Here is a 117,845-nt window from a genome sequence, read left to right as displayed (position 1 = left end):
CCAGGAATAGATGACACAGTGTAAGTAATTAAATAATTCGTATAACTCTACATAAATCGATAAACTTTAAATGCGTTTTTCTCAAAACTATGTTTTTGAACTGGTGATGATTGTAACTTAAAAATCGCTTAGTAGATTTCAATAAAATGTATACTGTTTTTGAAAAACACAAAAAACTTGTGCCTGATTGAAAGATTTTTTTTTAATTTCGATTGTTTTTTTAACAATTAATTGTCGGGTTTTTTCTCGAAGACTTGAAAACTATTTCCTAAGGCTGCCATATTGTTAATTTTGAAAAAAAAAGTTTCGTTCAGGCATACGATTATCTATTAATAAAACTAATTTCTCTTGTCTTATTGATTTTAGATGAATCTCCAAGGACTTGTGATAATCACCGCAAGGGACTTCTGGAGAATCGGGCTCCGCACAAACAGCGAACACTTTTTCAATTATTATTTTTGTTTTCGAAATTTTGCTAAACTCAAGTCGAAACATGATGTATTAATGCTATGTTTTTATTTTTATAAAATAAAGCAATTGACTAGCAAAAAAAAAAATTATTGAAAATTGTCATTTTTTCGCGTCTCTGACTACCCCTAACCGCTTAATAAAAGAGGCATTCAAAAACAAAGACGAGTTTTTGCTCGGAAGAAAAATTGTAAAAAACGAGACATTTGCTAAATCGAAAAAATAGTACGAACTTTACTTTGCACTTATTTGCAGAGTGTTTTATAGCTAAGAGTTTAGTACATATTTCATTTAATATTAATTTCAAACTAAGCTTCAAAGATAAAAATACGAAAGCCAAAAGATTTAAAAACGAATTGACGTATTTTATAGCGCCCAAATAGAAGCATGAGAAATGTTATTGTTTATCAATTCCCCTTTCTCTGAAGGCTTCTTTGAGAAATGTGAAAATAAATGCATTCAAAATGGAAAGGAGAGTCAATCACTTTACTTATAATATCAAACAAAAACGACAGTAAAATATTAATCCTCTTTACTAGTAAGATTTTGCATTAATTATTAAATGAAATGGAATTAGGTACTTAACCTTCAAAGCTGTAAGAGCAAAACGAAAATCGGTATTTTAAAAACGTGCAAGCCTTTTAATATGACAATCGTGAGATGTTCTCCATATAAAAACTGTGTACGAGTATTCTAGTTAGTAATAATTCTAAAGCATAAAGATCAGAACCAAACTGTTGGCTGAAGGCTAATAAAAATAATACTTGGCAATGACAAACTTAAATGGCTCTGAAACAAAAATTTTGAACCAGAAAGGTCTGCAGGTCAGTGATTTCATTAAGAATGGTTAGTAAGAGTTACCAAAAAAATTAAAGTGAAATTTGTTATAGTACGGAATTTGGAATTCGAGTTGTCGATTGACTGTGGCAGCTAAAATAAAATCCGTGCTGTGTCAGAAATTTAGTTTATGTTCAACATTTACAAATCCGGTTATTATTTATCACTAGAACGGAGTTGGCAAATCTTAAAAGCATGCAACAATCTTCGAAAATCGAATAATCAGCCGAAACGGGTATACCAATTAGCCACCTAGAAGCTGTGAACTGACTCAATTAGACCATTTTTTATGGGACGCCGTTACACCAATAATCCAGAGACGATTTAAGAGTTGAAACATGAAATGGATTTAGGTTGGAGCACACAATGATCACCCAGTGGCCGTAACCGTCTGGCTGCCAAACCCGGACATTTACAGAGAAAATGTCAATAATCTCCTTCTCGGAAAGGTCCCCACTGCTTTCGCAATGGGAATGGTAAACCCAGCTTTTCTACGTGAGTGCCGATCGTCCAATGACCGGTAAGCACAGCTACAAGCTTGGAAATTGGATGACGTGTAGTCTCTCTTTTAAATTAAAAAACGGAAGGCAATCGCCGAACGCGAACACAAGGTATGGAGTTCAAGCTTTAGTGATACCAATTCTTTCGCATTCGCAACTTTTCCAAACAGTGTCTCTTTTGCACGCTTTGGAAAAAATGAAAGGTAAAGCTCTCTCTCGAATTCCATGCAAGATCTTAGGTCTTTTCGGTATTGCCATGAGCACCGATGAAGTATTAGAATTTCCTAAAGACATGACCATCGTGAAACGCATAAAAATACAAGAGCAAGAAATTAAGGCGACAATGGCGGGAGTAAGTTCAGAAGGATCTGCTAGTAATTGGTATGAACTGATGTAATTTACTAAAGGAGAAAGGCAAGTGGCGTCGGTGTACAGGGACGAACGATCTTTGGATAAGTCAGTAGCATCGGGAACCGCAGCTGAAGAACAACATTTTTGTCTTCTAAATACTGTTGAAACCCAAAAAGAAAGAAAAATTGTAAATATTTGAAGTATTTTAAATGGAAACAATAATAAAGGGTTACAAAAAAAAAACAAACTTAGATTATTTTCAAGCGAGTTGAATGATTTTGAGGATGATTCAGAGAAAAAATTGTTTTAACAGATTTCTTGAAAATTATATTATTTGAAAATGAGTGAAGTCTTTAGTGTTTTACCTGCGAGGGGCAATGCTGATTTTTCACCAATTTAGCAGACCAAAGATAACAATTTCTACATAATTTTGATGTACTTAAATTATATTGAAAAATTCATAAATAATTCAATTAATTTTAATATCAAATATTCAGATAGTCATAAAGCGACTTTGAGCTCCTAAGCGGAGACACCTTCTTCCGCCCTTGTAGCAATATAATAGATAAATATAAGGTTCTTTAGTCTAAATTAATTGCCAACCGAAACTTTAGGGACTTTTTTTTGTCAATTGAAATTTTAATTCTAAGAAATTGAGTGCAAATAAGCAATAAAGATTGCTAACAACAACAAAATAATACAAGCAAACTATTTGCCTGATTGAAAAAAAAAAAATAATTTTAATCAAAATAACAAAACCATATCATATAATTCAGTTTAACTGATATGTAAGTCCGATAAGAATGCAAGGAAAATAACAAAAATTAAAAAATTAAAAAATAGCGGGCTTTATATGCCCGCCGAATATTTTCAGTGAAATGTCATAGTTCCTTACAGATGTCATCAAATATTATGAGTTGGGTTATCGCATGTACAGACTGATCAGCTGACCAATCAAGAACAAATAAAGTTGAGTAAAAAATTCTTCTATATCGGAGGTGTGCCTGTTTGGTGGCTTATTTTTTTTTTTTTTTTTTTAAGAGGCAATAGTGACAGTTCTTTTTATTATCATCAAACTTTAAGGTCTGATTATACATTCCTCTCACGATTTTTTACAACTTCAGAACAGAAAACTTAATAATATAAAATATATAAATAAAGTGTCTTATAAGATACTGATTAATAAACTAGCTTGCTTTTTTTTGCAAAAGCTTAAGTCGTATTTAAGTAATAGTAACTTTTCCTTGAAATGTCCGGCATTCTTCAGTGCAATATTCTAGGTCCGCTCCTTTTGTATTATTGTTTAATGACAATAGCACCTCTATTGCGAATGTCGGGTGCTCCACTAAAAAAAGTTGCAGTTTTTCTACCAGAATTATGAAATTTATATTTCGGAAAAATATGAAAACTTTCGTCAACTGAACCGATTTGAAAATACTACGAGTATTTTATAAGTAAAATTTTGTTGATGGCGTTCGGATATTTAGTTTAGAGTTCCGGAAGAAGACTTCTAATTGAAGTCGAAATATCGATGAAGAAAACAAAGCAAAACATCAAGGAGCGCAGCTAGAAGGAGGAGCTCGGCCAAACACTCAAAATGCTATACTCATTACGCCAATTATAAATATACATAAATAATAGCAAATATTGTGAAGCCGGCCTTGATGTTACAAAACAAGAATAGTAAAAATGAATAAAATTAGTTTTTAAAAATATTTTTTCTAAAAAAATATGTTAGATGATAGAAAGTTTTAGCTTAAATGAATGCATAAAAATGTTTGAAGACTTTATCAAATGACTCGAAATAAATTTTTAAACATTTTTTGAAATTTTAATTCATAACTTTTTTATTAAATAATTTTTGATGCTATTTTTACTTCTTTTGCAAGTTAGGTTTAAGAAAAACTTAAAGGGACCCGGTGGTCTATAAATTCCAAAAAAATCGAGTTTTTGTTTTTTCACCATTTCGAAAGTATAGTATCTTAAGAATATACTGTGAAATTTAATGCCGGAATTCCCAATATTATAGCTTCTATAGCCCATTAACTAGGAAGAGACCGGTCCGCGAGCTCTTGTACCTAAAACTTTAAACTCATTTACATCGAAACGACTTTTTTCGGCTTAGTGTTGTAAAAAAAAGAAAAATCGTCTGAAATTTTAATATGTTGTTCACAACAACAATGACTATCGCCCGCACTAGAATCATATTATTATTTCATATTTTTTGATTAAAAAACTGGAAAAAACCGATTTTTAGAGTATCACATTCAAAACCGCGCCATTTTGTCAATTTTTTTTTTTAATTTGGTACGGGACATAACTACAGTCATACTGATTAGGTTTTTTTTTGATTTTTGTGTTCCACAAATGGACAACACTATCCAGGTCCAATTTTTCGGGAGAGTCAACTTCAGCGCCATTTTTAAAATTATTAAAATTAAAAAAAAAAAATAATTTTTGTATATAAAAGAAGTTAAATAAAAAGCTTCAAAAATTTGAATACCGTTTTTAATTATTTTAATGTAGACCACCGGTACCCCTTAAATGACTCAGCCTAATCTTGTTCGCTTTAGATCTTCAAGGTATTATTGGAAGCATATTTTCTCACCCTTTTCATTTCTTTGAACCCTTTCACATCTAAGTTTCTTTTCGCGTATATCAAAAAGAAGTCACGGCGAGGACGATATTCCGAATGAGATGAATTCGGCCGTAGAACACCATTTTGCAGATAAATAGGAAGAAATATTTTTTTAGTGGCATAAAACCATGAAATATAAATAAGTTTATTCTTCTTGAGGGGATTACACGAAAAATAAAAAAATTTTAAACAATACTTTTCATTCATTAAAAACTTTGGGTAGCGAATTTGCCAGCCGTTCCTCGCACGTCTATGTCTATCTGGATTTCGTTGTGCTGTTACAAACAATGGTTGATGAACAAAGTGAAAATAATTTTATGTATGCGCGTGTTAGTGTGCTTGGTTACTAAAACAAGGACAAGGTATGTTTTGCAGCATTATCTCATTCTAATGATTTACACGTTTTTTTATTGATCAAATAACTTTCATTTATAATTTTTATTGTGGACAATCCTGCGAAGAATATTATGAACTGCATACAAGTATTTATGGTATAGGAAATCTATTCTCATTAGTCACACACGTGTCTGCACGTTTTTTCATAGCTGTGTACCCGTAAAAAACGTCATAGCATTTGTTGTTCTCATTGAATTGGCGGAAATAAGTACACATCTACTTATATACTAAACAAATATTTATTTGCCATTATAAATTGGGGTTTTTTGTCAGGCAAAAATACCTCTAGTTATGCTTTTTTATCGCAGTTCTATTCTGGGCGTGCACTTGACTAACACCTACACTTGTCAGTGCATAAAAACCTAAGCGATCGCGCAATAAATTAATATGGTTGAGTAATAGTATACATACACATTTATAGAATGAATCATGCATCATTTCATTATCGTGACAGTATATCATAGTTTAGTTGTTCGAGGCAACAATCTGACAATAAAGATAACACTCTTTCCTGCTTTCTCGAAATCAGTACTTTTTCTATGGGTGTTCATAGATATTTCACCCCAACTGGCGTTACAATGAAAATGATACGAATTCCATTAAATATGTATTTTTTAAGTACATATGTATATAAATACAAATATATATTTACATAAAATTGCACTCACAAGTATAGACTAGATTACAATTTTGGATGAATTTACAGCTTTTTGACGAGAAGATTCCCTAGACAAAATCACAAAATTTGTGAGGGAAATAGTATAATGTACATATGTATGTATGTACATATATTTTATATAATTCCCAGCGCAACTATTTTCCGAGTTTTCGGTAACACAGAGACTCTGTGTAGGCAGAACTTCTCGCCTTTCCAAGCTAATACGTATCGAACCCATTTTAAACTTCTTATTTATTTATTTATTAATTAATATTCAATAAAACAATATTTGCGTACCTTTCAGCATTAGCTATAAAGAAGGTATTAAATTTAAATTTAAAGACAATATATTTAAATTTTAAATCTAAAATTTATTTCTAAATCAAATGCATTTAAAATATGAGAGGGAATAAAAGTTAAATAGTAAGTATGAAAAGCGAGGAGCTGGAGGGAAAAAATGTATGGTCATACCAGCCCAAGAATGATAGAAACAAGATTGCGCCTATCAATGATTAAGCAATTATTTTGCGTTTTATTGAACAATTCCCGGTACTTTTTTGACAGAATGTAATAAAGTTGGAATCAAATAAGTATTGCCTATGATTAATCAATGAACTCTGGGGTAAAATATTGAAAATACTAAAGGGACCGAAACATTCCATATACTTTTTCTGCGGCATTAACTATGTGTTTCTTTCATGTGAGGGCTCGATTAATCAATTGCTGAGTTATTTAAAGTTAATTTGAAGAAAGTGTCAAGTTTGAAAAACTTTTTATAAATGGAAATACACTGGGATTTACTTGGCATGAGGACTAGACCGTTGACACGTTGAGCGCGCAGATCTATCCCCGAGGCCGATTCCGGTCCCTGGGGAGCGTCCTTACAATTTTCGTGGGACAGACAATATTAAAAGATAAATACCTGAATGTAGTCAAATATACTTTCAATAAAGCATTCTAAGCCAAAGTGCGGTTGTGGTTTCCACATGCAATAAAATGTAACCACTTTTTTTGTTAAAAATTTGGCTTTCTTAGACTCAAATAATCTTTAAAATATTACCAGGGAATGTTAATGTTAACATTTTCTGCTACAAATTAGTACTCGAAAAAAGTTCATTTAAGTTCATTCTCTGGCGCAACATCTTTTCTATACAGCGGGTTTGAAATAATATTTCAGGTCAGTGCTTAAAAGTGCACCGGTTCACCACTTTTCTGCTCGCTTATCAAAAAATGTGTATATGTTAGCAACAACAGTTTGTTCGAGCGGCTTTGTTTTTAGCCGCTTAGCTCACAATCCGATGCTTCCAAGTCTATGAAAGGATTTGTTTATTATATTTTATATACCTTCAAGTGGGATTTTTTGAAAAGTAGCGAAATTACACAACACGAAAATAGTGCAGTGCTGCCAAATCATATCAAAAATTGGATTCAAGGGGAATTTTTAGATTTATTCACTACTGGCTAGGTGTTTGGTGAAGCGGAAGCAGATACAGTGATATATAGCAACTCTTCTTATTTCAGTGATCGCTATTCTCTCCGAACTCTAATGAATTTTATTGCTTTTGCATATCTTAAGAACGGTTCGGAGGCACTTCACTTGGCGTACCCTGCAAATTGGAGAAGCTTGGCTAAAAACTTTTCAACTATTATAAACAACCACAAATTGCTTTAATTATTATAAAAATTCGGATTAAAAAGTTGAAATTTTTGGTGGTTATTCTTCGAGGTTTTTCGCGAAAGATTATAATTTAAAAATCTAAAAGCAAAGTAAATCAGCTAAGTTTTTCTGTCAAAAATTCGCATATAATCCTTTTTCTAGCTCGATTCCTTGGTCCTATTTAAACAATCGTTATGTGAATAAAGTTGAAATACCGTTACGCAATATGCGCTATGTCAGACTTTCTTTGCCGTATTCGCTTTAAACTGCTGATGCTTTCCATTTCAATTCAACCGGGCTATTCGGGACATGTTCTTCGATTTCGATGTAACTCAAATATGTTGCTCTCTGGTCAAAATAATGAGACACGTATATTTTTGTTCGCCCAAAAATATTTTTTTTTCAAGATTTATCGGCAATTTTGTTCTTCGGCTCAAAATTGATTTTTTTTCATTATATAAGAATTTTTTTTTTAAATGCTAATAACTTAGTCAAAAATGAACCGATTTTAATAATTCTGGGTTCAAAATGATCGTCATTACTTACACGAACGACTTCATATAGAAACAATTGCAAAAAAGTAGTTCAGTTGTTGAAGGATAAACTATATTTTTATAAAAAATAAATGATAAAATAAAGTTTCAACACCTTGCAATATTTTGCGCTGCTATTATGCTGAACACAGGTGTATGTATTTGGAAACGACTCGCGCTTTTAAAATTTTCCTGAGTCCGACTGTTTTGTACTGGGCATGAATGTCACAATGTTGCGAAATTCGTCACACTAATGTATGTAGGTATGAGTTTATATAAGTGTACATATATACATAGATGAATAGTTTTCATACAAATTGCATGCCATATGCTAATCAATATTACGGGATCGCTGTGTCGAGTAAGAAAATTCCCAAAAAATAAATAAAACTACAATACGTTTATGTATATTGAATGTCTCCAAGTTAAAAGTAATTGAATATCCAATGATAATAGAATATTATACTCCTACTAATTATTTCTATAACTACAAAACATGTGTGGTCCGAGGCTTCACCGGGGATAATAGGATGTTATTGTATTTAACTAACTGAACTCAGCCAAGAGGCCCACGTAACCTATAAAGAGGTTAGGGGTAATCAGAATTTAAAAAAAATTGGATTTTTTTTTACATTTTCTTAAAGTATAATATCTTAAAAACATTGTGTGAAAATTTGAAGTGAATCCGACAAATATTTTTCGAGTCATTCAACAATTATCCAAGGGCACTCGATTTTTTAAATTCTTCGATATTTCGGCGGCGGCCGTAGCCGAATGGGTTGCATGACTACCATTCGGAATTCAGAATTCAGAAAAAACGTAGACTCGAACCTCGGTGAAAAACCAAAATGAAGAAAAAGTTTTTTCTAATAGTGGTCGCCCCTCGGCAGGCAATGGCAAACTTCCGAGTGTATTTCTGAAAAAGCTGATCATTTAGCTAAAAAAGAGGCAAACATGCCTCTGATTGGTCCTGAGTCTTTCTGTCGACTTACAAAAGGCCTCTTTAACGAATTGTTTAGAAAGTTGGAGGAGAACAAATTCGTTGAATGCTAATAAAATTCTATCGGCCAGCGACAAGCGAAACCATTCCTAACACCGAGCAGAGGTACTTCTGATAAGCTACTTTCGCTCAGGAGAATAGATTAAAACGTTTAACTGGTTGCTTTTCAGGCTACTGTAGCCTTGTATCACTTAAACAAAATTGTCATATACCGATTCTGTGAAATGGACATTGAAAATTTAGAACACATTCTTTGTAAATGTCCTGCACTAGGCAGAAATAGGCTACACCACCTTGGTGGTATTGCCATGCATGCATTTAAATTGTGGAAAAATAAGTCACAAAATGTACTAAAAATTCTTAAAATATAGCCCTGAGTAGGTTTTGACAAAGGATCTCCGCAGTGTGCAGTAGCCAAATAAAAATAATAATAACAATAGTAATTATATTGATGGACTTTGCTCCTCTATACTGGGCACTTGCAAGGTAGTCCAATGTGCTTAACCTGTACAGAACATGGACTGAAGACGAAAATCGCGCCGAGCGTTCATCCACATTCCATATCGATGATAATGTAGAAATAGTCGAAGGATTCGTACTAGCTGGCCAACGAGTGATCATTAAATATTTTGTTGAGATCAAAGGAAGCATTCAGTAGCTTAAAGTATCCTCATCGAAAGTTTGCACATGAAGAAGGTTTCCGCGCATTGGCAACAAATCAGCCACACCTCATATGTATATACATCCACACATACATACACAAGTAAAAAAAGCTTGGCAGTGATTAAAGTGAAAAATCCCCGCACAACGGACAGATTTGTATTAATAACTGAAGCTCTCTCAAGTGCAAATGACTCATGACTTGGTAAAATCTGTATCAATAAGAGTAAGCGAGTATAAAATTGGACGAATTTAACGATAATTCCAGGTGCGGCGGTTAGAATATCACAAGGAATCGTCAACGATATACATACATATCTAAATCAAAGTTCAAAACTTTGCGATAATTAAAAAAAAAAAATTTTAAATTGATATGACAGTTTCACATTTTGTAATCGGAATTTTTAGAAAAATTCTCGAGTATGCAGTTTTATAGTCCATTTTCGTTTTGGTTTACTTTATTAAACAACAACTTTCAAGTGGCTAAAGAATTGCTTCGATTTTTTTATTATTATTTTTGTTTTATGAATTTGTTGTTTTCTTTAATATAAAACAATGTCAAGCATTTGTTGTGTGGAGAAAATGCACAAGACTGCCAGCAAAAAAAAAAAAAAACATTTTCGAAAACTCATGCGATTTTTGAGCTATTTGAAACGTACACTTTGTTATACCAATAGTCAATGGGCTTTACGGTAGAATGGTAGATCTGCATACAAAGTTGTTCAATAAGTTTTCGATAAGAAAAACACAATTTTATGGTTTGAAATACAATTTATTATTCAATATAGTCTCCCTAAGCAACAACACACTTGTTCCAACGAGATTCCAATTCACGAATTCCATCCCTAAAGTGAAAATCAGGAAGGGCTGTAAAATACACTTCCACAGTTGTTATGGCCTCATCATTTGATGATAAACGATTTCCGCGCACGAACTTTTTAAGGTCTGGAAACCGATGGAAGTCGCTAGAGACAAAATCTGGTGAATACGGCTGATGCTTCAACAATGCGAACTTTAATTCATGGATTTTAGCCATTGTCAAAATGCTAAATATTTTTTCCTTTTGCAAACCGAGTCTTTTCTCACGATTTTATTCTTTCGGCAGGTCTAAAAGGTTACAATACCTGTAATTTTGAGAATTTATTGTTTTACCAGTTTGCAAGTAAACCACAAAAAAATTCCTTTCACTTCCCAAAATATTGATGCTAACATCTTCTTGACCGATTTCTGAACACAAACTCGTTTCGAAGGCGAAGAGCCAGGTTCACACCACTCGTTGAACTCTTCTTTTGATTTAGAATCACGGTGATAGACCCAAGTCCCATCCATTGAGATTAATCGACGTACAAAATCAACTTTATCCTTTCGAAAACGTTCTAAATATTGCTCAGAAAGCCGCGTACGAATGTGTTTTTGTGCCATTGTTAGCGAATGCGACACCCATTGTGCACACAGCTTTCTGAAACTCAATACTTCAGTCAAAATATTGCTTACACTGCCCAATGAGATGCCTGATGCTTCTACTAAATCTCTTTTAGTGACTCGACGATTTTTCAATTAAATATCCTGTATTTTTTCTACGATTTCTGGTGTTGTTTCTGGACGTTGTTTTTGGACGCCCCTGACGTGAATCGTCTTCAAAGCTTGTACGACCACATTACATTCAGCAACCCATCTTTCTACCGTACTAATTGATGGCGAAAAGTCCTTATACACTTTTAACATTCGTTTGTCAATTTTCTTTACTTTTAAATCTTACAGGAATAAGTATTCAATCACTGCACTCTACTTGATTTTTTCCATCGTAGAAAATACTGTGACACGTCGATACTAAATGGCTTTTAAACAAAGAATGAATAGACAGATGGAAATGAAACTTTACATACGTTCATATGAAGAGTGTACCAACATAACAAAAAAAAAATTAGACTAGTGGCAATGTCCTCTCTTATCGAACCGCAAAACTTATTGAACAACCTGGTATTTGAAAGAGCTTATGTCAATATTATCGCTAAAAAGCAACAGACTGGCCAATTTAGAAGTATGAGTGGTTGCAAGCGATTCAAAAAGGCTAAATCTGCTGTAGAGGAGATACAACTTTAGTGACTCATTTATGAAAATATAACCAAAGTCTCTTCGGTTACTAATCATATTCTTTTTCCGTAAATATTCATAAGCATGTAAGTAAATACATGCATAAGTACGTACATCTGTATGCCTATGAGCACTCGCCCTGGTACGCTCGCGTTTGGTCCACAAATTACTGATAAATAGCTAAATAGTGTTTAAGATAGTAATGTTTGCCACTCATACGGGTAAATATGTCGGTAGGAAAATGGTTATCAGTTACCCCGCTAGACCCTTTTCATATTGCGCCTGTGATAAGTCTAGGTATATCCAAGCAGAGAGCACCAGAGCAGTACTAGCCAGTGACACATTTAAAAGGTTTCAATGCAATATTGCGTGTTTAATTCGACAAGAGAACTCGACGCGTTTAAACGTTACAGCAGAAACGAGCGGAAAACGTGAAACGAAATTGTGAAACGAGACAACAGAAAAGTTATTAGTGCGCTTTGAAAAAAATTAAATAAATATAATTGACAGTTTAAGTGTCAGACCGGCTTCAAAATGAATTGTCTGGAATCTATTGTTAAATATTTAATCTATATTGCCAATATAGTATTTTTGGTGAGTAAAGGACTCAGCATTGTGACTATAATAAACAATATTCAACATGTAGTGCAAATGTGGGAAAAAGCTAAAGGAATTTTGTGCTTGAAAAACCACAAATATTTGAGATTTACAAGAATTTGTGAAATGTGAATAAGTTTAGTTCAGGAAAACCTCCGTTTCCACGTGACTGCAGCTTGCATTTGGTAATTTTTAAATTCAGAGACAGATAATGCAAATGACTGGCAATGCTCTTACAGTATTGTGCAAAATGAAGCAAGTTTTTTGAAAAGTGAAGGAAAGTTGAAGAGCGCGGTTTCCGGAAACCTATACATGGCCATTTGTTACTTAAAGTATATAAATTGGAATTGCGATCATAAATAAATTTTACGTTTTATAAGCAAGCGTCTAATAACCGAACTTCACCTCTCCATTTTCCACAGATTATATTGAAGAAGATAGAAAATGCTTTTTTTAAGTTTTTTTTGACGATACAGATTGTGTTACTACTCGTATATTCACTGAATTTTCATTTAATATTCAAAAAAATAATTTAAATTATTTTTTTTTTTATAAAAATATAATTCATTCTATATTATATTCTACGAATATCGTAATAATCCAACTTTCATACTTTATACAAGATATACATATAATAGTTCAATGAAATTTCATAAAATTGTAAAACATTTTTTTTTAATCTTGGAACGTAGTTTTACAGCTCATCAAATTCTAGTAAAATAAAGTGCAAGTTTGAAGTCACACAAAAATTTCGTTCATATTTTGTACTTTTTTCCTTTACAATGATTCACATTTGCTCTGTATAAAGAAGAAATTCGGGATGCATTTGAGCAATATTTTCCTAAATTTTTATTGCAAAATACTGAAAATTGAGTGAGTGACAGCATATCGCCGGAGGTGCCTCGAAAAAAGCCGTTCTGTGGTGTAAATTATAACTCGCAATATAATCATTTGACGCAAAAAAAACCCAAAATAAAGTAGTTTCTCCTGGGAGCATTTTTTTAAATTTTCAATTTTTCGTAGCACTAATTTGTTATTGTAAGATGCACATCTAGCGAAAATGTCCTGGAAGCTGGCGTATTAAGTGAATCTTCAAAACGATTGGTCCAGTAGATTTTGAGTTATAGCGCACACGAACTCCAACAATAACAGGAATTCAGAAAAGCGCTTTCAAGTTGACCAGGAACTCGTCCTTTGAGTGCCCTCCCTTAACATGAACTGTCATTTTGTGGGTAGTTTAAGCACTTACTTTGGCAGCTATTCAAAATGAAATTTTAATAGAAACCGTACGACCTTCAGCTAGCGCATAGGAGTTCATAGATTTTTTTTTTTAAATTTTGCTTTATCTCTGATCAAATTTTACAAACGGTTGTTGGTGAGCAAGAACAAAAAATCCTCAAAATTTTCGAACTTCTCTCTCTTTTGCTTAAAAGGTTTACTTTGAGAAATCTCCAGAATGCATTACAAATTTAAAAACCACAGTAATGCAGTTACCCATTCAGCAGAATTTTATCTTTTCTTATATTGCACATTACTGCATATTATACATACATACACATACGAGTTTACATATGCATGTAAGAGTGTGAATTGGAAAAGTTCGACATGAAAATGATTTTAACTTGATTACAAGTTCACTGTTGGTAGTGTTTTGAATAATTACTCTGTAATTATTTCATTAAAACTTTGCGTTTCGTGTAAACTTTTGAATTGAAATTTAGTTTTCAATGCATTTAGATGATTTTAGTAGGGAGATGGAGATTTACGTAGGCAGACACACGCAGCAGCAGAATTCTGTGTGCATTTTTTGTTTAATAAAAACGTAGTATGAAATTCCATATAAAAAATATTTACTTTTTGGATTTTTTCTAAAGTCTCAGCTCTCCTTTAAATAGCTATTTTTTGTACTTCTCTTGAAAAATTTTACAAAAAGTTGGGTAGTAGGTCATCAAGGCGTTAAAATGTTCAATAAAGTTATTTTACGAAAAAAATTCAAAGGAGTCTTCGACAATATGTAACCTCTGCTGATTAGGATAACAGGTCAAAAATAGATTTAACACATTTTATTGTTCTTCATCTCTTCCCAGTTTTTCTATAGATAATTGCATAGCTTCGAGAGATGGGTATTGGGCCGAGCACCTCCTCCTATTTGGGGTGTGCGTCTTAATGTTGTTCCACAAATGGAGGGACTTGCAGCTTCAAGCCAACTCCGAACGGCAGATATTTTTTATGAAGAGCTTTTTCATGGCAGAAATACACTCGGAGGTTTGCCTTTGCCTGCCGGGGCGACCGCTATTAGAAACAACGTTTTCTTCATTTTGCTCTTTCACTGAGATTCGAACCTACGTGCTCTCTGAATTCCGAATGGTACTCACGCACCAAGTCATTCGGCTACGGCGGCCGCCAGGGGTTAGTAAATTTATTATTCAGTTTAAAATTGAGTATCCATTGAGTTGATTCTGTAAATATTTATATGTGACCTCTGAAACAAACTCGTTAAAAACACTGATTCACATATCCCAGCTTATAAGCCATTATTTGGCTAAAACCAACATTACTCGTAATACCGTTTTACAAGCTCCGCATTAACTCGGCACGCTCGAGTGACTTTTTTCTATGCACACGATCCAAGTTTCTACTTTGCGTGGAAAGTGTTTTGTAGTGATTGATGCAATAAAAGAGATATCGCAGCAGGTGTTGACGACGATTCCAAAATCGGCATATGCAAAGCGTCTTGACGATTGGAAGATGGAATACAAATATATATATTCAATTATTATTATTATTATCAGGCCATAATGTACTGCGACCTCTAATGCAGCCTATTGCGCTTCTCCAAGAGCCTATACTTGAAGGTTTCTGATGAATTTGAGCTTCTTCTCAGGCTGTCAGTCTATATAAGGATGTCGGTCTCTTCAACTCCGAGTGTATTAGTATACGCATAAGTCTTAGTCCCGTCATACTACTGTGTACTGCTGAGCAGAAGTTCCCTAAAAAATTAGTTTCCATTTAGGAGGTTAAGCTCCTCCGCATCAGTTTCAATCACCCAGTGGCCGGTGAACAGCGCTATGAGTTTGGAAATTGAATGGCGATCCTTAGAACTTTGAGTGTTCTGCCTATGTAGTAAGGAGCATAAAGTGTTTTTGATATAGCACACGATAAGACAGAACTCCATCTGTCTTGCGCTTTTTTAAAAAAGAAATTGTCCACTTTCCCTTTAACAACGGCCAAGGAGACTGAGATGGGGTCAACTGAAACCGATTCTATTGACTCCTATTTGATAAGCTCAATGACAATTTCTTTTCCCTCTATGTTCTTATGTCTTGGAACCCAGATAAGAGATATTTGTCCTACTTGTTCAAGACGTTTGATCTCCTTCTTACAGGAGTTGGGCAGAAGAGTGCTGCAACATGGCGACACAAGGCCTTAATCGCCGCTTGACTATCGGAAAAGATATGTAGGTATGTCGCCCTTCCAACAGCGATCCCTACGTATTTTGCATGCCTGCAGCATCGTGAAGAACTCTGCTTGAAAAACACGACTATTTTTCGGCAGTCTAAAGAAAACTGAAATATTGGCTGATTTAGAGAAAACGCCCGCTCCAACTCCAGATTCCAAAAGTGGATTTTTCTCATAGCCATTAAATAGTAATTTTTAAAGCTTTCAGAGCACTGGTAAATATGAAAAAAAAAAAAAGTATTGGCCTGCGAAAAAAATATTTTTTTTGGGCCACCCTAATGAATCGGCTGGATAGATTGCACCTAGACCGCAGTTGCGTAGCTTTTAGTTCTTTCTTTTTATCTTGAAAAAATTAAGCCAGCTTCTAGAGGTCAAAGAGCTTACGATCGGAGTACTAGTTTGAACAATGTGAAGATCATCACAGATTTATTTATTTATTTTATTATAAACAGTGAGGCTGTGTCTGTAAGAGTTGAGCAGAAATACCTAAAATAAAAACTTGCAAATAAGGGCAACTTCTGGGTTGATATTTTAGGTTATTGAATGCAGTGAAACCTGACCCTTCAAATATTTTAGTATTGCATACAGGTATATACATATGATGTGAATGACTTTATTATAATATCTAGGAAAAAATATAAATGATCTCTTTCGTAATTTTCGATTTTTTTGTTTCCAAATACCACGAAACGGAGCTAAATGGTGTCTTAAATGAATTTAGTATCGAAATGCGAATGTCGGATGTGCGCGTATAAAGGTACATTTTTTTGTAAAATAACATAAAATGCATAGAGAAAAATTCTTTTACGCCTTCGAGTAATGTAGTTGATGTTTTATCTAACTATCTGCCTACCTGTGTGTACATATGGACATATCTTTTTATGATTGCGAACACCAAAGTAAATACTACTCAGTAAGATTAGATATGGGTAGTTTTGTTTCGTTGTTGAAAAAAATTTGTCACTGTAGAATAGAAAATACTATCTCTTTTCTAGAGTGCTCGTGCAAACTAGCAAGCAAATAAAAAAATTTGAAACAAGCAAAAATTTTAAATAGATTCAAATATACTACCTATGGCAGTATAATATTATATGGTAATAATAATAGGACACACATGACCTTGACTAGTCGCACAAATGTAAATTGCAACAATGTGAAATGTTGGATATCTCATGCTAGTGGGAAGCCCTGTATGATAGAAAATAGTCCGACTTCGGATTGCTTTTTTACATTATAAAAAATGTAAGAAGGTACTGAATCGAAAGTAGTAAAATGTAAATTTCAGTGGCTTTCAAGTTCGAGTTACCTTTTTAATTCAATTTATATAAAAGACTAAAAAGTCTTACAGCCCGGTTCGGTCCGTGCAAGGTCCGGAGAATACGGCGTATGCTGAAGGACGTCACATTCGAGCTCTTGGAGTGCGGCTTTGACGACTTGTGCAACATGGGGCTTGACGTTGTTGTGAAGGAGTATGGTTTGACTATGTCGATCAGGTCTCGTGAGGTACCCAGGCTCCCAATTTTTCGGTAAATTCCATTGAATGAAGGTGATTGAGAATCGTTTTATGATGGCTGTTCATTTTTTCCGCCAATTCAAGACTGGTTTGGCCACCTTTGTCCTTCAAAAGTGATTTGAGAGGTCAGAAGGTTGCGGGACGTGTCATCGACGTCAAGATCGCCACTTTTGAACTTTGCAAACCAATTCCGTACTGTAGAGTCGCCTACGACACCTTCTCCATACACGTCGCAAATGTCCCGGGCTGCTTCGGCAGCTTTTTGGCCTCCATGAAAAGCAAAGAAGAGTAGGTGTCGAAAATGTTGATTTTTGCCTCAGGGGTATTTCATTTCTCAAAGTCTCAAAGCTAATAAAAATTTAAATAGCTCAAAAATACTTACCCTTTGCCAAACAGCAAAAAAATCGCTGTAAAATAGAAGAAAATATAAAAATGCTATGAACTTATTCCCCAACCCAATATACATAAGTATACTCGTATGAGTATATGCACTTTGAATGCTTATTTTCATAGGTGCTTGTATATAAATATAGGGAGGGTGTACATTTATGTACCCAATTGACAATTAGGCGTAATTGGGGCTTAACTCGGATATTTTGCGCAGAAGTTTAAATTTCAAAGTTTGCTCACACTAATATTGCAAAGTGTTGACTATTTATTTCTTTTTTAATCATTTTTTTTTTATATAAAAATGTACTTCATTTTATTTCATATTTAATTTCTCTAACAGGTATGCGGTATACTCATCATTATCCTGGGCTCGCTCATGATGGGCAATATCGGCGATTTTTCTTCATTCGAAGAAGCTATCAATTTGGATACGTTACCAATCTTAATAATAATACTCGGATGCATAATATTTGTGATATCCTTCTTTGGCTGCTGCGGAGCGATACGTGAGAATTCTTGCTGCATGACAACGGTATGTATTTACATAACCTTCGTATGAATTTAAAGCAAATTTGTTTTTGCATAACACTGAAATTTAATTATTTCTTTTTTATATTTTTTCCATCATTCCAAACAGTACGCCGTCTTTATGTTCATTTTGTTCTGCCTGCAAGTTGCTTTGGTTGTATGGGTATTTGTTCAACGAGCAGAGTTCTTGAAAACTATGGGTGATCTGGTCAATACTGCCTGGAATCAAAATGATTCGGCCAATAATTATCCAATGGATGCGTTACAAGTTAGCGTAAGTAGTGTTTTTTTTTTCTTTTGCCTTTTTGCTTTGTGATAAAATTAAATTCATATTCGATTTTGTATTTTTCGTTTCGCTATTTTCTCAACAGTTCAAGTGCTGTGGCAAAACCAATTACACAGATTACACAAATGCCGGCAAAAGTGTCCCTGTATCGTGCTGCGGCTCCCTGGATGCCACGTCGTGTTCGGAAGATGTTTACAAAACAAGACCTGGTTGTGTTGATGAATTCGTCGATTTTTGGGCCACAAACACGAATATTATTCGATATGCTGGTATTGCGGTAGCGGCCATTGAATTGGCGGTATTCACCATAGCTTTTTGTTTGGCGAGTAGCATGCGAAATTCCCGCAGACACTGAGTTGCGTGAATTTCTGAATTTGTATGCAAAGCATGCGGTATTGTAAATAAAAGTAAATCTACCTTGATTCTGTTTATTTTAGTCAAAAAAATAAACTCGAATTGTAGATTGACTAAACATTTTTTAAGTTAAACACGTAGTTAGTCAAGTCTTTGTTAAGTACTCTTGTTTGTATAATTTTATTTAAAAACCCAAAAACTAAATAAAAAGTAAAAATACATATGTACTTATATGTTTTTGTCTTTCGATTATATACAAATTTGAAAATTCTTGATCCTATACGAGGGCTGCTATTTATATTTATACACTAGTTTTTTTTGTTGCTTTTCAAATTGATATCAATACACCTTTGCATTTATCGGAATAAATTTTCGATGTTCTTTGCCCGGTCGTGTTTCCTGAGCGCTTTTTGAATTGTGTGCGATCCAGCGCAAACGCACCTTTTTTAACGCAAGGCGATTATACAAAACCTTATTGATGCTCATCATACAGATGCCCAAGTATAGCTTAATCTCACGGTATGTGACATGACAATCCTGCTCCATTATTTCCCGCTCATCATCGAAGCGACATTTTTTGGCACAGCAACTGATTTTGGAAGACCTTCTCGGAATTTGACGGTGAGCGAAAAGCGAGCCCGAAAAAATCATTGTACAAGTTTTTGCAGTAGTAAAGGAAACTTGTTTGATTTTTGTTCATCGATGCATTTTGCCTTGCTAATCCACGACGAAAATTGTGAAAAGTAATCGCACGAAAATGTTCACGATGTAATTTATTTTTGGCCCAGATGATTTTTTAAAGCCACTACAAACAACATTAAAAAGGTTCACGCTTCTGAGATCATGTATGGTCAATTGTAATAAACTTTCCAATGAAATGTCAGATGGTGTCTGACAGCGCTAGAAGTGCCCAAGGCCAGAAATATAAATAGCAACCCTCCTGTTAATCCATATAATAGGTAATCGCCACCTGCATATTTATGGTATTATAATGGTGAGTATAAAAGTGAGTATGGTGGTATTTATATGGTGAGAATACCTGTTTGATTGTTTGCTTGTATGTGGCGGGGAACCCCTGGAACTGCTGAACATATTCTAAAAATTCTTTCACCTATATGTAGAAAGTAACAATATTTCTTAGTGCTATAGCTCATAGTTGTATGTATGTTTTTTAATATTTATAACAATGCCGAGTTTCCGTTTGAGAGCAAGCTTATGTGAGAGGCCGAGTCATGGGCTTGGGACCCGCCATGTAAAAATCTCCCCCTACGCAAAGCCTCGGATGAGAGCTGGGTACTCTGATGACGACCCCTGCAAACGGATTAACGATTATGATTTGAGGGCAAACACCAGGAATGTTCGGCCATTGATGTGGAAGGTGTCTCTGCACGGCTGGTTGATGCCCTCATTAATGCCGTTAATAATGTCAGCCTTGAAATCCAACGTAGAATCTCTCTTGCCAACAAATGCTACTTTGGACTTAGTAGGCAATTGCGTAGTAAAGTCCTCTCTCGACGAACAAAACTAACACTCTACAAGGCTCTCATCATGTTTGCTCTATCGTAAGCTGCAGAAGCTTGGACGATGATAATGCCCGATGAGGCGTCCCTTGGAGGGTTTGAGAGAAAGATTCTGCTGAAGATTTTTGGATCTTTGTACGTTGGCGATGGCGATGGCAAGTATCATAGGCGATGAAACAATGAACTGTATGAGCCTTATGACGACATAGACATAGCGCAGCGAATAAAAATCCAGCAGCTCGTTGGCGGTTCTGAAAGTATTCGATGCAGTAAGTACCAGCTGGTGGTAGCAGAAGAAGAGGAAGTCCTTCTATGCTTTGGAAACATAAGGGGGAAAAGGACTTGGCTTCACTTGGTGTATCCAAGAAACAACTGGTGCGCTTTGTTAAACGCGGTCAAAATCGCGTAAGTGATTATCGCGCCAAGAAGAAGACGAAGAACAATGTTGGAAATATAGGTGAAAAAGTCATGATTATCGATAAAGATTATCGACTTGTTGCAATATGATATTTAAGAGATGAGCAAGAACGAAAGATCTATCCTTTTATAACTAAATCATTAATTCAAGAAGTTTTAATCTATTTATTTCTATAAAATAAAATCCATTCATCTTTTTATGGTCTCTGCGTTAAGTCGTGGATGTTATCTGTGTGCTTTCTTCTCTACCAACCGCCTATCTTTCAGTGATTGCAGACACCATAATAAATGTTATTCAGTAAGATAAGATGCGAGCAGTTATAGCGTTGTTGGATAGGTATCATTATGTAAAGGTATCATTGTAAGAAAATGCCGTTATGCATTTTAAATTTTTTCTGGCTGCTGCTTCTTCGGACTAATCTCCGAAACATCTAAAGATATTTTAATGCACTCTGTGCCAGGAGAAGGTGGTGTAAGTGTGACATACTTATATCAATTAAAGGAATGCGGGACTATAACATCAGAATAATATCATTTATTAAATATTTCCTTATATAAAAACATATATAAAATATTCGGACACTTTCTGTAATTTCGGGGGAATTTCAATGCAATTACCAGGAAATTTTACTGAAAAATACTTGAAAGTGAATTGAAAACCAGGTTGAATAATATTACGATTTGTGAAGAAGAACAATATTACTTTTTGTAAGTAAAAATTGTGTGCGCCACAGCCATTTTAAGTTTTGCGGATCGATAAGAAAAACGCAACTTTATGGTTTGAAATACATTTTATTATAGTCGCCCCGAACATCAATACCCTTGTTCCAACGAGATATCAATTTATAAATTCCATCACTGAGGTGAGAGTTCGGAAGGGCTGTAAAATACACTTCCAAACTGTTATGACTTCATCATTTGATGAAAAGCGATTTCCGCGTATGAATTTTTTTAGGTCTGGTACCCGATGGAAGTCGCGAGAGACCAAATCTGATGAATACGGCTGAGGCTTGAACAATCCGAATTTTAATTCATGGGTTTTAGCCACGGTCAAAATGCTCTTGTGACACGGTGCATTGCCCTGATGAAAAATATTTTTTTTCATTTGGAAACTGAGTCTTTTTTACGATTTTTTTCCTTCGGCAGGTCTAAAAGGTTACAATAATATTCAGAATTATTTTTTTTCACCAGTTTGCACGTAATTCACATTCCAAAAAATAAAATATGAAATAAATTTGCATTACACATTTTTCTGTACTATTCCCACACGCGAGGGCCGTACGAAAAATGATACTACGAGTATTTTGCCATAGCTCGTCAAAGCTCACATTTAGAGCGTATTTTTTGAATGTCGAAGAACTTTGCTTTTCAATTGCCTAAGTTGACATTGTTGATGGTATATACGCTAATAACCATGTTCTAGCTGTTCATCAATACACTTGTTCCAACATCTTCTTGACCGATTTCTGAACACGAATTCGTTTCGAAGCCGAATAGCCAGGTTCACACCACTCTTTAGTCTCTTGTTTTGTTTTATGATCATGGTGATATACCCAAGTATCAACCATAGTGATGAATCGACGCACAAAATTCACATTATCCTTTCGAAAACGCTCTAACTACGATTTCAGGTGTTTTTGCTGTTTTTGGTCGCCCTTGACCTGGATCACCATGTTTAATTTGAACAATCCATCTTTCTATCGTACTAGGTAGGTAGGCAGGTAGATAGGTCTGGGATCCGTTTCAAACCATCCTGTGGCTTTTATAAAGGAGCTTAACTTCGTCAATTTAAGATGCGCTTGTCCGCTACATCTGTTAAAAATGCGTTACGAAGCGCGTGAAGTCAATTTCTAGCTAATCCTTCACACTAACAAAGGATGTGTTTAATGGTTTCCTCTTATTCTGTATTGTAGCAGCTTCTGCAATAATCAAAGTGTGGAAGTCCCAACCTTCTTGCATAGTTACCAATGTATTAGACAATGACCAGTTAATACACCTATCAAGGTTTTTGTATTCTCTCCTACTCCTCCACCGAATTTATTATCTCATTTTGAGCCATCTGTATAGATTGTTATTTCATCTTCACGTTCAATTAGGCCGTTATCCCAATCTTCTTTCGAAAGAAACATTGCGATAAAGGATTTGTTCAAGTTAATGTAGTTGGTATAACAAGAGTCTGTTTTATAAGGAATACAGACGAATTTCTCCAATATGATCGAATGATCTTATGGGCCGTTATGAATGAGTTTAATTCCCTTAATCTAAGAGCTGATTTGGCAACCACTTGCTTACGGAATAATTCGCTTGGTAATAAATTCAGAATTATATTTTATGCATCTATAGGTGCAGTTCTAAGGGCTCCACAAATACAAAAACTGGCCATCCTTTGTATAGGATCCATTGTTTTTTTTTGATGTACCCACTTTCTAAAGCCGGCCACCATACCTGTATGCCGTAAGTTAGGATTGATCTTACTATTGCAGTGTAAAGCCAATTAACAGTGTAAGGGGAAAGTCCCCAAATTGATCCTATTAGTCTTTTACAGGAGTAAAGTGCTAGGAAAGCCACTATTCCTTACTCTATCTTAGACATTTGACTTTCAATTGAGTTTCCTGTCTAATATTAAGCCCAAGTAGCGGGCTTCCTCCCTAATCGAGGTTACCGTGTCACTTAGTGATGGAGGAACTACTTCTGGACCATTATCGGTCACTTTATAACTGAGTTTAATAGTCCTTGCTTAATTTCACATAGCATATTGGGAAGTTTTCCTTTTACTGTGGGCAGGGCCGTAGAGAGCATATCCGGGCCCCGGGGGAAAATTGCAAATGCGGGCCCTTTCCAATGATGTTTAATTCATATAAATACGTATAATCTCGAGTCCGGGCTCCTCTGAAAACTCCGGGCCGGGGGGGAAAAGTACCCGATATAATCGATAGCATAATTCGATTTTTCTTTGCACTAATTGATGGCGAAAATCCTTATACACTTTCAACATTCGTTCATAAATTTCCATAAATAAGAACCAAGAACTACAAATCTGGAGAGTACAGTATTTGCCTACGACAACACAGCACTGATTTGCTCGTTTGTTATCGATAGGATAAAATACTTTGATCCCTCCGTAATGTGTCAATTGTTTGGCATATTATATTTTTTATGCTCATACACATTTTAACATGAATACGCAATAGATACGCATTTATCTATTCGAGTAATTTGTAACAAAAAAAAAAAAAAATAGTAATAGATAAGTAGTTATTTGTTTGATATTTTGTCTGCATAAAAAAGCGAAAATATTAATTTATTAAAAGCGCCCTTTTCGTATTGAGTACAGTCATTCGAACGAAGGTTACGCGACTGTTAGGTTAAGTAAGAAATTGATTTTGGAAATATTTAGCGAACTAAAATAATTAAATTAAAAAAACTCCGAGAAAAAAATAAAAACGTATTAGTATTAAGAACGGGGTTGTAATTAGTGGAACGTTTCAGTGAATAAAAAATATTTCAAACCCAACAAAAAACGATTGACTATAAAATGGGCTGCTGTGGATTCTTCATAAAGTGGCTGTTACATTTCTTTAATCTGCTAGCAGTGGTAAGCAGTCAATATTTACATATAAAGTATAAATCATGCGTACAAACAGACTCAACTATGTGAAAACAACTTCTGAGCTCAAAAGGACGCAGGAAGGAAATATAAAACTCCTCAAGTTTAGAATAATGGCCTATTGCTTTTGGAAGTCGAATGCCAAATAACCATGTTATGATAAAAACGCATTTCGGCGATTTTTAGAAAGATGAACAAAAAAATTGTTTATGGTGCCGAAACGCTGTTAACATAACCTTTAAATACAAGGGTGGACTATTTTAACATTTTTTGTGTGGCGAGGGATTCGTCTAATTTATACCATATAATAATCACTTAAATTACACTGGACAAGGCAACAAGCAAAAAAATAACAAATAAACAAATTCTAAAATGCATTTTGGTAGAGAGAGCGAAAAATTTAGGTGTTTCGGCCATGTGAAAGTAAAAATAAGCCATGTGGTAAACTTACCATAGTAGCAAAGTTTTCATCCTTTTGCATCTTCTTATTTTAAATCGACATAGAAAACTATGAGATCCTTACATTTCAGATATATGGTGTGTTCAGCAGTTCTATGTAAAATAGAACGGGGCAAATTTTTGTGAAACATTTTATCCCTCTAACAACTTATTTGCGACTTTTTGTCTGTTTTCCTAGCAAGAGCCAAAAATATTCATATTCGATGGATATATACTTCTGGTCAAATATGAACGAGACGTTATCAATAAAACGGTCCGCGGATGACATATGGCAAAAATAAATTTTTGTTTTTTTGGTAGGACTGTTAGAAGCTTACATGGCAAATTTCAGCGTGATATGTCGCATAGTTTGTTTTCTGTGCTACTGTAAACAAGTCAAGCTCGAGTGTGTTCTTCGAATTTAACGATGGAAATTCAAGTTGAACAAAGAATTTGTTTGAAATTTTGTTATTCCAACAAAATTTCGGCTTCAGACGCCTTAAAAATGTTGCAGACAACCTATGGGGACTCTGCTCTATCGCGTGCACGTGTTTTCCAGTGGTACAAATCGTTAAAAGAGGGCCGTACATCGGTTGAAAACTTGCATCATGAACGTCGTCCAGCAACATCAGTTAACGACGAAAACATCGGAAAAGTAAAGGAAATTGTGCTTGAAAATCGCACAAATCGCAAAATCGGTTAACGCTGAATATTATTTAGACGTTTTAAAGCGTTTGCGCGAGAACATTCGTCTTAAAAGGAAGGAATTGTGGGACAACAAGTCATGGTTCTTGCATCACGATAATGCACCAGCTCACACATTACGTCTTGTTCGCGATTATTTGAACAAAAATAATGTTAATATCGTTCCGCAAGCACCGTATTCGCCTGATATGGGTCCATGTGACTTTTTCCTGTTTCCCAAGCTCAAGTTGCCGCTCCGTGGAAAACATTTTGAGACAATTGAAGTCATAAAAGAGAATTCGAAGAACACACTCGAGCTTGACTTGTTTACAGTAGCACAGAAAACAAACTATGTGACATATCACGCTGAAATTTGCCATGTAAGCTTATAACAGTCCTACCAAAAAACAAAAAAATTATTTTTGCCATATGTCATCCGCGGACCGTTTTATTGATAACGTCTCGTTCATATTTGAGCAGAAGGTATATATATAATAGGCGCTTACACCCTGTTTTGGTGTTTGGTCGAGCTCCTCCTCCTATTTGCGGCATGCTTCTTGATGTTGTTTTACAAATCGAAGGGATAAAATATACCAAAAAATATACGTCGTAAAATTCTACTTTAAATCTACTAATTCACTAAAGCTCAAAATTCAACTTGAACACCAGAACTAAGTCAAAAACAAAAAATGTTTTCAAGAGCTAATTTTGTTAATGGGTGTTGAAAAAAAATTGCCAAATTTTTGCCAAAATTGTTCTAATTTTATTTTTGTTGCATATATATGTATATTCTTTTTGTCCCCTCTTCCAGAATACATTGAAGGAACCATGACATTTGGGAAAAAGTTTCATTTTGTCGTACAGTGTAATAAAATGATGTAAATTTTCAAGCAAATTGTACTGCATAAAAAAAACGTCACGAACTCAAAAACCGGCAGTGTTAAATTTACATGAATACTTCCTTTTGAGAACTTTACTATCTAAGTTTGCCTTCTAGCGAAGTATTTCTGCATATATTTTTTCAGAAGTTTTTTTTAGCATCGCTCCGAAATCTCGGTTATTACACGACTTTGTTTTCCTAAACTCTTCTTAATATCACCGCTCAGTTTCTCAAAGTTGGGATTGAAGTTGGATGAATTTGCGAGCTATTATGATTATGAGGAAACTTAGCATTGCGACTCGAAAGATCTATTGTGTCCCCATCCTGTGTTCAGAGTATTTCTCTAATCTCAGCTTCCGCAATAAATTTTAGTATTTGTTCTATTTTATTTCGTTCTCTGTTACATATATGTTTATCCAGGTGCTTGCTCCGCTTATGGAACAGTGATGGGCACGATGCCAGCACATGTTTCATATTCCTCTCTACAGAACCTGCCAGTCCGATTGGAAGTGTACTTTTAGGTTACTAAGATGATAATTCAATCTATCAATCAATCTGTCAAAATTCCTGTGATGATTACAAATTTATACCTATTCAATTCCACACAGTATTTAAATCGGTTTCGGTTAAAGCTACCTATAATTCATTTGTCCCAGTGTGATCTCTTTATCCTTCTTCTACTTCCTGAATAAAGGAGTAAGAATTATCCTTTCCTAGGCCACAAAATAGCTTTGAGCCCATAAATGGGGGATGCGCTCCTTTCCTATGCGGGCTAAGTCATAATCCAAATCTCTTTGACCTGAAGCCAACCGTTGGCTGCTTGGCTAACGCGTTTCGGGTTATTATCCTGCTGGAGGATTCATTTTACTTGTAAAAACATTTTATATTCAATGCAAGATATCATAATTATATTCAAAATAATCACTAAAGTATATCAGGTCTGCGCCATAATCCAAAAAGCATACCTAAACTAAAAATTGTTGAATCTTCGTGTGCTTGTTGTGAATCCTGGGGGATACTTGGTGTACTTAACCGATAGCAATTATCTGGATTTTACTGTAATGTGTTTTTTGATACTTAAATCATAGCATTTCCCATCAGTTATTTTGCTTTCTTCATACATACACCCAGGCTAAAAAAAATATTTTTTGATCGTCGATAGATCGCAGTCACTCCTTTTTAGAATTCTTATCGAAAAGCTTTTCCATCATAGTTGGAAGCATACAAACATGCAAATTCGCGCCTAAATGTACTTAACATGGCTAGATAAAAAATACGTATATAAATGCAAGTATGTACATATGTATAGGCAAATATGAATGTAATACATAGAATGCAGGTAAATGAAACAAACAACACTTTTGTGAAAATTAACGATAACAAATTGGATGACTACAATCATTTTTTGACTCATTGCTTCCAATTTTTTTTTTGAGGAATATAGAATTGTGTAAGTATATACCTATGTACACACTTATGTATATGGAAAGATTTGAGTACCGCGACGTATGGGCTGCTAAATTACAAGGAATTCAAGTTCGAGTTTCTATTTTAAATTGAAATGAAAGTTGGTTTTCTCGACAAAATCATTTGGGTTTTCTTTGTATGGAGTTTTAATTATCATACTTTGTATGGAGTAATTATTATCTCAGCACAATTGCATGTTAAAGGATCCAAGTATTGTAGACTTCGCCCTAAATTTTTCTGAAAATTGGTCTATTTATAGGCTTAAGTACAGTAAGAAGTGAATCGCGACTGAAATTGAACCAATTATTGTTAGTTGTAAATTTTCTACTTCACAGCTGTCAAAAGCACCTCCATCGAACTGTGACAGCTGCCAAACTAAAACAATGCTAAAAAATTCGAGCTTGAAACACCCTGGATATTCTTATACAAATGAATTTAAACTTGGTAATCGATGCACGAAGTGGAAATCACAGTTAATTTATCCTTAGTCAATACTGTTTTAATTAATATTAAATAAAATACACTGTAACAATTTGATAAAACCTATCAACAACACCGTGTAATCTTCATTAACATCGATATGCGTATATGTACGTATATTAGGGCGAACCAATTTGTGTGGAACTATTTTTTTTTCGATATCGTTCGTAGCCAATTCGGATTCTACATAAAGTTTGGTGTAGCGCTTCTTCCAACTTAGGTACATATGTTGCGCATCTTTATCTTTTTCAAGAAGTGGTGCGACTTGTAGTTTTAAGCCAAATCCAAATGGCAAATGGTTTGTTATGAGGAGCTTTTTCATGGCTGAAATACACTCGTAGGCCACAGAGATATACCAGGGAACTGTAGGGCAGACCAACTTGCAAGAGAAGGTACCTGTTTGCCAGACATTAGTAATTTTATGGAGGTACCTCTCGCAACTTGTAAGCTTCTCATTAAGGACGCATTAATCAGGTCTGCAAATCAAAGATGGATTAGCGTTAACACCTGTGAAATTGCTAGGCAAACATGGCCAAGGCTAAATTTACGTCTGTCCAAGAGTATTATAAAACTGAATAGACTTCAAATCGTGACCTTAGTAGGGGCCCTCATAGGACATTGTCTCATAGGAAATCATGCAAAGAGATTAGGCGTTTACACGCATAAAATGAGGAGGAGTTGGAAACAATTCAACACCTTTTTTGCACATGCCCAGCTCTAGCCAGAAGCAGGAACCGATTTTTAAAATCCTACTTCTTAACGAATATAGATAATCTATACATTCCAGGTATTAAAAACCTTTTTCGCTTTGTCAAAAGCTCAGGATGGTTTAATATGGAGAGGGAAATGTAGCTCAGCCCCCGCGGTTCACAACGGACCCATTTCGTGGTCTAAGTGGCATCGTTGTCTCTATGTGCGATGCGGCTGCCAAACCTAACCTAACCTACACTCGTAGGTTTGTTAATGCCTGCCGAGGGCGACCACTTTTTCTATAATGTTGTTGTTGTTGTAGCAGCAACATTAGAACCGACTGTGGTGTCAACCAATCATTATAATTGGTGTTCCATCAAGGCCCCAGTGGGTTTCGAACCCAGATCCACCATATACAAAAATATAAATACGTTAAATAGAATGATTTTTGCTTATTTAGAAAGAGTAAGTCCTCAAATTAATTATTTAACGTATGTGAATTTCGTCCCCAAACGGCCCTAAAGGAGCGCATTCTGTATACCCAATTCTGTTAATTTGTTTGCCAATCAAGACAGACGATGTACAGAATCCAGAGGTGTGGCCAACATTAGACCGTTAGCCGGCTCTCACCCAGTTTGAAGGAATCAACTGATTTGCGGACCTAAGCGGGGTTATGATAGCGGTTTATTTTCAAACCAATTGAGATTGTGTTGGTGGTATACCATTGATATATGCGGTCATTTTTACGCAGCCTACGCTCATGCTACTTTGTTGTTGTCTAAACACTGATTGGACGAGCGTGCGAGTACGTGCGAAATTAGCAGGCAGAATTCGACTGCCGAATCCTCGACGACGAAGCAGCCGAAGTTACTCGCACAATTTTGCTTCTTACAATAAAGTTCCCATTAAGAAAATGATCTAATGATCTCTTGCATCCTTAAGCCTGAAGATCTTATACAACTCACCATTCCAATATCTACGTTACTACCTATCGCTAACCATCTCTTCTTCCGAAAAACTCTCTCCCTCTCAAAAGCTTCATGTTTCATTGGTCCCGATTTACACACCGAGATATCTGGAAGGGAGACAACGGAAATTCTCTTTTAATGTTTCATTCGCGGCCACACGAGCAAAATTGTTTTCGGCAACATTTGTTGCTTTTGACGTTTTCTTCTTTAAGTTGGAATGAGTGATCCTCCACATGATTTTGGAAATAAAGTTTTCTCATGCGAGCGGATTATATATTGAATTCTTTGTCGAAACCACTTTCTATCTGGAAAATATACTGTCGTGGTAATAAATCAGAAATTTATGGCTAATACCGAACTCGTAAGGGAAATCCTCTTTTTCAACTCTTCTGTTCAATTTCGACTGTTCTGTGAGCATACAAATTCACTGAGCTTTCAAATAACATTTCTTGCCCTATCTGAACATAACAGGGTGGTTGTTGTTATATAAACCACTCCCAACCGACATAGCTTCAAATGGTACGCCTTTGAAGCTTTTACGGGCTTTTCAGTGCGCATACTTTGAGGTGTGTTATTAAGGCGGCCTATTGTGAAATTAGCCATAGTATTACCCCACCCAGTCTTAGCACAGTTATTGCCCTACTACTTCGATCAACACAGAATGATTTGTTTGAGATGAAGCATTGCGTTACTCAATGAATGAAGGTAACAAAAACTGGTTCGTTATACATTTGTGGCCTCAGAAGATGAGTGATTGTATGATATTAAGACGGATTCCCAGCGCCTCCTCAAAGATGGGAATATTCAATTATAGTCAGTGTTATTTCAGTCATGTTGCAAAACATTAATTTTCCTACATTTATTTCAATAAATTATACAAGTATAGGCCTGTGAATTTAAATTTATTGCTATATAGTTACGCTCAACATATCTTTGGTGAAATAAAAACCCATATCCAAGTCACACGAAGGCCATGACTTGCTATTTGATTGGTTTTGAGAAACGACAGAGACTGGGGTAGATGGCGTTTGGTGCACGCTTAATTCCTCTACAGCAACGTCACCCTCGTTATTTAAAAGGCACAGCTCGGACTATCCGCAGCTCATTGGACTCTCTTTTTATATATTAGTTTAATTTTTAATTTTAGCTTAAAATAGCTCTTCGATTGTTGATATTTTTTTTCACGTTTCTAATGAAAATTTTTATTTCAGATCGTTGCTGTTCTGCTCATTATTCTTGGCAGTCTTATATTGGATGCTTTGGGCGGTTTGAAGTCAGTCAGTAATTTTGAAAATGCCAATATTATACCCATAATAGTTATAGTGTTGGGCGGTTCGATATTCATCGTATCATTACTTGCCTGCTGCGGCGCGATTAAGGAGATCAATTGGTGCATGATAATAGTAAGTGAGAAAGTTTTCTCATTTTGAATATTTTCATTTGTGACCACGCTATATATATTTCCCTACCAAAAATGTGTTTTTCTTATTCTTATTTCCTCTTTCTAGTACGCCATTTTAATGTTCGTACTAATGGGATTGCAGATCGCGCTTGTCGTTTGGGTTTTCTTGGAAAAAAATGAGTTCCTCAACACGATGGACTCGATTGTTCTTAACGCATACGATAACAGAAACAATGAGACCGATAACTCAATGAACACACTCCAGATTACAGTAAGCGATCTCTTCTTAAGTTACATTTTGCAACAGTTTTAATATTTTTATTTTTTTATTTTTTCTACTTTCATCAAATAGTTCAACTGTTGCGGCTACAATAACTACACGGATTATAGTAGCTCAGGCATTCCCGCTTCTTGTTGTGGTTTTTCTGAAACGGATGCCCCATGCCCATCCTCCATTTACACCACCAGACAAGGTTGTAAGACGGTATTTTACAATTTCTGGATTGATAATTTGGGATTTGTACGATATGGTGGCATTGTAGTGATTGTAATCGAATTTTTGGCATTAATATCAGCATGCGGAGTGGCAGCGTGCAGACGAAAATCATTCAACACAAATACGGCTTAAGGACCGAATTTGTATTAAATAGCTTAGTCATAATATGTAGTACAAAAGTTAAAGTAAAGTTGACTAATAATGAGGTGGTTAAACAATGGAACAAACAAAAAAAAAAAAATAATAATAATCATTTGTCATAGAAAAATAAATAATCAGAACGAATATAAAATCAGTATTAACATTCATACATATGTATGCGCACATTTTTCCCAGATATATTCCAACATGAAATCGGTATTAACATAGGCAATTTTTTTTCAGATAAAGTAAGCTGAATAAAATAATGCAGTTTCGATTCGTTTTGAAAAGCAAAACTATAGAGTTTTTCTCACTTTTTTCATCTTTTTGAAATGAAACTTCTTAGGCGTCGATGAACGAGCGAGAATGGAGAGTAAAATTACAAGGCCATGCAACATTTAGGGCATTTTCATTCCGCGAGAGAGAAAAAAGATATAACGTAGAGGAAATGAGAGAGAGAGCTATACCTTATAATATATTTGATGATGGGTTTTTGTTGTACAGTACAATAGTTGGAACTGTTCTGCGCCGCCGCGACTATTTCAGACTGTTCAGCACTATGGACCCTATATAGAATGATGGCCGCTACGGCTGCGCCTATTAATGCATTTTGTTCTTTTAGTCGCTAGGCTTAGAATTTTAGTTTTGGAAACATACGTATGTAGAGGCTTAAAGTGAGTGTGTGCGGTTATATGTACATACATATGTATATACGAATATGCATTGTTTTGCTTAGAATAGAAACATCTACGTACATACATTGCCCCAACATATGTATTCATATATGCATATATACATATGCATATGTAAACGCATAAGGTTAAGATGAGATTTTTGCATACATACAAATATTAGATACATGTTTGCATATGTTTGTCTATTTGCTCTTGATTTTTTGATAAATTTTGTCTATTTTTATTCTCTGCAAATGTTGCGAATTTATTTAGATATGTATTCTTTCTCTCTCTCTCTCTCTCATTCTCTCTCGGTTCTCACCCTCATTCTTCGTCTGCCTTGAAATTTTCACTTCTGTTATGTGTACTACGCTACACGCACTTTTTTTTCTTATCGGAGTAAGTTTGAATCGTTCTTTTCATTCTGTCAGCTCAGAGGCAACAATTTTTATCGGTTCCTTAATGCATTTATTTAAATTTGAGCATTGTTTATTAGTCTCGAAATTGAATTGCAGATCAGATCAGATAAATAGATAATGAGCTAATCAGCTAATAAATACAATAACAATAACAATAACAAATAAATAAAACACACAAAAATTTGTCAAAATTATTTCTTGTTTCCATTATTTTATCATGTGTTTTAGTCCAAAACTCACAAGACTCCTCGGGAAACATAAAATGTGCGCATCAAAATGCTCCTTAACCTTTTGGCATAGTTCGGGCTGTATATAATTTATAACTGTCATAATTTATTTTTTTCAGCTCTAGAAGCCATGAGCTACAACCTCAGGTCTATTGGTATACTTCTGGCGTAGGCCCAGAGAAAGAAAGCCAATCGTGTCAAATCGCAAAATTTCGGCGGCCATTTGATATCGTTCTTTCGGGAGATATTGCGTCCTGGGAGCTTCGTTCGCAATAGACATTGTTTCATATACCGTGCGGCGATTTCGTTCTGCTGAAACCTCATTTTGTTAAAACCCATGCCATCTAATTTGGGTCACAATTTCGAAGAAGCATGATCATTTTCGAAGAAGTACGGTCCTACGGTCTATCAAACAATTTAAAGTAAATGCTCGTTGTCAAGGTGACATTTCCCACTAAAAAATTATTTTGCTGTTTGTTCCATTCAGTTTTGAGTCACAGGGTGTTAACAATGGAAGTCCGCAAAGAGAAAATTCGGTACATTTTACAGTTTTTCATTGATAAAGGCGAAAATGCTAGCCAGGCTGCTAAAATTGTGAATGGTGTTTATGGTGCCGATACTGTAACAGCTAATTTATAGCAGCAATTTTGGTTGCGTCGATTCCGTTATTCAGTTATTTTTAATGTTAAAGATGCACCTCACACAGGCAGGCCCGTCACAGAAATAATCGAACTTGACCGAGATGTTAGCATCGCCCAGGAGATAAGGATCCACCATAAACAGTTTAAACCATTTTAAACCAGAAAATAAAATTATTCAAAATTTTAAAATATTTTACTTTTTTTGTTCTCGAAAGAGTTTTCAAATTGACAAACTGATAAAAAAAATTAATTTTAATATATGGAAAGTTTTTCGATCTATTATACTCAGACTCACTTTTGAAATCGAACCATTCATGAAAAACCATGCGACACAAGGTGATATTTGGAGGGCTATTGCCAAATTTTAGCTATAGAAAGAAAAGCGAAAGAAACTACAAATACTCTCACTTTGACAATCAGGTACCAAACAGCTGATCATCTGATTTGATTTCACCGTGATTTATGCGAGTTACCTTCAGGCAGGTGCTGGAATCCGAGTGACGCTGAGTATGAAAATGACATGAAATAAGAAACGCATTATTTGTTAATTTTTCAACTCAAGGTTAAAATTAACTATACAACTGACAGCCGCCATGTTAACTAAACCGAATAAGAAATTGTTGAAAAAGAATTAGTGCGTGAACCACATTTGTGTTTATTTTATTAGAAAATGAGAGACGATCATTCAAGACGTGCCTGAATTGGTGTCGGTGTTCGCTGTTAGTGCCATTATTTCAAGAAAAAAGTATAATAAGTTCATGCCCAACTACCAAGTCTACAAAAGTGCTTTTAATACGTTATGAGACGTTGTTGCTTACGATTTAAAAGAAACATCCATTTCTCTACAACTACAACTGGTGGCCACACTGGAAATTCACAACCCAAACACTGACCGGAAATTATGCTGATTATAACTAGTTCCTAGGCGAGTTTTGTTAAGGGGTTACATGGCTTTCGTTGGTTCAAAAAATCGATTTATTTTTTTTTTTTTTGGCTTATTAATTTCTACAATATCTCAGAAATATTATCCTAAATTTTCAAGTCGATCCGAATAATAAATTCGGAGATACAGCCTTTGGAATGTGTGCGCTCCAAGCCACTTTTATTGTTACTCAAAACTTTAAACGCGTTTTTCTCGGAACCGTGTTTTCAAAGTTGGTTGTCAAATGTTCTCGAAAACTACCCAACCGATCATGATGAAATTTTACACAGTTGTTCGAAATACAATTTACTCGTGCTTGAACGAAGGATTTTGTTCTTTTTCAATTGCAACTATTTAAAAAAAAAAAACAAAATGTCAAGCAAATTTGACCGAAATTTTAATTTTTTTGCAAAAATGTCTGCCAAAACTCCAATTTTTTTTCCTTTTTTCTTTCCTTTGTTCAAGCACGAGTTTAAGGTCTTAACTAAAACACTTATTTTTGTTTTTTCATTTTCGATGATCCTGTCAGGAGTTATACTGACAACGCGGCCGCACCTTTTTGTCGAGGGGTCACCGGAAATGACGTCACAATGGAGGAGTTTTAATTTTTTTTTTGAAAATTTCAGAAATTGTTCTTTAAATATGTATCTATAAGACAGAAAAAAATTTGAATTAAATAGATAATTTTTTACATAGAAAAAAAAAAATATTGAAAATAGGCCTTTTTTTACCCGACGAAACCCATGTAACCCCTTAACGGAACGGGCACATTCTTCTGCTTATGTGCTCTTTGAATGTGAGTAATTCCAACTTCGCCCGATGCCATTCTCAAAGTTTAGCGAAACCCTAAAAAGTCGGGGCACAGCCATTTGAGCTTTGTGGCATCATCGAAAAAAATAAAACAACCACTTATTCGGCTGTACTATTCTGGTGAATTGTCTGATGTTTTGTGTTTTGAGAATTTCTCAACGATCAAAGCTTGATTTGGGTTTGATTGAAAAGCTTTGCCAGTGAAAAAGTTTTAAAGAATTCTTTGACTCGAGAATTGCCCCGAATAGATCAATTAAATATCTGTTTGAATCATTTGATTTCTAGTATGGTGAATGTTGTGCGCGAAGCTTAATGCAAAAATATGCTGTAGATTCTATGTTTCTGACGTTCTCTCTCTTTCATTTTTCAATGAAAAAATTATATTCAAACAAATTCGTAACTAACCTGCTTTTATTTCCTAAAACTATGCCACATTTTTGGATATAACAACCTTCTGACTGGAAATAGGTTTAATTGGCTTATTGAGATAAGATTTGCTGGCCTGGAATAGTCGTGCGGCAGTTACTACAATACTATATAAAAAAATGATTAGAATTCAAATGGCAGTAATGCGTATGAAGTCTGCTGGAAAGCGCACATAGAAAAACCGAAGGAGAAAATTCGTAACAAAAGCAAAAACAAAAAAAACAGCACACACACACCAGAGTAAAGAAGGGTAAAAAAAATTCACTAACTTATTCAAAAAAATGGATTGCGGCGGAGTATTAGTGAAGTATGTGCTTTTCATATTCAACATACTTTTTGTAGTAAGTATTAAAAAGAAAATAGAAAAGTGTAGTGTTAAATACCTTAAATGTTAAAGTGAAAACATACAAAAGGAAATGAAATTAAAAACCTCTGATAAAGAAAAATTTTTCGGCACCTATTATTGCTTAGCGGAACATTAAATAATTGCAGGGGTGTGCTTTCATACTTTTTATGCGAATTATTTTACAATGAATCACGGTGCTCTATTTGTATAAAATTTGGTTGAAGTTTAAAAAGCTTTTGCTCTATCACTTACTATATACTTGTGTCATTTTATCGCAGCCATTATCCTAAAACAGATAAATAACATTTGCAGTTCTATACCTACATACATATAAAGCTGCAAACATGTGTCTTGAGCAAACAAATTAGAAAAACATAAACTCTTATCTGTATAAAAATAAATCTTACTTGTTCTATCGGCGGTAAGGCGATTCACTCTTATCATAAATGGTGACAAATTTACATAAATATTAATTGAATCTATTTTTGTTGGTTTTGAGGGCATTTTCTTTTTTTGTTTTTGCAAAAAACTAAAGTGATACTTCGTACTAAGTATATGTAAATATGATGATTTTTCAACTGCATATACAGGGTGGTTGATGTAGTTTTTATTGCGGTCTTGTTGGTGTGCATGATTCATTCAGCGAGTCAGCTCTGTTGTAAATACATGGAACTTCAATTTCTTGAATTATCAGATTTTGAGAGCGAAATAGAATTTGTCGACATCTCAAGGATGTTGAATGCTAACCCACTTCAAAGAGGTTTTCGTTCGCCATTGATGATAGGATGAAAAGGAATCGACACTGTGACTAAAAGCAACAGTATACAAGGCTGGCACTCGAAGTATAACCAATTGAAAAGACCATAAATTTAGCTTGGAAAATTACTTTTATTCAATTCAAAGTAAAAAATTTGTGAAAATAATACAACATTAAAAATCAATTTAATTTTGCTCGATATGACTACCTTTTGCCTTGACTATGGCCTTGAGATGGTCCAGAAACGAATCGCAAGCTGCTCGAATGTTACTTGCAGGTATTTTGGCTCACTCGCGGACAATGGCTTTTTTCAGCGTCTCGAGACTGGTGAGCCTTTTAGTTCGGACCTTGCTCTCCAAAATGGCTCAAAGAGAATAATTCATCGGATTCGCGTTTGGTGAATTTGAGCGCCATTGTGTGGACGTTATGAAGTTCGGAACGTTGTTTTTAGCCATTCTTGGTTCACTCGAGCTTTCGAGATGGTGCCGAGTCCTGTTCAAACGTCCATGGTCTGCCACCGAAATATTTGTCTGCCCTCGGCTTCAAAGCAACCTCCAGAATACTTTCACGATAATATTCCGCATTTACCTTGACGCCAGGCTCGATGAAAACGATTGGAGAGCGCTCATCTGCGGTTACAGGGACCCAAACCATTGCCTGTGGCGGGTGCTACCTTGTAGCGATGACTTAAAATCAAATAATCCCTCTCGTTTTAAGAGTTTACGAATTGCTCAATTTGAAAAATTTTCTCGTCAGAAAACACAATGTTCGAACATTGACCGCTTTCAGTATGCGGCAAATGCTACGATGAGATATTTTCAGTTCTTTAGCCATTCGATTGCCACTCTCTAGGGGATTTTGCTCAAGTCGCTTCCTCACTTTTTCAACCATTTCACGTGACGTTGCAGTCTTTTGATGACCACCTCCATGACGTTTCGCGTTGCTACCAGTGTCATTGTAACGAGTAATGGTGCGATAAACAAAGACTTTATTTACTTCAAAGTGATCGGGCTGACGAACAATCGCTCGTTTTGATTTTCAAACTAAATACAAAGCAATCTCACTCTTACGTTTGAATTCCATTACTGATTTCTTTTTTCGTGTTTACTCTCCGCAAAATGCTTCTGCGCACTTGTAAACAATACTCTGGACTGTCAATTCGACAACTAACAGACAGTTGATACCCGTGCATCAGCTGCGCGAGCGGTCTGAAGTTGGTTACACTTCGAGTGCTGGACCCTGTAATTTATTTAACTACATCGATCGGCAGCTCGGACTAGATTGTTTCTCAGGCTAAGCTGAAAAGGTGCCACACGTAATATGAGATCACAATGGTAGGAGTTGGGAACTTCTCCTTCATAGAGATAACAATAATGGCCGAAGTGGTGAGAGCTATTTTATTTTAGTCCGATCTTCTTCTGCAACATTTTCATTCCTATTCAGTCCAATTTAATTCACCTTGCACACGGTAATGCAGATTTAGGAGAGACTAATTTTAAAAAATAATAAGGGATTGAACGCCCGATGGGCTGTCCAAAAGCGGTTAAAACCTCGTGTCTAGCACTCTCAGCTATTTTATGGTGTGCAGTATAATCTAAAACTTACGTTTTCAAACAATCTCTACTTAACACTAAGTAAAAGTTCTGATCTATGTGAGATCTCTGTTTACTAACATGTTAATTTTGGCATGACAAATAGGCGCTAAGCAATCCGAAACTTTTTTATTAAATTTATGAAAATACTTTGCTCAAGCAACACAAAAATTAATTTTTTTTTCAGCAAACTGATAAAATTGTTGATAACACTTAAACACTTCCTTTCTAGTACGTTGTGTATTAATTGTGCTGTAGTAGCCCCATGTATCTAATAAAAGTATTCAGTCATTTATAATACCGCGAATTTATCAGTGAAAAATGTTCAAATTATGGATACGTATACGTTTATGACGTCATTATAGTTAAATACTCGTGCTTAAATTTGGCCCAGTTTTTATTAATTAGGAGTTTTTAAAAAAATATACGATTTACGACCTACAGTTTGATGCCGCCTCCAAACACCTCTAGATGGCAGATGGTTTTTATTTTATTTTTTGTTCAGATTTGACATTGACTACCGAGGGGTGACAACCACTAGAAAAAACCTTTTTCTATCATTCTATACCACAGATTCGAACCCGGGCCCTCTTGTAAGATAAACACGCACGAGCCCAGGTTCCGGTGGCCGCAATGCAAAAAAACACATGGGCTGAAAAGTAGTAACACAAAGATGGCACTAGTTTGATTGCATTTACCCCTTTGTCAGTTATTATAACCTTAAAAACACAGCTGAAATTTCATGCTACTCTATTCATTAGTTCGAGAGTTATTGTGCTGAGAGTGACGTTACTTTTGTTATTTTCAAAACAGTGGATCAAAAAGAATTTCCTGTTTTAATTTTACACTGCTTTTGATGGGAAAAAATACCGCTCAAGCGAAGCAATAGTTTGAAAAGTATTATGGGGACTCCACTCCATCAGAAAGAACAATAAAACGTGGTCGTAGAGACGCCAATGATGCACAACGCAAACAGCGCCCAAATGAGGTGGTAACACAACTTCACAAAATCGTTTTGAATGATCGAAAAGTGAAGCTGCGTGGGTTAGCTGACATCGTAAAGATATCAAAAAAAAAAAAAAACGTGTTGGCTTTATATTGCATGAGCATTTGTCTATGAGAAAGCTCTGTTCAAAGTGAATGCCGCGTGTGCTCACTGTTTAGCTTCATTAAGACAGGGCACCGTGCCTCAAGTTAATCAAAACAATGGCAAAACTACATAAATTGAACTTCGAATCGCTCCCACATCCACCGTATTCGCCAGATTTGGCTCACAGCGACAACTGACCGTTTCACAGACCTAAAAATAATGCTCTCAGGTAAGACATTTCGCTCGAATGAAGAGGTTGCCGCTGAAATCAAGGCTTATTTTGAGCAAAAGACAACTCGCTCTACAAAAGTGGTATTGAAATGTTAGAGCGGCGCTAGAATGATTGCGTTGTTCTTGATGGAAATTACATTGATGAATGAAGTTAATTTTGAACAAACAAAAAACGTGTTTTCATTGTTAGACCCGGGACTTTTCAGCCCATATGTTACATATGCACGTGTATATTTAAAATAACTTACTTACTTATGTGGCGTTGCAACCGTGTGTCGGTTTCGCTAGCTGTTTCTGTCCTGTCTTCGTTGGTGCCAGTTGGAAATCTCGAGTGAATACAGGTCCTGCTGTACTTGGTCTTTCCAACGGAGATGTGGTCTTCCTCTACCACGCCTTCTTTTTGGGGTACCGTGTCGTAAATTCGCCTTGCGGGAGCTTCTTCTTTCATACGGGTGATATGGCCAAGCCAGTGTAGCCGTTGTATTTTTACACGCTTAACCATGTCCATGCCCCTATATAACTCATACAACTCGCTGTTCTACCATACGCCGTACTCCTCACTAACGCGCAGAGGGCCAAAGATCTTACGTAGAATTTTTTTCTCGAAGACTCCCAAAACTTTTTCATCCGCTATTGACCTCGTCCATGCTTCTGCGCCATATATTAGGATGGGAATGATGAGCGATTTGCCAGTTTGGTCCTTCGCGAGAGAGCTCTATTTCTCAGTTGCCTACTGAGCTCAAAATAACACCTGTGGCAAGAGTTATTCTCCGTTTGATCTTCAGGTTGGTGTCATTTCTGTTGTTAATACTGGCCCCAAGGTAGACAAAGATATCACTTTTTAAATTTAATTTACAATAACATTATTTTTAATTTTGTTCAATGCTTTGATTATCGCTATAATGAGATCATCCTTCTTCAAATGCAACCTATTGGTGGCAAAGCGAAAGAGTATTCTTTTATAAATTTAAGGATTGTATTCACGTTAATAATTCTGACTTCTTCAATTACATTTTTATTATTAACAGGTATGTGGCATATTGCTAATTGTCTTCGGTTCCATATTAGTATCGCACATCCAGCAAGTGGGTAGCGTGGCGCAAACAATGGAGGCCAACAGCATTCCCATTGCCATACTTGTTTTGGGAAGTGTGATATTTATTATCTCATTCTTAGGCTGTTGTGGAGCAATACGCGAAAATACATGTTGCACAATGACGGTAATTTTGGAATCAAAATGTTTTTACATGCATGATTTTACTTATATATGTATATACTTGTTCGTTTCTATTCACAGTATTCCGTCTTCATGCTCGTACTTTTCCTGGCGCAAATAGCTTTAATAGTGCTGGTCTGGACACAACGTATTAAGCTCCTCAATTATATGAATCAAGTTGTGTCTACGATTTGGAATCAACACAAAACTGATCCGAAAGTAATGGACGCTCTACAATTAACCGTAAGATTTGAGAACGTTACGTATTTATGTCGAGCATTTATTTATGTTTTAATTTTCACGTATGTAGTTTAATTGCTGTGGCTTAAATGGCTCAACCGATTACACTTTCAATTTGGAGTCGATTCCGAATTCGTGCTGTGGTTCGAGTGCTGTATCTTGCGGTGTTTTAGATGCGCTGAAGAAGCCTGGTTGCAGTGCAGCATTCACTAACTTCTGGGATAAAAGCATTGATATAGTGCGTTATGCTGGACTCGGCGTTGCTGCTATTGAGGTAGGGGTTTGTTTACTGATATCTTAACTATGTGAACTATATTTTCTTATTTTATTTCTAGTTGGTTGCTTTCATCTTCGCTTGTTGCTTAGCCAACCAAGTACGCAACACAAGAAGGAGAGCGAACTACTAAAATTACAATGGCCGACAAAACGAAGAGTTACGTCTACAAAGTCGTTAATAAGTAACTTTATATGTTGTTGCTAATTGTATAACTGACACAAACTTAAGTTTAAGACATTACTGATTAAGTAACGTGTTGGTGGAATTAATTTTTTGAAATCTTGTTCCTGTAGAAAATCCTGTTTTAACAAAACACTTAAATAAAACCGATACATTTTCGCGGAAGCGGAAATTATAACATTATATTTATGACCAATAACAAGAGTGCTTACAATTCATGGGTATTGTTTTGGGAACACTGTTGAATGGAACCGACCGGGTGTCTGCACTAGCCATGCGTGTCCCGCACAATAAGTATTTTAGCATACCATACAAGGTGAAGGCCAAAATAAACAAGACTGGCGTTATAAAAATGTTTTTGATGGCGCCATCTTTTTAATAAGTTAGCGCTTTGGAAGTTACATCTCTAGCTGACTTCCAGTGAAAGCTTGGTGACATTCGATTCAGTTGAAGCGAAGTTATTGCGTCTAAAATGTCTGTATGCTTGTGTCATCGGTACAAAAATGAGTTTCGAACAAAGAGCTCTAATATACAATTTTGTTTTAAAATCGGTAAAATGTTTACCGAGACATTTGAATTGGTGAAAAAAGTTTATGGCGATGATTGTCTATCTCGTGTCAGAGTTCATGAGGGGTTTACACGTTTCAGAGATGGTTGTGAAGACATAAATGACAATGAACATACGGCCCGCCCAAAATCAGTAATCACCAAAAACTCCATGGAATTGTTTGTAAATTTATCAAAAATGAACCGGAATCATCGTTTAAATTCATAGAATCGGAGTTTAATATACGCAAAAACATCGATTTATCGAGTTTTTACGAAAGCTCTGTGCACGTTTCATTCCGCACAAGTTAACTGAGCTGCTCAGAATTCAACATTCTAAAGACCTCATTAAAGAGGCGAGAAAATACGAGAACTTCATTTACAGCATAGTAACTGGTGATGAAACATGGTGTTTCCAACATTAACCTCAAACTAAACGTGAAAGTGCCGAATGGGAAGCCCCAGACGAACCATCACCCAAAGATCGCGTTTGGAGAAGTCAAAAATCGAGCCGATGTTCATTTGTTTTTACGATTCCAAGGGAATTGTCCACAAGGAGTCCGTGCCAATGGGCCAAACAGTTAATACAATTTTCTATCTTGGCGTTTTGAAGCGTTTGTTGCATCGCATTCGGCGAATTCGCCCTGAATACCGCGAAGGAGGAACCTGGCGCTTATTGCATGAAAATGCCCCATCTCATCGATCCACACTTACGACTGATTTTTTGACTAGAAATCGCATTTTAATCATCAATCATTCACCGTCACATCAGGCGAACTGATATGGCTCCCTGTGACTTCTACCTATTCGTAAAATTGCATTTGGCCATGAAAGGATAACGTTTTGCGTCCCTAGAGGCCACCCAACGGGTTTGTCTTGACATCCTGAAGGGCATTCCGGTCAATGACCTGAAACACTCTATCGAAAAGCTTTCAGATGTTTCGAGTCCAGAGGGGTCTATGTTGAATAAATAAACTCCTGTAGTTTCTATTTTTAGCTCAGTCTTGTTTATTTTGGATTTCATCTTCTACATGTACTATACTATCGAAGTTTGGCTGCTAAGTGCGTTTGCTGGGGTGGACGTTCAGTCAATATCATTTAAGAAGCTTAAACTTATTGGCCCATAGTCATAGTCGAATGCTGAAACATATTTTAGCTAAAGCCCAAATCTATCTTAAAATCAGTTTCTAAAATGTAGTTTCTATCTAGAATGAGAGAGATCACAGCTAACCATATCAAAAGGAATAATTTACTCCGCAGTATAACGAAATATGAGTAATTTGATTCAGTAGCCGGTGTCAGTTGATTTTTACTTACATTTAGAAACGGAGAAGCAAAAAGCAACACAGACATTTTGTAATCACATTCTCCTCATTTTAAAATTGAAAATCTGTGTTTGTGTTAAAATGTAATTAATTAGTATGAAACATACTTTTAATTGTTTTAACTTCCCAATGAATACGGGCCAGGCATGTACAATATATTTTTGCTCAATGTAATATGTATAGCTTTCGCTATAGTGAAGGCAAATTACAATATTAAAAGAGAAATATGTACACATTCATTAAACTACATATTCAAATACGGCTCGAAGATGTCCGGATGCATACTTTTATGCTAACGTTAATTTATGTTTTTCAAAAATGTGCTAACAGCGTAACAGATGTTGTTGCAATTAATTTACACGAAAACCATATGCACATAAAAGAGATTTTCTGTTGTACCACAGTGGATATTTTTTTAATTTATTGAGAATACTATTAATTAGCAGGATGTTTGTTACTAAAAAAAATATGTGAAGCAGTCTTTCAATTTGCGATTAAAATTCAATTTTAGAGATAATGCCTTAAATTGGCAGCGTACTTGGTAACGATAAATTATTCGCTTGGGTTAATTTACGTTTTTATTTTTTTATTATTTATTATTATTGTTAAATGAAATACATATTGCATATCCATTCGGATACTATTGAAGTAAATTAGTGATATCTATTTTGTATTTTTTTGTTTCTATCGAAGTACTAAATTTAAATTGAACAAATTTAAAATTAAAAAATATACAGTCTTTGCAAACACGCGAACGAAGTTATTCGTGGAAATGATTTTGCATGCTATTAGATCATAAAATTTAAGGGGGAACTCCACTGTGGGGGATCAAGAAATAGTCGATTTTTGGGAATTTTTTTTTGTAAGTAGGAATGATTATTCGAGAATCGGGCAAAAGGCAATTTATTATATATGTATTAGACTATGTTGATGTAAATTTTTATTAAAAAATATTGAAAATTGACAAATTTATGTAAATAAACGTAACGAGTTAAAAAAAAATGACGTCATCTGGTAGCAGCGACACAGCAATGAATAATCATCTGAAATCAAAGAACCAAAAATTTGATCAATCTACACAATAGTGGCTATCGTTGTACGTAGCCGTTTTTTTTTTTTTTGGCTACGTACAACGATAGCCAATGCGATAACAAAAATTTTGAAAAAAAGAAAATTAAAATGCATTAGTCTTTGAGAAATCGTTGCCACCGTATCAAAAAAAGTCCTTTCGAGAAAAACGCGTTTAAAATAAAGCATCGTATCGTAAGCGCTACGGGGCCGCTCCGACAGGCGCTCACTTAAGCGCACATAGAATCGGGAATAAAGCGAATTTCGCTTTAAAATTTTTACCACATTTTCTTGAGTAGTTATACTAACAATTTATGCAAAAAAAAAAAATCGATTTCTGTTTTAATTTTCACAGTGGCATTCCCCCTTACCAGGAAAAAAAAGAAAATTTACTTGTTTTATTTTACTTTTATTTTAAAATTTGTAAGGCGTTACAATATTTTTGAATGTTTTAAAATTGATATGCACTATTTTCGTTATCGCTTTCATTGCTATTCTTTTATTCTTCTAAATTTTCTGCTGCCTTATACAAAATCCGCTATATCAATAACAATACAATACTTGGCTTTTGGCTTTTACGTATTTGTTATTGTTATTAACTTCACTGGGTTCTCCATCTTCACTTTCCGAAGAACTATCGACGGAATTTTTCATAACTATCTCTGATGTCTCTCTTGCGTTCTAGGTATCAAACGTGCGACAAAAAATAAATGCCGCACTATGGCTGCTTTTTTACAATTTAACAATATTTTACATCGCTCGGTATTTGATAATTTTGCGTTTTTATTGTTACTAATTGTTTTTTTTTTCTCACTTTGCAACTCTCTTACGCAATTTTCTGACACGTGTAATTATCCCAACTGTAAAGTACTAAATAAATAATGTAAAATCTACACATCTGAAAAATATGAGTATGCTAAAATATACATCCTGTATTTTAACGCTCCATTTCTACACCGCGCGTTCTAACAACCAAATTCTACACATTCAAAAATTCCGCGTTCTAAAATTCTACATCATTAAACAAAAAATAAAATTTATGCATTTATCCTGTTTTACTGTTCAATAATTTTAAATGCATATTTTACTTGCATAACGATTTTTATGTCGTGTAGTTTTGCATATTTTCGAGGCGCTTAATCACTTTCAATCATTAAATAAATATATTTATAATGTAATTTACCTCATTTCTTTTTGTTAACGAATTCGCTTTTAAAAATTAAAGGGAATTGTTTTAATTTTCAAAAAGTACACTCGGTTAGTTAAAAGTACATTATTGCATGCACAAAAATACAAAACAAGAAAACCAATTAAACAACATTGCTAGACTCTAATTTCAATAAGTTTTCAAACAGCAGTAATGCCCATTTCACCTAATCCATGCTGCCCATTACCCATTTGAAATTTACGACGAATTCATACAAGGTGCTATTACTAGAGTAGCTGATTCGTTTTGTTTTCTTGCGATTTGGTTTTGTGATTGTCAAAATATGCTGTTTCTCTGCCGTTGCTTTATTTGATTTTTTTTTGTTTTGACATTATGATTAAAATTTTTTCATTCAAATTGTACTAAATTGTACACACAAAATACATGTTTATAGTTGCAGTGCCACCACCTTCTATAGATTCGCCTTAGTTTGTGTTTTTCTACCCAACCAGTGCAGCCAGCTCTGTTTGTGCGGCGGAGATGTGTTATGATTTGGCATCACAAGCGCATTTAAATTTCGTGAGTGGTGTGAATCGGTTGTATTATTTTTGCTGTGTTGTGACTCGCTGTTTATTTCGTGCACCGTCGTTTAAACATTTCATACAAGTGAAAGGAAAGGGCAGCAAGAGTTGTTCGTTAAGGTATAATTCGTAAGATAATTGGAAAATTGTGAATCAAAGAAAATTAAATAAATATGTGTTATTTATGTAATAAATACATCGCAAGTGCTGTTAAAGGGCCAATGCTTTGTTGTTTGCTCTACGCCCATTCATAACAAAGTGGTTTCGATGAATTTTGGTGGGAGGCAATTCGAACGCTGCGCATGGATGCTGATTTCTCCCTCCCAATTGTCTTTATTCATAAATTGCGACGCAATTTTCGCGAATCGTAAGGATGCCCTTTCGATGCTAATACATTATATCTATCTACATACATAGGCAGAATAACCGTTTATTGTTCGCTGATGTTTACTAAAATTGGGATTCTGTTTTCGGTTTCATGAATGATTTATTTGTTTTCTATGGGATAAAGCACATGAACGTATGTATTTAGAATGAAGTATACAATTATCCGTGGAGTGCAGTGAAACGTGTCAAAGTGGTTTTTTGTAATGGCTGTCATGTTATTCCAAGTGTGATATATGCAATATCGTAGTTTCCATTTATTTTTAGTTCCTTTTGAATTTCCAAGCAAAGGAAATGCACGAATGGAAATCCTTAAGAAATAAAACAACTTAATAAATAACTCAGACGCGCTTGCTACTTATTGGCAGAGAACAAGTGTCAATGAACACATGAGTAGATGTGGTGCATCTGTGTGCTGTCGTAAGTGAAAGAAGTCAATAATGCCGCACACACAAAAGCCAAAAGAACTTAAACAGCGAATATAAATACGTAAAAAGATGCTGAGTTTTTTTATACATACATAAGTTTTTGCATATTGAGTATAAAATGTGAAGCCAATCGTTCATGACAGAAAGAAATCATTGATCCGACAAAAATTTAAGGTAGCAAAATTAAAAAGTAACAAAGTGATGAAGTTAATGTGAGGGCTTGTGAGTAGATGTATGTAGCTATGAAAAGCATATTGTTTTGTATATTATGCAGCTGGTTTTACCGGTTTTGCGAAAACGGATACAAAGTAAATCGCAGAAAAACTACCTACCTGTGTTTTCTTCCCCATATTGAGAGTGTTTGTCAACATGCGTCTCCATTGTAAATAAATGCATATTGCGTATACTTACGTAAATGTATATTAAATTATGTGGTTATGCAGTAACTTAATACACAGTAAGCTATGCAGTCACAATATTAATAAAGCACTTTCGTTAGCAACGTTATTTGATGCGATGTTAAGTTAACGTGGTTGCACCAGAGAATGTTAATGCAATGAGAAGGTGCAAATGTTACTGTGAGCTTTTTTTAGTACAATTGAGATTTGAAAGATTTGTAATAAGGTCATTTAGCACACCGAGTTTATAGACACCTCACTGACTTTTGCCCACACAAAAATTAGAAACACCACACATTTTTCACCTCAACACACAACACATTTCTCACCTCGACATTAAACCAATTAAATTTTTACTATTTTCGTATTTTTGAAATAATAAGCGAATACGTAAAATTTATTACATATTTTTTTTTTTTCAATTACATTAAAAAAAAAACGATTTAAAAATAAAAATTTATAAAAAAAAGTTTGCGCCGGGAATTGAACTCGAGTCTAACATGTGGCGAGGAAAAATAGGCGGTGCGTTTATTTCTTCGACTGCTTATTTTTTGACCATTTTGTTACTTTTGAAATGATAAGCGGATTCATAAAATGTATTACAAATTTTTTTACGATTACATTAAAAAAAAAAAAATTTAAAAACGAAAAAAAAAATTTGTGCCGAGAATTGATGGTGAGTCACGTGGGGAGGATAAATACGCAGAGCGTTTATTTCTGCGCCTGTGAACAAAAGGTTTTGTGCATGCGCGCGACGCGAATAAATTTTAATAAAGTTCTGAAAGTAATTCATGAAGTTTTTCATTACACACATATGTACATAAATGAACGTATACTTTATATGTAAATAAATGATGGTATATGAAATATACATAAGTACATAATATGTATGTACATGTCAATAGGAGGTATTTGCATTCAGAAAAAAAGAACGGTTTAAGATAAATCAACACTTATTTTATATTGTATGTCAATTTATAGTTTATGTATTCGACAGCATTTACATACATATGTATGTATGTACATTTGTATATGAAAAACAATAATGCGCAAGCGCAAGAACATCATATCACATATGCAAGTATGCCCAAATAACCTTGACTTATGTATGTACACATGTCATACCACATCACATTCTTACAAGAAATCAAATACACATGCGCACTAGTGAACGAGTTTCTTCCTAACAAGTGCAAAAACAATTCTGCTCTATGTATGCATATATACCGACTTTATGTCCTAGCATATATACATACATACATATATACCTACTTGCCTTCTAAACTTCCTACAAAATAATTGTATTCATATGTTACAACATCCATGCACGTTCATACATTCAAGCATACATATATGTACATATGCGCGAGCACAGCGCTCCCTTCTTGCTTCCGTGTACTTTTGTCTTTCACCAGTCGATATTCCTAATATTGTACTTACAAAAACACAATATTTTGATAGACGCAAAAGCAACAGCAAGCACAACGCGATGGCCGCTTTGCCACCACACATTCTAAAATGTTCTAGAACACAACAAAACACATACATACCTCACATGCGCATGTCGCCCAAAGCTAAAGTCTAAGCCTAGCGACTACAAAAACAAAATACATTCGTAGACGCAGTCGCAGCGGCCATGATTCTATCAGCGACGGCGCTGAACAATTTAGAACAAAAACAAAAAGTTCATTCATAAGTTCGAGCTCATATTTCAATTTCATTCATAAAACGACCCGCCATATGCCAATTTTCGCGACCATTCGAAAATAGTCAATATTGGAATATTTCGCGTGGAATTATTTGCCAATATTTGATAAATCTTAAATTTTTGTCATGTCGAGTGGCCGCGGCGCCGTATGTATGTATGCACCCTTATATGTATGTACATATATGTCTTCTAACTGTGCGACAGTCGCGAGTTAATGCGACTTCCAGCGAATCACACATTGCTGTCCGCAAAGCCGCATATATGTACCTTATGATCAGAAAGTACCGGGAATGTTTAAATTAAACAAAACAGAGTTAAATTTAAGGCAAATTTATATTATCTCCTTCAAAATTTGACCCGTCTGAAGCAACACACATGTGCCAACGTTTAACCCAGTCCTCCAAACACCCCCGGCAGGCCGATTTGTATTCTCTTTGATCAGTGCGATGGCGCGTTATCATCATGCAAAATCTGAGAATTGTTTGCTCACATTTCCGGCGGTTTGCAACACACAGCATCTCTCTAAGGTTTCAAAACGGATAAATAGTATTCTCTATTGACTGTCTGGCCCGATGGAAGGTACTCATGGTGAACTATGCCTTGGCAATCGAAGGAAGCAGTCAACATCACCTTCCCGGTTCTTTTTGCTCATAGGGTATACATATCCCATGTGTCAAGTGTGCGCAGAAGCTTGTGTTCTGGGTTTGTTAGAATGGTGGTAGTTTGTACATATATTTATACACATATGTGAGTATGCGCGTTAGGCTTCCTGGATGGATATTAGAATATTTTCTCATCAATATGTGTATGTAAGTAGTTCAGATTTGACTGAAGAGATTAAATATAGGAATGCATATTCATATGATTGCCTTTATGGCTGTTTTACATATAAATTAATTCAAAAGAAGTATGAATAATGTTATATAGAAAATAAATTTCTAAATAACAGGTATTAGAAAAACCTGAATACACTATTTTAAATCAATTCTAATTAAACCAAATATAAAAAATGAAATAAAAATATCGAACAAAAAACTTTGTACAGGACTTGAACCTGAGTCACATATGGGACGATTTACTGCATACGCGACACGACTTTCACGATTGAGCTAAACTACAATTATTAATGAACTTTTCTAAATCCCTCATTTATTCGATTCGCAGTTTTATATGCACATATTCTGCGTTAGTTGAAAGTTTGTATGCGTAATTATATGAATATGCATGTGTGTATGCGCGTTTGGCTTTCTGGACGGATATTAGAATGATATTTTCTCATCAATATAATTTGGATTTGATGAAATAGATTATAGATATATGTACATATTTTCTGTTTTGATTGATTTATATAAAAGTCAGGTCATATCCAGTATGAACTATTTTATACCGAAAAGAAATTTCCATTTATAAAATACAAAAAAAAACAGTATTTTAAAGAAATTTTAATTAAAATAAACTCAAAAATTTTACCAAACTTTCCTGGTTTGAATTGTAAAAAAAAAAATGTGCAAGAAAAAAAATATGACTTCAGGACTTGAACCTGAATTATATACGTGCCAAAAAACAAAACGAATAATTCCGCCGACTTTAGCTTCTGCACCACAAACTAACTGCGGCACGGCCTTCTTAATCGCAAATTTATTCGCTTCGATTTCCTTAGTAGTGTGCCGAAAAATCTTATGAACTTCCTCAGTAGTATGGTAAACGCAGAAAAAATCTGAATTTCTGTCCTAGCGTGGTAAGTAAATATAGAAACCCTCCACTCGCGTCACTCGCGTGGTAAATATCTGCAATTCGCCACTCGTGAGCAAAGTTGAATTTGAAATGACCTTATTATGAATCTACAAATTAGAACTCGAAAAAAGCTCGTTTAACATTTGCTCCTTCTCATTGCATTAACATTCTCTGCTGGTAGTATGGTAAACGCAGAAAAAATCTGAATTTCTGTCCTAGCGTGGTAAGTAAATATAGAAACCCTCCACTCGCGTCACTCGCGTGGTAAATATCTGCAATTCGCCACTCGTGAGCAAAGTTGAATTTGAAATGACCTTATTATGAATCTACAAATTAGAACTCGAAAAAAGCTCGTTTAACATTTGCTCCTTCTCATTGCATTAACATTCTCTGGTTGCACAGTTTCCATTTGGTTTGCAGCATCTTCAGCTGCTACGTACATACATAAATATGTATGGATCGATGCGTCATCTTAAAATCACATCGGATTCGGTATAATGCATATATTTATATGCGATAAATGAGAATCGCAACAATTGATATGATTTCGGAAAATTTCTGAACCGCCATTCCGTTGGCTGAGTCATACTGAAATCATCAATAATGATGATGCTAAACCTTTTTCCTTGTAGTGCTTATATATATATATATATACATATATAGTTTGTACGTACTAGTGTGGGAACAAACTGAACAATCCAATGTGGCAACACCAGTATTCGTAAAGGAGTTCTCACGAATTCCTTTTGTTTTCTTCTTCGCAGTTTTGTAGCAAGAACTTTTTGAATAATCATTTTTCGTAACTGAAATGATTAGCTTTCAGAACCTTGAATCGAGTAACACGCAAAGCAGTTTTATCACTAAATTTATAGTTTGTAAAGTTTGAATCGTTTATTTGAATAAAGCAGTTAATAGTAATATAAATATATATGTGTGGCACATTCATGTCCCCCACATAATTGGTGACCCCTACGAAGAATTTTAGCGCAACAAGATGTCCAAGACTGAGGACACGATTGAACAGGATGGTGCATCCAACGGAGATTCCGAGGCAGATTTCCAAGTCCCCAGAACACATGTAGACCGGTACGAACGCACAGAGCTACCCCCATTCTGGAGCCAGCAGGCACAACTATGGTTCGCTGCAGTAGAGGCGCAATTCCAGCTTCGCAGAATCACATCCGACGCAACCAAATATTATACCGTCATCGCTCGATTGGATCAAGATGCTCTAATCGTCGTGGAAAATTTAATAACCAACCCGCCTACAAACGATAAGTATAGCACGCTGAAAAACGCACTATTGAACCATTTTGCACTCTCACAGAGTCGACGATTCAAAATGCTGTTATCTGGCTTAGAGTTGGGCGACCGACGCCCATCCGAATTACTCGCGGAAATAAATCGTCTGGGAGGCGATAAACTCGACCCGGCATTCGTTCGAGTTATTTGGTTAGAGCGACTTCCGCCACAAGTCCAAATGGCACTAGTGGGAAGGGACCAAGAAGATAACGTCCAACTCTCCCAGCTCGCTAATCAAGTAATGGAGGTGCAACGCAATGCAAATTACCAAAATCTCATGCCAGTCTCACGAAATGTCAGTACGAATGCGCTACAACAACAAGTCGACAAACTAGCTGAACAACTGGAGAAGTTAATCCTTGAGCGCAGTAACAATAACAGCAGTGGAGCCAGCAATCCATTGCCAAACGCTTCCTATTCCACATCACTTGTATGTTTCTACCACCGCAGGTTCGGGGCACGCGCTAACAAATGCACGAAACCCTGCGCATTCGTCGAAGGCAAGGGAAACGCAAGCAGCCGCCACTAGTATCGACGAGCACCGGCGGCGATACAACACCTCGTCGACTTTTCGTTTACGATCGCAACACAGGCATGAAACTCCTCGTCGATACCGGCGCGGATATTTCTGTCACCCCACCTCCGCAAGGAGTCAAACTATCACCAAGAGCGCTTCGACTACAGGCAGCAAACGGCACCAAAATCGACACGTATGGCGATAAGCCCCTCACTCTTAACATAGGACTACGTCAACCGATTCGCTGGGTATTCTGTATGGCCAACGTACCGTACCCCATAATCGGCGCAGACCTCCTACACGAATACGGGCTTATAGTGGATCTGAAACAAGGCTGTTTAATTGACCGCAACTCAGGTAACCGTAGCGTCGGCTCATATGCAACAGCATCAATCACCGACATTACCACACTCACGCAAACTAACAGATTCAGCAACATTCTGAAGGAGTTTCCGGAATTGTTGGGCAATCCGTCAAACCGTACGGCAACCAAACACTCCGTCAAGCACTTCATACCCACCACCGGCCCACCATGCCTCCAACGAGTCCGCCAACTACGTCCGGAACGCCTCAAAATCGCAAAAGAAGAATTCCAACTCATGGTAGATTTGGGTTACGCGAGGCCATCGAACAGTCCTTGGGCCAGCCCCCTCCACATGGCAAAGAAAAAGAACGGAGATTGGAGACCATGTGGAGACTACCGCAGATTAAACGAGCAAACTACCCCGGACCGGTACCCAATTTCTCTGCTCCAGGACTACTCTTCGATCCTGGCAGGGAAAAACATATTTACTAAAATCGATCTCAGACGCGCATTTCATCACATACCGGTAGCAGAAGAGGACATCCCCAAAACTGCCGTAATCACCCCATTCGGTCTATTTGAGTTTACCTCAATGCCGTTCGGGCTTCGTAACGCCGCCCAATCGTTCCAGCGTTTCATCAACGAAGCCCTGTCTGGACTCGAATTCGTTTACGCCTACATCGATGACCTACTGATAGCATCAAACAGCACCCAACAACATGAGCAGCATCTTCGTCTAGTTTTCCAACAACTCAGCAAATACGGACTCTGCATAAACGCCGATAAATGCGTTTTCGGAGCTTCCACCGTTGATTTCCTAGGCTACCGCATAACGCCCAACGGCTCCGCGCCACTTCCGGACCGTGTCCAAGCATTACGAGACTTTCCGAGGCCTAAAACTATTTTAGAATTAAGGAGATTTTTAGGGGCCGTTAACTTCTATAGAAGACACATCAGTAGAGCCGCCTCCATTCAAGCACCACTCAACGACCTTCTTAAAGACTCTAAGAAAAACGATCGGCGACCAGTTCCATGGACAGCAGAGTCCGAAAAGGCTTTCGAAGAGGTGAAAGAGAAGCTCGCTCAAGCTACCCTCTTAGCACATCCGATTTCTGGCGCTAAGCTTCGAGTCACGTGCGACGCATCTAGCACAGCGTTGAGGGGGTAGAGGGGTGTATCCCCATCTTAAAACTGAAAACAGAACCTACCGGAGGTTTATAGTTTTTAAGTTATTTGAGTTTAAAAATTGTAAAATTGACCAAGAATCCTCCTATTTTGGTTACTACAACCAGCCGAAGTGCTGCCAGACATCGTATAAATAAACAATTTTAGAAGATAATAAATGACTAGAAATACAAAATTTTACAAATTATTTCTATATTATATACGTCTACTCATATATATATATATATATATATAGGTATATTTATGGATATATGTATATATTTATATACATATATATATTAATGCTTGATTTTCAGTAAAGTATGTTTGATTGTATGCATTTTGAATATATGATATATATATATGATATATATATATGATATATATATTTTTAATTCCAAATTTTCACTATATTATGAATATATGATATATATATACATATATGTATTTAAAAAAAAAGAAAAAAAAGCGCCGCAGGCGAAAATTTGGAATAAAAAATCGCGCGATTTTTAATTCCAAATTTTCCCTATATTATGAATATATGATATATATATATACATATATATATTTAAAAAAAAAGAAAAAAAAGCGCCGCAGGCGAAAATTTGGAATAAAAAATCGCGCGATTTTTAATTCCAAATTTTCGCCTGCGATATTGTATTTATGAACTCAATATATACATCTTAGAGGTTGTAAACCCCCATTCCTTCATTATTCTAACAGAAAAGAGTGTGTGGAAATTATGTTCCTATGTTGCTTCGTTTTCAATCGCATTCTATTATTTTTTTTATTTTTTGCTTCTGGCAGCACTCCATTCAGCCATGCTTTTCAGTTATTGTAAATTTAGCTGGCATATTTGGAGTTAGCAACTTAAAAATGCAATATAAATGGTTAATTTGTGGTATAAATAAATAAAAAGAGTTAAAAACGTGTGTGTATGTTAATATAGTTTCAATATTTATTAAAATAAATGTGATAAATGCACTTATTCTATCAAAATTTGGTGAAGGTAAAAGACAAACTTTATCAACAAATAACTTAAAAACTATTATTAACAGAATAGTGTTGGTGCTAGTTTTAGCAAAATAAGCACGAAATGAACATCTCCTGTGAATTTCATTGAAAAATTCGTAATATTTCTCTCAAAACAAGTGAGGGGAGAACACATGGAGTCGGAGCCCAATCATTTAGTTTCCTTGCGTGCAATTCAAATATGTTTTACATTTTTTCATGTTGGCTATTATGGGCGCTTCTATCGAGGTAGATTCTCTTAAAAAATTATAACGGGTATAATAGTGTCGTGCGTTCATCTTTGTTGGGTTTTCACAAAAATCGTTTACCTAATTCTTCAAATCGGAGAACATTTCGCAAACGACCCTTAGAGCGAAGTCGACTATATTAATACAGTCGAACTTCCATATAGTGAATTCGCACGGGACCTGAAAATCACTTCACTATATAGAAACTTCATTATAAAGAAACATTGATTTTTTATGTAAATTTATTTAAAATAATCAGTGAGTTTGGTTTGAATTACAGTCTTCCATTTTTCATTTTCAATAAAAGCTTCCAAATCATGTAGAGAGTTGAAAACATTAATCGGCACGTCACTCCTCATTTCCACAAAGGTTCTAATTACGCTAATGGATGAAGTAGCTTGTATCAACGTAGGTAATGCCTCCTCAGTTTCTGCCAATTCTTCAACGGTCAAATCGTGTTCATCGTTATCTGAAATAATATTTACATATTAAATTTTTGTTTGACTATAAAAAGATAAATGCTTACCAGGTTCAGCTGGAACTCCGCGACTTTCAAAAATGCTGTTGAGAATATCTTCTTCGGGTGGTTGTCCGAAGTCTGCACACCATTATTAACATTTACGTAGTCATCAAACGATGCTTCGATATTTGCTACTTTTTTAAATGAAGACTGTAAAGCAGCCAAATCCGATATTGAAAGAAGGTCCTCTTCATCCCAATGCTCAAATGGAATCTGCATAGCATCTTTTGAAAATCCAGCCTTTTTAAAACAGTTGACAATTGTTTCTGGTTTAACATAGACATTCCATACATTGCTAAGATTTCGAACTGTTTGCAGCAAGTCTATGGCCATAACAGAATTTCCCTCATCCACTTGAGTCAATATATTCGTTAAAATTTCTTTTTCTGTAATGTTGTTTCATGTTGTAGTTAATGCCTTGGTCCACTGGTTGCAGTAACGAAGTCATGTTGGGAGGAAAATAAGCGAGATGAATGTTTCTCAACTTGTCTCTTACATCTGTAGGATGGGCAGTGCAGTTATCAACAAAAAACAACACCTTTCTGTTTTGATCACAAAATTTTTTGTCGAGTTTTACAATCCATTTCGTAAAAATCTCACTGGTCATTCATGCTTTTTTGTTAAACTCATAATCGACACCTAAAGATTTTATTCCCTTGAAGCACCTCGGATTTTTGGCCTTTCCGATTACCAGCAATTTTAGCTTTTCTGATACAGTCATATTGCTTCCCACCAGGACAGTTATTCTCTCCTTGCTTTGCTTCCCACCAAAGCATTTTTCATTTTTGAATGCCAGTGTTTTAGTTGGCAAGCATTTGAAAAACAAAGCAGTCTCGTCGGCATTAAAAATGTCGTTAATGTTGTAATTTCGGTAAGACGTTCGTTACCCATTCATCACGGTTTTCTATGTTGGCGTCAGCACTTTCCCCACATAATGTCTTTTGAATAACGCCATGCCGACTTTTGAACTTGTCTAACCAACCTGTACTTGCCTCAAATTCGTGGTGTCCTAGGGCTTCCGCAAAATCTTTGGCCTTTTGCTTCAATATTGGTCCAGATAAAGGGAGATTCTTACCACGTGCAACGAGTAACCATTTCAGCATGCTTCGTCAATATCCTCAAAATGACAAGGTCGAAGTCTTTTGCGTTTGGTATTTACTGCCAAATCCTCCGCATTTTTTAAAATCACTTCCTTATTTTTTAAAATATTTGATAAAGTGCTGGGAAGAACTCCGAATTCATTGGCAATATCTTTTTTTTTTTCTTTCCTTCATTAACTTTGTTAATCATTAATAACTTTTTTTCAAGCGAAATGCTGCTTCGATGCATCATTTTAATTTCAATCACTGAATAAAACTGTAATAGCTCAGATTTTTCTGTTTTAATTTTGGGATTCCCCTCAATACAGTTTGTCCACATCTAACTGTAATTTTTTGCAACAGAAAACTTTTGAAAAAATTCACTATATGGAGACAAAAACTTAGGACGCTTGAGTTTCCAGCTGTAAAATTTGTTCATTATATAGAAAACTTCACTATATAGAAATTCATTATAAGGAGACAAAAATACACCGAAAGTAGAACGAAAAAGCAGTGTCTTCGAAACCAGTTCATTATAAGGAGAGCTTCATTATATGGAAGTTCACTGTAGAGAAGTTCGACTGTATTACGTTTGTACACCAGCAGCATAGTACTTTTGTGGTAAATGGTGCCGCTATTTTGCTACTTTGATTCTAAACGTTGGAACTTAGATCACATGTCAGAATCGACATGTATCCAACCAATGGCTCTACAGTTACGGAGAAAGGAGAAATGCTTACTCCTGGTCGCAAATGTGCATGTTCTATACATATGTACATATGAGCTTATAAATAAAATTTGCATTCAGGCCAATAGCCCCAGTTGCTAGTTGCGTTACACCTGTAATGTAATTATTTAGATTAATACTTCATATGCCTCAAAGTGTATTAAACAAAGGAGAATATGTACAATATATGACAATTAAATTTTCTATATGCCGTTTTGGCATATATATTGCCATTTACTTAACCCTTTTTGTTTTTTTTTATCAAATTATTCTACCATGTAATTGAAAAATAATTAAATCTTAAATTAAAAAACGCATTATTGAAAGAAGAAACTAAAAATGCCAAACACTTGTTGAAAAAATTATAACGCTGAGAGTGAATGCATGGTTTTAATTAAGCACAAATAACTTTTTTATTTTTTGACACATTTATTTTTCGGTTTTTGTAGGTTATAATTGAATTGTTGGAAATTTATTATGCACTGCTACCGCAAGACCACCAACAACGATTACAATACGATACTCGTATTCGTTTTACACAATTTGCCACACAAATTGATTTTTTAAATAATTTTTTGATGTCAGATGAAGCGAATTTCCATTAAATGGTTATGCCAACAAACAAAACTGCTCTGAAAATCCAAGAGCAACACACCAAATCAGTTGCATCCATCTAAATGTACTGTTTGGTGCGGTGTTATGGCCACTAGAGTTATCGGTCCATATTTCTTCAAAAGTGAGAATGAAATGACGGAATCGATTTCAGGAGCTTCTTACAGAACATTGATTGAAAGCAACTGCGAATACTGCTAGGCAAACTATGGGCCTGCTGCGTGAAATTTTTGGCGAACGTCTGATTTCCAAAAATTCAGATTTCCCTTGGCCACTTCGTTCGCCAGATTTGACTGCGCCCGACTTCTTTTTATGGGCATATTTAAAAGACAAAGTGTATCTTAATAAACCAGAGACTATTAGACAGCTGAAGCAAAATATTCGAGACAAAATACTGAGCCTTCAACCAGAAACATTATGTGTTGTAATGGAAAACGCGTTAAAAAGAGCCAATATTTGTTTCGAGAAAAATGGTGGACATTTGTCTGATGTAATATTTCATACATAATTTTCATAAAATATATTCAATGTATAAAAACAATTAACCAAAACAGGTCTTATTTGGCCCACCCTGTACCCTGCCGCCAAAGCTGAATGGCTTGGTGCGTGACTACCATTCAGTAGTGTCTAGGTTCGGACATAAAACAGTAAATGTTAGAAAAAGTTTTTTCTAATGGTGGCCGTCTGTAGTTCCCTACATTTGTGGTCCAAAATCAAAACGCACGAAGCAAATAAGAGGAGAAGATCGGACAAACACCCAACAAAGAAAGAAAACGCCTGCTATACAGTCGGTGTAATAGAAGCGTGGCTGGAAAAATTCAAACTTAAAGCTCGGTTGTAAAAAAATTTAAATACTTCTAAATAGGCGTATCTTTATTGCAATACTCGTTGAGTTATTTGTTAGTTTTGTGAGAAATTTAGAAAGCGTATGTTGTTTTTACAAAACGAGTTACGCATATAAAAAGCTATTTGAAGCAGTTTTCCATGTATACACCCTAAAAGTCCAAAAAATGCCACGTGCTTTTGCAGCAAGATATTTGAAGAAGTCGTAGGCGTTCATAAATAAATGGGTGCAACGGTATACCAAAGTTAAACCGTTGACAACTTCTTCGAGTGAGGCCCACAAAAAAAGATACCTCTCCAAAGCAAGATCAGAAGACCATTGATTTGTTTGCGACAAAGCCGAACTTATTGTTACGTGAAGCTGAATCAGTTTTGAGGAAAAGTGGTGTTAATGTAGAAGACATCAAAATCTGGAACACATTGAAAAAACAGCTGTGCTCTTTATCACATATCGAAAAAAAGCTGGCAAGGACTGAAGCAAACCCAGAACGGAATTGGGCAAAAGTATTATTAGCGTATGAATCTTCCATTTGAGCGAATAGTTACATATGTACATACGTCGTGCCTGATGTACTGCATCGATAATCGACAACTTCAACAAACTGCTAAGCATCCAGTTGAAGTTGATGTTGTTGTTGTTGTTGTTGTTGTTGTTGTTGTAGCAGCATATATACGAGGAATGCTGCTGAAGTGACAGTCCTTGGCCGGACACAAACCGGTTGCTCCGGCCACGCAGAACCGACTGTTGAGGGAACGACTTGAATTTCATGTTAGGGACTGCTTGTCTGAGAAATGATTTGGCCGTGTGTAGTTTGGAAACAGCAAAATGAGATAGAAATATTGGAATGTTCTTCACAGTCGCCCGAATCAAACCCCATTGGAAATGTTTGTAAAATAGTTAAGAAACAAATCGAAGGAAATCGAATATGGAAGGTCAAACAGTTACTAAGGCAAATTCGGCTGATTTGGAGCCGATTACCTCTACAAAGTCTGACTCGCGCTTGTGAATCCCGTATAGCTAATAATGCTCACTTAAAATTTTATTAGATATAATATATTGCGTACAATAAATATAATAAACCCATACAGTGCAGTTTGTTAGAATCGAATTGGTCAAATAGTTTCTAAGATAGAGCGGTCAAGCTTCTAATAGACAGACTGTATACATATATAATATACACACATTTCTACAAGCAAGCCACTTTTAGGTACCTCATGCACCAAAAAAATACAAATGGGTTAATGTACACAAATAATCAAAGTGTTTATTTTCATGTTGTCAAATAAGCGTACGTCAAATATTTATTCCACATTATTTTTTACATTTTGTTACACCAAAATAATGAAACCAAATTTGTAATATCTTAACATGAATCGTGATATCTCACATGATGCAATGAAATGTTTCGACAATATGTTAATAATTATGTTCTATAACTTTTGAACTTTTATTTTCAGATTGAATTTGGTTTGCTTGTCCACATCGCATACAAACATATAAAATCACCACAATGGATTGTGGCACATCGATGGCTAAATACCTGCTATTCGCATTCAACACCGTCGTATCGGTAAGTACTTAGCATTTATTTTTAACGAAGGCTACAAATCTGCACAAAAATTGTCAGTAATAAAATATGACGGAAGCACACTAAAATTTAAGAAAACAAATCCGAATTTTGTAAACAAGTACATCCACAAATTGGATTTGACACAGCGTTTTTCTTTACGTAGTTTGTTTAATTTTTTCTCCTTTTAAGGGTGTTTTTTCTTTAGGGCACAAAGACACACGAAGCACAGGACATTATCATTTGGCTAGGGGTACTGGTTTTCAAAGGTAAAATCAACTAAACCCTATACGATGGGCGTCAGCTAATTTGACATGCTGACAGTTCGATTGACATGGGAGTTTTTCACATCAAATGTGTGTATACAGTACCGCAATTGTGTTTTCTTTTGTTTTGGTGTACAAAACTTCTTCAAGGTCGTAATGAAACCGTTTATACATATATGCACCTTGTCTGCCATATATATTATCTTCAAATATTATATCAAATATAATAATTCGTTTACTCGATGCTACTGCGCGACTTACAATAAAAAAAAAAATCATCAGTGAAAAGACTGCCAAGTTAAGGACCCAGGCCTGCTGGATCCAAAAATGAACATTTTTTTCTAATATTCAATACGTCTTACTAAATCACTCGATATCCTCTTCTGGTGTAAAGAATAAGTAAAATACGGAAGTTCACAATTAAGTGCAAACAGTCGGGCATCATGGCACTTGAAAAAATTCCATGACAACACAACAACATGTATGCGCATGTATTTGCCATCAAAATTTGCTAATGCCATCATGCCAGGCCATTTGCCCTTAAGGGGGTATTCTAGTCTAAAGGCCCGAACTTAGAGCAATTTTTGACGGTGAATAAAAAAAAGCTATTGATATTTTTACTATCCATTTTTTTATCATTTATATATTTACATATATATTAAGAGCACACAAAATGAATTAAAAAAAAAATCATGGAATTATGCGTCCTTGAAGTGGAAGGGGAAACCAAAAAGCAGTGTCCTCGTCGTCACGATTTCTACCCTTATGGTCATCTGAAAAAAAACGATGACAAATTCCTAATTAATATGAATGTCATTATTGTATGACGCAGAAAAAAAGGGAAACAATTTTTTTTTTCATAAAATGGTGGCTACTCAAAAATTGAGCTCGATTTTTCCCTGATTTTTAAGCTTTCTCGAATTGTTTACACATATTAAAAAATTTAAATTTCCAGTTTTTCGTGCTTCACCCGATAGAGATATATTTAAAAAATATTCATGATAAACTTCAAGCAAATCGGTTGATTAGAACTTGAGATATCGTGCCGACCATATCGAAAGAAGTAGTTTTGAGAAAAATACGTTTAAAGTTCGCCGTCCGCTCAAACCTGTCTAGCTGTCGCGTCACGAAAATAGTTGTAACTTCGAAAATAATTCGAATTTTGAAAAATCCTTTTAGGGAGATATTTTTGAATACTTAAACTATCGATTTTCAAAAAAAAAATTTCGATTTTTTCAAATTTCTAGACTAGAATACCCCCTTAATTGAAAATTGCCCTATCTGACATGCTCTTACTTTTGATCTGGCAGCATCTGTGGTATGATTTCTGCAATACAAAGCTTCATTTAAACCTATGCTTTTTGACGAGTCTGAGCGATGGAAATTCTAAATTTTTGCTAAGCCTGAACGATCCTTCTCTGGGCGTCTTTGAGAACTAAGGATTCGAGGGAAAATTAAACAAATCATAACCCTATGTTATTCAATCACGATTGATTGATTTGATCATGCAAATTGTAAATATTGTAATTTTTTATATATTGCAAATTAAAAAAACAAAAATATTACATCAGATTAATTTGAGGTTTGCTCTTCGCCTTCATGATCTTTTGCGCCCTAAAAAAACAAAATAAATGCAATTTCAAGAGCAGTACTTTATAAAATTTATAATACTTGTAAACCAGCGTTGCAATATTGCTGTTGTTGCAGCATAAACATTCCTCGTGCATATACGAGGAATGCTTCTGAAGCGACAGTCCTTGGCCGGATATAAATCCGGGTCGTTCCGGTTACGTAGAACCGACTGTCGTGGGTATTCTAGTGTAGAGGAAGAAGAAACAAAAAAATAATTTTACTATACATTTGTTTATTGATTATTAATTTTTACATTAAAAACTAACCAAAAATTAAATTGACAAAATTATGCGCAGTCAAAGTAGGGGGTCTAAAAAAAAGAGGGTGTCCTGGCGTGCATGATTCCCTATCCTCCTGGTGATCTGAAAAATAAAAATGAAATGGATTCTTAATTATTATAGATGCCGCTATCCAATGAGCCTTGGACAAGTTAAACATTTTTTTTACAGCCGCCATGTTTGAAATTTCATCTTTTTCCAACAATTCCGATTTTTTTTTTAATACTGAATGCAAAGTTATAGTTACGAGCTGGGGTCATCCGATGAAAGAATGTATAAAGATCATCCTTCCCAAATTTGAAATAAATCGGTCCAATAGAATTCAAGATCGAAAAAGTAGTTTTGAGGAAAACGCGTTCTAAGTTTTCAGACAAGACGGATCAGAACCGATGCCATGCCACCAAAAAGGCTATAACTCATGAAATAATAAGAATTAAAAAAAATTCTCTTAATGAAATATTCTTAAATGTCTAAACTTTGAAAATATGCAAACAAAACTTCAATTTTTTTCAAAATTCTACACAAAAATACCCACTTAAACACGAAAAATACTTGCTTAAAACTTTGCACCCAGTACAAATAAAAATATTCATATGCTATTTTTAGTGGGTTGTGCCGTAAATTTAATAACAAAAATTGTTAATTTTAAAAAATAACTAATTATCGATATAGTAATTGAGTTATTGTAGTAATCGGCTAAAAGCGCGTAAGCTGTTATCGCGTCAATCAAGGAGAAGAATCGAGTTATGCCCGATCATATCTAATTCCAATACAAAAGATGAGGAATATTAATCAAAACGAGCATTAGCTGTTACTCTGTTGCTCATCAAGACAATATTATTCCGCATGCGTTCACGATTTGTTGTATTTATTGCATTATTTTATAAGAAATACTGCAAATAGTGAGTTGCTCTATTGTTTTTCATTTCATAATGCAAATACTTACGCACAAACAGCCTTTACAAGTTGTATTTGTATAAACATATCTATATATATTTCCACAATCGGTGCTCAGTAAAAACAAATTATTTTTGTAAATTAAACAATGGCTTTGTGAATCAGCACATTTGTGGCTCATCAATTACCGATGCAGCGTGAAAAATTCCATTGTGTGGATCGAACTATTCAAAAACGAAGAAAATCGAGCAGCAGCAGCATCGCTAATTGCGACCGATATAGAGCCATACCATGCTTGACGATTTTTGTTCCCAAAAGTGAGTGAACATTGTCTGGAAAACACTGATTGCTTTTTATTGATTTACTTTTATAATATTCCAATGACTACTTATGCAATTGAAATAACATTTTTGCTTAGTAAAAATAGCAAAATCCGATTACTTGAAACACGCAATGCACTATAAGGGAATTATCATATAATATGAGCAACAACAAAACTGGCTTGAAATGCAGCTCCACGCCTTTGAAGGGAGAAACGTACTTACACATATACACATATACTAATACATACATATCCATGTAATATACATACCTACAGTGGCACAGTAAAGTCTACATACCCCAATGAAAAGCGAGGTTTGGAGATTTCTGTGAACATTGTAGCATTAGAATATATTCCAAACAAATCCAATCTAACAACAAACCATAAAATTCAACAAAAAAATTTTAATCCAAAAATATTTATTAACAAAAACAAACAAAATTCATTTTCCAAACACAGAAAAGTCTGCATACTTTGTAAAAAGAATGTGTTTCACTTAAAAGGAAATAAAAAACAACAGAATTAATACTTGGTGGGTCCGCCACGACTTTCTAGAACAGCATTTAATCTATTTTGCATGGAATTTACCAATACTTTTGTGTAATTATTCGAAATTAAATTCCACTCTTCAAGTAAAGCATTTTTGAGGTCCTGTTTATTTTTAATTCTCCTTTTCCTACAGCGACGATCCAATTCATCCCATAAATTCTCTATGGGGTTCAAATCCGGTGACTGGGGTGGGGAATGAAGTTGATGGGGCACATTATATAGTAGCCATTCTTTGACAACACCAGCGGTATGTTTTGGGTCGTTATCTTACTGAAAGTACCAACCCGCCGTAAGACCCAGTTTACTCGCGGATTGCTTCAAATATACCATGCGATCCATATTAATATCAATAAATGTTAAATTACCCACCCCAGCCGCTGACATGCAGCCCCAAACCATTATGGAGCCACCACCGTGCTTCACCGTAGGAAGCAAGTTTTTGGGCAATAATGCTTCATTATTTCGACGCCATACTTTTTGTTTGCCATCATAGCCAAACAAGTTGAACTTGCTTTCGTCACTAAATAAAACATTAGCCCAAAAATCTTCGTATGCATCAATATATTTCTTAGCAAATTCGACTCGTTTCCCCATATTTATTTTGCTGATGAATGGCTTCTTTCGAGGCACACGGTTGTGGATTCCATTGCTTCTCAATAAATGTCTCACCGTTTCTGGATGCACTGAAGCAATATCCTGATTTTTCAGGGTTTTTGCAATTTCTATTGCTGTTATTCTTGGATTTTCTTGCACGTCTAACAATATTTTTCGCTTAGCACGAGGAGTCAGTTTAGGTGGGCGACCACTTCTTGGTTTGTTTTCTACACTATTAGTGTGATTATATTTTCGAATAATTGTTTGAATGCTTGATTTTGGATGTCCGACCAGTTCTCCAATCTCTCTTAAAGATTTTTTTTCCTTATAATATTTCACAATTAGCTCCCGTACTTTAACACAGATTTCTTTACCCATTTTGGTTAAATTAACACAGCAACAATATTAATATCGAAGAACTAAACTTCTTTCTAACTAACGGTATCTAGTAAAGACGCCTGAAGTGATTGGTAGCACTGTTTGAGTACAGAACTGCAGAGAACTGTGTACTCCACTACAAAGCCGTATGCAGACTTTTCTGTGTTTGGAAAATTAATTTTGTTTGTTTTTGTTAATAAATATTTTTGGATTAAAATTTTTTTGTTAAAATTTATTGTTTGTTGTTAGATTGGATTTGTTTGGAATATATTCTAATGCTACAATGTTCACAGAAATCTCCAAACCTCGCTTTTCAATGGGGTATGTAGACTTTACTGTGCCACTGTATATGATATATCAAAACATTTCGTGCGCACACTTAAATTGTTATGAGAAACCTAAGTACAATGAGAAATCAGGAGCTTCGCATGCTTATGAAATGCATTCCAAGATATTTGATGCCGAGAAAACTGTGGAATCAACCGGACCTACGACATGTAGTGGCAATTATAAAAGGCGGCGCCACTTCAATTTTGCTTCGCCTTTTTTTTATATTTTTTTTATTTTTATTTTATGTTATCAAAATTATTTAAGTTTGGTAACCGCCGTAGTCAAGTGGGTTTGTGCTAGATCTTTGCAAACCATGCGATATTTTCAATGCTTAGAAAGAAAATGTGTGATATCTATCGTTCAAAGTTTTAGACTTCAATGTTTTTGTCAAATTAATTCAGAATCAAAAAAGAGACCCGAAGAAGAAAAACAATACACTTAAAGGATAAACATAATAACTTATTTTAAAGTGAGATCTAATTCGCCTATTATTGATGATTAGGCCAGTTTAGCTGAACATTCGTTCAGATTTCGTGAATGTTGCGGTGATACAAAGTATTTTTTCTCACGCTTGTTGGGATCAATCAAAAGGACTTCTCTGTGGTTGGAGCCGCCAACACCAATCAAAGTTGAAGTAACAGAAATTGTTTTTTGAAATTATATTGCCTTTAAATTTTATGCATTTTGCTTACCTCAATTTTAGTTCCAAAGCCAAGAGTACTGCTGTGAATATAATAAAAAAAGCTTCTACTGTCGTAAGTGGATAAAGCGTTATCGATAGTAAAGCAAAAAGTAAAATATTTGATATATCGATAGTTTGCTAACTCTGGTTTGTGTGTGGCATTCGCCTTTTGGAAGGCAATGAAAAACTTCCGAGTACATTTCTGAGACTCTCAATGCAAAAATAGTCAATTGTTTATGCTTAGGAATACTTACATAGTACACATTAAAGTACACATAAGTTTACTTCTTAAGCTTTCGAACAGTAATTTCTGTACATTCTTATAGAAATAAAAACAAATTTCATTAATTGCTTCCGTATCTAAACAAAACATAAGTCGAGAAAAGCAATTTTGTTGCGTTTATTTGTTTTTGCTGCTACTTGTTTATTGCCGGATCTTGGATCGTTGAGCCTATACAGTTGCGAACGAAAAAATCTGTTTGCCGTTCATTATTTTTTACATGCGAACGTTTAGTAATTTTGGTATTACATCTTTTAAGAACGTTTAATAAATATTTAGGGGGGAATATTCAGTATAATGCCGAAAAAAAATGCTTAAAGGGGAATAGAGAGATGTATTTCCGTCCTAAACTGAAAGCTGCACCCTCGAAGACTTATAGTTTTTAAGTAATTTATGGTTAAAATTGTATAATTTAGCGAAAGGTTAGTGTAGCCAGACACTTCAAAACAGAACGAGTTTCGTATGCTGGTAGAATTTTACAGAAACGTTCGACTAGAAGGGTGTTTGTTTTGTAGAATTTTTGCGCAGAATTCTTTTCGCGTAGGCGGCCTTTGGCCACGCTTCAAAAACAAAAAAAAACGCTCATAAATTATAACGTCAAATGTATTTTTGTAGTATGGAGATATCATAACTCCTCATCTCCATCATCAACACTGAACTGAAATACTTCATTTTTGTTCGTGTTTTTATTTTCATTTGCAGGCTTGCGGCAACACAATATTTTGTGTCAATTCCAATGAATTGTTATTCTCGTTTGAAATTGGAAAGTGATGATATTGAAAAATGCATTTGCATTTCATTTTCATAGAAATATTTTGAATATAAGTATAAAAACAAGCAATAAACATATATTTTATGAATTGCAGTAAAGTTTAGAAAAAAATATATTATAAAAAATGTACACGAAAAATATTGGTCAGTCGAAAAAGAACGTTCCATGGTAATGAAGGTTTAGCTTTTCATACCACACTGGCAGATGGCTGGTAAACCAAACATTTTTAAAGGCACTTGCCCACTATTTTTAGCTTAAAGGCACCTGGGACTCCTCCCTTCGTTTCAGTATAAAACTCAGCGTCCTGTATCTAAGAGATTTAAAGTCTGCTTTGACGTATGCTACATCGTCCATAAACACCCAGCCATATTTATGGCTATATAATTTTCACACACTTTTTTATCACTCTTATTTTCTTTATCATTTCGATTGGGTCCTACAATCTTTTTACATGATCGAAGACCTTCACTTTTGCCCACTTCTTGCACGTTTCCTTCCGACATACGGGCCTGTTTTGCACCGTCTCGAAGTTGAAGGTCAGGTTCTATCGAAATATTGACACCATTCTATGGCTTTTTTTTTCGACTCAAATTCTTTTTACTTTTCCGATCATTTAAAGTTTTTGCTTTGGCATTATGTGACCATCTTCTTGTTTTTTGCGCACAATTTTCTGCGCAAGCTCTCGGTTAACCGAAAATATTTTGAATAGTACGTTGAAGGTACAAACTATGAATATGCATACTTATTTTTTAATTATAAATAGATAGTTTACGCAAGTGATGAGTAAGTTTATTTCGTGTGCATCCTTTAATGTGCGAAACTATAGTGAAATTCCTGAAGGCATTTTGAAGGCAGCTACTTGCATAACTTTTTTGGAATATTATGAGTTATAAAGGTTGTTGAGGAACCACTACCTAACATCTCCACCAAGTTTCATAAAATCTTCTTTAAATTTTTCTTACCAAAATTTGGCAATTGCTTTTGGGGCAATGCTCATAAATTTAACGTTTCTTCTCATTTCACAATCAATGTTGTTTGCACATTGCACGGCTGTGAATTTAGTATTAGCCTTTAGACGGCGTTTATAAAGGGAGACTTTTGTTGCTTCAACATTGCGAGTTCTCTTTTGGTGTTGCCCGCCCTGTTCACATACCTTGCGATTATTTAGTTTCTAGTCAACAACATCATTAAGAAGGATGAGAACACAAAGGGTGCTGATAGTTCACGAGTTGACAAGTAACGGATTGAAGCAACAAATGTTACCCTGCATGAACGCGCTCTTACTAATACTCATTGAGTGCTTCAAGCCAAACGTAATTTAAGGCAGATGTTTTCCAGAGCTACCATAGGTCTCTTTTATTCGCCACTTGTCTGCTAGACTAACTTAACGAAAAATTTGCATGTGAGAGCAACAACAAAGTTATCAAACAAGATTCGCCGCTAGCGGGAATGGTTATACCTCATAAAACTGGTATAACTCATTATTTTACAAAAGGTTATTGATTTATACCAGTTGCTTCATCTATTTGTCACTTCCTAACGCTTGGTGAATCGAAAATGCCTTTACTCTCATAACATTGACTAATTTTCTTAAAATTCGACATTTTTTATCTTCCATTGGAATTGCGCCAATAATGATGGATAGGGTCCGTATGCTCTCTATTGTAGAATTGCGTAAGCTCGTTTCACAAACCACAACATATTCATGTTAAAAAAGTTTGTACACATTGGAGCTTTAACCTTACTAGACCCTTTAACTCTTGAACTGCAAACTTACTGCTTGCACGTATAGTTATGCCCGCTACTGTATTTGTGAATTAACCAATAATAGCACTCCATTAATTCGCTTGAAGCCGGCTTTTTACGGATTGCTACTTTTACTTCGACATTCGCCACTTCTGAATTTTGTTTACCTACACTACAACTCATTTACTTATGAACGTACCGGTCGAGAATGGCTTGCATGCATGTGCTCCAACGTTTTTGTTATTGTTCAAAAATCCTATAGTCTTGGGACTGACAAAAGGCCAGCCGCATGAGCTCGGAATGTCTTGCATAGGGGGGAAAAAAAGATTTTAAATATGTTTTCCTCGGTATGACATCATCAGAGTAGTTTGACTTACACGAAACAAAAGTCAAGTTCAGATTAGGGTTGTTTAGTTGAAGGGTGAACATAAAACATGAAATAACGATGATTTGTGGAGCAGATTATTGGAGTTGAAGGAGGTAGCTAAAATCTCATTGAAAAGGGAAAGTAATCATTATTGAAATATAGGAATGTACACGGAAACATCTACTTCTCGGCTTTCCAACTTTGCGTGGTTCGACACCCATTATATACTATGTCGACATTACGAAAATATTGCCCTGTGAAAATTTTGCGTATTTTGTATGAGAAATTATACATTTAATAGAATAAAATATATATATATACAGCTACGGTCAAAATCTTAGTAGTGTAACAAATTGTAAGAAAAATGTTGACAAAACTTTTTTTATGATGGTGATGTTATTTTTATTTTTTTTGGCGTTTTGTTTGGTATTTAAATAAGTATTTTGTTGCATGACTCTTATTCTTTGGAATTGCAGCACAACGGCGTTGCATTGAGCCACCAAGTTTTTGGCATCTTTCAATCGAAATCAACTCCCATGCGCTCTTTACAGCTTTCCATAGTTGCGTATTAGATGTTGGCTTGCGTTGGGCTACTGCCTCCTTGACATCAACTCACAAATTTTCAATGGGGCTTACGTCTGGTGACTGTGGCGGCCATTCCATTACGTTGATCTGACTTTCCTCAAACCATCTTTTAGCAACTTTGCACGTGTGTTTGGGGTCGTTGTCTTGCTGGAACGTCCAAACAAGCGGCATTTCGTCTCTGGCATATGACAGCATGATGTCCTGGAGTATACCAACATATGAACCGCCAATCATCATTTCCTTAACCCAACGCCTGGCAAAAAAAAGCATGCTCAGACCATAATGCTAGAACCACCATGCTTTATTGTTTTTGCTGTATACTTTGGTTGGTATTCGGTGTTAGGTGGTCGTCTTACATATTGGCGCTATCCCTTTCCACCATACAAGAAAATCTTCGACTCGTCCGAGCATAAAATGTTGCGCCATTTAGTCGAAGGCCAATTTATATGTTCTTTGGCTAATCGAAGTCTCTTTTACACATGCGTTTTTGTCAACAAAGGTACTTTTCTTGGACTGTGGGCACCCAGGTCGTGGTCACGCAAACGTCGATGAAGAGGCCCGATGCTCGAAGACACTTTTAAGACATCGTTTATCCCAGAAGCAGCCGCAAATGGAAACTGCTTTGAGTATCTGACGATAGACTTAACTTCTCTTGCCGGCATTGCTAGCTTTCTTCCACGCTTTTTGCCCTTTGGTTTGTACTTGATGGCATTACGTACCATTGTTGGTGAGCAACTAATGATATTTTGCACTTCCACATAAGAGTTTCCATCAGCAATCAATTTTTTTATGAGGGTGCGTTTCTCGGGTGTGCAATTCTTCTTTCTGGACATTACAGAATGAGGAATAATAAAAATTTGGCCATTAGTTACAGAATATCAATTAAATAAACTTATTTCACCGTTTTTTTTTTTTAATTTTCACAAAGATAATATTAATTTTTCACACACATTTTCACGCACTACTAAGATTTTGACTGACTAAAAAGCCGTTGGAAATAAAATTTCATGCAAAATTAACGAAACCAACATGTTAAGTTTAACAAGTGATTGCATAACTTGACTGTCGACTTCTTAAGCTAACGGATTTTACAGTGGATAGCGAAAAATTGTGATAAAAAAAAACGTGGCCACTTAAATATAATGAGCCATAAGCACTACTAAGATTCGGACCGCAACTGTATGCATATTGAATATAAAAATATAGAGCGATTCCCCTACTTCTTTTAACTATCATATATTATTAAAGTTTTCGCATAACTGTTTTGACCTGAACAACGCTCTCTCTTACCTTTCGTAGAGGGTAGAAAATGCTACGCATTCGCCTGATTAGGCTGCAAACATAGTGCACGCTGAGACGAAGACGAAGATGAAGACGAAGCTGAAGAGAAATTTCTTGCGTTGCGAGTAAGCGAATAGGTTGCACAGTGCAAGACGAATTGGTTGCGCTTTTGTTATGTTAGCCGCAATGGATTCCTCATCAGATGATGACCTGCTGATTGAGCAAAGCTTATATTTTAAATTAAAACGTATAAAAGTAAATAAAAAAGACACCCTATAAATTTGGGAAGAGAAGCATTTGGTGAATTTCATCATTTGTATGATGAGCTGCGCCACGATGAAAAGAAATTTGTGGAATATACCAGAATGACAAATAGCACATTTGATTATATTCTAATTAAAATTGAGCCACTTATTATTAAAAATTGGACTAATTTTAATAAAACGCCAATTATATGTGCTGAAAGGCTAATTGTGACGTTAAGGTAAAAAATAATTTAAAATATATTTAGTTATATGCCTTTTATTGATTATTACTTCTCATTTAATTATTTGTTTATCGACTGTCTTAATTTAATTAACGTGCCAAAGCATAGACAGAACAAACCAAAAACCACGGTAACTAGCAAGCGATTCGTCTTCAAATTCAGTACAGCAGCGTTTGAAGCTGATTGCTTGCGTTTCGTCTTCATCTTCGTCTTCGTCACAGCGCGCACTATGCGTACGAGCGAGCGAATTCATACGATTTGTTCTGCACTGTTTTTCGTCTTCAGCTTCGTCTTCATCTTCGTCTTCGTCTCAGCGTGCACTGTGTTTGCAACCTTAGAGTCAACAGTTTGACACGCAACGCTATAACACAAGAACACAAAAATTTGACAGCTCTATCGCAGGACGGAATAAATACGAGATTATTGCGCGAAAAGAAAACAACATAAAACTCAGACATCCTTAACCTCACGTTTTACACACACTTAAGGCCCATTTGGCGGTTATGAATCTTTTATTATTTAGGTACATACCTATATGATTAACACGGAGCGGAGCATTCATAATTCCAATTAGTCACTTTTCGAACATAACCTTTGATCCATTTTTCTCATCTCTTCTTGCCCCCTGCATGTTTTACGCCCTCGTGTTGTCACTAAGTATGTGCTACCTGCTCAATCAGCAAAAGCCTCTTCCATTTTTGTTGGTTTGCCACCCATATCTCAGTTTCGTACTCACTCAATGCTAATTGAACTTAATTGCTGTGACTGTATGCGGCCATTGTGATCTTATTACAACAATAAGTAAATTATTTTAAATTCGTCCACACTGATTGACGGACGAAGGTTATCAGCGCAGCTATTAGGAATGGCGTGTTCTGCAAATCAAAGTGGTTAGTAACCGGATGAATGTATCAGCAAAAATACTTTTGTAGCTCATAATTCTTAGAAGTTTAGTTATTTAATAGGACTATGAATAAGTTCGTTACGGTTTTACAACAGATGGCGTAACTTGATTATTATTCCATCGATCCACATTTCCAAACATTCATTGGAGAGCTACTGTCGTAAGGCACAAACGTCAGTATAAGTTTTTTATTTGAAGCGTAAACAACAATATTTTTACCACACTTGAAAATGTCGAATTTCGTGCCAAATAATGTGTTTTTGCGGGGAATTCTTCTTCATTATTTTAATATGAAGAAAAAAGCAGCCGAAAGTCATCGTATCTTGGTGGAAGTTTATGGTGAGCATGCTCTATCTGAGCGAACGTGCCAGAAGTGGTTTGCACGCTTTAAAAGTGGTGATTTTGGCTTGGAAGACGAAGAACGCGGGGGTGCGCCGCCAAAGTTCATGGATACCGAATTGGAGGAATTGCTCGATCAAGATCCGGCTCAAACGCAAGAAGAGGTTGCAAAAACTTTGGGAGTTGATCAATCAACCATTTCCAAACGTTTAAAAGCCATGGGAATGATCCGAAAGGTAGGCCATTGGGTGCCGTATGAATTGAAGCCAAGAGACGTTGAACGCCGTTTTATGGCATGCGAACAACTGCTTCAACGGCACAAAAGAAAGGGTTTTTTGCATCGAATTGTGACTGGCGATGAAAAGTGGGTCCATTACGACAATCCAAAACGTCGGGCAACGTATGGATACCCTGGCCATGCTTCAACATCGACGTCGGCGCAGAATATTCATGGCCTGAAGGTTATGCTGTGTATCTGGTGGGACCAGCTGGGTGTTGTGTATTATGAGCTACTGAAACCGAATGAAACGATTACGGGGGATGTCTACCGACGACAATTGATGCGTTTGAGCCGAGCACTGCGAGAAAAACGGCCGCAATACGCCGATAGACACGACAAAGTTATTTTGCAACATGACAATGCTCGGCCACATGTTGCACAAGTGGTCAAAACATACTTAGAAACGCTCAAATGGGATGTCCTACCCCACCCGCCGTATAGTCCAGACCTTGCGCCATCCGATTACTATCTCTTCCGATCGATGCAACATGGCCTGGCTGACCAGCACTTCCGTAATTACGATGAAGTCAAAAAATGGATCGATTCGTGGATTGCGGCAAAACCGACCGAATTTTTCACAAAGGGAATCCGTGAATTGCCAGAAAGATGGGAAAAAGTAGTAGTAAGCGATGGACAATATTTTGAATATTAAATTTGTAACCATTTTACGTCAATAAAGTTTCAAATTTCGAAAAAAACCGCACGAACTTATTCATAGTCCTATTAAAAAAGAAAATAAATAATTATTCAAGTAGGGTGCTAATTATTAAAAGTATATAAATGATTCATTGATTTAAAATTTGTATGCTTCCGCATGCATGTAAATACATACATACCTACATTTGAGCGATTCCCCGTCATGTCATCGAATTGTCATGGAAATTGTCGTAAATTTCTATGAAAATACGCTTAGTAGTAGGCTGAAAAAATTTTGAGAAAAATGCAATATTTGTAAGTTTTAATCTATGTTGAATTTTGTTTTGTTTTGCATCCCAATTTTATTATCTACATCTGTCTATGGACACTTAGTAATTTTTATAGCCTGGGTGGGAGATTAATTGTTACTTGAAATCAACTTTTAAATAACATAATATATTTCAATGGATATTTACATAGCTTAGATTTACTATATTAGCAAAATAGTTTTTGTATCTACTAATGCTGTAGGTCTGATTCGCTTTAGCCTTAATTTCTGCGTCAGCTCCATGTGCAGTATTTTTTGTACCTCTTTGTTCCAGTGAGTTAATCATTTTTGTGTGTGTTTCGTGTTGTGCTTCTGGATTAAGTATTTTATGGAATACATTTTTGGGTCGCGGTGTAAGTCTTCATTTGTTATATACTAAGGTGCATTTACGCCCTTAAGATTTTTGATTGAAGTCGTTGAATTATTTGCGTATTTGATTTGCTTGCTGTCCCTCATAGTTCTATGCCGTATTATCCAGATGCGTATTATCATGGTCTTATATGTTAGTAGTTGGTAGTATACTGGCAGTTTTGAGTACTTATTGAGCAGCCAATACAGTTGTCTGAATCTATTTTTCACTTCGTTCCTTTTTTTGGCCAGTTTTGCGTCAATGATCATACCCAAGTATTTGGCTTCTGAGTTTTGAGTGATGACTGTGTTATTAATTGTTAGCGTACGATGGTCATATTTGCGATTGGTATATATTACTTGGACTGTTTCGTCTGCGTTTACTTGGATTCCCCATACCGATCGCTTAGGTAACTTCGCAGTAATAGGGAGTCGTCTTGGGAATATTTGTCTTAACTTATATATGTACATAGTAGTCCTGGGTGCCATACGCTGTCAAAAGCCTTCGTTACGTCGAGATATGTTGCGACACAATAGTTTTTCTTGTCAATTTCACTTCTGATTTTGTTAGTTACTCAGTGCACTTGTTGAATGGTCGAATGTTTGTGTCGGAATCTAAACTGGTGGGAGGAAATTATGTTCTTTACTTGTATGATGAGGTCAAGATGGACATAGATCAAGTTTTCAAATAGTTTTGAAAGAATTAGTAAGAGGCTTATAGGTCGATATGATGATGGCTTTCTGGTGTCTTTATTTGGTTTCGGCAATGCTATTGTTTCTGAAACTTTCCATGGAAGGGGAACATTTTAGTATAAAGTGAGGTATCTTCCGTTGTTTTTATAAAATTTTGGTATCACACATTTAGACAGTTTTTTTGGGGGAAATTAAAAAAAAAATTCTTGGAAGGTTTTTTAATATTATTTTTGAATATTTTTTTTTCTTTGATTAAAATGTATAAGAAAATTGTTTATCAATATAAACTGAAAAAATTTTGAAAAAAATTCAATAATTTTAAGGTTTGTTCCATATTGAAAATATTGGTGTACATATTTTAATATGAATATCTTCCGTTATTTTTATAAAACATTTATAATATACTTAAAAAAAATAAATTTTGGAAAAGTTTCGAAAGTTTTTTTTTTTTTAATATTTTATTTAAAATTTATAAGAAAAAATTCTTTCATAAAAGTAAACTGAAAAAATGCAATAATTTTAAGGTTTATGCCAGTTGCAAATTTTCGTATAAAATTTTTTAAAGTGAAATATCTTTCGTTATTTTTGTAATATACTTTTTAAAAAAATTGTTTTAGAATTTTTTTTTTTATTTTTTTGCTCAAAATTTTTGTGGAAAATTTTTTATTTTTTTTTGTTCAAAATTTTGCGAATATTTGTTTTTTTAATTAATTTTACATTTATATTTACTTTACACAGTTGATCAGTCTTTCGTCTTTACGGCACCTCGTAGATAGCTGAGTGCGTATTTTGCGTAGACCCTTATTTGCCAAAAAAACAGAAATAAATAAATAAAATTAGGCTACGCATTAACCCAGACAGACAACTGACTTAACGAGAGGTAAAGGAATTCTTCAAAATCAAATGCTAATAACTTTGCATAAGGTTTTATTTGAAAAAATGAATTTTTTCTTCAGTTTTAGTGTTGTCGCATATTTTTGCTATTAAATGAAATATTTATGACAGGCTTGTAGCCTCAGCAAGAATTAACAACTGTGTTTTTCTTAAATAAATTTTCAAAGCGCGCTTATCTGCTTTATTTCTTTGATACATACGAGTATACATATATATAAAGCCAAGCTTTATAAACGTAAACACAGATGGTGTATATGGCAAATATGGAATTTATAAGTAAATATACCTTAAGTAAGTATACCTACACATATTCGTGCATACATATGCCTATTGGTGTTTACATGCTTGCAATATGTGCCACGTATGCATGCATGCATGTATGTATATACATATGTACGTATGTATAGTATTTCCACACTCAAATGTTAATGAATAAATGCATGACGAATGCGAACGACAATAAACAATCGTAAACTGCTTTTGTCAGGTACATAAAGCAAGTGAGTGGAGAAGCTGAAGAGCAATGAACAGTAAGTGAGCAGAGTGAAACTTCTGCCTACAAGAGGGATGCCCAGTTCATGGGCACTCACTGCGTTGCTCTATATAAATATAACGGGTGATTAATAAAACAAAATGTGAATCGGTTTCATCAGTACCCTCATACGAAGGTGATGTTACTAGAACGAAAAAATGCTATCACTGAATGCATTAAATTGGCGCTTACACCCTTTATGGAGAGTTTGGCTGAGCTCCTTCTCCTATTTGTGGTATGCGTCTTGCTGTTATTCCACAAATAGAGGGACCTACAGTTTTAAGCTGACTCCGAACGGAAAATGTTTTTTTTTTGATGAGGAGTCTTTTCATGGCAGAATTATTCTGGAAGGGTTGTCATTGCCTGCCAAAGGGCGACCGCTTTCAGAAAAAAACTTTTCATATTATTTGATAATTCATGCACGGAGATTCGAACCTATGCACCTCCGAATGGTAGTGACTCACCAATCCATTCGGTTACGGCGGCCGCCCTTTATATAAAATTTCAATGTGTACATTATCAAAATACAAGGGTTGGCTTTTATATTTTGCACGCTACGTGAAATGAACTGTGAATCGATATTCTTATAAAAAGATTTGGTATTTTTTAGCATTAACTTATACTCGTATATAGCGCTTTCACTTCCTTTCAGTTTTTTATTACTTCCTTTTTCAGTGAGTTGAAAAATCCATCTCGCCCCAAATAATATAGAATTAACTCGTGAAAATTTTCGTGCGATGTTTTATTACAATTTTCGAAGTGGATTATCGAGATAGAAATGCGTTGGTCAACTTACTCCGACTTCGTTGAAGCACCGCAACACAGTAGTGTTGAAGCACCACTGTGGAACACTGGTACAACGAGTTCATCCTCGCTGGATTAATTTCGTTCAGGTCGTCCAAAAGCGGTTATTGGGTCAGAACCAATCGATGCTGTGCGTCTATTGCTAACGCAAGATCGTCATGCGACTTATCGCGAGATACAGGCATCCATAGGCATTAGGGGGACCAACATATATTCAATATTGCTTGAACATTAATTGGCCATCAAGAAAATTTGTTCTCGTTGCAAACGAATGTTGAAAAAATTCAGTCAGGGCGGTTCAAAGCATGTCTATGACATAGTAACAGGTGATGATGCATATGAGCCGGAAACAAATCAGTAATCGACAGCAGTACATATATGTAGGTGTTCCAAAGCTTAATTCAACAAAAAATGTTCGCGAAAGAAGCACCTCAAAATAAAAATTCAATTTTTTTTTTGGAAAATTTGGTCATGCCGCAACTGTACCACTTGAGAAACTTAAAACAGCAAATTCTGGGTGGGGTACAACCATTCCAGCAGTTTTCGGAGAATTAAGGAAAGTTAACAGTCGACGACGAATGCAAGCTTGGCTCACACAAGAGAGTTTTTGAGCACTCAAAATATCGAATTAGTGGGTCATCTGCATTACAGTCCTAATCTGCTACCTTGCTCCCGAACATCAACACATCAGAATTAAAATGCAAGTTCAACCTTTTTCAATGCGTGAAGAGGAAATTGAAGCGCTTGACAGCTCATCTTGGAGATATACATACCTATGTACACTTCTGGGTGGCAAAAGTACTTTGAAAATTGGTTCAAGCGAATTTAGAAGTGTATTCATTTCCAAGAAGAAAATTTTGAAAAACAATAAAGCCATTTTCATTATTATTTTACTGTGAGTTTGTTGATTAAAAAAAAAAAAAAAATAATAATAATTGGCGCATACACTTCTGTTAGGTGTTTGGCCGAGCTCCTCCTCCTATTTGTGGTGTGCGTCTTGATGTTGTTCCACAAATGGAGGGACCTACAGTTTCAAGCCGACTCCGAACGGCAGATATTTTTATGAGGAGCTTTTTCATGGCAGAAATACACTCGGAGGTTTGCCATTGCCTGCCGAGGGGCGACCGCTATTAGAAATGTTTTTTTTTATTTATTAATTTTGCTTTCACCGAGATTCGAACCAACGACCTCTCTGTGAATTCCGAAGGGTAATCACGCACCAACCCATTCGGCTACGGCGGCCGTTGATTAATGGGCTCAATATAAAAGCCAACCTTCGTAAAATAATTGACCAAATATATATTGAGGGGGTTGTTTTTAATAAAAAGTTCCAAATAGTGATTCTTAGTAGTACACCTTATACAAAAATATTGTATTTGTATGCAGTGAAAACGTAATGAGGGTCAGTCAGCCTGCGAGTATCGTATATTTTGTTTTAGCTATTCGATATGGAAATGGCGTTGTAAATGAGAATAATTGTTAAATTGATATTTAAGTACAAAAGTACAATATGTATGTACATACATATGCTGGGCATAGATGAACCTACTGTATGTATGTATAGAAGTAGAGCTGGTCTAGTGGTATTGTACTTCGTGAATTCCATATACATTTATTACTTAAATTTTTATTTTATAGTTACATATGTATGTAGTATAGTTGGCTTGGATATACTGCAATATCACTTTGCCCGCTGTTAGTTATTACGCGGTAAGAGTCAAGGAGGTATTTGTAATATAGGGTGGTTCTAGTGTACTGTACTTTGCACCGCCCCAATTTAAATACGTTTTTCGTGTCAAATTATATATTAGTAAACTTGAAAAAGGAGGGATTGACAGTTTTACAAACTGTTATAATGGTTGTTGCATTGCGACACAAAAGTTGAGTGAAATTCATGCCATAACAAGTAGTGAGGTTCACAGATCTAAAAGAGGTTCTTCTTCTTAATTGACGCGAAAAAAGGTTAGGATTTTGAAAAAACACTCCTTGGTGGGGTGAAGTTCAAGCTATTTCTGTACGCACCTGCCGTAACCGATGTTAATTCGTAACCCAATGATTTCTTCTCTCTGCTACAAAAAAAATTTCCACTTTTTAATCAGAATTTGAAAAATTATGCTGGGTGAGCAATTTTTTATCCCATTGAATCGTAGTATAACGAAGTGGAAGTTTCAACTGACTTCAAAATACCGTTGATTTATGGCAACTTTTTTTGACTGTGCTAGGCTTCCATATAAAAAAACGGGCATGCACTTTGTATGGAAGGAAAGGCGTTTGCCCTAAGGGAGAAGTATAAAAAGAGGTATTTTATAGCCACTTGCAACTTTCACTTTGTTATACTAAAATTTCTGGGCATCCCAACAGAAACGTGTTGGAAGATAAACTGAAGTCATTTATTTGAACTAAAAAACGAGGTTCAACAGTAGTTATAGTGGTTGCCGGCTGACATACCTAGGCCTGCTGTATGCTCATTGCCCAGGTTCAACAGTACATATGCACAAAAATCGCCTGACCCGACGTACTATCGACGAGCAATTTATGACATTTATGGATAAATAATTGCCATGTCTCTCATTTCATTCAAGCCTTCTGCCCATCACAGACGGAGAGCAAAGGAAAACTTTCTTAACGTTGCCACCGTTATGACCCGAATATTGCAATAGGTTAAACTCTTAACTTATCCAAACGAAAAAATCCGTCTTAACTTATCTCTCCCTCTGATGCCCTTCCGTCGAAATATCATTATTAGATGACCTCGTTGTAGATTATCGTTCCATGCAGGGCTTAGTAAGGCTGCTACAATATGAACATTAACCATTTATCAGTTTGTATGAGGAAAGTTGGCCAAGAAAGCAATTAATAAACAAATGAAAATAATCCACATTACTTATCAAAGCGAGAGAGTGAGAGAGGCCATACTACGAAAATGTAAACGTTTGAATGATCAGGTTGAATCAAGCATCATTTTTTATGCCGTGTGACGGTTGCTAGCCGCACTTCGTTGCTATTGTCGACCGCACAATGATGTGGAGATCAAGTTCAATACAGATGGCTTGATGAGCTGAAAAGAAAAGGTTTTAGTGAATAGAGGAAAAACCTACAGTATTAAATTTCTGCAGCGTGCGACTCGATTTACAACCGGTGCAGAATGGTACAGCCCGCCCAAACACAAATATTCCCGGAGAGTTGTATTTTCGCGGATTTATTTTCAAGAGAAATTCTCCAATTCTAAATACTCGGCGAGTGGATTTTCTCCGAAATATTGGGAGGAAACTTCGAAACAGTTGAATTCTGTGATACTTTTTTATTCATGACAATATTAAGAATCTGTCTGATAATTCGCATTAAAGGTATGCCAACCCAGAAGAAGGAAGGTTCTAAACGAATTCGAAAAGTTTAATTATTCTTAAATAGTTTTCTTTTCTTATCTTTTGGTTTATTAAGCTTCACTTTATGGTTGAAAAATGTAGCTTTTTGTAAAGTTGCAATACAATGGGGGGCCAACCTGCACGAATTAGGCTCATTAAGTTGTGTGCATGTATGTATGTGTGTATGTAGTTTTCTCTATTTCCGTCTGTTATTGTTCTATTTATCCATTTGTTTTGAATCTCGCGGCATAAAAGAGTGTTTAGGGTTTTTAGCTTTGTGGTATGTATCCATACAATTCAATATGCAAATTCTCAATTCATTTGGCAATCAGCTTCGTATCACCTGCTGTTGCTGTCCTCTTATATTTGAGATCTGTTTTACTTTCTTTTTCATTTTTGGTATTTCATTGATTCCTCCGTCAGTTCGCACAGAATTTGTTTTCTATTTAAACGTGCCATTCTGCTCTTCTCAACAGAAACACTCGGATGCGGGTTTCTTTTATTTATTTTCTTCAAATTTTTGCTTCTATTTATCGTATGCCGCGTTTTATTTGTTTATCGCCCATTATTTGTGCAATTTATTCTTGGCAAACCTGTTTGAGTTTTAATTTTTGTTTGTATGTGTGTACTTGTATGTGCATATGTACATATTTAAGTACGTTTATAAAGTTGAATACAATTTTTCATTATAATATTTAATATTATGCGGCTTAATTTGTTTTTAATCTACTTCGAAGTCCAACGAATGCGATAAAAAACCCACAGCTTTCAAGGCTAAGAAAAATAGGTTCCTCTTAAAATTTTAAGCACTTTGTGTTTCTTACCCTTCGCTATAACTTTTGTACTACTAAATAACTGGGATAAGTAAAATATGGGAAACAACTTTAAGGTATCTTTGAGAAAATATTTCTCAGTAAACAAAACTGTATCAACTAGAAAGTGTCACAACTTTTCTTCGATAGAAAATCTTACGCTCGAATTCTTTAATATAGACAACCACAAATCAACTGTATTTTGCAATCAACTTGTACTTTGTTATATTAAAATTCAATGGGCTTAATAATTGCAAACACCGAAAAATACTAAAAATTCTGGTTTATAAGGTTGGAAGTTTCGATGAAATTATGTACACAGTTTGAAACTTTGTGTTATATGGTTTTTGTTGTAGTATGTATTATATGTTTCATAAAAATTTTTCAACGGGCTATATATGCGAAGAAATCGTAGGAATACGAATTAATAATGCTTAGGACAAGGTATACCTTTTCTGGTGAGATCTTCTGAAGTCGCAGATCTATGCCAATAAGCCACAACCCTTAAAGCCAACATAACCTAGGCCATTGCTCAAGCTCAGCCGAAACTATTCAGATGAGTGATTTTGGAACTTTTGTGCAAAACCGCCGTGAACATTATATATAATTGGGCTTAAGTTTTGTGTTTGGATTTTGTTGCATTGCTTTTTGTTCCTATCGCCGTGGAACATTGGAACGGTACCATATTCTATACTTAATACCATACCTACAAAATTATTTTGTATTATACCATATGAACTCGCTCTTGTTGGAAGCCCCTTGGTTAGAAAACGCAGCAATTTTTATTAGTCCCTGATATGTCGTACAGGACATGCCACATTTTTGGCCTCTGTTAGGTGTTTAGTGCCGCTTTTGCTCCAAATTGTGGATACACATCTAAATATTGGCTCAAAAATCTCCCCGAATGACATAGACCTTTTATAACTCGGCTCTTCATGGCAGGGGGTTACACTCGGAGTTTTGCCTACTAAGAGCGGTCGCTAGCAATTTTCTGTAATTTGTTATTTTACGTCAACGGTAGGAGTCGAATCCGAAATCATACCTGGAAATTTTGTAACGCATTCTAGCCTGGAATTAAAAAAAAAAATAATAATTGGCGCGTACACTTCTGTTAGGTGTTTGGCCGAGCTCCTCCTCCTATTTGTGGTGTGCGTCTCGATGTTGTTCCACAAATGGAGGGACCTACAGTTTCAAGCCGACTCCGAACGGCAGATATTTTTATGAGGAACTTTTTCATGGCAGAAATACACTCGGAGGTTTGCCATTGCCTGCCGAGGGGTGACCGCTATTAGAAAAATCTTTTTATTAATTTTGCTTTCACCGAGATTCGAACCAACGACCTCTCTGTGAATTCCGAATGGTAATCACGCACCAACCCATTCGGCTACGGCGGCCGCCTGGTATTATATAATATAAAATTGATCTGGTACACCAGAGTGACATTTTGAGTGCTCCCAGCGACAACTGTTTATCTATAGAAAGTTTCTGAATTTCTGCGAATGATAGTTCAAACTTCCGCTGCATTTGTAAAAAAATCAGACTACTGAGCCTCGTACTGATAATAATTTCGTTCCATTGTTCAGCATTAATTATTGTCTCTTACTTATCAAAGTTGCTGTTCTTCTAGCTACATAACGTCTTCTGCTTCCTCAGAACTAAATGGCGCATGCATTTTGGGTAATGATACCTCTTTCTTCCGCAGTCACGCCTCCACTTAACCAATAGCAAAGTTCAAGTACTGCAATAAAATAACCTCCTTCACGTATTCCAAACACGATTTCCCACACGATATAACGGTTCTATGGAATAGATTCATCTAAAACTTAATTAAATGGGATTAACGCTCTTAAATTGCGCGTTTATTCGGACGAACTATGTACATATGTATGTATGCATATATTTACACTAGATTGAACGTGACAAACGGAACAGATGTGCTTATCTTCTATTTTTTGTTTTCATTTTGTTTGTATTTCATTTAAAGTTTCATTAATTTCAGTTTGCGGCATTTGATTTCACGATGAGTCATTTATTCCTTAGTTTTAAATATCAAATGCAAGAATTAACTTTCAATAGCATATGCAACTTTTTCTATTACATCGTCATCGCGTCCTGAAATAAGAAAAAAACTATTCGTGTACAAAGTTGTACTGTTCGGTAGCCATCCATATGCCAGAATGGAGGCAGCCATGTGCCCGCAATGGTTCATAAACTCCACATAACATAAAATTTGTAAACTAATAAAACTGAAATGGGTCATTCTGTATTTATCTTGGGTACAAAGGTGTACCGATCGGTGGGTGAGCTTATTCTGAAGACCTAAAATTACTTATAGTAGCTAAGAAAATAGCACCGATTTTATGAAAATAGTACCAAATTATTAACCAGAAAATAATGCCATTCTCATGAAAATAGTACCAAATTATTAACACTTTCACAAAAAAAAAATATAAAAAAAAACAAAATTTAAAAGTGGCACATATCTATTTGGATTTTCACAAATGCCTACTTGAGCAATGTTGTTTTTCATAGGAATTAGTTAGCATTAGAATAACATTGACTTTCTTACGGTAACACGAAAATTTAAGCACATTTGAAGCATTTGTTATATACGAAATATGTGAGTTCCGTATAATACTTTAGATAAATAATTAATGGTGTACTTTGCTGGTAACGCACACTGCTTTCGTCTTAGAAGACCCCTACTGAAATTTTCCGAGGAATATTTTTGTGGAACATTTTAAACCATCATCGACCCTACAAACTTGAAATCTTAAAAAATTTTTGAAAATCAGGGTCAAAATTACCCAGACAGTTAGGGAATATTTGGTTAAAATGTTCCACAAAAATATGCGCCCTTCAAATTTATTATAACCTCTTAAAGAGAATATTAATAATAATAAATAATAATATTAATTAAATGTAGATTTATGAGTTTTTTCTAATAATTTAGATCAACTTGAGGGCAAATTAGAAAAACTCCAATGCAGTGCAAAGAAATTGTGCGCTTAGGCCCAGAACGGCATTCGTGCAATATTTTACAGCTCTTTCTCTTTCATAATCGCTATAATGTTTTTTTTTCGTCCCATTTAGTCCCAGAGTGTAATTAGTTGTCGTTCGAAGACTTCTCAAAGATTCCTACCTGTGGTGGTATAGCTGTGTGTGTGATGAACGGTCATACAGCCAGTAAAGCTACTGATTAGGGTAGAGATTTTCTCTGGATCTCTTGGAATTACAATTGCTATACATTTTTTTTGTCGGTACAAACTAGCAAGTACAAAAAACAATCAAATTACAGCTATATCAAAACTGTGTAGACAACGAAGGCTGGTGTGCCTAAGTATAACAGGGGCTATGAGAACTACGCCAACTGCAGGCATGGAAGCGCTTTTAAATCTACCACCGCTACACTTAGCAATACAAGAGGAAGCTGCTATGCAAGCACTCTCCTTTCATATGCCATAAAATTTTAAATCAGGAGGTCTTACTGGACACCTCAATATCTTAAACGAGGTTGAGCATGCATGACCCCGGCGAATGACCACATAAAACCCGTACTCAATTTTACTTAGAAATACAAGTTTATTTTCCGATCTAGGGAAGAATGGAGCACTAGCCCAACATGGCTACATGATGACTCTCAAAACTGGAATGCAGATGGATCCAAAACGCTCCAGGGGGTAAGAGCAAGAATAATGAGTCCTAGAGCAGACAAATCTTTAACACTAAGTATTGACACTACACGTTTTCATGCGGAGCTCTTCGCCATAATGGAAACAGTGGAAATCGTATCCAAAAGATGGTTCGGAAATGTAAGAATTCAAATACTTTCGGACAGTCAATCAGTCTTCAAAGCTTTGATTAGTTTTACGTTTAACTCAAAAGTCCTTATAGAGCGTAAGAATGCACTTAACAAACTGGCGCCTCTTAATCAGGTCTCCCTGAATTGGGTACTAAGATATGAGGGACACGAAGGAAATGAGAAGGCAGACTTTTTTATGTCAAAAAAGGGGCGGATGGGCCATTTATTGGACGAACCCCATATTTCAGCTTTAACAAAGAAAACCTAAAATAGGAAACCAAAAAAACAAAAAAACAATAGATCCAAATAAAAACCATCTGCTCTAACCCTAGATAAAAAGGGCTTTCGGTTACTCTGTGGAGCACTTACAGGCCAATTTGCCTGCTATAAACATTTCAATACAATACGACTATCTAGCACTAGTTTATGCAGGTTCTGCTGTGATGAAAAGGAGTCCATGGAACACTTAACAACCAATTGTGACGCATTAGGTCACAAGAGGGACAGAATCCTGGGCTCGTGCCTACAAAATGAATGGATGCCTACTGGATGAATACTTAGAAATGCTCCATCCTAAGGAGACGGTTCGATTCTTTGCAATACAAAATAATAAAAAATTAAGCACTTAGGGGCGTACAATTGATCAATTTGATTGCAGTGCATACGAGTCTTTGCCTAACCCGTACAACCATTACCATTACCAATCTGGCATCACTGTAAGTGTAAAAAACAAACTATTATAAGATATAAAAGATATTACTTGCACAGAAACAATGTCCTACATAATTTATGAAAAATGTGTTTACACGGTTTTTTATTTTTCTGACTTCGACGGCAATTGTACTAGCCACAAAAAACAAAACATAAAAAAAATTAAAATAAATGAAAGTTATAAAATACGCAGTAAACTGGGCGGTTAAACAGGCTGATACGTGTTAGCTATGCATAACTCCTAATTTATTTGTTTGTTTCACGGCCAGTATGCGCTACTTCATTTGCAATGACGCCATACTCCGTTTAATTCAAACTTCATTTCATGGCTATCCTTACACGAAACTTCTGTATATTCCTCCGAAAAAACAAAAAGTAAATAAATAAATAAAAAATAAAAAAATGTATGTAAATAACATACTCCTACTTATGGTATGTATAGAATAGGGAGAAGAAAAAATGTAAAGAATTCTTGGTATGAGTTTAACCGAATATCAAACTAAATTTTTATCTGGCCAAAGCTTCTGACGCCATCGACTGTTAATGCCACAATTTGGCGCCAGAAAACGCTAATAGCACTAAACCATTGTCTGTCTGTTCAAAATTCTCTGTGCTCGCAGTACAGTCAACAAAAGCGGTGGGAAATTAAGGCGTCAACTTATGTACATACATATTCCTGCATAAGTATGATACATACACGCATACATACAAAATGAGCATACATGTTGATTTGGTCTAGTATGTGAATTTATTTGCCTGAGCCTTTTGTCCCCGTTGTTGTGATTACAATTCAGCATAGTTTGTGCCTTTTTTATTCAAGCATGCGACAAATGTCCCCCAATCTACATATGTCGAGCGTACCGTTGAGTACTCAAATTCCCACATAATGTTGTCATTATTCCTCCCCCCCAAGGGTAATGCATAGCTATTTGCGCAAAATTACATATATTTTTGTCATAATAAGGACATTTGTAGTTGAGCTCGTATTTTGGACGCGCTTCAGGAGTTCAAAAAATTCTGTGAAACCTCAATAAAGTAGTTGGTGGAAAGGAATTTGATCAAAGGAAATAGCGGACATTTAAATTCCCAGTTGAAGGCGATATAAGTGTAAAGGAGAGACATAGGTCAGTCAATGGGGGTTGTCACTCTCCACGAGGATGTAGAAAGGCTCACTTTGGACTGGAGACCCGTTGTGATGGACCTAGCTTATGCTCAAGTTCCTTCTCTAGTTCCCCATGTTGTGAACCACTTCGTCTCTCTAATAAACTATGCAATTTTGTGAATGGTCGCGGACATGTAGAGAAGCTAAACTCTTACTTCTCTAGCGATGTCGTATTGTGCATGAAAGTGGCAGAGAAAATATTTAAAGTTCTCCATATCTTCCACCACTGTAGTTAGTAATGGAAGGCCGGTCTAGATTGATGGGGGACCTACTTCTGTTTTCATCCATTCTGGGCCAGATCTGTTTAGGTTCTACACAGGTGGTTTCCGTGGTCCATATATTGTTGTCCAGAACTTGCTTAAAGTTAAAAGAATTCCCACTTACTGGGCAGACTTGGCTGATTTAAGATGATTTCCTCTTGTAGCCGCGCTGGCTACGCGATATAATAGCTAGGAATATTTCTGATACCCGGATGTCGTTCGTGGTGCACTGCGAGATAGCTAATGTCAGCTCTACATTGAATTGTAGAGACAAAATATTATTGCACTAGATAGATTTAATGGTAGCTTGACTGTCAGAGTAGATAATGTTCGATGGTGCTACCCTGTGCGAGTCCCTGACCTCAGAATGTAGCTTATTTTATAGCTGTTAACTCATCTTGAAAGCTACAGCTTCGCAGTAGTCAGGTAGCCGTAGGCTTAGGCTCAGCTGCTGCACTTCTGAGTGAATGCCGCTGGTCGTCCTTATTATTTAGAAGGAAAAAGGTGTGTTAATTTGGACTTAGATTTACTTTATTTCGAAACGGTGTACTGAGAAATATTTACCTTCTACAGCATAGCGTGGCAATCGCAAAGTAGATTCCTTGAGGTTTCTGGCTCTTCTTCGTCTTCGTAGTTTCTACAAAAGTCATTGTGATGAATACTCCGTCGGTTTGCTGATGGCTTTCAAGCCCTGGTATTGTGTATTCTATTATTCTATTATTTTTTTTTTTATTTATTTTAAGTTTAATGAAAAATGAATAATAATAATATTTCAATGACTATGGATTGATCTTTCCCATTTAGTGTGAGTGCTTCTGACGCCTTTTTATGGTCCACTCCGGTCATAATAGCTTGGTTGTATCGTAGGTACTTATGTATAGCCACTTCCCTTCCGCTTCTCTTGTAGTCTTAGGAGGAATTCCCTAATCAAGATCTTACAGAAAGCCAGCGACATGACTAACCGCTTCTTTACACCCTCGTGCGACTTTTCGTTACCTGGTATATTTCAGTGCACCGAAGCCCTTATTAGATGAAAAGCGAACTTGCTACCGTTTCTGAATTAAAAGAGAACTCTGTTAAGAAAGCGGCAATATTGAAAATACGACCGCGAAACTGGATGGCAGAAGATATCGGTAGAGCTGGTCGGTGAGCAACAGCAGGCCAGACTGATTTAATTCGAAACTCATTCGAGAAGTAGCGAGCTAGGCGATCACAAATCTCAATGAAAAATAATACAAAAACAAGGGGCAAAAGAAACATAATACTGAAGTTTCTTGCTTGATTATTGTTTTGTCGGGCTAATCATTTCAGCTTCACTATTAATGTACTGGGTGTAGGCGCTGTATGATTACCATTGTTGTTGTTGTAGCAGTTTATGAAGCCTTGCCGGGTATGGTGAAGCTACCCTCGTCATCGTCAATCCCATCTACCGGTAGATTAAAGTAACTTGCCAAGTAAATAGATGGTTAGTGTCGTGCGAGGCACATTCATATGCCGGATATACCATATGTTGAATATGTTGGACGATTCAAAATATGCAGGAATTTAACCTACTACAATATTCTGAACGCAATTGTACTAAGATGGCGCTGGTCTTACGGAGCAGCTGCAGCTTTTCTTCTTCTGCGCTGGTTGGTGGTGTGACTCCGCTGACAGCACTCATGAGGCGGGATTCAAGAAAGTGGTTAGAGACTTTCGATGAATGCCTTTTATGACTTGTCTATATACTGGAAAGTCCAGTGGGTGTCGTTTTATATTCTGGATCTCGTCGGTAAAGTTGAAGAGAAGCCTCCTGCCATGACTGAGAAGTCGCTCAGCCTCAAGCAAGTGCCTGCATGGGTTGTTCCTGCAGTAACATCTCAGCCGGAATTTCTTACATAGCATCATGGTTACAGTCATCTAGTGTGCTAGGATTGGTTTCGGCAATCTGTGGGCACAGAATCAAGCGATATTTTATGCACTAAGTTCGTTAATTCCATTATGAAAGATGTTTGCGCTACCTCAAAACTGTGATTTTACTTATTTCTTTGAACCTGCGCTATTGCGAAATCCACATATTGGGGAAACAGAACCTTTTTTCCTTACACAGAACTCTTTTTTTTTTTTTCCTTACATAGAACTCAGTCAGCTGCAATATTGGTCAATAGCCTTAGAGGCAGAAATGATGACGTGCTTGTACGTAAAATAATAAAGTATTGAAAAGAATTCATAAATTCTGACATGATTTATATAGTATACAAAAACACAAAAACGGAACTGAAGTCCGACGGGTGGTGGATGGAGAACCGGTCGACTGTTTGTTGGTTGAGTGTGATAAAAATGGCAAAAATAATAGCCCTAAGGTAGGCACACAGTTTGCTGACACCAAAAATTTAATTGTCAACAACTGTAATAGTAGTGGTAGTAGCATAACATAAATAATATAAATAAACAACAAACAACAACAGCGACGAAAATACTTGTACACGTAAGCGTAAAGATAGATGGTGTTCTAAGCTGCCGCCATCCCTTCCTAAAGTAGGTCATTACTTGACTTGATTCTACAGCTCAACACACACACACGCACATCCATACAGACAGATATTCATACACAATACTCGCACTTACACATAAGCGACAACATCCTTCCGTTTGGAGTAGTTACTTCTACAAAAAAGTTTCTTTGTTTGCTTGACTGCTTGTGGCTTCAAAAACAAGAAAAAAAGAAGCAAAATAGTATCATTTTTACTCACCAAAGAATAATAGGTACATATGTGTGCTGATCGTAGGGACATACTTATATTTATTGCAGCTACTGTCAAAGCTAGCGCTATGGGCTTGCGGCATCATGAAACGCTGAATGCAACATGTCATCACCTCAATATGAACTCGTACATGTGTATGGAGCTACATATGCATAGAAACACAAAAAAGAGTGAAAGTGTTCAGTGAGCCGATTTGATAAGGGTTCAAATTTTGTGTGTGAGTGTTGCCTACCAATAGATTGCTGCTGTGTGCGAATTTGCACAGGATGCTGCGGCGTTTGACGTTGATGTTGCTATGCAAAGGCATGTGAAGGGAGGAAACGAGTAGGATCTCCCCTTGTGTAATGTCACATATGATGGGCATAGTGTGACGGATGTGGAATAGTGTGACATACGCCTTTGCTCACAGAATTAAGTCACTTTATCTTTTTTCACTGTTCGCAATATTTGTCATGCTAAATTTTTTTGTTTGTTAATTAAAAAAATAATAAAATAGCTAATTGTATAACAAAAACCTTTTAAAAAAACCCAAAAACCAAATTTTGTGCAAAACTATTGTAATAAAAATTTAATAAATTTTCTTCAAGGTTTTCAACTTTTTAATCAGAATTTTTAAAAATTTTCCGGTTATGCAGTTTTATAGCCCACTAAATTCTATTATAACAAAGTGTTAGTTGAAAATCACTCCAAAATGGTATTGAATTTTCTCAATTTTTTTTTGCATACGATGCTGAGCGTTTTCAACCATAGAAGTACTTGTTCGGAAGTCTTTAACTTGACTTAAGGGGGGAAGCTGGTCTAGAGCGCAAAAAATGGGCATATTTTATGAATTTATTTTGACTCAACAAAGGAATCAATCGAAAATCTGTGAAATAGGTTTAATAATATAGCTTTCATGGTACAAATACAAAATTTTTCGTCTGAATTAATTTCAAAATGGCCGCTGTCCAGCAGTTCTCCTAAGGCGCCTTTTTTTCTAGTGGGTCCATTGCCGAAGACGTAAACTCCTTAATTTTTGTCCTGGATCAAAAAATAAAATTTTTTTAGTTTCTATATAACAACAGAAAGAGACGTACGTAGGATTTTTTCGATATTTTGTTTTTTCGCGAAATGGTGCACGTTTGAACAAAAAGTTACAATTTTCACTATAAAGAACGACATAAAATTGTTGATTAAAAAAAAAATCTATGTAATATAAATAAAAAATCCTACGTACGTCTCCGGAGAAAGGTATTTCGAATGTATTGTCAAAATTTCGTAAGAATCGGTAAAGATTTGTTCGAGTTATGTCTTCGGCCAGTTTAAAAAAAGTGATTTCGAGAAAAACGCGTTTAAAGTTGTAAGTAGCGTTCGGGGCATACCTGCGAGGCACTGCCGTCGAATGAAAAATTTGGGCATTTAGACATTTTTGCTGGCATCCCTCATTTGGTATATTATTTCTAAGACCCTAAAGCACCTTTTAAGACAAAAAAAAATTTTTTCGATTTTTTCAAAATTATAGACCAGCTTCCCCCCTTAATTATTTGAGCATAAGTGTGCATGTGTTACACAATTACATTAATTCATAGTGCGGGTATATGACATGTAATTAACCCATACCTACAACCGAACATACATTTGTTATATATTTGCATACAAACAAGTTTTCAATCACCTACATACATACTCTGCCATCGACTTGGCGACTTGTTGGCGCTCATTGGCTTTCAGTCAATACGCGTATCGTATTTCCTCGAAACTGATTAAATCACTTTATGCTTGAACGATGTTGGGAAATATTAGAGACAGATTTGTCCAAAGTCCAAACAACTCATTTAAGGTAAATAACTGTTTTTGATCGAAATGCTTCAATCTTTCCACCTTTGTGTGAAAGTTTGTGTAAAAATTGCATAAGAGTGGCTTATCGGTAAACAACACCTTCGTCATACTGTGCGTACTGGCGGGAATCGGCTTGTTGTGGCCAAGAGTTTGCAGGATTATCGAATTGCTGTTCATCTGATCTCAACAACTGTTTATTATTATTTTTTATTATTAGGTGCGCAACTAAGTTGTTTTTTTTGATGAAAATACAACTTTATTCTGAAAAAATGGTTACAAGTGAATCATTGAAAGTATTGTCCATCGCTGGCTACTATTTTTCCCCATATTTCTGGTAGATCTCGTATACCGTCGCGGTAAAACTGTTCATCTTTTGAGGCTATCCACAAACCATTTTTTGATGTCTTCATATGAATGGAACTGCTGGTCAGCTAGGTCATGTGCCATCGATCGGAACAGGAGATAATCGGACGGCGCCATATCTGGAGAATATGGCGGGTGGGGTAGGATTTCCCAATTCAGTGCTTCCAGGTAGGTTTTAACTGGTTTGGCAACGTGAGGCCGAGAGTTGTCATGCTGTAGAACCACTTTTTCATGCCTCTCCGCGTCTTGCGGCCGCTTCTCGCTTGGTGCTCGGCTAAATCGTATCAATTGAAGTCGATACCGACCCCCAGTGATGGTTTCGCTTGGTTTTAACAGTTCATAATAATTAACATCACCTTGGTCCTACCAAATACATAGCATAACCTTCGCAGCGTGAATATTCGACCGAGGTGGCGACGTAGAAACATGACCGGGCAGTCCCCATGACTTTCTTTTCTTTGGATTGCTGTAATAAATCCATTTTTCATCACCCCTCACTATGCGAAAACCTTTCCTTTTTTGCCGCTGGAGCAGTTGTTCACAGGCGAAAAATCGACGTTCAACATCACTTGGTTTTAACTCATAAGGAACCCAAGTCCCCTGTTTCTGAATCATTCCCAAAGCATGCAATCGCTTGGAAATGGATTGGCGGTTAACTCCTAATACTGAAGCAAGCTTTTCTTGCGTTTGACACGGATCCTCATTGAGCAATGCCTCCAATTCAGCGTCTTCGAAGGTTTTTGGCCTTCCTTCACGCGGACGGTCGTCAACATTAAAATCACGGTCTTTGAAGCGACGGAACCAATCTTGGCACGTTGTTTCACTTAAAGCAGCATCTCCATAAACTTTTTGTAGCTCTCGATGCGCTTCAGCCACCGTTTTTTTCGAATGAAAGAGGAAAATCAACACTTCCCGCAAATGACGATTATTCGGCACAAAATCAGACATTTTCACAAAACCAAAGTATATATATGATACCTAAACAAAATCACTTATGTGTCAAAGCAGTTTGTTTACCATGTGTCCAAGCTTGGTTTCTGACGCGTAGGTTATGCTAGAATCGACTAGAGTACACTTTTGCGGGATCTATCGACCAAACAGCGGGCCACCTAATATTATTTTTGCGTAAAATTTGTGTGCAAATGATTTGAACTGTTCTTTGGTCGATCTTTAGCTCCTGTGCGTTGCTACGACTACTAACATGCCGGTGAACTTTGATTATTTCTGTGATTTTATCGACATTTTTGATATTATCAACCTTTTCTGTAACAAAAAAATCCCTGAACAGAAACGACGAAACCAAAATTGCAAGTAATTAGCTTTTACTACAGTATCTGCACCATAAATACCATTCACGATTTCAGCGGCCTACAGAAAAACTGTAAAATGTACCGAATTTTCTCTTTGTTGACTTCCATTGTTAACACCCTGTAACTCACATCTGTATGGAACAAGCAAAAAACTGCAAAAGAATTTTTTTAGTGTTAAACCTCACCTTGACAACGAGCATAAACTTTAAATTGTTTGTTAGATACATCACGAGATGAGATATCAACCACTACAGCCATCTATCGAGAAAATAATAGATTTCTTTTTCCCCAAACTAATGCTTCGCCTTACCGGCTGAGCAGTGCCTATGTGTTTTCTATTGTTTTTTTTATTATAGAAATATACTTGCTTTACCAACAAAAATCGTAAAAATTTATTACTTCCAAAATATTTTGTAAAAAGTTAAAACATTAGCGAAAGTTCAGTAAAATTCATGCAATTTTGTAGCTTATACAATTTTAATATGAAGAATGTGATTAAAACTTTTGATATTTCGATGATATTAAAAAGTTTTTTTTTTTTTTTGTTTTTTAATTTGTTTGTTTGTTTCGATTTTTTAGAGTTTTTTTCAGTATGAAATTTTTCAGCACAATACAATTTTAGTATAAAAAACATGACATTTTGATTAAATTTTTCCCATGTTTCTTAAGTTTTTTAAAAAGTTTGAGATTTCGATTTACGCTGTCTATGTTTATAATGAATAATAAATATGTACTTATGTATGTACGAAATAAAAGCTTTTATTGAAAAACATCCCCCATAAACTCAATTTTCTATACATATAAATTAATTGATTATGATAAGTAAGCTATCCACACTTATCCCTGGTACGGATGTATATGTAAGTAGATTAGTTATTTAATCGATATTCTAACATTCCAGTGGGCTAACTGTCTGACTTAGAGAAAGAACTAGATTACTAGATTATCGCACGCTAAGAACGAGCCAGACATCTTGAAATTAAAGGAAGTTGTCTCTATTACTATTATTATTATAGCTGCTAGCATCGAATATTTTCATTTACGTTTCAGTGAAAAATTACAATTCCCGGAAAAAACGCTTTTCTAAATTGCAAAAATGAAACACAATTGCTTCACATGGCACTGAAATTTAATCATTAACGGAAAGTGAGCACGAACGCCTTACAAATGTGTATGTAAATTTCAATGCCGGTCGTGATTTTGTAGACATACATACATGTACGCATACATACATACATTAATGTATAGTACATACGTGCTTATTTATCCATAATTCGTTTTGCTGTAGAAAACAAAACAAACCACAGGCAGATGAAAAAACTGGATTTTTTGTTTTTGTTTACGAAACCATTTTTTGGAAATTGAAATGGGCTTACCTGGTTTCAGGCCCAAAAAATGCTCATTTATCCTGCAAATCTGAGGCATTTGTTTCAATAAAAATGTGTTTTTATATTGTATTATTTTAATTAGTAGTCATGGAAAGTAATTACAGCGTCCTGTACTCGAAGTGCAAACAATTAAAAACTGCATAAATTTAGTTTGGAAAATTACTTTTATTCAATTCAAAGTAAAAAATGTTTGAAAATAATCCAAAATTAAGAACCACTTTAATTTTGCTCGACATGACCACCTTTTGCCTCGTCTATGGTCTTGAGACGGTCCAGAAACGAATCGCAAGCTGCCCGCATGTGACTTGCAGGTATTTTGGCCCACTCGCGGGCACTGGCTTTTTTCAGCGCCTCGGGACCGGTGAATCTTTTAGTTCGGACCTTGCTCATCAAAATGTCTCAAGGAGAATAATCAATCGGATTCCCGTTTCGTGAATTGGAGAGCCATTGTGTGGACATTATGAAGTTCGGAAGTTTGTTTTTTAGCCATTCTTGGTTGACTCGAGATTTGTGAGACGGTGCCGAGAGTCCTGTTGAAACGTCCGTGGTATGAAACGTATGGTATGTATGTTTGTCTGCTCACGGCTTCAAAGCAACCTTCAGAATATTGGAGCATATTGGATTGGCAAGCCATCATGAATCGTTTAAAGCCAGAACAAGGCTTCCAAATTGTGGAAATTTACTTTGGAATAAAAAAATATCTGTTCGCGAGGTTCATAGAACACTTCGTCCATTTTACGGTCAAGATAATCGGCGAAGTAATTCGTGCAGTTATTGTTCGTTTTCGCACAAATTTTATTCTTATCAATTCAAAACCATCAACAAGACAAAGAACTGTGCGTACCAAAGGGAACATTGCTGCAATAATTATTATAAGAACTAAAAAAATACATGCCGGCAAAGAAAATATGTTTGTAGACATAATTTTAATACAATTTTTGTTGTTGTTTTTCCTCTTGATTAGCACGATAATCGCTTACGCGATTTTGGCCGAGTTTAACAAAGCGCATCAGTCGTTTCTTTCTCGCGCTAATCGGCACCAGTTGGAAACACCAAGTGCCGCCAAGTTCTTCTCCACCTGATCTTTCCAACGTAGTCTTCCTCTTCCTCTGCTACCACCAGCTGGTACCGCATCGAATACTTCCAAGAGCCGGAGCGTTTGTATCGATTCGGACGACATGACTCGGACAACGTAGCCGCTGGATCTTCATTCGCTGCACTATGTCTATGTCGTCGTAAAGCTCATACAGCTCATCGTTCCATCTTCTGCAATTTTTGTTAGATTTTATTAGTTAAGCATTCATATTACAGAAAAAGCGAGTACCCATACTCACTTTGACCCCTTTTTGCTTATTATATAATCTGGTATCGGATTTCGCATGCGTATTGCTGCCATAATTTTTTGCAAACCTCAGTAGACGTCGTTTATGGTCTCCTTCAACTGCCTATTACTAGCAGCAAATTGCGCAATTCAATTAACTATTGCTTCTCTCTGCCTTTTTTTCATATCGTTAATAATAATTAAATACAAATACTAAAATATTCCATCAAACCAATTTCGATGAAAAACATCTGCCATATGTGAACGGGTAGATTAATTTTTCTGGATTTATTACTAATTACTGCCTATATGAACGTACTTTTATGAGGCGTAAAACCTTGTACTTATATCTATGTACATATATTAGCTCTGTCACCATTTTAACAAACATCTTTGAATTTGCAGTGCCAAGCGGCAACAATTCGCGAACCTGGCTGTCTGGGTTTGTGTGATAATTAACGTGCTGCGCGCCTATTAAGATTTGTTTAGTTAAACTCAAAGCGTTTGTTTGCACTTTTCCACCACGTTGACGCCGGCAGCAGCTAGATGTTAGTGGCAGCGGCAGTGAATGGATTAAATAAAGTTAGCTGATGTTTAGTAAACAAAACTGTGTATATATGCATAAATGTATATATAAATGTGCATGTGTGGATGTATTCATGTATGGCAACCGTCTGTGGGTGCCTGGCGCGGTCGTTGAAAAATGCGTGTGCCGAGTCAGTGGTAAATGAAATGGATATGCTTCCGTAATGTTTCTATTGCAGATTAAACTTTCAATGCTTAAGTTTTCAAATTTAACTACATATAATATATGTATGTATAATATATGTATGTATGTATATATTTTTTTTATTCAAGTATATGAATATCACAAATGCCATACCTACATATATTCGTACATACACGAAGCAAAGTCTCTGTTTGTCGCGTAATAATCGCTGTGGGCTCTTATTTGCCTGGCAAATTGTGGTCATCTAATTGTGAAAGATGGGGCTTGGCTTACTACTACCTATTACTATTTCTTTGTCATAATTAAAATAATACGCGTTTTGTTAAAAAAAAATGTATATATGTATATTACGCTACGTGACTATGTTCAAACGCATTCCAAAGAGGGCAAATTCGCAGCACTGCAGGTACCAGTGGCGCTGAATGACACAAGGGGCGCATATTTCGGGCCAGGAGGGCAATTAAATTGTGTCACATTTTATTTGTAATTGGCGTTCGTACACGCGGATGTAAAAACCTAGTAAACACAATATAATAATTTGCAGACCGTTATGTACTTACAAATTTTTAAAATTTGCATAATACTAGAATGTTGCGATCGCTAACAATCTCTAAATGGAATAGGCAAATAAAGAAGAAGTCAGTTGGGGATAATTCAAAAAATTACTATACTAATGCACCTCCGAAATTATTATAAAGGCATCACTTTTGTGTATTTGTTTTTTATTTTGACTATTTGTTTATTTTCTTTTTTAATTTCAATTAAATTTGCATAAAAAATAGATCAATCTATAGCGAAACTCATAAGTTTTAATCCAAGTTTCAAAATTCGTACAAAATTTATAAAAATGCGACAAATTTCCTTCAAAGCTACAAAATTTTTAACCAGAATTAACAAAAAACAAAAATTGGATACGCTGTTCAATCCAATTTTATTTTAACAAATAGCAAGTTTGAAGTCGCTCAAGATTTTCGTTACTTTTTAATAATCTCTTTTTCGACGATGTTTCGCATTTTCTCTGTATAAAAAAGGAGTGCCATGCGTTCTTCATAGACAAATTCATTTGGGAGGAGTATTTTGGGGAAACTTCCGTGTTGAACGAATGAAGGAAGTTCAAAATCAAATTTTCTTATAGAAATATTTATTAAGACTGGTAAACACAGATTGATTCCAAATATGCACCAGGAATTTACCTATTTCGGTATCAAAATATCAGCCAATAAGAATATGTCATTGACAATTGGTGACAGAGTTTCTTTAGTGACAAGTAGCAAAAGCTAAGGATATACAAAACCTTGATCCGCCCTGTGCCTACCTATGGTTCCGAACTATGGACACTTAAAACTACTGACATTAATCAGTTAATGGTCTTCGAAAGAAAAATTTTACGAAAAATGTATGTACCAGAAAGACTGCAGGACTGAAGACACGGTATTTATCGAATAATACATAATCATGAGCTGGAACTTTTGGCAAATATCGAAACTGTGATAAGATTTATAAAATCTCAGAGCATAAGATGTCCAAGCCATGTTTAGAATGCCTAAGGAGAGAACAACTCGAAAGGCGATTGAATTGCACCCTGTTGCAGGCCAAAGAAGAGGAAGTCCCACAAAGAGATGCCTCGAAGACGTTGAAGATGACCCTGCAAAGTTGAACATGCGGCGGTGGAAGGAAGTAGCCTTAGATAGAGACGGGTGGCGAAAGGTTGTTAATAAAGCAATCGTTCTCCAAGGACTGTGATGCTAAGAAGAAGAAAAAGAATGGGAATCGAAAGCTTTTTGCTCTTGTTTGAACTTTTACACCCGAAATCGTTCTCTAGCATTGCTGTGAAGTCGAATGATTTACTTCAAATTTCAAACGAATTCTTTTTACCCACTGTTCAGTCTCGGCATTTTTGCTAAGTAGGTTCAAATGGTCCCCAAAATGAATGTATGCATGCGTGTCAGTTTTTACAAGGTCTTATCATTTGATTTTTTTGCTGGTTTCTCCCTACCAATGTGAATTAGCATAGTTTATTACACTCGTGTGACACGTTAGTTCTTCAGTTGTATGCCTGTTGATTTTCTCACTTCTTTTAATATTTGAAGCATTTTTCAACTCATTACTATACGCTGGTGGCACTTTTGCTTTGACCTCATTATTCTCGGTTGGCATGGATGTAGGCGTCGTTGGAGTATTTGAATTATAACACGACGGGCTTTTTTTTTTGTTTTTTCTGCTTTGCTGCGTCATTTTCACTATTTGTATGTAGATGAGTAATCAAAGTAAATGAAATGTGAGTACGTTGTGTAAATTGCAGCTTGTTGCTTGATACAAAGCTTTTCACAGTAGCGTCCGTTTGACTGGTAAAAGTGCGACAAAACTTTAGTTTGTACCTATGTATAGTATATGTTAATAAATATACATATACTGTAATTAGTATGTCTCTGTTGCTTTCCTTAGTTCTTTGTGCCTACATAATTTTATATCATTTTTTGTTTCTTTCGAAATACTCGTATTTGTGCCTTTCGTACTCGTTTTTCAAGCCTGGCTATTCTGTTGCGGCTAACAGATATTACTGTTGCTAATCCGAAATACTTTCGTTAAACTCTTCCGTGATCGCAAAAATATAATACCTAAAGCAATTTTTATAATTTTAGTGCTTATTTTATTTTGTGAGATGTAGCTCTTATGTTATATTCCAAGAGAAATCATGGAAGCATGAGATCATTCCAATATTTGTATGTGCAGATATGTATGTATGCATGTATACGAGTGTACTTGCCTTAGAGTTTTTATCATAAAAAATAAGCATTAGCAAAACTTAGCCGCCACAAAATTATATTTTATCGTATTTACCAAAACCCGTATCTAGTGGGTATAAAAAGTATAAGAAGTACACCAAATTTCTTACAAAAGAGGAATGAGCGGAAAAGAAACAACAATGCTGTGAGCTATCAAATTGGTTCTGGCTTCATTTTGAAGCTACATTCATGCGATTAACTACAAGTTTTACTAATAGGTCTATTTATAAGTTCGTGCGGTTTTACAACAGATGGCGTAACTTGATTATTATTCCATCGATCCACATTTCCAAACATTCATTGGAGAGCTACTGTCGTAAGGCACAAACGTCAGTATAAGTTTTTTATTTGAAGCGTAAACAACAATATTTTTACCACACTTGAAAATGTCGAATTTCGTGCCAAATAATGTGTTTTTGCGGGGAATTCTTCTTCATTATTTTAATATGAAGAAAAAAGCAGCCGAAAGTCATCGTATCTTGGTGGAAGTTTATGGTGAGCATGCTCTATCTGAGCGAACGTGCCAGAAGTGGTTTGCACGCTTTAAAAGTGGTGATTTTGGCTTGGAAGACGAAGAACGCGAGGGTGCGCCGCCAAAGTTCATGGATACCGAATTGGAGGAATTGCTCGATCAAGATCCGGCTCAAACGCAAGAAGAGGTTGCAAAAACTTTGGGAGTTGATCAATCAACCATTTCCAAACGTTTAAAAGCCATGGGAATGATCCGAAAGGTAGGCCATTGGGTGCCGTATGAATTGAAGCCAAGAGACGTTGAACGCCGTTTTATGGCATGCGAACAACTGCTTCAACGGCACAAAAGAAAGGGTTTTTTGCATCGAATTGTGACTGGCGATGAAAAGTGGGTCCATTACGACAATCCAAAACGTCGGGCAACGTATGGATACCCTGGCCATGCTTCAACATCGACGTCGGCGCAGAATATTCATGGCCTGAAGGTTATGCTGTGTATCTGGTGGGACCAGCTGGGTGTTGTGTATTATGAGCTACTGAAACCGAATGAAACGATTACGGGGGATGTCTACCGACGACAATTGATGCGTTTGAGCCGAGCACTGCGAGAAAAACGGCCGCAATACGCCGATAGACACGACAAAGTTATTTTGCAACATGACAATGCTCGGCCACATGTTGCACAAGTGGTCAAAACATACTTAGAAACGCTCAAATGGGATGTCCTACCCCACCCGCCGTATAGTCCAGACCTTGCGCCATCCGATTACTATCTCTTCCGATCGATGCAACATGGCCTGGCTGACCAGCACTTCCGTAATTACGATGAAGTCAAAAAATGGATCGATTCGTGGATTGCGGCAAAACCGACCGAATTTTTCACAAAGGGAATCCGTGAATTGCCAGAAAGATGGGAAAAAGTAGTAGTAAGCGATGGACAATATTTTGAATATTAAATTTGTAACCATTTTACGTCAATAAAGTTTCAAATTTCGAAAAAAACCGCACGAACTTATTCATAGTCCTATTATTTTTTTCCTATTTAATGTTTTTGTGGTTTTTATAAAATTATAGTGCGTTCCACAATAAAAACCATATAACTCAAAGCTCCGAACTTTGTATAAAACTCCCAAAAAAAATAAAAAATTTCACACAAAACATCCACTTTTTATTCAGAATTTTCAGAAAAATTCACGGTATACAGCTTTATAAAAAAATAATATAAAAATTAATAATAAAATTAATAATTTTACCTTACTTCCTTTCTGGAGCTCCTCCTCCTACTTGTTCCTTTCTGACCGTTTTACCCTGTCACAAGAACTCATGATGCGCAACGCCCCTGCAATGGAAGAAAACGGTAAGCAAAACTTTTACATTCGACCGAACTTGGCGCGCTTTTTTCGGTCTTGGTTCGTGCGGCAGCTTCGATTGAGATGATTGTGCTTTGGTTTCCACGTCGTAACCATAAACCCACGATTCGTCACCAGTTATGTCACTCTGGAGCAAATTTGGGTCGTCCCGGACAGAGTCCAACATCTCATTAGCAATTTGCATGTGATGCTGCTTTTGGTCGAAATTGATCAGTTGTGGTACGAATTTTTAAAAAACATAACGACGCCAATAAAGAACCGTCTTTTACGCAGCATACAGATTTATTCAGATAAACTCTATGCATCTTAAAATTGAGCATTGAAAGTTTCTTCTGTATGATTTATAGAAAAAAAAATGGACTTCAAAATATGTGTTTTAAAGTTCTACTATTTTCATGTTCAGAGCTGTACGTACCTTCTGCTCAAATATGAACGAGACGTTGTCAATAAAACGGTCCGCGGATGACATATGGCAAAAATAAATTTTTGGTTTTTTGGTAGGACTGTTATAAGCTTACATGGCAAATTTCAGCGTGATATGTCACATAGTTTGTTTTCTGTGCTATTGTAAACAAGTCAAGCTCGAGTGTGTTCTTCGAATTTAACGATGGAAATTCAAGTTGAACAAAGAATTTGTTTGCAATTTTGTTATTCCAACAAAATTTCGGCTTCAGACGCCTTAAAAATGTTGCAGACAACCTATGGGGACTCTGCTCTATCGCGTGCACGTGTTTTCCAGTGGTACAAATCGTTCAAAGAGGGCCGAACATCGATTGAAAACTTGCCTCATGAACGTCGTCCAGCAACATCAGTAAAAGACGAAAACAGCGGAAAAGTAAAGGAAATTGTGCTTGAAAAATCGCACAAATCGCAAATCGGTTAACGCTGAATATTATTTAGACGTTTTAAAGCGTTTGCGCGAGAACATTCGTCTTAAAAGGAAGGAATTGTGGGACAACAAGTCATGGTTCTTGCATCACGATAATGCACCAGCTCACATATCACGTCTTGTTCGCGATTATTTGAAGAAAAATAATGTTAATATCGTTCCGCAAGCACCGTATTATCCTGATATGGCTCCATTTGACTTTTTCCTGTTTCCCAAGCTCAAGTTGCCGCTCCGTGGAAAACATTTTGAGACAATTGAAGTCATAAAAGAGAATTCGAAGAACACACTCGAGCTTGACTTGTTTACAATAGCACAGAAAACAAACTATGTGACATATCACGCTGAAATTTGCCATGTAAGCTTATAACAGTCCTACCAAAAAACAAAAAATTTATTTTTGCCATATGTCATCCGCGGACCGTTTTATTGATAACGTCTCGTTCATATTTGAGCAGAAGGTATATTTCACTTTAAACTATGTATTGAATAACTTGCCTTTTGCAATTTTATTTGTAGTCCGTATTATGCAACTAAAACTTTGCTTAAGGTTTCACCTTACCTTAACTCTTACTCACTCTGGTTTTCCTGTGTAGCATTACGAATTTTGTTATAAATATTTATTATTAGTAAATATTTGAAGTATAATTTACAGTACGCCAAGAGTTGACCGTCAACGTTATTTGTAATTTCGCATGCGTTATTTGTCCTCTCAAAATATTTACGATATGCGTCAATGGGGGAATTTTTATTTGAGTTTGCTTCACGTTTTTGCAGGTGCATACCGACATACATATGTATATAGGCTGTACAAGGTGGTGAAAATTAATAATCCAATTTTGCTTTTAAATAACTGAAAAAAAAATATACTGTGAGCGTCAAAATAAAGTGTACAGAGCATTTTTTTAAAATATGGATTTTATTTCAGTCTTTTATAACAAACCAATATATTTTAATTTAATGTTTTTTAAATTAGTATTTGATTCTCTCTAATTACTAGAAAACAACAAAAAAAATAATTTACAACAACAAAAGTTGTAAGACAAAAATAAAATTTAGTGCATAGTGAGTGAAAATATGTACACACATAGCAAAGAACACCCATGCGTAAATATAGGGTTTCCAATAGGGGCAGATCAAAATGGAATAAAAACAGCAGAATGTGAGAGGCATACTTTTATTTTATTTTTCCATGTACTTTCCACTTAAATCATACTCCAAGAGACCGTGCAAAGTTCGCGAAGTTCACTTTGAGCGAATTTGTTTAAAACAATGTCTCTACACATAATGAAGAATTTGTTATGTTTATTTAGTATTGAAAAAATCTTTCAATTTACTTTGTTAAGTATTAATATTGGTTTTATTAATACAGGGTGGTGCAAAATTAATTATTAAATTGATTTTTGGATACATTTTATACGAAATAAAAAAAAATTATTTTGAGTTATGAAAATCTTTATTTTGGCTTTTACGCGCTCCACTGCTAGTATGTTTGTTTACTGTAGCTGCCTAGTTTGCAAGTGTCAAATTTGATCAACGTACGACGCCATTTGCGCCACCTTGTATATCATATCTTTCAACTTCAACCATCTGGTACAATATAGCTTATAGTCAAGATTACCCCGTTTTGAGAATCATATTAATAAGCACTCCTCAAGGTCTTCAAAAACCGTTGGTTTAATTTTTTTTTAGTTTGAAAAATTTTTAACAAAAAAAGAATTGTTCGACAAAAATTTCTATTTTTCGAAATCATGGAGACAGTTGACTTGCTTGACATTTTTCAGAGTTTCATGTAACCGTTTAATAATGTTCTACTTTGATTTTAAGGAAAATGTCTTTTTTCGTATGGTTCGATTACCCATTTAAATTTTTTAAATGTAAATGTTTTAAACACAAAAGTAACCATTGAAAAATACTGTGAAAAATAAGCCGATCAAAATTAACGAAATAAGGAAATGAAGAAATTCTAGTATAATTAGCAATTAAAGAAACAGCTGCCTAAAGTATTGGCAAAGCTTTTGTTAATAAAATCATTATTCGGTTCTGGCTGGCTTAGGGCTGACTTTAAGGGCATCTGTGCTTCGGTTACATATTAGCATAGGCTTAGAAAAGAGAACAATTTCAGATAATTCTGCAAGAAAAAGTCGAGTGGGTTTAAATCTCACCAACTTGGTGACGAATTTACGTCACCTCTGCAAGAGATAACCATACGCTCAAGTCGTTAAAAAAGATTTATCATGTACTCCTCGTACATTGGAAAAAGTAATAAGCAAATAATGAACAACGCATTTGACAGACTCCATCAAAACAAAGTGGTTATCTCAGCCTGCCAATTTCGGTCAGCCCCTATTGGAGAACCCTATATAAATGTTTAAATTTCCAATAAGGAGATTCCCATATAGCAATCCCAATGAAATATTTATACAAACACTAAAACAAACGCAGAGGTCTTTACTTTTATTTTGCATTCATCGTCAGTATTTGCCACCTTTTGCGAATCCACTTGCGCGCTTTGCATATCTTATTAGTTTACTTTTTTGTATAAGTTTCATTAGCTAAGAAATGATTTATTTAGTCTTCGTGCAGTTTGCTCAAGTGTAAGCTCAAGGCTGTCATTATTTGTACGAATTGCTCAATAGTTTGACCTCACGTCCAGTCGCCCTGTCGGAAATGTAAGCTGGTTTCCTGTAGTCTGGTGTATTAAAGTTGGGGTTCCTTATTTGAAGCTACGCATTTGTGCCTTTCTGTTTATAAAAAAGAAAAATAACAAAAACAGTTCACATGTGGAGTTGATGCTATTATTATTTACACAAATTCAAATGCTAATCAGAAAATTCAAATTCATATGTGGCATTTAAGTCCTGGTGGTGCTTGTCTATAAAGCACAAAAAAAAATAAATAAGTTACTAGCAACATTTTTTTATCGACCTTTGAAATAGACTCCCTCTCCCACTCACCTTTGCTACAACGATAGAATACACCCTTGGTAATTCTTCGAATTCAATACATTTAGCACCGAGGTTACAGTTTCATTGACCCTTTTGTTGAGTCATTCTTAGTCGGCAGACACAGGTTGATGCAGCTCTTTAAAGGGAAGCGTATATGGGAAGCGTCACTCCATGTGGAGCTACTGGGACTCTTTGGAATTTCTTTGTAATAGTAATTAACCTTTAATACCATTTTCCCACGTTGAGTGTTTGCCTTTATTTTGGTGTTTAACCGTGGCAGAGTACTAACTGTTCATAAACTATTCCGCCCTCCATGCAATGACCTCTGCTACAATTATACCTCACGTAATCACAAAAGTTAAGAGCGCTGTTATTGTTGTAGTTATAGCAGTAAACAGCATATTTCCCATAAGTCTTGGCCGGATATGAGTGCTGGTCGTTGCGGTAACGTCGAACCGACTGTCATGCGAAAATAATCTTTCGGTGGGAACCTTTGACAGACAAATGCTATTTTCGTTCTCGCAAAAGAGAGTTGCTCACAGTAGAGATTTAGAAGCATAGTATCCACCACAATGGAGAGAATAATAAGGTGACGCCCAAGGATGATCGATTACAATGTTTCCCATTTAGTTATGGTGAAAAAGAAAATTGTGAGGTGAACTTTGGCTATCACCTTATTTGGAGATTTGGCGGCTGAATTCTGCACGATCATTTCATATGTATTCACACGCTCGTCCAATCAGTCGTTGTTTAGATGGCAACGAAGTGTCATTGGCTGACTTTTGCGGGTATCTCCAACACAATCTAAGTTTATTTGTAAACACACCTCAAGTGACGTCAGCCCATTACCTGATTCTGTCAAAATTTGCTTTTCACTATAGCTGGCGCCAATCGTGGTACCGCTACTTTGCTCTCAGTGAATTTGACAGAATCGGTGTTACGTTGCACTTGGGTAATTTATTTGTGTGTTGTTTGTACAATTTTTTCTTCTTCTTGCATTCTTGTTCGCATTTTCACATCGCTCTTACGCAACTGCACCGATGACATCACATCACATCACTCTCTGATGAGCGCAATCTTGTTTCTACCATTCTTGGGTATCTACACATATTTTTTATACACTCTCTCACTCTGTCAGCGTGATGATGTACACGGCGGAAATCTCAAAGCTCGCTATTTTTGTAATTCCTGGTAAATCAAACAAACTTATTGTTAGTTATAGCTTCAGGCAGAGAACATGCAAAGACTAGCATGTGTCGTTTTTGACCCGTTCCGCTAACAAAACTCGGCAAAGAAGTTCGCCACCCAAACACCAATTGGAATCTAAACTGCTTCTAGCTAGAGTTCCAATCGGTTATCGATGCTCGGGTTCAAAACGCAATGTGGGCATGAAACACCAAATGATAGATCGATTTTTTTTTAACAACGATCTCTTCTCGGTAGGCTGTAGAAAACCAAAGAATAATTTGTTCAGTATTTTTAACCCTTTATGGTCGATGCCACCACAGTGGCAACATGTGCAAGACGCTTAAATTCGGTGCCAACAGTCAGGCGACAAGATGTCATTAGAAGGAAAGGAAAGATTTCCGGGATCAGTAGAAAGTTAGCCACTCTGCATATCACGCGCATTATTTCAAAATTAAAAAAGAATTAAAATTAAATCAGTTTCAACGAATTCTGTGTTTTCTAATATCCATGTATTTGCCGTAAATCCATAAGGGAGAAACATCTCTAAAAAGCTAAACTTGCTTCGACTAGCTGGTACTCCCATTTGCCGATCGAAAGGGAGGGATCGTTTTTTACAGAATATTTCTTTAATTTATGTACTTTAAAATCTCTAATTTTAAAATTTAAAGCAACATTTAAACATTTTTTTTCCATCATAATTAACCAGCCACAATTATCGAATTTTACACTTCCAGATCATTGGCATTTTGGGCATCGTTTTTGGTGTGTTAATTCTAAATAGCATCGGCACCATCGAAGTAGATGGCCAAGTCGGTTTCCCACCACAGGCGATTGTACCGATTGTACTCATAACGATCGGTTCGATTGTAGTCTTTATCTCATTCCTGGGCTGTTGTGGTGCCATACGCGAATCTGTATGCATGACTATGACTTATGCCGTTTTCCTGTTGGTCATACTCATTCTACAATTGACAATTGTTGTACTCTTATGGGCTAATAAGGATAAATTTACCGCTGCCATGGGTGAAGTCATTGATAAGGCTTGGGAAAGGGATTCTCGCCAAACGGGCGTCTTTGACGCCATACAGCGTTCGGTAAGTGGAATTGTTAATGCTCGAGTGCGTGCATGTGGGTGTGGCGGTGTCTTCAAGTAATGTATCTCAATTATAGTTAAAATGTTGCGGTAAGAATGGAGTCACCGATTATGCGGTGCTGCTGCAGAGTCCACCACCAAGTTGCTGCGAGAACGACAACTGCATGAATCCATTGAACTTTTACGGTGGTTGTCGCAGCAAATTCCAGGAATTTATGTCCTTCAGCACTGACACTGCCAAATATGTTGGCCTAGGATTGATTGGTATCGAGGTGAGTAGTTGGGAAATAATGCTTGCATTGCAATTGGAACTAATTATATGCTGATTAAAATTCAAAATATTTTTATTTATTTTGTGTATTTTTATTATTTATTTTCTACATACAGTTGGTCGGCTTCATCTTTGCCTGCTGTTTGGCCAATAACGTACGCAACTATAAGCGAAGAAATGCTTACTAAGCGAGGATAAACTATGTCCATGTTCCACAAATTGTTATTTTCTTGATGTCGTCCGAAAACGCACGTTCAATATTCGAAACAAGAACTAAACAATTACCATTGATTCATAAGTATTTACTATGAATATTTTTTTTTTAAGAAATATACAACATACATTGAATACACGAAACTGAAGAAAAAATGAACAAATAAAAAAACGAATAATTTTTATTTTAACTTTAAATTGTCCAATTTGAAGTAGGAACACAGCAAAGGATGGAAATTTATTGTAATTAATCAATAAGATGATCCCAAAGCTCTTTACGAACGTTATATGCCTAAAGAAAAAAAAAACAGCACAAAAACAGAAAGAAAAAACACAAACAAAGAAACAGTTGAATTATATGTACAACTACTAAAGCAGCAATACGAGAAAAATTGTGCATAAGTTAAAGAAAAATATGATATATAAAAAATAAGCAACATGTAATCTCAAGAGAATTTACAAGCTTTGTTGTTCTAAGTAAATAGTATGTCTGTATATTGTACAATACAATAATGTTATTGACTTCAATTACTCTCCGTATGTGGGGTGATAAGCATTCAAAGTTTAAAAATATATGTATGTATTCTATTGGATATAATTATATATGTAAATGTTAGTCCAGTTGTCTACAAGTTATGTTGAATTATATTCTATTTGTTTACGCCTTATGAATATGCTAAACTAAAGCAAGATAAATTACTTGCAAAAAATGTATTTACGCATTAAAATAGTATGTACCATATGCAAACATTTATCGAATACTATGCAAATTAATAAGCGAACGTTACTGTGTTCGCCAAACCTACATTCAATCAACTTTTGTACCATTTTTTTGAGAATATATTTATCCCATGTAATTATAAAATTTTTTGACCTCGAAACTTCTTAAGAACACAAATATATAAATGAATATTAATAAAAAGAACGAAAAAATAGGCAACTTTTTTATTAAATTTTAAATTTTAATATATATATTATTGGCGTTTACACCCTTTATTCGGTGTTTTACCGTGCTTCTTTCTCCTCATATTTGTGGTGCGCGTCTGGATGTTGGTCCACAAATGGAGGGATTTACAATTTTATCGGGATTCCAGGCGGCAGATAGTTTTTTATGAGAATCTTGCCGATGGGCTATCGCCATTGGAAACAACTTTTTCTATAATCATAATATCCATGGAAATATTTCTTCATTTTTATTTACAATCGTTAATCCTTATTTAAATTTATTAAAAAAAAAAATTAGTTAAGATCGTTTACTACAAAGATAGCATTAAAATGAAATAAAGGTTATATGAATTTTTCTCTCGACTTAAGCTGCTATGCCACAGGTATATATGTATATTGGGCCGGGCCGATTTGTGGGGAGACAAAAAAATCGCCCATTGCTCTCTGAAAATCATATTCTAGGCATCAAAATAAGAAACTTTGCCAAAGGAACCATACCTCTAAAACGAATTCTGATGTCCCCCAATTTGGGTCGAACTTTTTAGTTTCTTTTCTATAACTCACTTAAATTAATTTTTTCATTTACATATGTTCTGACTAAATAAATTTCTTAAGAGAAAAAATAGATATTATTATAAATAAATAATAAATATTATTATAAATAAATAAAAATAAAGAAAAAACATAGCCATTTAGCTGATTTTTTCATGTAAAATCCAAAAATGATGATATTTTTAAATTGGGGGACATCAGAATTCGTTTTAGAGGTATGGTTCCTTCGGCAAAGTTTCTTATTTTGATCCCTACAATACGATTTTCACAGAGCAATGAGCGATTTTTAAATCGACCCGCCCTAATGTATATATACCTTTGCAGCCTCAACTTGTTTGCAGGTTTACTTTCAGTGCCCAGATACGGCATGCGCTAAAAAAGCAGCAAAGGGGTATGTTCAACAATGCATTATAATGCGCAACATACCATTTCAGAGTGAGCAGTGCGTTCAAAAATGCAAATATGGCAGTACTGAAAATGCAACACGTTCTTAAACGTCATTTTTGTATCAAAAGTCGTGCATTATTTGCAGCAAAAATTTTCACACTGCCAATAAATACGCTAGTACAATGTCTGATGAAAAGTGGGTATTTAATTATTTATTTTAGCTTTTAATCCAAATTTTGATGAAAAATACGATATTTAAACTTTATTTTATTATACTCTTCTTGGTTTTAGTGATTACTTTAGTACATCGGAGATAAAATTACTGCTCAGAGTCCGACTGATATTAAACTTTTGACAAGATATGTCCTTCTTTTAAGCTTTACACGGTTTTTTTTTCTTAAATTTAATAAAAGACTGTCGGTTTTTTCCTCACATACATTGTCCATGACCAAACTTAGTAACAATTCCATTTTACTGCACAGCGCGTTCATAAATGCAACAAATCCAACCAAGTCACGGGCATTCTACTTAGCATGGCAAACTTCGGTGGGCCAACACAGCAAAAGAAAGCAAATTATGGCAGCCACAAACTCAATTCTCCAGTATGGCAGCGAAGTATGGAGAATTGTGCTAAACTGCAAAGCCAAGCGCAAAGCACTGGAGGCTGTGTAACGAACAGTGGCACTCAGAGTTGCCTCAGCCTACCGCACTGTCACTGGCGCTGCGGTCTTTTTAATCAGCGGGCAGATGAATGCGAATGAATGCGTGGGACTCAAAGAAAAAACAACACGTAATCACTAGCTCCCCAGAACGGAGATGCCAAACCAGGCTGCGGTGGCAAAGTCGATGGGACACTGAACCGAGTGGCAGATGGCCGGCGAAACTTATCCCATCAATTGACAAATGGGGCCAAAGGAACTTCGGGAAAGTGAACTCCTTAACTCAGTTCCTCTGGGACCATGGATACTTCCAGAGATACTTATACCGCATGGGCAATGTAAGCGATTCCAAGTGCATATACAGCGCTTCGCAGTGACGCTGAATATATATTTTTTACCTGTGACAGTTGGCTCATGGGAGCAATGCTCTATGGGAGCAGATTGGCGACATCGCACCAAACAACATAATCAGCAAAAAGCTCGAACGCGAGGGCAGCTGGAACGCGGTAAAGAGATACATCAAGAACGTACTACGAAAAAAAAGATTGACCTCGACACAGTGCAAAAAAGCGAAGCGGCACAGATAGAGACACAAGAAGACGAGCCTATAGCCTGGCTACAAATATGGTGGACCCAGACGTGGGTGAATAGAATTGGTCCTTTATGAATGCTGTTCTGTGCCCTTCCGAAGTTGTATGGAAAGTAGTCCCGGACAGGCTGGCCACACCATACGATGCAATAGACACGACGGTCGCTGTAAGGGCGAAGGCATTTTGAACTCTACCTCACCCACCAAAAAAAAAAAATTACCTTTGCAGAAATACACACATATAAATACGTATGTGCACCAACTTTTATTAATTTTTGGATGAAAATATACGTAGTTGATTCTCCTGCAAAACCTCCTATAAATCGAAGTTTAAAACTTTGTAAAAACAAGTTTTTATCAAAATTTCAAACTTTTTCGTCAGAATTTTTGTAAAAATGCAGTTTAGTAGTCCATTTCAGTGCAATTTTGTGTATTTAGGTTAAAGTGGCTCAAAAATCTAGTGGTTATTTGACGATTCTGTTTTTAGTGGCGGTGTTGCGCATTTTGTTTTTCCATATAAAACAGATTTTTGCTACATAAAACAAATTTCGAGCCACAAAAAAAAAAAAAGAAAAAAACATCTACACCAATTTTTAACCAATTTAAATTGGCACATTAATCAACTTGGGTATGAATAGGCGACAAAACTGTTAATTTTTCTAAAAATTCTGATAAAAGGTTTAAAATTTGTAGAATTTCGTACAAAGTTTGAAACTTCGAGTTATACGGTTTTTACTGTTGTATATTATTAAAAAAAATATATATAAAAATACAATAAAGAAACTTAAAAAAGTATTAATACAAAAAAAGAAAACAAAAACTTGAAAACACATTAAAAAATATAAAAAAAATATAAAAATTATGAATAACCTTAAAAAAGATTAAAGAAAAATATATTAAAAAAGATTAAAACAAGAATTGACAAAATAAAAAAAAGTTAAAAAGCTCTTAAAAAAATGTTATATGTTGCGCTGCTATTATTGCGAACACCGGTATACATATGTATGTAATTATAATTATATTAGTAATTATATAGTATGCCTGCATTTACATGCATATCTGGCACTAAATATTAATTTCAACTTACACTACCACGTTGTGTTGCAATATCGATAATTCTGCTGTATTTATATTCATTCAAATGTATATACGGAGTAAGGGGTGTTTCAATAGGATTGTTCGTAAACGCAGTATTATTTAGTTGCACTGCATTATTGACTTTCACATTTTGGCAGTATAGGGTGTGGTGTGTTCGCCGCACTCAATAACTACCTGTAAACCTGTTACGTTTTTGATGACCTGTTGCTGATACTCAGCTGATTAGCTGTCACAATATTGTAGAAGTTATTTCGCACCGAAAGTGTTGTTTGAAAGTACAGAAATACGGACCAATAACCTCATTTCGCTTGAACTTAATATTGCGCTAAAAAACATCAAATAAACAATTTTAAACTTCAAAGTAGTATTTATTAAATAAAAACTCAATTTTCCTCTTCCATTTCTACTACACAGTGAAGACTTCTATTGCGGTTGATTAGCTTGTGATACGGCGCGAACACATCCGTGTAGGCTGCACAGCTGTCATCTTGGTAATAGCCAGCGAATTGCTTATTTCTTTTGCGTATGGACACGGCTAGCATCTTAAAGACAAAGAAATCTTGAAATAATTGACTTATCGGGTTTCGCTTCAGAGGATTTACGTTAATTTATTATTTATTAAAAGCGCCATAAAATGTCGTTTCCACGCTTTAAGTGACCGCCGAGTAGTTTCTTAGTAATAGCGATTGTTGAATTCGGTTGCCCTTTCCCTGCAGGGGCGCATTGTGATTCAGCGAGTTTTGGATGTGCCTCTTTTGATCGCTCTCCTCAGTTGGTTGTCGACTCTCTTGCTGAGTTTGAACCCGTCCTCCTTCGTTTGTGTAGGTAGCAAATAGTGTTACTGCAGATTTGCCAGCGGAGGTTTTAAAATTTAGTGCAACAGAGTCAGTCTTCTCGTCATGAAAGATGAATAAACATACAAATTATATGGTTGCTCCTTTATTTCATCAAAAACGGCCGTGGAATACATTTTTTGCGTCTTGCTATTTCTAAGTCACTTCCGTTATATACAAGTGGCCTCTTGCGAACGATATTCGATCACAATATATTAAATCCTAGGGTACGATCGGGTACTTTTTCCCCCGGGCCCGGAGTTCTCAGAGGGGCCCGGTCTCGAGATTATACGTATTTATATGAATTAGACATTATTGGAAAGGGCCCGCATTTGCAATTTTCCCCCGGGGCCCGGGTATGCTCTCTACGGCCCTGGTTGATTCCCAACCTGGCGGCCATATATTCGGCTTTGAGAGCCTAATTTGATCGAGAGCTGGCCAAAGTGTGCATGATACTCTGCAGCTGTCTAGGTTATTTCTCTTGAACATGTAAAATCGAGGTTGTATACTTGAACTTGTTTCTCTTGAAGTGATTTGACTGACCCTTTGGTTAAGTTCGACCATTTTCTCACATACTCAGCTGCTTCTTCATGTATCGGATCCCAAGTATATGCATGTGTCCACGGCTCAGTACAAATTGAAGCTGTGCTGTCGAAGAAATTGTGGCGAGCTTTGGTATTATTGAACAAATTTCGAGTTGGTCGTTACCGACTCAATTACTTTTTTCAGAGACTATCTGCCTATAATCTTGTAAAGCGAGTTTTCAAGGAGCGCGTTTTATCATGCTTACCAGTTTTGCCTCTGGATCAATTGCATCGATGTCGGCTAAGGTGATAATAGGTCTTACAAACGCTATACAAGCATCAAAGTGTTATCTGTGGCCGTAGTTCACAGAACTGGGATGAATGGATATTGAAAATTATACTATGCTAAATTTTTTATTTCAATATCTAAAATGATTGGTAGTTTGTTCATGGCATGAAATGGCTAGCCCTTAATGGAAAACCCTTTATAGACTTATACAAACCCAATGTACATGCGTCAACTTATATAGTAAACATACAGATGTACATCAATTTATGTGGAAGAAAAACTTCCCAACCACAATAAAACAACTCCCTGGCATTAGCAGCCGAAAGGGAAAGCTTCAATAGCAAATCGAGCTTGCATTTTCACTTACTCGAAATGTTGGCTATTTGTTTATCCCTACAAAGCGAGTAGGATATCATATTTTGTGAGCCACTTTCCTTTTCAGCTAAGTATTGTGTTCATATTAGAGTAGTAATTGTAAACAACCCTCTGCGAGCACAACAACAAAGGTGCCCCGTTTCGATACTGGCTGGGTAGTGTGGCAACTGTTAAGCTAAGCTATTGCCTTGGTAACAGGAAAGTATGCAGGCCAAACATTTGCATCGATTGCCCCAATTTCGTATTTCGATGTAAGTACGACTATTATTACTCTAGTAAGAATGGGTATATTCAGAAACGCATTATAAATGCGCAGTAATTGCAGCGCTGGCAACACTGCCAATGTGACAAGTGATGCAATTGAAAGATTTGTTAACGATTTGCAAAAAGATTTGTTGCATTTATGAACGCGTTTTACACTAAAATGGAAGTATTATTGAGTTTAGTTGTTGACGATATATTTGAATTAAAAAGTGATAGTTTTTTGCTAAATTTAAGAAAAAAAAGACGTGTAAAGCTAAAAAGAAGATCACATATAGTAAGATGTTCATTAAAACGAAAACTTCCCAAAAATAAATCTTTTTTCCTAGTCGCTAATGCTTTTTAATTTATTGTGATTGTAATTCATTACTTTTCCAATTTTCAAAAAAAAAAAAAAAAAAAAAAAATATTTTTTTGAAACAATTAGAAAATTTCGCTGCGCGATTTGCCCGTCTATTTTCAAATCTTTATTCATTTTTTTTATTTCTTCCGCCACCTTATTCCACAAAATACTCTTTTTCCTCCTCCCTGAAGCAAATTCACTTTCCATGCTCAGTCGGACTCTGAGAAGCAACTTTACTTCCGATGTACTTAGATAATCGCTAAAATCAAGAAAAATGTAATAAAATATTGTTTTAATAACGTATATTTAATATATCTTTGCATTAAAAGCTAAAAAAATTAGTTTTATACTCACTTTTCATCAGACATCATATTAGCGTAATCAGCGGCAGTATTAAAATTTTTCCTGCAAATAATGCGTGACGTTTGATACAAAAATGGCGTTTTGGAACGCGATGCATTTGCAGTACTGCCATATTTGCATTTCTGAACGCATTGCCAACACTGCAAAAGTACGTTGCGCATTATAATGCGTTTCTGAATATACCCTATTACTCTAAATATTTTAAATGAGTATGTTATAGCTATGTAATTAAAAAATATATATCAAATCGTTCTATGTTTGCATACGACCATTTGGATAAAATCAAGAGGGTCGGCCAAGTTTTTCACCATGTAGTCACGTTAGCGAATGGGTCTGGTGGTAAAGGAGGGCAAAACGAAGTACCTCCTGCCATCAAACTAACAGTCGGCGCACTTGCGTATCGGCACCCACGTCACTGTTGACAGTTATGAATTCGAGGTTGTAAGAGACTTCCTTAGATTCTGCATAAGATTTTTGGACCTTTGCACGATGCCAACGGCGAATATCGCAGGCGATGGAACGGTGAGCTGTATGAGCTTTACGACGACATAGACCTAGTGCAGCGAATAAAGATCCAGCGGCTACGTTGGCTTGGTAATGTCGCCCCTATGGATACAAACGCTCCGGCCTTGAAAGTATTCGATGCGATACCAGCTGGTGGTAGTAGAGGAAGAGGAAGACCTCCTCTACGTTGGAAAGATCAGGTGGAGAAGGACCTGGCTTCACTTGGTGTGTCCGATTGCCGCCGATTAGCACGAGAAAGAAACGACTGGCGCGCATTATTAAACTCGGTGTGAATTGCGTAAGCGGTTATCGTGCTAAACAAGAAGAAGAAGAAGTCTCGACGTTCGCTGGGCTTAACGGATTTCTCTGGTTATATGTATTTCAATCAAGTTTTTGAGTTTGTTTTTGGGAGATCTACATCTTGGCGGAGATTGTCCTCTGGAGTTTTACCATCCAGTTCGCAAAAACGGCACATGCTACAAGAAACAAGTTTCCTGAAATGATAACGACTACAATTTTCTGTATGGTATCCGGTA

The 117,845-nt window shown here is 35.7% G+C and overlaps 4 protein-coding genes across 5 annotated transcripts; all 4 read left to right on the top strand.

Moving 5' to 3' along the window:
• Window positions 1-12,149: 12,149 nt before the first annotated feature.
• Window positions 12,150-19,152, top strand: LOC128868812 (CD63 antigen). Its single transcript, XM_054111343.1, has 4 exons — window positions 12,150-12,386; window positions 18,092-18,283; window positions 18,389-18,553; window positions 18,651-19,152. Exons 1-4 carry the CDS (start codon window positions 12,327-12,329, stop codon window positions 18,918-18,920), a joined length of 687 nt encoding a protein of 228 aa, XP_053967318.1. The 5' UTR covers window positions 12,150-12,326; the 3' UTR covers window positions 18,921-19,152.
• Window positions 19,153-24,205: 5,053 nt separating this feature from the next.
• On the top strand, window positions 24,206-32,186 carry LOC128866989 (CD63 antigen-like). Its single transcript, XM_054108072.1, has 4 exons — window positions 24,206-24,451; window positions 31,282-31,473; window positions 31,579-31,743; window positions 31,825-32,186. Exons 1-4 carry the CDS (start codon window positions 24,392-24,394, stop codon window positions 32,098-32,100), a joined length of 693 nt encoding a protein of 230 aa, XP_053964047.1. The 5' UTR covers window positions 24,206-24,391; the 3' UTR covers window positions 32,101-32,186.
• Window positions 32,187-36,362: 4,176 nt separating this feature from the next.
• Window positions 36,363-42,340, top strand: LOC128866368 (23 kDa integral membrane protein-like). Its single transcript, XM_054107039.1, has 5 exons — window positions 36,363-36,569; window positions 41,273-41,464; window positions 41,542-41,703; window positions 41,771-41,974; window positions 42,036-42,340. The coding sequence occupies exons 1-5, from the start codon at window positions 36,510-36,512 to the stop codon at window positions 42,105-42,107; spliced, it is 690 nt and encodes a 229-aa protein (XP_053963014.1). The 5' UTR covers window positions 36,363-36,509; the 3' UTR covers window positions 42,108-42,340.
• Window positions 42,341-46,802: 4,462 nt separating this feature from the next.
• On the top strand, window positions 46,803-109,946 carry LOC128868420 (23 kDa integral membrane protein). 2 transcript variants are annotated; one of them, XM_054110495.1, is made up of 5 exons: window positions 46,803-46,944; window positions 61,262-61,374; window positions 108,745-109,104; window positions 109,181-109,375; window positions 109,491-109,946. In XM_054110495.1, the coding sequence occupies exons 2-5, from the start codon at window positions 61,315-61,317 to the stop codon at window positions 109,560-109,562; spliced, it is 687 nt and encodes a 228-aa protein (XP_053966470.1). In that variant the 5' UTR covers window positions 46,803-46,944; window positions 61,262-61,314; the 3' UTR covers window positions 109,563-109,946. The 2 variants fall into 2 exon arrangements, with proteins under 2 accessions (XP_053966470.1, XP_053966471.1); XM_054110496.1 differs by lacking the exon at window positions 46,803-46,944 and adding an exon at window positions 55,582-55,772.
• The last annotated feature ends 7,899 nt before the right edge of the window (window positions 109,947-117,845 follow it).

The sequence above is a fragment of the Anastrepha ludens genome, chromosome 6, assembly GCF_028408465.1.
Source record: "Anastrepha ludens isolate Willacy chromosome 6, idAnaLude1.1, whole genome shotgun sequence".
NCBI classification, from domain to species: Eukaryota; Metazoa; Arthropoda; class Insecta; order Diptera; family Tephritidae; genus Anastrepha; species Anastrepha ludens.
The sequence above is the reverse complement of the archived record's forward strand: the minus strand, read 5'-3'. Positions and strand labels throughout refer to the sequence as shown.

Bases quoted from the DNA above. Each gene is read 5' to 3' on its own strand.
- LOC128866989 (XM_054108072.1), top strand. From the start codon at position 24,392: ATGGGCTGCTGTGGATTCTTCATAAAGTGGCTGTTACATTTCTTTAAT. The intron at 24,452-31,281 runs GTAAGCAGTCAA...TTTTTATTTCAG, and splicing joins TCTTTAATCTGCTAGCAGTG to ATCGTTGCTGTTCTGCTCAT. The intron at 31,474-31,578 runs GTAAGTGAGAAA...TCCTCTTTCTAG, and splicing joins TCAATTGGTGCATGATAATA to TACGCCATTTTAATGTTCGT.
- LOC128866368 (XM_054107039.1), top strand. From the start codon at position 36,510: ATGGATTGCGGCGGAGTATTAGTGAAGTATGTGCTTTTCATATTCAAC. The intron at 41,465-41,541 runs GTAATTTTGGAA...TTCTATTCACAG, and splicing joins ATACATGTTGCACAATGACG to TATTCCGTCTTCATGCTCGT. The intron at 41,704-41,770 runs GTAAGATTTGAG...TCACGTATGTAG, and splicing joins TGGACGCTCTACAATTAACC to TTTAATTGCTGTGGCTTAAA.
- LOC128868812 (XM_054111343.1), top strand. From the start codon at position 12,327: ATGAATTGTCTGGAATCTATTGTTAAATATTTAATCTATATTGCCAAT. The intron at 18,284-18,388 runs GTATGTATTTAC...CATTCCAAACAG, and splicing joins ATTCTTGCTGCATGACAACG to TACGCCGTCTTTATGTTCAT. The intron at 18,554-18,650 runs GTAAGTAGTGTT...TTTTCTCAACAG, and splicing joins TGGATGCGTTACAAGTTAGC to TTCAAGTGCTGTGGCAAAAC.
- LOC128868420 (XM_054110495.1), top strand. From the start codon at position 61,315: ATGGATTGTGGCACATCGATGGCTAAATACCTGCTATTCGCATTCAAC. The intron at 61,375-108,744 runs GTAAGTACTTAG...TTACACTTCCAG, and splicing joins CATTCAACACCGTCGTATCG to ATCATTGGCATTTTGGGCAT. The intron at 109,376-109,490 runs GTGAGTAGTTGG...TTCTACATACAG, and splicing joins TAGGATTGATTGGTATCGAG to TTGGTCGGCTTCATCTTTGC.